This window comes from Peromyscus leucopus, chromosome 20, assembly GCF_004664715.2.
Source record: "Peromyscus leucopus breed LL Stock chromosome 20, UCI_PerLeu_2.1, whole genome shotgun sequence".
Taxonomy (NCBI): Eukaryota; Metazoa; Chordata; class Mammalia; order Rodentia; family Cricetidae; genus Peromyscus; species Peromyscus leucopus.
In genome coordinates, this window is record NC_051080.1 from 32640197 (window position 1) to 32776922 (window position 136726).

The 136726-nt window shown below is 52.5% G+C and overlaps 12 protein-coding genes across 34 annotated transcripts in view; 5 read left to right on the forward strand and 7 right to left on the reverse strand.

Moving 5' to 3' along the window:
* Positions 1 to 5535: 5535 nt before the first annotated feature.
* Mroh6 (maestro heat like repeat family member 6) lies at positions 5536 to 12021 on the reverse strand. The gene is made up of 14 exons (XM_028859320.2): positions 10605 to 12021; positions 10218 to 10370; positions 9888 to 10042; positions 9179 to 9296; positions 8813 to 8997; positions 8589 to 8726; positions 8344 to 8458; positions 8117 to 8260; positions 7860 to 8033; positions 7479 to 7646; positions 7112 to 7231; positions 6794 to 6896; positions 6633 to 6698; positions 5536 to 6500 (listed from the first exon to the last, which is right to left on the reverse strand). Exons 1-14 carry the CDS (start codon positions 10890 to 10892, stop codon positions 6271 to 6273), a joined length of 2157 nt encoding a protein of 718 aa, XP_028715153.1. The 5' UTR covers positions 10893 to 12021; the 3' UTR covers positions 5536 to 6270.
* A 974-nt stretch (positions 12022 to 12995) lies between these two features.
* Positions 12996 to 17832, reverse strand: Naprt (nicotinate phosphoribosyltransferase). Of its 2 annotated transcripts, XM_028859333.2 has the most exons (13): positions 16389 to 17832; positions 16114 to 16241; positions 15916 to 15998; positions 15670 to 15800; positions 15468 to 15583; positions 14914 to 15110; positions 14686 to 14826; positions 14095 to 14179; positions 13920 to 14000; positions 13695 to 13797; positions 13461 to 13615; positions 13267 to 13374; positions 13049 to 13166 (listed from the first exon to the last, which is right to left on the reverse strand). In XM_028859333.2, the coding sequence occupies exons 1-13, from the start codon at positions 16603 to 16605 to the stop codon at positions 13104 to 13106; spliced, it is 1608 nt and encodes a 535-aa protein (XP_028715166.1). In that variant the 5' UTR covers positions 16606 to 17832; the 3' UTR covers positions 13049 to 13103. The 2 variants fall into 2 exon arrangements, with proteins under 2 accessions (XP_037053461.1, XP_028715166.1); XM_037197566.1 differs by having other exon boundaries at positions 12996 to 13374.
* A 106-nt stretch (positions 17833 to 17938) lies between these two features.
* Eef1d (eukaryotic translation elongation factor 1 delta) lies at positions 17939 to 32554 on the reverse strand. Of its 15 annotated transcripts, none has more exons than XM_028859284.2 (11): positions 32251 to 32294; positions 28872 to 28886; positions 25586 to 26703; positions 23853 to 23973; positions 23316 to 23387; positions 19766 to 19822; positions 19329 to 19428; positions 19145 to 19245; positions 18729 to 18950; positions 18210 to 18404; positions 17939 to 18041 (listed from the first exon to the last, which is right to left on the reverse strand). In XM_028859284.2, the coding sequence occupies exons 3-11, from the start codon at positions 26701 to 26703 to the stop codon at positions 18003 to 18005; spliced, it is 2025 nt and encodes a 674-aa protein (XP_028715117.1). In that variant the 5' UTR covers positions 28872 to 28886; positions 32251 to 32294; the 3' UTR covers positions 17939 to 18002. The 15 variants fall into 15 exon arrangements, with proteins under 15 accessions (XP_028715117.1, XP_028715116.1, XP_028715118.1 ...); XM_028859283.2 differs by having other exon boundaries at positions 23853 to 23976; XM_028859285.1 differs by lacking the exon at positions 19766 to 19822 and having other exon boundaries at positions 23853 to 23976; positions 32251 to 32345.
* An 82-nt stretch (positions 32555 to 32636) lies between these two features.
* Tigd5 (tigger transposable element derived 5) lies at positions 32637 to 37850 on the forward strand. Its single transcript, XM_028859300.2, has one exon. It carries the CDS (start codon positions 32800 to 32802, stop codon positions 34723 to 34725), a length of 1926 nt encoding a protein of 641 aa, XP_028715133.1. The 5' UTR covers positions 32637 to 32799; the 3' UTR covers positions 34726 to 37850.
* A 1069-nt stretch (positions 37851 to 38919) lies between these two features.
* Positions 38920 to 43702, reverse strand: Pycr3 (pyrroline-5-carboxylate reductase 3). The gene is made up of 6 exons (XM_028859332.2): positions 43545 to 43702; positions 41486 to 41550; positions 40909 to 41088; positions 40414 to 40626; positions 39773 to 39865; positions 38920 to 39611 (listed from the first exon to the last, which is right to left on the reverse strand). The coding sequence occupies exons 1-6, from the start codon at positions 43633 to 43635 to the stop codon at positions 39429 to 39431; spliced, it is 825 nt and encodes a 274-aa protein (XP_028715165.1). The 5' UTR covers positions 43636 to 43702; the 3' UTR covers positions 38920 to 39428.
* Positions 43703 to 47836: 4134 nt separating this feature from the next.
* On the reverse strand, positions 47837 to 52933 carry Gfus (GDP-L-fucose synthase). Of its 2 annotated transcripts, none has more exons than XM_028859324.2 (11): positions 52834 to 52933; positions 51989 to 52145; positions 51526 to 51640; positions 49965 to 50093; positions 49803 to 49876; positions 49507 to 49640; positions 49313 to 49377; positions 48989 to 49055; positions 48777 to 48856; positions 48456 to 48555; positions 47837 to 48182 (listed from the first exon to the last, which is right to left on the reverse strand). In XM_028859324.2, the coding sequence occupies exons 2-11, from the start codon at positions 52132 to 52134 to the stop codon at positions 48127 to 48129; spliced, it is 966 nt and encodes a 321-aa protein (XP_028715157.1). In that variant the 5' UTR covers positions 52135 to 52145; positions 52834 to 52933; the 3' UTR covers positions 47837 to 48126. The 2 variants fall into 2 exon arrangements, with proteins under 2 accessions (XP_028715157.1, XP_028715156.1); XM_028859323.2 differs by having other exon boundaries at positions 52726 to 52930.
* A 7706-nt stretch (positions 52934 to 60639) lies between these two features.
* On the forward strand, positions 60640 to 66845 carry Znf623 (zinc finger protein 623). 3 transcript variants are annotated; one of them, XM_037197567.1, is made up of 2 exons: positions 60640 to 60728; positions 64503 to 66845. In XM_037197567.1, exon 2 carries the CDS (start codon positions 64579 to 64581, stop codon positions 66073 to 66075), a length of 1497 nt encoding a protein of 498 aa, XP_037053462.1. In that variant the 5' UTR covers positions 60640 to 60728; positions 64503 to 64578; the 3' UTR covers positions 66076 to 66845. The 3 variants fall into 3 exon arrangements, with proteins under 3 accessions (XP_037053462.1, XP_028715137.1, XP_037053463.1); XM_028859304.2 differs by lacking the exon at positions 60640 to 60728 and adding an exon at positions 60917 to 61010; XM_037197568.1 differs by lacking the exon at positions 60640 to 60728 and adding an exon at positions 60938 to 61024.
* An 8609-nt stretch (positions 66846 to 75454) lies between these two features.
* On the forward strand, positions 75455 to 82732 carry Znf707 (zinc finger protein 707). The gene is given in 5 exon segments (XM_037197569.1): positions 75455 to 76537; positions 78850 to 79006; positions 79369 to 79482; positions 81164 to 81754; positions 81757 to 82732. Coding segments are annotated over 5 exon segments (1506 nt in total). The 5' UTR covers positions 75455 to 76432; the 3' UTR covers positions 82296 to 82732.
* A 7786-nt stretch (positions 82733 to 90518) lies between these two features.
* Ccdc166 (coiled-coil domain containing 166) lies at positions 90519 to 93704 on the reverse strand. Its single transcript, XM_028859317.2, has 2 exons — positions 92416 to 93704; positions 90519 to 92327 (listed from the first exon to the last, which is right to left on the reverse strand). The coding sequence occupies exons 1-2, from the start codon at positions 92845 to 92847 to the stop codon at positions 91380 to 91382; spliced, it is 1380 nt and encodes a 459-aa protein (XP_028715150.1). The 5' UTR covers positions 92848 to 93704; the 3' UTR covers positions 90519 to 91379.
* A 17914-nt stretch (positions 93705 to 111618) lies between these two features.
* Mapk15 (mitogen-activated protein kinase 15) lies at positions 111619 to 117369 on the forward strand. The gene is given in 15 exon segments (XM_037197579.1): positions 111619 to 111815; positions 113110 to 113208; positions 113323 to 113352; positions 113481 to 113571; positions 114058 to 114188; positions 114275 to 114438; positions 114603 to 114742; positions 115371 to 115428; positions 115835 to 115972; positions 116060 to 116165; positions 116274 to 116289; positions 116292 to 116477; positions 116582 to 116685; positions 116761 to 116889; positions 116990 to 117369. Coding segments are annotated over 15 exon segments (1647 nt in total). The 5' UTR covers positions 111619 to 111746; the 3' UTR covers positions 117176 to 117369.
* Positions 117370 to 119364: 1995 nt separating this feature from the next.
* Fam83h (family with sequence similarity 83 member H) lies at positions 119365 to 131979 on the reverse strand. The gene is given in 7 exon segments (XM_028859322.2): positions 119365 to 122950; positions 123158 to 123282; positions 123357 to 123521; positions 124313 to 124428; positions 124431 to 124556; positions 124559 to 124778; positions 130951 to 131979. Coding segments are annotated over 7 exon segments (4134 nt in total). The 5' UTR covers positions 131536 to 131979; the 3' UTR covers positions 119365 to 120153.
* Iqank1 (IQ motif and ankyrin repeat containing 1) overlaps positions 127733 to 136726 on the forward strand; it is a 31150-nt gene continuing 22156 nt past the window's right edge. Inside the window, exons 1-3 of one of the 5 annotated variants that reach the window (XM_037197577.1) lie at positions 127733 to 128077; positions 129418 to 129506; positions 133051 to 133137. In XM_037197577.1, coding sequence (XP_037053472.1) covers positions 129422 to 129506; positions 133051 to 133137 — 172 coding nt within the window. In that variant the 5' untranslated portion in view covers positions 127733 to 128077; positions 129418 to 129421. The remainder of the gene's footprint in view (positions 128078 to 129417; positions 129507 to 133050; positions 133138 to 136726) is intronic. The other 4 variants (XM_037197578.1, XM_037197574.1, XM_037197576.1 and 1 more) reach the window with 4 other exon arrangements.

Here is a 136726-nt window from a genome sequence, read left to right on the forward strand (position 1 = left end):
TGGGCCCGGTAAATCTGGCTTACTTCCTGTCTTGAACTTCCTTGGAGGATGGAAACTGCTACACAGTACCTGTGGGGGACATGGTCATACCCCAGCATGCCCCCCCCACTTACTTTCCTAGAAAAGATGCACAGAACAGGTTAGAAGCCAATTCTATGCTTAGGTCAGGACGACCCTCTGCTTCAGGGGATTTGGGGCACACAGGTAAGGTGACAATACCACAGGCCTACGGACAGGCAGATTCTGGGAATCCAACAGATTTCATGGCACGGGGGAGTCCATTCTTCACAAGGTTTAGCAGCCATGGGCTCTGTGATTAGGGAGAGATGTCCCTAAGTGATGTGGCCAAGATGTTATGGTCACCCTGGGAACTTGTACAGCCAGGAGAAGCGTGTGTTGGTACTTGGTGGGGGCCACACCCCCTACACAGTGTAGCTCACCCTTAGCTTGCTGAGAAGAGGAAGAAACAGCAGAGCCCCCTTCTTCCCGGCACATCGCAGACATGCAACTTTCAGGATTTACTAACCCGAAGGGACCGAACATTCCACTGTAGCTGGAGCATTTTGTTGTGGTCACTGTTCTGTTGCTGTGAGGAGACACCATGACCACGGCAACTCAGATCAGAGCAAGCCACAGCCACTTCTTACCTCTACTGAATCCTCAGAATAAAAAAGGCCAAGCTCCTGTCCTCACCCTGCCTTATCACTTCCTCTCTCTGCCCAGCCATATCACTTCCTGTTTCCTCCTCCCAAGTGCTGGGATTAAAGGCATGTGCCTTCCAAGTACCGGGATCAAAGGCATGAGATCCCAAGTGCTGGGATTAAAGGTGTGTGTCACCACTGCCTGGCTTCTAGTGACTAGCTCCCTACTCTGATCTCCAGGCAAGCTTTATTGTTAGAGTACAACTAACTATCACCACACAAGGTCTCTCTACTATGTAGCTCAGGCTGTCCAGGAGCTTGCCATATAAACCAGGCTGGCCTCATACTCACAGAGATCCACCTGCCTCTGCCTCCTGAGTGCTGGGATTAAAGGTGTGCACCACCATGCCAGGCTTAGTTTCCTTCTTTAACATGGAGAAATCAAGTTTTTTTTCAGAACAATTTGTTAAAGGGGCTGTCTTTTTTTTTTTTTAATGTATAGTTTTGAAAGTTTTATCAAAAATTAGGTGTCTGTTCCCTCAGGCACTGATTCTTTCAAAGCTATGTAGGGAACTTAACTAAATCTCTTTCCCTCTAAAGAACTCAAGTTTCAAAGCTTACGGTGGAATTCTGCTCCTCAGAGAGGCTGAATAGCAAGTAGCTCACCTCCTTGCCTTGCTCGCATCCACCAAAAAGCCCTCATGTTTCTCCTCGACCCTACGTAAAAACCCTTCTCCACCGAGCTTCTTCTTACCATTTCCTGTCAGCTAGTTGCTGACTCAGCCTCTTGACCACAGGTGAATTATATTTAACCAAACACATTTTTGCATCATTAAACAAATGTTCCAGGCCAGCCTGGTCTACAAAGTGAGTTCCAGAAGAGTCAGGACTGTTACACAGAGAAACCCTGTCTTAAAACAAAACAAAACAAAAACCTTAAAATAATATTCTACAACACTGTTGGGCCCTCCATTTTTCTCCATTGGTCTGACTCTGTTTTGTTACTGTGCCTCTGTACTAAAACTTAGTATCCAGTACTGTGATACCTCCAGCACCACTAAGAATTCCTCTAGTGGTCTGGGTGCTTTTGTGCTTCCATATGAATTCTAGAATTACTATTTCTAGGAGAATGTCACTACGTGTTTGATGGGGATTGTGTTGAATCTGTAGATTAGATTGCTTTTGGTAATGTAGCCATTTCCACAGGGTTAATTCTGTCCACCAATGAGCATGGGAGATCTTTCCACCTTCTAGGGTCTTCTTCACCGAGGTATTTTTTGTTTTTGAAGCTACAGTTAATGGGATTTTTCACCAATTTTTTTTATTTGTGTTTGGGGAGATTGGTTTTAAGTTTTAAAACTACATACACTATTGATTTAATTTTTTTTTTTTTGTGTGTGTGTGTGTGTGTGTATACATACCTGCATCTCAAAGATTCTGGTAGCTTGTATTTCGTTTTCACTTAGTTTTAGAAACTTTCAAATTCCTTCCTTGATTTCTTCAGTGACCCACTGGTCATTTAAAGGTGTTGTTCAATCTCTGTGTATTTGTACAGTTCCTGTTGTTTTTCTTATTACTGATTCCTAACTACACTGTAATCTGATAAAGTACAAGAGATTGTTTGATCCTTTTGTATTTGGAAAGACTTGGTTTGTAGTCTTGGAGAAGTTTCCACTGTGTACTGAGAAAAGTGTGCATTCTGTGTCTGGTGGATGGACTGTTCTCTCGTTCCATTTGTTAAGTCCACTTCTTCTATTGCAGAGTTCAACACTGAGGTTTCTTTGGTTACCGTTTGGATGCCCTATCTAGAGATTAGCGTGCGATAGTGAAACCACCCACTATTAATCTATCTGTCCCTATCTGACCTTATATGTCCATTAGTGTTTGTCTTATGAAACCCAACGTTTGCAGCATTCATATTTCCAATCACTACATCTTCTAGATGCACGTTTCCCTTACTAATAACCAGCGGCCTGCTATAGAATTCTGTTTGGAAGCTTATGAGATTAGCCATATCAGTTGTGCTCAGCTTCCTTTCATTGATGGTTTGCTTCCCCTACTTGACTATCATCCCTGGACATCTTGAACAATATGTGTGCTTCTTGGAGAAAATACATGGCTGGATCTAGTTCTACAATCTCATTGATCCATCTCCCTCATTGGTATGTTTTATCCATGTAGCTTAGTTTTGAGATGTGTACAAACCCTCGTAACTGTTACTGTTTTGTGATCAGCTGGATTGTTGTTTGTGATTTTCTTCCCTATTAATATCAGGGTACTGCTGGCTTGCTAGACTGGGTTGGTGGGGTGCCTTCGCTCTGCTGTTGCTCTCAGGAAACGGATCCTTTCCTGTGCTCTTGTAACTGAGGTTTGCTCTCTTTCCTCTCTGTGGATAGTGTTCTCTAAGTGTCTTCCGCACTGCTAACCCAGTGGTCATGAACTGCTTTAGCCTGTGCTTGCCTTAGGATGTCTTTATTTCTATTTTAAAAGATAGGTTCAGCTGGACGTTTAATACCAGCTCTCAGGAGGCAGGGAAGGCAGATCTCTGTGAGTTCTAGGCCAGCCAGGGATACATAGTGAAACCCTCTCTCAAAAAAAAACAAAACAAGATTTCCCAATAGCGAAAAGGCTCAGCTACAAAATTAGATGAATAAAAGGGAAATAAAAGACAAAAATGTTGCCAGGTGGTGGTGGTGTATACCTTTAATCCCAGCACTCTGGAGGTGGAGGGATGCGGATCTCTGTGAGTTTAAGGCCAGTCTGATCTACAGAGCCAATTCCAGGACAGCCAGGGCTACACAAAGGAGCTCTGTTTGAGGTGGGGGCAGTTTTTTGTTACTGTTTCCCCTTATGCATCTTCTGATCTGAACCAGCCTCCTACCATCTGCACACTTTTGCCAGCTAGTGTCTGGGCCTCCCATTCCCCATATCTGCTTTTCTGGGCCTTCCTTCTCCTAGATATGGCAGGTCAATTAAGTCTCCCCAGCCTGTGGATGTTCCCTATCTCAGGCCCCTGGGGGTAGCTTTGTTTTTAACAGCAGCTCCTCAAGATGGCTGCTCTTGGGGTCAGAAGCACAACAAAATGAGATTTCATTCAGCTGCAGACCATCCACCAGAGAAATCAATTCCCTTACTGAAAAAATGGCAAGCGGATTTGAGGCTCCTGAGTGTTGTGGGCTTGTCCTGGTGCTTTGACCGCCAAGCTTTTATCTGCCTTTCTTTTTGGAAGTAGCTTCTCAGTCGCTTCCCCCAGCCAGGGACCTGTGCAGCGGAGTTTGTGGTAGGTATTTTCCTCTGTGTGGCATGTTTATTCTCCTCCATCATCCTTTCACTTCCTCTGTTTCTGACAATCTTTTTCTTTTCTTTCCCTCCTTATTCTGACTCTCTTCTTCATCCGCTCTCACAGAGGCAGCCACTGTTCTGCCATTGTCTTAATTAGGGTTTCTATTGTTAAGATAAAACACCATGACCAACGCCGCTTAGGGAGGAGAGGGTTTATTTCAGATTACACTTCCAGATGACAGTCTTTCCCTGAGGGAAGTCAGGGCGGGAACTCAAACAGGGCAGGAGCCAGGAGCCGATGCAGAGCCCATGGAGGAGTACTGCTTATTGACGTGCTCCTCATGGCCTGCCCAGCCTGCTTTTTTATAGAACCCAGGATCATAAACCAAGCGATGGCACCACTCACAATGGGCTGGGTCTTTCCCCACCAATCACTAATTAAGAAAATGCCCTTTGGCTGGATCCTATGAAGGCATTTTCTCAATTGAGGTACCCTTCTTCCAGATGACTCTACCTTATTGTCAAGTTGGCATAAAATTAGCCAAGACAGCTATCTTACCCAGAAGTCCTTGAAAAACTCCTGGAAGGCAAGCCTGAGTCAACAGAATGGAAGCAACCCAGATCCTAGAAAGCATGGCACCACAGTAACGCTTCTGGGACCCTTAGGTCCTGGAGGGCAGAGCATAGGCAGGTCTTGCCACCCACACCCAAAGCCCCGGTGGAAGGTCTAGTGAGATCTCCAGTGAAAGGGACCATGTGAGAGTCTTTGAAACAGGAGACTGGCCGGGCCTACAACGGGGCCTGTGTGGGATGGGAGAGCACCAAAAACAAAAACAAACAAAACAAAAAACACTTAAAAAAAAAAAAAAAAAGCCAGCCAGTAGCACAGGCCTTTAATCCCAGCACTCGGGAGGCAGAGGCAGGTGGATCTCTGTGAGTTCAAGGCCAGTCTACCTAGCAAGTTCCAGGCTAGCCAGGGCAACACAGAGAAACTCTGTTTCGTAAAACAAAACAAAACAAAACAAAAAAAAAAAAAAAAAAAGGAAGAAAGAAAGAAAAAAAGGAGGGCACAGCGCAGTTCAGACTCCAGCCCCCAGCTGGGGGACTTGCAGTGGGAAGGCTTTCTGCAGAAGTCCGTCCTGGGAACTGCAGCTACCGCAGCAACGAGTGCCCTAACCACTGAGCCATCTCCCCGGTCCCTGACCTTCATCTTGCTGCACACACCGCTTCGCTCGCCTGGAGCCAAGCGAGCTGCATCTTGTGCAGCGCCCAGCTCATCACAGCCGCTCTCTGAGACAGTCGTCCACCCCCAGCCATGTTTAGTCTGAACACCTTCCACGTAGGTGCCAGGGAAGCAAAGGTGAATGGGATCCCACGCTTGTCCCGGAGAGATTCCAGGGCGGGGAAACAGCTCCCCCCACTCATGACCACCCTGTGCACAGCCTGTGTTTGTGAGGAAGCCTCCCTGCAGCCGGAGGAATTCCTAGGCAGGCATTCGAAGTGGAGGAAGCTGCCTTGGCAAGCCCTGAGGGGGGGGGTCACAACTATGGCTGACTCCTCCTGTCTGTCCAGCTATGCCTTCCATTTGAGCCCGGCCCAGGACATTGGTAATGGCATACCCATTCACAGTCTGGTGGGTGTGGCGTGCCTGCTTGCCATACTTCAACCCACGGGTACGATCCTGGCTTGGGCTCTCCAGCCCAAAGGGATGTTAGAGATACCTTCTGGAGAACACCATTGTACAGGTGGTTCCGACAGGAGTTGGGCGGGGTAGGAAATGGATTGGTTATCCAAAGGAGCAGGGGCAGCAGGTGTGGACAGGAGAGCAGGTCAATGCCTCTTGAGGACATAACCTCAAGGACACAGGGGACACAACCCAGGACGGCTGGAAGGAATAGCGGCTGGAAGAAGAAACCGGGGTGACAGACTGCTGTCGAAACTAGGAAAGCCATGATAGGAACAACTGTAGTTAGGCAAACCGAGCCCGAGGAAGCAGGCAGGGCAGCCTATGGCGGCGTCAACTTCAGTGCCTCCATCAGACCCTTGCTTGGGAAGCAGCTGCTATTCAGGACAGGCGCCAAGTCCAAGCTGGGCCAGAGGGCACACTCCAGGGAGTTGACAGAACTGGCCTGGCAGAGAATAAATAACACTACAAGAGGGACTTGGGATGGAATGTGCCATCCGCCACGCAGCTGTCACATGTGGACCCATACAAAGTAGTTCAGGGCAGTGAGCACCAGCGTCCAGCACCAGGCCCAGGGTGACTCGAACAGAGCCTCTTCTGCAGATCTGCTGTAGGTGACAGCATGGATAGCGTGTGCCCATGAATCTGGATACCGGGCCTGGCTCACCGAGGTTCAGGGCAGCTCCAGCGGCCTGCAAGGCTCCGGCGGAGGAAGGGACTATCGTCATAGAGTGGATGGGGCCTTGTAGGGTGTGAGCGACGGCGGATGAAGCGTAAGAGGCTGGAGCGGCGTGGTCGGACCTGCGCCCGGGCAAGCAGCGCCACCTGCTGGGCAGACACGTGCGCTGCCGCGGAAACCGCGGACTCCGGGTCGCCCTGCAGCTGTCCTAGGTCTGTATAAAGCGACACTTAGGATTTATGGGAGAGGAACCTGGGGCCGGCCCTCACCCATTCTGTCTTGTCCACTCCTCTCCAGCACCCTCCATCTCTCCAGTACTCTACCCCATGGCGGATCTAGTCCTCACCCTGGAACAGAGAGTCCAACAGGTCCTGACTGACTCCACTGGGGCTAGCATGATAGACGAGGAAGCCTGTACCAAAGCAAACCAGTGAGGTCTGGCCCAACCCTAGAAGGGGTTGGCTCAGTTCTCAGAGCCCTAGCCACTCGTGGGTACGACTGCCTCACCTATGAGCACAGTGGCTGCCCGGCGCAAGGTGTCCTGGGGGCTCCGCAGGTAGCCCTGGGTCTGACTCAGGAAATGCTTAACATGGCTCGGATATCGCTGAACCTAGGAACACAAATGCTCACGACAGCACAGAAGTATCATTCCTCTTGGAAAAGAGGCTGGAGCAGGCAGCATGAACAAAGGCTGTGGATTGTCCTCATAGGAGCGTGGTGGTCACGGTTAGCTCAGGTGGAGGGGGCGTGGCCTATAGAATCCCAGGACAAGTGAGCCGCTGACCATACCCTCCCTCTCTCCATCATGGCGCTTTCTCTACTAACCAGGCGGTGGCAGACACGGCTGAGAGCCTCGGGGCTGTCGTAGTGAGCCACAGTGACCATCTCCTCCAGCAGGCCCCATCGAAGGGCCTGGTCACAGCGAGCTAAAGTCCACTCTGAGCTCTGGATTGGAGGAAACAAGCCGCGTTAGGGGTCCAGAAGATGCCAAGCGGTGGAAGAAAAGGGACTGTGGCCAGAAAGGGTTGGCAAAATTTTGCCCAGGGTGAGGAGCTTAGAACACCAGCCCAAAGGAAGAAGACCTGGACCTGGAAGTTCTTGAGGCCCTTGTCCCCCGGCTTGAAACCTTCAGAGAGGCCACAAGGTAGGAGTGGAAGTACTGGATGAGACAGATGTGGGACAGAAGACCGACCTCAGCGGCGTCCCGGCTGGAGTCGTGTAGGCGCAGCAGTAACGGCACCAGACTCTGCAGCACCAGCTTCCGAAGGGGTCCCCGAAGCCCCAACCGGAGCCCTCTCTGACCCCGCCGCACCAGCGTTCCAAGAAGTCCCACCGCTGAAGCACGGACCGAGTCCCGAGCCTTCATGTGAAAGAAAATACAGTCAGAGCTCAAGGAAGCAAGAGTGGGAGAGGAGGCCGTGGGCCGATCGGGGCTTCAGATTAAGCCTCCATCTGATGTCAGGACCACAGGCAACTGGGTGGGCACCCCAGGGAGAGCCTGTGGGTGGGACTGCGCATCTATGGACAATTCCAAGCAGGACACGGTGGGACCACGGGGCAGGATTTTGCTCACATCGTCCAGTAGCGGTGGGAGGCGTGGTCGCAGCTCCGAGCTGAGGAGCCTCACCGGTGCTCCGGGCTGCAGGAGGAGTTTCCGGAGTGCGCCTAGAGCGGCACCCACGAGCCGCGCATCGCCTTCGCCCAGCGCTCTAAGGAGTACCGGCAGCAGCGTGTTCACATGCCTAATCTGTAAAGACAGGACTGTGGCCCGACCCCTTCCAGACTCGGCCTAGGACCCTCCTGGCCCGCCCGGCACTACCCGATTGGCACCTTCCCACGATTCATTGCCAGGTGGCCAAGACCAAGTAGGCCCAGCCAGCGCACGGTGGGCTCCGGGTCGCCTTGCCAAGTTCGAAGCCGCTCCAGGATGACTTCCTCCCGTAAGAGCCGTGCAGTGGGCCGGCTCTGCAACAGCTAGGCACGGGACACAGAGTCAGTGCTTCTCTGCGTCTGCGCAGACAGTCACCCCTCACTACCGTTCTGGGAAGCAGGCTCACCCCAGTAAAGAAGGCCATAGCTGTGAGGCGCTGCGGGTCATTGGAACTTCGTAGCCGAGGAAGCAAGTCTGCAAAAAGGCCTCGCAGGTGGTGATCGGCATGCGCCACCATGGCACTGGAGAAGGGCAAAAGCCAGCTCTTCCTTCGCTTGGAAGGGCTCATCCCCACCACCTCCTCCATGCCACCACCGCACCTGGCCAGCAGGGAGCCTCCTCCTTTTGTGCTGTCCTGGGGTGTCTCCTCACCTGGCCAGCAGCAGGACGCCCTCCAGGTGCGTGTGGGCTCCTACCAGTCTCCTCCAGCCTCCTGCTTGCTCCATGCATGTGACCACCATTCGGCCACCATCCCCCGTGAGCAGGGCCTTCAGGGCCTCCACGGTGCAGCTGGAGGTAGGACCAGCAGGGCAGTGGGCAGTGAGGGTGAGAAGAGCCCTGTTCCACCCCTCACTTACCCAGGTGTACCTTCTCACCTGGCGTGGCTGTGAGGCGGCCCTCGGTGGAAAGGCTCCCAAACCTTAGGGCTGTCAGGGGACCGGACACCTTGAGCCAGCTCATGCAGCTGTGTGACCAGGGCTAACAGCAGGTGAGGGTAGAAACCTCGAGTGGCTCCCACGCAGCCAGAGACTGCCAACATCTCCCCAAGAGCGCGTGTGGCCTGCCGATCAAGTGAGCCCAGCCTCGGAACTCTGCCAAATGTGGATGTGCGCAAGGACAATCCCGCCACACACGTGTGCCTCCGGAGCTGATCTGTGGTCCCACCATCACCATCAAAGCTGCTCTTTGGCTGCTTTGTGGCTGGGCCACGCCCCCTGACGGCACCTCCCGGAGCCACTTACCGCCAGTGCCTCGGGCTCGGGCCCCGCTGCGCCCTTCAGCGCCCACAGCAGTTGCACCAGCACCTGGCCATTGACACGCTGGTTCCGGCTTAGGCTTCGCCACAGCTCAGCGGCTGCCCTGGGGGTGAAGGGCCACACAGTGAGGAGGAGCTGCATGCAATCCTCAGGGACTCCAGGAAAAGCCTCCTGACGTAAACCATTTTCCCATTGGCCCACATCCCAGAGAAGATACATGCAGACGCCAGTCCCGGAGATCAGCAGCCATCTGGACCACACTGAGAGCCCTGTTAGGTCAGGGACAGGAAACAGACCTGACTACCACTACCACTACCACTAACTACTATTTTAATTATTATACAGAATAAACCAAAGATAACTTCTGGGGTAAATGACTCCAAGAGCCAGAGGCTTCCAAGCACCCAAGCCATCCTGCTCGATTACCCCACCCACATCCACAGGAAAAAGCAGGAAGGGGTGTGTGTGTGTGTGTGTGTGTGTGTGTGTGTGTGTGTGTGTGTGTATGTGTGTGTGTTAATCTAAACTTGGGTACCGATTGAGGCAGCAGCGACAGTCAAGGGAGGGGATTCCGAGGCCCTGCTCCCTTACAGCCCGGTGCTTCAGGGACCACATTCTATGATTAAGCAATCAAGCGGGGAAGGGGGAAGGAAGCCGCGTGGGGCCGCGCGGCTGGGAGGGCGGGGCGGGTTACCGGTCCGGGGGCAGAGAACTGGGGAGCAGCGCACACACCACATCCTGCGCATGCTCCAGGGCCAGTGCGCTCAGCACCCGTAGGGCTGCCCGCCGGGGTCTCCCCTCTGCCAGGCTAGGCACCTGTGCCAGCAGCCCACGCACCAGACCGTGGACCTGAGTAAAGGGGGCAAATGTAAGTGGTTAGGGTCCCTTGAGACTCTTGCCTGCAAGGCGCCCAACTTCACTCAGTGAAAATCGCCTTTAGGGGGAGTGTGGTTGAGGCTGTATTCTCCTCCTACCCAGAAGGGAGGCTTGCGGGATTCACTGGGTGGGGGGTGAGGATGCTAACCTGGTCCTCCAGTCGTTGCCCCCGGGCTTCCAGGGCTGAGGACAGAGTGAGGGCTGTCGCCTGGGTTCCCGCATAGCCAGCCTCCTCCAGACAGGCAGCCGTATACAAAGCAAGGTCTGCAAGGGCTCCTTCCTCCCGGGAATACTGGGAGGCCTAGGGAAGGCGTGGGACACGGAGTTTATGGAGTCCCCAAGCCATGTCTCAGTTATCATCCTTAGTTCCCCGGCCTGCTTATCCCTCCAATGTCACACCCTCTTCCCCTGTGATCTTTTCCATCCCTCTTTTGCCCTTAATACTTTCCCCAGCTCCAGTACCTCTTGTCTTTCTAGTGCTCGAGTGAACAAGAGCCAAACTTTGCATCATCTATCGTCATTCCTCAATACTCACCGGGTAGGGTCTCTCGGGGGCTGGCTCCTGGGCATCGTGTGGGGAAGAGTTCTCACTGCCAGCTGCGGGGGCAGCCACTTCATGCCCAGGCTGGGCCTCAAAGGCAGGGGTGAGTGTTTGAGAGTAGATCTCAGCCTCAGGCCCGAGCTCCGGGGGCTCAGCCTGAGGGCCTGTGGAAGGGGGTCCCCCAGGCTGCCCCTGGTTAGCCCGGATCCCTTCAGCTAGGGCTGTAAGAGTTAGGGACCCCACAGGGCCATCCCGGCCCCGGCCCCACACTCCCCCAGCCATGGTGTTCCTACCAGCGTCACCCGCCACCACTCTTCCAGTGAAGGTGTGCCCAGACCTGACCTAGAATCAGGCCCCGGGCGGGCCCACAGGCGGGCCTACAGACAGGCGTGGTGGCGTAGGCACATACGTGCATGCGTGTCTGAGCATGCGCCAGTGGTTGGCTGGGGAAATCACAGAAGTAGCCTAGCATGGGCTTATGATGAAGGGTTGCTGCCCAGGCTGCTGGAGTCAAGTAGTATGGCAAGATTGGCTCTGCCCACCAGTACCCATGGAGATAGTGGACTATAAAGAGGAGGAAGGTCTTTAACCCAACTGCCTGCCCCCTTATCTGGGGGAGGGGCCCAGAGCAGTTTTAGGTCATTCTGAGGAGGCTCTAGCAGGGTCAGGGGCTGGTCTAGGCCCCAGGATTATCACACAGCCAGACATCCTGGGAATGGGTGTGGTCGGATACTGTCATCATCTCTGAACTTAAGATACTTGGGGTGTGGAGCAAATGAGGTGAGGGCAGGTGAAGCCTCCTAAGTATGTTTGCAAGTACCCACTGTTGTGATGTGGGCCGTTCTGTCTGCTTATGTGTCCTCCACCCCTCGGCTGAGACTGTTCTTCCCATGGCTGCCTAGGCAGTGTGTATGTGTACTGTGTTCCCAGTGGTATCCCTTTCCAGGTTCATGTTGCCCAAAGCTGACCCAACCTCTGCCCTAAATCCCCTCTCCGCCCAGCCACACTATAGGCACTCCCCAGAACTAAGCCAGGGGAGCTGGATGGACTGGTCTGACAGTCTACTTGGGCAGGCGGAAGTGTGCATGGAAGTCTTCCAAGTAGTGGGCATTCACCTTCTTCAGCTCCTGTACCTCAGGTCAGGTTGCCCAAGCCCCAACTCTGCCTCCTGCCAAGCCATGAACCTCCTGTGGTTTTTGAATAAGAATGGCCCCCATAGGCGCATACATTTGAATGCTTAGTCACCAGGGAGTGGCACTGTTGGAAAGGAGAAGGACTAGGAGGGGTGACCTTGTTGGAGGAAGTGTGTCATGGTGGGTGGGCTTTGAGGTTTCAAAAACCCGTGCCAAGGCCAGTGTCTCTTTCGGTATCTAGAACTCTCAGCTACGTCTCCAGCACCACGTCTGCCTGTATGTTACCCTGCTCCGCTCCATGATGATAATGGATTGACCTCTGAAACTGTAAGCCAGCCCCCGATTAAATGCTTTCTTTTTTAAGAGTTGCCGTGGTCATGGTGTCTCTGCACAGCAATCCAACAGTGACTAAGACACTTCCTCCTGGGCAGTTCCTCTGCAGCCTTGCCCAGCTGGCTGTGCCCAGGCAGTTCCAGCCCTCATAGAGCTTTTCCAAGCTTCTCCTCCTTCCTTGATTATTGGGTCAGAAGCTGAGACCCGGGCTGGGGAGATGGCTCAGAGGTTAAGAGCACTGACTGCTCTTCCAGAGGTCCTGAGTTCAATTCCCAGCAACCACATGGTGGCTCACAACCATCTGTAACGAGATCTGGTGCCCTCTTCTGGCCTGTAGTCATACATGCTGTATACATAATAGATAGATAGATAGATAGATAGATAGATAGATAGATAGATAGATCTTTAAAAAAAAAAGAAGAAGAAGAAGAAGAAGCTGAGACCCGAGGCCAGGGCCCGATTGGCCTAGAACAGACGACAGATCATGCAGGGCTGGCATGGGAAGCTCGAGATACCTCTACTGATGGGGGACATTGTCCTAAGTAGATATGGGAGCCTGAGGCTATTATATTAGACTCTGACACCTCACCGCAACCTTAGGAACCCCCTAGCTGCTTCTAGTAGGTAAGGGCCTTCACAATAACATCCTCAAAACAGAGATAAACGTAAACCCTCTGTGTCTTATGGCCCTGCTCAGACCTGGTCCCCACAGTCCAGCCCCATGGCTGCCTTCCCACATGCTGGACCTGTGCTTCCAATTATTCCAGATTTCCAGCACAGCTGAGCTCTGATTCCGGGCCAGCATCTCTCCCCTTCTCCTTCCCCTCCCCTGCAGCTATATGAGGCGCTTTCATCCCTGGATGAGTCCAGAACCTTTGCCCAGCAGTCCCTGAGCCACCTCAACTCAATTCTGGCCCCGTCCCTGGAAGTCAAGTGAGCAGCAGAAATCTGTGAATTAACGACACACGACAATTTGTGGGGACAGCGAGTCGTGTTATTTCCGGCACCTCACCACCCCTGTAATTTTTCACAAGGGCCCCCCAGCACTCAGACTGTCTACCAGGGCCCGCAGCTTCTCTGACAGCGCAACCTGTGGAGAGAAAAAGAGGGATACGGGAAGCTGGGGTTGGGGAGCAGGGCCCGCGGCCCGTAGGACACACAGGGCAGCCCCCCCCCCCCACAAGCCCTACCGGATACACTGTAGGGTTCTGCAGCTGCTTATGAGCAGGGTCGAGGCGGCCCAGGGACTGCTGGGCAAAGGTTCTGGACTCGTCCAGAGTTGGAAGTGGTTCACACAGCTGCAGAGGAGGGGAAGGGTACGGTCGAGATGCCGGCTGGGGATCAGAGCTCAGCTGAAGTGAAGGTGCATGTGAGGGGCGGTCACCTGTCCCTGCTGCAGGCAGAGCCTCAGCAACGGCTCCACCTGGGCTGGCTTCACAGTGCAGGGCTCCCGGGCCCCTCGGGGCCAAACCCTGAGTTCCTGCCCGGCCTTGGGTGGAGGCTCTTCTGCCAGCTGCAGTAGGTCCAGGAGGAAAGACCCTGAGCCAAGGCAAGAATAACGTCACACGGGGGGCCGGAGACTTGAAAAAGGACCAAGGGAGAGGCGGAGGGGAATCACCATCGGAGCCGAGGAACCGGAAGGCAGCCTTGCTCCCCGGCAGGGTTTGCTTCTCGGGGTCCTCTGTCAGCTTCATCCGAGGCCGGCCTCCCACAGACACCAGCTGCAATGACCGGGCGTTCGGATAGCTGGACACCCCACCCCACCCCACCCCACCCCAACCCCGTCCCCTACCACCCGTGTTCTTCCAGACTTGCCCCGCCTGGGGCCAAACACTCTCTTTACCTTGTAGACACAGCCCATCGAGGGCTGTTTGGGACAGGTGACCACACTGGTACCGATGCCAATGACGTTCACCTCACTGCCCTGTGGGGAGAGGAGGTGACGCTGAGCCAAGCTGCCCCCTGTAGGGTGCCAGGCTCCCCTAGACTGCCCTCCACCTGTCCCCCTTCCACTCCACCTTTTGGGACAGTCGTGTTAGCTCCTTCTCGTCGATGTTGTTGCTGACAGCAATGGGGACAGATTCCAGCCAGGGCACCTGGAACCTGCATGTCACGGGTTCACAGGCGGCACCCCTCAGATGCTCCTGATTCACCCTGGCCTCCTCCCTTGCTTCCTCCCTCCCCATCAGCCATGCCTACGCCTTCCCTTTTCTATTCTTTTTTTTTTTTTAAGATTTATTTATTTATTTATTTATTTATTTATTTATTTATTTATTTATTATGTATACAGTGTTCTGCCTGCATGTCAGATCTCATTATAGATGGTTGTGAGCCACCATGTGGTTGCTGGGAATTGAACTCAGGACCTCTGGGAGAGCAGCCAGTGCTCTTAACGCCTGAGCCATCTCTCCAGCCCCCCTTCCCCTTTCTTAGGAGCCCCTGATGGTCCTACCCTACCCCTCCCTTCCAGGGCTTTTTCCGTTGCCCCTGACATTAGGCCCATGGTCTCACGACAGGAGAGGCCATCCCTCTTTGTCCTAACCCCATCTCCCTGGGACTCGCGCAAGGAGTCTCCAGCAGGCACACCACACCCCTCATGGGGGACTCACTGGGCACCAACAGCTCGAAAGATCCCACGGATCTCCTGTGCCTGCTGAAGCAGATCACCACTGTCCAGCCTCACGCCCACTGGCCTGTAGCCCAGCTCCCCCAGTGCCAGGGCTACGGACAGAAAGTTGGGAAGACCACTCCTGCATGTTAAAAAAAAAAGGGGGGGGAGGGGATCAGGAGCTCAGTGGCTCCACCGAGGCCACGCTGACAGAATGCTCCCAGCTCACCTGCGTACACTGTAGGAATCCAGCAAGCCCTGGAAAGCCCGGGGAAAGGCCAGAGCATAGGCCACAAATGCTGCCCTTTCCCCTGGATGTGGCTCCTGTACCTCCAACCCCAGATAGCTGCACACACGCTTCAGCCACAAATTGACACTGGCCGTCAGGTCCACTGCGGGGCCCTCACTAGAAGCTGGAGCCAACATCTGTAGAAAGAGATTAGTACAAATTGGCTCTAGAGTACAGCGTACAACCTGGGAGTGGCCAGTATACCGTGGCCTGAGGGCAAAGGCGGTGGCACGTATCGCCAGCTTTCTAGTGCAGCCTTGGACCAAGTGTCCAGGGCAGTATCTGTCAGCATATAATAACAGGGCCAGCCCACCCTAGTGGGATACGAGTTGGTTTTGAGATCTTGTCCTCTACAGCAGAGCTGGTTTGAGAAAGGTACTGACTGGGCACAGCATGGGAAGTACACACACTGAGACGGAGGCAGGAGGATCAGGATGTCAAGAGCAATCTGGGCTACATAAGACCAGCCTGACACAAAACAAAACAGTACTAACCGGGTCAGGGGGCACCTCACTACCCGAAAATGAAGTGACGAAGGAGTGCGCCAGGGTCCCTGCCACGGGCACACCCCTCAGTTGTCCAGCAAGGGTGTTGCTGCTGCTGTTGAACCCTGGGTGAAAAGGCAGGCAGGCTTGAGGGACTCCGGGTATGGTGGTACCTTCCCTTCCCCCAACCTATGCCTTCTCCAGGCCTCACCGCCCAGGTAGCTGTAAACGGAGGCCGTGAAGCCCCCATCTGGACCCTGAGCTCGACGCAAGCCCATCTCGAGCAGTCTCTTATCCGGCCCTGCAATCAGGCGAAGCCGAGCAGCGTTGGTGGCTACGAGGCTGTGGAGAGTGACAGGCGAGGGGAGCCCGGGTGAGGCTTGCAAAGTCGCCCCAGTGGGCCGACTTAGCCCCCCAGACCTCCCGACTGCCTGCATCTCTCAGGAGCTCTGCTCACCTAGCGTAACTGACCAGACACAGCAGCGGAGTCTCCAGCAGCTGTACCAGGAGGAGGGGCCCAGACACCTGCAGCAGCGGCACCTGCGGGGCGCGCGAGTCATTAGATCCACACACAGCAGGACCTCCTGGGCCACCACTCCCCCCCCCAGCCCCCGCCGCGCCCCTTCCCAACCCACCCAGCCCGCAGGACACTTACACCAGGGAAAGCGAGGGAACCCTCTGGCAGGGCCCGCACCGTCACCCCAGAGCAGTCAAGGGCCCGAAGGTGCTCGAAGAACCCAGGGTCAGTGTCTGGGGGTAGCACTGAAGCCAGGAACTGCACGTCTGGGACGAGAGAGAATACATGTGGTCTGGGGGAGGACTTGGCCAGCCAAGTGCAAGTAGGTCCCCTCAGAGGTCAGGGTCACATTTAGAGGGGGCGGGAGCAGGATTCTCTCCCAGCCAGAGTGCCAGCGCGGGTTGCGGAGCTACCTGCGTCCTGCAGACGGAAGGAGCGCAGGAAGCACATGCAGTCCCGCAGGCCGGCAGCCAAGGCAAAGGAGCCTCCAAACGGGCACTGGCGGAAGAAGAGCTCGAACTCGGCTGCCTCGCATGCCCGGCCTGCGCGCCAATAGCCCAGCGCCATGGTGGCCTGGTAGAGGTCGGTGAGCAGTGGCCGCACCACTGCGCGCTCCCCGTCCAGCTCCATCGCAATTCTGCACGGTACCAGCTTGACAAGCCTGGCTAATGGCGTCCTACTCCGCCCCCCAGGGCACTGGTCCAGGGAACTAACTGACCCAGAGGCGGGGCCTTTCCTGGCAGCAGTGGGCGGGGCGAGCCACCTTCACTGATAAAGAGTTCCAGGGACCCAAACCAGCACAGTAGAGGACAGGTACACCCCTACCCCAGCCTCCTTGACTCCAGCTAGCCAGCCGCTTGCCCCTGCGATGGTTCTTACAGGATAGTGGACCTCAACTAACAGCGGCAAAGGCAAAATAGCAACTCCAAACAGGGCTGGAGTGATCGATCAGGTTGTACTTCACCCTGGCCTCTTGCCCCAGACTAGGGATGGGCCAATGGGGTTACCTACAGAACTGTTAGCCTCTGCCTGGCAAGCCAGGCGCCCCTAGAGGCCGGAGCTGCCTTTCAGGTGTGAGACGGGAACTCAACCACCAGTGAGGAGGGTGTTTGCTCAACCCAGCTACTAGGCTCATAGTGAGTCAATGTCCCAGGACAGTTTCTGTGGTGAATGCCTTTAATCCCAGCCCTGGGGAAGCAGACGCAGGGGGATCTCTACCAAGTTCCTGGTCAGCCAAGGCTACATAGCAAAATTTATTCCCCCCCAAAAAAAAGTGTTGTGTTTGTGTACTACAGGGACTTAATGCCCAGTGGCCTGAAGAGGGCATCAGATACCCTGGAACTGAAGTTACATTACAGCTGGTTGTGAGCTTCCATGTGGGTGCTGGGAATTGAACCCCCATCTTCTGGAAGAGCAGCCAGTGCTCTCAACTGCTAAGTCATCCTTCCTCAGGAGACAGCTTTCAGTGGATCCTGCATCTCAGGCCCCACAGGAAAGCTTTTGAGGGGGAAGGATCACACTGCTCCCGGATGGCTGAAGGATCATGGTGAACACCGTTGACAGTCACACGTGGTACCCCTCACCTAGATGGCCACACTACTTCATCCAATACCCAAGCACTGACCACAGGGGATTTAAGTGGAATGGGCAGGCAAAATTCCACACAGTACAGCTGGCTGTCCATATCTAACCATCCCAGAACATAAAAGACGTGCCTCACTCCAGTTAACTGCTGTGCCCCTCCTGAGGTAAGGAGAGCCAAGAGGGATGTTAGATCGGGCCTAGGTGTACCCCACATGGTCACAGCAGCAGGGACAAGAGGCAGAGGGTGGACAAACGTGGGGCCCAACAGATTCTCTTTCTGGGCCCGAACAGCTTGAAGAGGCAAGAGGTGGGCTGGGCTGGGCCAAGCACGGCTAGAGCCTGGCAGAGTGTGGCACACCAATTAACACAGGAGCCAGAGTGCGGAGTCTCAGCCTTTAATCTCAACAGGCGCTCACACACACACGAACCACACGCTTGGACTTTCAGATCTTGTTGAAGGCTGCGATGTCGACACTCTGCACCTGTGGATGGAGACGAGGGGGTGGTGGTGGAGACTGCCGAAAGGCCTGCCTGCTCAGGCTCCGTAGTGGGGCTTGAGAGGGATGTTGCTGTGGACGTGGGGCCCGCAGTGCCCCAGCGCCCACCCCACCCGGTCTCCCCACCCCTGGGGGTGCCCCGCGCCCACTCACGTGCTCCTCAAACTTGGTGATCTCCTCTTCCAGCAGGTCGGTGCCCACTTTGTCATCTTCCACCACGCACTGGATCTGCAACTTCCGGATGCCATAGCCAACAGGCACGAGCTTGGAGCCCCCCCAGACCAGCCCGTCCAACTGGACGGAACGCACACAAGCCTCCAGCTGGGCCATGTCTGTTTCGTCGTCCCACTGTGAGAAAACGGGGGGGGGGGGCTGAGTAAGCCACCTCAGAAACCTCCAGAACACCAGGGCAAACACCTATGACCCCCCACCTCCCGTCCCTCCCACTCTCCGCCCCAACCAAACTACAAGACCCAACTTTGCTTCTTTAAGGAGCTCTTGGGAATAGCCCCAAATGTACATGCGTCCTGCTCCACATCTTGTTCTTGTGTCAGGAGGGTATGTTCCAGTGTCTCAGAACCTGAGCCTGTGGTCAGGCCACACAACACCCCGCCCCCCCCCCCCCCCCCCCCCCGCTTGTGAGGTCTGTTCCCGGATCCGGCCACCACTCACGGGCTTGACGTCTAAGAGGATGGAGGATTTGGCCACCAGGGAGGGCTTCTTGGCCTTCTTCTCTGCGTACTGCCGAAGCCTCTCCTCCCGTAGTCGGGCTGCCTCCTTATCTTCTTCCTCCTCATCACTGCCAAACAGGTCAATGTCATTGTCCTCGTCATCCTCTGCCGGGGTGGCTGCCTTCTTGGCTGGAGGCTCCACTTGACGCATAGGAGACACATGCTGCCACAGAGGAAGGGGGGGAGGGTTGAGACTCGTCTAGCCCTCGACATGCCAGCTAACGGAAGAAGGAAGACCGAGGGAGCCCGCCCTAAGGGTCAATCTTGCCTGGGGTAAGTCAGGAGGTAGAGGCAGAAACCAGCACCGACCACCACCACAAGTCCGAGGCCCCTTCCCAAGTCTGGAAGGGTACTCACTTGGGTCTGTGGCGCTGTGGCTCGGTGAGCAGGTGAATTCTTCTCCAGAGTGCTCAGCCGGGCCTCCAACTTGGAAATGGCCTGCTGTAGATCTTGTACCACTGTGGGCACAAGGGGGGGGGAGGGACCAGTCAGATAGCGGAGGCTGGAGCTGGAGCCCCACCTGTCAGGCCCAAGCCCTCACCGCCTCGAAGGTTCTGGTTCTCCACTTCCAGACTGGCAATCCGTACAACGAGCTCACTATGATCTCCACCAGGTCCACTGGAGGCCCCAGGGCCTGAGCTCTGTAGGGGGGGTGGGGGGGAAACACTGGTCTTAGTACTTTAGTCTGCTTCTAGGATCCCCTTATAGCCACTCAGAAGCAGAGCCCAGACTGAGCTGAAGGTCTGGCAAAGACTCAGTCAGTCTTAATGGGTCCCCTACGGAACGTGGTCAAGGATCTGCTGGAAAAGCAACACAGAAAGGCCTAGGTAGGTGAGGGGCCACAGGACAGACTTCGCTTAGGGAGAGCAGTGAAGAGCTGATGTCTTCAGGGAGAATGGCTATACAGCCCACGGTGACATTGTCAGCCAAGCAGAGGATAGGGCAAGGGGGCCAAACAGAGAAAGCAGCAGGACTTACAGTCCCAGGGGTGGCCTGGCCCAGGGCCTCAGGGGAGTTGGGCAGCATCACCTTGAGCTAGAAACAGGAGGGGAAAGCCATTGAAGGGCTGGAAGGAAGGAGTATGCAGGTGGTGCCAGCACCTGTGAGCTTGCTCCTGAGGTGGCCCCGGAAGGCTCAGGAGGGCACAGGGCGGGCTCCCCTTGCTGGAAAGAAACCCAGGCTGCTAGCTTCATGCTCTCAGATGTTAGTCCCACTCACAGGCAGGAGGGTTACTGAAAAAAAAGTTGCATGCAAGTCCTAGCCCCAAATGATCTCAGCAGGCCCTGCCTGGACGTCTTCTGAAGGAGGGAGGCGAGCAGAATCTGCTCCACACAAGAGGTAACGTAGACACAGGCCTCTGCCAAACACACGGCACAGCAGCATTTAGGTAGACAACAAATGTAACTTGCTGTTTTTTAAAATACTTGCATGTGGCAGCAGAGCCCTATGGTAGGATTTTTGGCACGGCTAGCACTGAAGGGAGGTACCTTCAGTCCACCAGCAAGCAAGGCCAGACAGTCCCAAAGACGAGAGCATGTGAGTGGACGCTAGGCTGGGACGCCAGGGCTGTTTCCAAAACACCTGAGGGCTTTCCCATTCTATACAGCAGGCCTGGTACGCAGGAAAGGATCTGGCAAGGGACAGCCCAGCAGAGCCAAGCCGGTGAACGGCTGCTGAGAATGACCCAGCCTTCTGGATGCTGAATCTCAATGTGCCAGACCAATTGCATAAATCTGTCTCCCTTTTCCCATGTCTACCCAGCCTGAGCTCTACTGGGTGAGCATGGGATCATGAGTTTGGAACTGGGAATGACAGGATGAGAACTAACACAAGTCAGGCAGGACCAAGATGGGGTCACATGTGTGCAGCCTTTTGAAAAGGCTGTGCACTCTTGACCGTCTGGTAGAACAGTGCCCTGGAAATGGCTGTTCTTGAATCTCCAGAGCTTATAATGTTAGTTCACGTTAGTTCACACAGCAAAGCAGATTTAATAGATGGAACTAAAGACCTGGAACAGTGGTTCTCAACCTGTGGGTCACAACCCTTTCACCTTAGACCATCAGAAAAGTTTAAATTATGATTCATACATAATGGTAGCGAAATTACAGTTCTGAAGTAGCAGATAATTTTACGGTTAGGGGTCAGCACAGCATAAGGAGCTGTATTAAAGGGTCGCAGCGTTAGGAAGGTTGAGAACCGCTGTTCTAAATGCTCCATGCACGGCAGTGGGACAAGGGAAGTAGAGGCAGGGTGATCAGACAGGTGGGAAAGATGGAGTGGGTTTTCATCAGGATCCCATGGACACCCTGGTTCTGCTCCACAAGATACCTCTAGAGATGTGACCCCCAGAACTGTAAAATGGCAGATCTGTGTCATTAGCTGTGGTAATCTGATGGAGAACGTGGCCACGGGAAATGGGGTGCTGAGGGAACAAATCCCTAACGATGTGGAGATGGCAGTGGGCACAGGCCTTCAGAGGTAAGAGGCCCGGTAGTTTAGTCCCACTGTTTCCAGGACTTCTAAGTGAGAAAAACCTGATCTTCAGCTGAGAGGTTTTTTGTTTGTTTCCCAAGTGCAGATCTTGAACTTGTGGCAATCCTCTTGCCTCAGTTTAACCAAGTGCTGTGACTGCACACCTAGCCAGGAAGTTCCATCCTAACTGAGATTTCTTTTTTTTTTTTTTTCCTTTTTCCGAGACAGGGTTTCTCTGTGTAGTTTTGGTGCCTTTCTTGGATCTCACTCTGTAGACCAGGCTGACCTCGAATTCACAGAGATCCGCCTGCCTCTGCCTCCCGAGGGCTGGGATTAAAGGCGTGCGCCACCACCGCCTGGCTCTAGCTGAGATTTCTAGGCCAGATGTAGAAGGCATAGCCTGCTTTTTTTTTTTTTTTTGCTACTGATGGGAGAGAAGAAACTGAGGGAAAACTGTAGAGCAGAAAAAAAGCCAGGGCCAGGTAGCTGAGGAAACTCCTGGCCTCTCTAGAGTGCAAAGAAAAACAGATTCACTGTTGGGAAGTAAACTGTTGAAGGGAGCAGTGGCCGCCTTGGGTAGACTGGAAGGTGCAAGGGCTTGAAAGGTCAGAGACCCCGGATGAGACTTGTGAATTCCCGTGGCCATCTAGACAGATGCTAAGAAATGTGATGGGATCAAATATACCCAGAACCTCCTGCCACGGCGCAGATTTCTGTGACGAAGTACACCTGCGAAGTTCTTGAAAATTAACTAGCAAAACCACCACTAATTTAGACCAAAAGGGGAATCAGGACGAAATATTAAAACCATTTTTTTTTTTTTAAAGGCTGAAGATCTCTACCCTCCACAGGGTTAAAATTTGTTAAAATTTCAGCTTCAACAGTGCTGTTTGGTGAAAACTGTCTCCCAGGGGCCACATGGGCCGGCCACAAAGCACTATTCAGGAAGCCTGGCAGGAGTCTGAAATGGTTTGGGACCAGTGATCCTTTCTACATTTCCCTGTTTTGAATGGGAATTTGCCTGTTGACTATAAATCAGTTGCTTTACACCGCATGCTTTCAAAACTGGCCAACAAGATTCAGTGAAGGGTTTCAAGACAAAACAAGAACCTGAACGATCTGGGTAGGTTCGGTGCATTCACAAGGATCCTTGTGATGATGGGATGCAGCGGGGCCACAGAGGTGGTGGAGGCTGATAGGACGAGATGCCAAAGGACATGCATTGCCCCAAGAAAAGCGGACAGGCAGGAAATGGATGCTCAGAGCCTCAGAAGGAACCCAACTCTATTTGCCTTTGGCCCTATTCTGGCCTCTGACCTTCAGGACCATCCGATGATAAATTCACATTGCTTTAAGCAGTAAGGTCGTGGTAACCCTTTAGGAAGCCACCAGAAAACCTGTTCCAGGGCATAAACCCATTCCAGAGAGACAGACTGAAGTCCTGACTTCTCTGGAGTAAGGAACACAGAGCAAGTCTGCCTGCCATCTAAAGGGAACACCTTCCTCAGCTAGCTCAGAATGCTAGAGTCAGATGGGCATACCCAGCCTTGGTCTGAAAGGCCATGCAGGGTCCCTCCCTGGTCCAAGATGATGCTGACTAGCATAACCTCACTAAATAATTATCCCCTTTCCATGAAGGGCCCCACCTAATCAGGAGGAATAGAGCAGTCTCAGGGATAGGGGATGTGAGCTTCTTCAGCAAGGGAGCAAGCAGGAAGAACAGGCTTCCAAGGCAGGTGCCTCCAGTATACACCCTGCAAAATGATACCACTTAGCCCAGGCAGCCTACGGCAGGCACTGCAGGAATAGCTAGAGTGACCTCTAGTACGCATGAAAGAAGAGACATGGAAAAGTCTAGAGAAAGACCCTTTTCCATGGCAACGTGGGTACGGAGGCCTCAGCATTCACGCCCTACAAGAGCACAGCACCACACCCTGTGCCCTAACTTGCTCCAAAGGCCAAAATAGTCAGCAGTACTGAAGGGTTTAAAAAAAAAAATCAGACATGCTGTTTGGCCGAGCACGAGCCCATGGGTACACGGGCCGTGGGTACTCACTCCGGCCAGGGATTTCTGGATGTTCTCTCTGGCTCTTGCAATGTCACGGAGGATCACGCTGGCACCATTCTCCTGCAGACAGTGCAGAAAGAACCGGTCTTTTTTGTTTTGGTTAAAAAAATTTTTTTTAAACATACACACACACACAAAAAGAAAAAAATCCCACACACGCACAAAAACAAAATCTCTGAGAACCCTCACTCCAAAAGCAAGAATGCATTACGAAGAGATGAATGCATTACACAGAATGAAAGCTCCCAGGACAGCGAAAAGCGGAAGGTGGCTGAGGCCAGGGCCACAAAGTCTGGGTACACGAAGCCTGCAGGTGGCCATACATGCTGAGGCCTGGACACACACCACCCCTAGACACCTGTTTGCTGGCCCCAGCCGCCTGGGAGCATTAAGAGTGGGCTGTCCCGTGTGTTAGGGTCAGGAGCCAAGGGCAGAAGCACCCCAGCATTCTGCCAAGGCCCTTCTACATGGCCCCGACACGTCTCCGGCCCACCCGGTTCCACCAGCCCTAAGTACGGTCCTCACCTGGCGGGAGCCAGCAGTCACAGGCCCGTTCATCTGCTCGTAGAATTTCCTTTCCGCGTCATCATATTTGAACTTGTCAAACCAAATCTTCTCGTGCACTAGGAAGTTTGTAGCCATTTTTCTGCTGAGATGGGAAAGAGTGGCCAGGTCAGTGTGGCCAGAAGAACTTGCAGGCCTCACCTTCCCGACAGGCTCCAGGCCTACCCTGCCTGAGTACCCAGGACCAGGCCAGAGGTAACCAACGGGGTTGTGACATGCTGGGCCGGCTCACAGTCCTGCTTGGCTCATGAACGGCCTCTCTGCTGCCTACGACCACAATGTTCACCACCAAGCCCCTTCCACACACAAAAGGAAGAGTCAACAGTCCTTCCATCCCCCAGATGGGTTCCCCTACCAGGGCCTGGGCGAGGGGTATCCCTAGGCCAGTCCTCCAGACCACTAGGCACCCAGGCCCTGACTCTTCTGATCACACAATCCAACCACAACCCATACCAGCAGCTAGAGCACAAAAGCAATTGCAAGATCGGCAGCCGGCCACCTGCCCACCCTGCAGCCAAACAGGTTTCTAACAATGAGACAAGTCCACTCTGGCCCCTTAAGTTCTTTTTCACAAGAATGTGTCATCCCAGCATGCAACAAGTTTGTCGCTCTCTTTCAGTATATATAAGCACTTTTAGCACCTCTCTGCTTTAAGATGGTTAAAAAACCCAAGGGTACAACGAAAGTCCAATGGCTACCAAGACCAGAGTCTGAGAACTGCTGTTCTAGACCATAGATCACTAGGCTCCTGCAAGTCATGCCCCACCACGTGGCTCCTACACCTCGCACAGGATGGGAGCTAGGGGCCGCAAAGTGCCCACAGAGCCCACCATTCACTAGCCTGCCCTTCCTGCCAGGTGGGACAGACCGACCAATCTCACTCTGCCAATTTTCTGGGTGGAAGGCCTCAGGCCATCACGAGACCACCCCAAGTGTCTTCTAACAAGGACAGAGCCCTGACACTGTGCCCCTTTCCCAGGATGCTTTGGTGAGGAGCCAGGCCACTGTGAACACAGGGGCAGGTAGGCGGCAGACCGACGACTGGGTTCCACTCCCCTTTGCCCCTCGCCACCCAAGACTGGTGTTACTCCTGTCCCTTCTATGTCTATCCATCAGATCTATGCTATGTGCCTAGGGGCCACCTCCCATGGTCACTATGACCTGCCACCAGCCCTTCAGACACCACTGTTAGGACTCCATCCACCTGTATTGGAGCAAGATCCCTTGGGGGCCCTGGGCTAAAGGCAGGTTTCTTTCCTCACGGGGAGGTCAAAATGACAAGCACCCTTCAGAGGCTGCAGCATCAGCCACGTGCTGCTCTTGGATTTAACGCCCACCCTTACCTCAATGAACAACACATACTCTAACCTGGGCTGTGGGTGTCAACACCTGTCAGGTGCCGGAGACCCAGCTACAAGGTTTCCCATTCATTCACCCTGCTAATAACAATCTTGTCTTCTGGGTTCTTTGGGGGGGGGGGCTTTGTCTCATGGAGACCCCTTTCCCCACCAACACTAGCAACTCAGGACTCTGTAACCCTCAAGGACGGAGCACTACAGGTGCCCACCCCACCCCTACATTCAAGCTGGTCAGGTCCACAGGGGGGGATGAGGGACACCAGCCCAGGGACAGCTGTCCCTTATTACGCTCGTAGCCCAGGTCCGTCCCGACACCTGCAGTCATATTTCTCCTACTTGGGTCTCAGGCTGGACATGGATGGGCCAGAACGGGGTGTGGGTCGGTGAGCCAAGGAGGCGGCTTCTAGGCGCCAGGCTATGCGCAGGGCCTCGGCGGCATGGTGGCGGCACTCAGCACTGTCGTAGGTGGGCTTGCTGAGCCAGGGGGCCTCTGCGTCCTTGTGTAGGAAGTACCAGTAGGGCAGGGCAGAGGGGGCCTCCCCATCAGCCCGTTTTGACCCGGCTCGCTTGTTTCCTACAGCATTGCGAATCCGACGGTCTCTGCGGCCCCTCCGGGCACCCTCTGCCTGACTGGCTCGCTCTTGCAGGCGCACTTTCCCTGGGGGGTGGCCATCAAAGAGGGCCTCGTAGAACCCCCTTTCCGCTGCATCATACCGGGGCTTCTCCAGCCACACCTCCCGCACCAGCGCCTGCAGGCTGCCCAGAGGAGGCTGGCCGTTAGCTGGTGGGCAAGGCTGGCAGGCCAAGGCCAGGTCAGGAGAGACAGCCGGCTGGCCCGTGTCAGGAGTCCCCTGCCTGTGGCTCCCTTCTACATCCAGCAGTAAGGCCTGAGACCACTCCACAAAAGCCCGCTCAGCCTGATCAAAGCAAGACTTGTTGACCCAGATCCCCCAGATCATGTGGTGGCAGGCCACATGGCTTCCATGCGTACAGGGGCCCCGAGGGGCCAGAGCAGGCGGCTGGGCTGCCTGGGCGGCCACATCTGCCAGCCTCTGGCGGTAGGAGCTTTCTGCCTGGTCGAAGAGGGGCTTGTCCAGCCATACATGGTCAGCTGAGAGGCCCACGAGGGCCAGGTCTGCCTGGCCAAGCCAACTCTTGGGGGATCGCTTCCTCTTTTTCTGGAGGGGCTTCTTGCACTCGTGGCTCTTCCTGGGATCACTCCTGCTGCTGGTGTGGGGGGCCTCTGCCTCGTCGGTGTCCTCTAGGTCCTCCTGGCTGGGCCCGTTCACAGCTGGCACCTTGGCCAGGAGCTGTTGGACAGAGGCGGTGGCGGTGGCGGTGGCGGCGGCGGCTCGCGTGGCCTCATGCTCATGGAAGCGCCGCTCGGCTTCCTCATACTTGTGCTTGTCCTCCCAGACGGTCTCCAGCGCACAAGAGGCCTTCCCGCTCCTCATCTTCGGGCGCAGCATTAAAAAGCAAGCACAAGAAGGGCAGTTGCAACACAGCAGAGGCACCTGCCTCCCTCGCCCTCCTCGGTCTGGCAGGCAAGGGTGGGCAGGGAGGCCCGGGGAAAGGAGAGGGCAAGCCACCAGAAGGGGCTCCGCCAGATGACATGCAAGGGCACAAGAGTCAAATCCACACCAGGAGCTTTGGTAAACCAAAAGTAGCATACGCGTATATGCAAACCCCCACATCTTATGACTGCATGTGCTGTCTTTGCTAACCCCGTAAGCCCATAGCTTCAGAAAGGGATCTAACACCACCTCCAAACTCAGCAGATACCTTCTCTCCCGGGGCCCCAGATAGGGTGGCAAATAAAACAAACAGCTGCACTCATTGACAATGGGCTTTAATATAAACAATTATGGCTTCTTTTTGGTTTTGTTTGTTTTTGTTTTTTTTTTGTGTGTGTCAACACACCCCATGAGATGGTCCATGCTTACTTTTAGTAAATTACTCATGGTTTACTGAAATCAGACTTACACGGGCTGTGCTCTGCATATGCCGAGCCTCACACCTCCTTGAGGTAGGTGGCTGATGTCTCCAGTTCAGTGACAGGGATTTGTGACTGCCAAGGTGGATGGAGCACCAGCAAGCGGCCCATCACTGAAAGTCACCTGCACCTGTCCTGGCCACACAACCCTACCCAGACCCGGGTGCCTTTCCGGAGCAGGGGCAAGTCTTGGGAAAAGGGACAGTGTCTCTGTGAGCCTGACTGACCTCACCGGGATGGGTCAGGGATTGAGTGTCCACCACCAACAGGGCTCCTCAATCAGCTGGCATCACCTCCCCATCAGGAGGCCACCAGACTACAACTCGGAATCCCTCTGACCCGAAGGGTCATCATGGAGACCCCAGAGTCTCAGGATGCCATATCCCACTCAAGACGGCAATCAGTGGACAAGACCCTTGCCCCAGGGGTCTCCGCTTCCTTATTGGGCATGGTGTTACCTCAAGCTCTGTGTGACTTTAGGTACCTGCTCCCTCGGCAGGGTGTGACTCTGAAGTACACACCAATAGCCACAGAGAGGACGACCTGCCTCCACTACTCCTGAAGCTGAATGCTGCCCCATGGAAGGGAGGTTCCAGGCTCTACCAGCCAACCCAGGAGGCCACAAGGATGCTCTTAGTGCCACCACCCTGCCCTAGAAGGGTGGTCCTTTCGAGATTTTTGTAGTCTGGACTCGACTAACAAAACTCAAGGACTAGGGTACAGATGCTGTTATCTTGCTGCTTCTGTGGGTCTGTAAGGAACACCTAGGCCATCTGCTGGGCTCTCAGGGAGTGGAAGGGGATCCTTTGGCTGGACAGCAAACCTTCACCTCACCGTCTAGGATCTTTTCCTAATACACCGACAAAATGCTTAACTGGAAGAGCGTTAAGCTATCCAAATCTAACCTCTGCTCAGGACCTTGGAAAACTCTGCTTGTCACACCCTGAAACCTACCCTCCAAGAGAGATCTAAAGGTCTTTAGTACAGCCCACCCAAGCGCTCTCTACTGTGAGGAGCCAGGGCCAGGAGCCAGAGGCCCAGCGCAGAGAGGTCTCCAGGCCACCCCCTCACTTACCAAGGCCAAGGGGCAGGGGCAGGGGCAGGGACTGAGGAGGATCCCAGGAGGCAGAGCATTGTGACATCACCCACCGTCGCCAAGGGGGCAGTGCATGCCATCACAGCAGGACCTGACTGACGCCCACCTCCTGGCTTTCGGTCCCTGAGGCTGCTCTGTTCTTGTGAAGCACTACCAGTCTAGGCCGACCATTCCCTTCAGCGATGCCCACTAACCTGCCCCCTACCAAACTTAGATTAGGCTGGAACCCTCCTGAAGGAAACAGATGTAGCTACTTCCAATGCTCCCCCTGGAAGGGACAGGGCCACCTCCTTAGGCCACATCTTCATGACTGGCCACCACTTCTCCATGGGGCAGAGGGCTATGTGCTGACTTGCTTGGTGTCAGGGCCACATGGGGTACCCACTTGCCACTAGAACAGCTAACTACACTGCTGCTGCTCTGTCCCAGCAAGCTCAGCTCGGCATGGGTATGCCTCCCTCGGGCAAGGCGGTGGCTGGGGGCTCCTTGGCGCAGGTGAAGGGAGACACAGGGCACTTTGCAGGTGTACTTACTTTTGCTTTGGCCTCCTAGGACAGCATGAAGGAAAAGCAGCAAGGTTAGAGGAGCGGGCAAGGCCACCCACGGCAGACGGCAGCTCGGGCAGCCTGGCACAGCCTGGCTGGCCTTTCAGAAAGCTGCTTGTCAAGGTGGCATGGCAAAAGAGGATAAAATGAGATGCACCACCAAATCCCAGGTGGCTGCCTGGTCCTCATCTTTGAGGGCAGCACTCTTCCGTTAGCCCGATATGTAGCTCTTAGGGTTCCTACTATCTAGGAGACAAGCAGAAACCACCACGGAAGCTGCCTGCTCCCACCCCTGTCCTTTTCTGAGCCTACAACAACCTGCATCGAGGTGAGCTAGCACCTACGGATGACCCCTCAGCTGTGGAAGAAGACCAGCATCTTCCCTTCACTGGCAAGGCTTTGGAAGATAAAGACACTCCCCAGTGCCCTATCTCCAAGGGACCAAGTGGTCCAGGTCCAGATAGCTCCAAGCTCTGGGCTCTGCTGCCACCAAGGTCCAGTGTGCACACTGGTACTGGACCTCTTACGGAAATGGTGCCAGCTCGGGGTTGGGATGCCAACCCAAGACCTGAGCACAAATGGCAAAGGCTCCTAAGGGACAAGGTCTTCCCCAACCTGCTTTCTCCACAGGGGTACAATAATAGGCTGAGGACTTAAGCCAGTTTGCACCCAGACTGGGCATACCTGAACTCCATGCATCCCAGGAGGACATTCCTATGCAAACCTGTAGCTGTCCAGGAAAAATAGGCTGGAGACAAGCAGCAGTGAATTTCTCAAACCCCCACAAGCACGGGTTTGCCAATACCCACATGTCTACAACAGGGTTACCCTTTCTTTCTCTTGAGGTTTTATCTGGACCACAGCAGAAACACATGCCAAAGAGACTGAAGTACCAGAAAGGAAAGTCAAGTTCCGGAGACGCAGGCTCAGACACATCAATGGACCTAGAAAGAAACGGCCTAAGCAGCCCTTGCCCTGCTCTTGGATATAGGTTCGAGTCTAGAATGCAAGACTGGCCACCAGAGGTGAGCTGTCAAGACCCTTTGTGTGAAAGCCGGACAATACCTGAGCTCTGGAGGGCCCTGGAAGCAGGCAGCTCCTGTGGCAGACAGGCCCGATAGGTCCTAGGTCCTGAGACATGTTCAACAGCTAGGCATGGCCATGTAGTCCAGCACCCGGCCCTAAACCCACTCACACTCACAAGCCAAAAGAGCTTACTGGCCAGCTGCGGCCTCCGAGGGCCAACCTACATCTGCTCTGCAAAGAAGAGCACAGGTGTGATGACTCTCATAGCTTCTACTAGTTTAGACCAGGCAGTGGCTCCCGCCAAGGACACTTCCGGCTTGGGGACTGGACCCTGAGAAGCTGAGGATTGGTATGTCACAGCTGTGCCCCACAGCAGTAGCAAACATCTGAAGGGTTCCATGTGCTGGTAACGATAGAGAAAAATCTCCCGAGGAGCTGGCTTTCTGAGCCCTAAGCCCCGTATCTTGTCCTCTGGACATTCCGAAATAGCATGTCACTCCATCAGTCATATCACTGTTGGGCTCCCAGTACTATCCGTCCTCATGAGGAAGGTGAGTAGGGAATGGGGTCCGCCAGCAAGCCTAACTCATACCCCTTTACCCCAATAGCAACACCCCCTGGGCTCACCTAGCCCAAGTCTGCGAACCAGTGCTGCCCATCAACACTCTCTGTGTCAAGTGTCCAAAGGGCAGCTGATAGCCCTTGGAATGTGGAGGGCTCCGGAGCAAAGGCTAGCTTTTTAGTCACAACAGACATGCAGTGGAGTAGCCACTTACCTAGGCACAGGAGGGATGATGCCTTTGGTCTTTTTTCATGGGTTAAATCCTACCTCTCCAAGTTCCCACTCTGCCCCCGGATATCCAGTCCTACTCAGAAACACTGGCCTGTGCTGTGTGCCCATCTTGAGACCCAGAGGCTAATGCCCAGCCGAAGCCCAGGCAGCCCCAACCTCCTTGTCCCAAATGCCACTGTTGGAGAGTTCTATTTCTGTTTTAACCCGTGGTGCCCTGACCTGACACACAGGTCTTGGGGCTTGCTGGACAGCTCTCCGTCCTTTCCACTTGCTAACACACCTGTGCCAAACCTCACACTTAAGCGGGAGATGGCTGTGTGACATCCTAGACAATTAAGGCTCTGATTGGTCTAACCACCCAAATCCCCTGAGTTTGTGCAGATGAGTGGAGCTAGAGACCAAGGCATGCTCCGTTACCTGTATTCCACACAAATGTCTCAACGACTCCAACCTTCAACAAGCACATACCATCTGAGATCTCTGGCACAGCAGAAACGCTCAGTGCCATCATCTCCTGCCGTCAGCCCCCAGGAGACAATTCACTCTTCCTGACCATCAGACCCAAGCCCTCTCAAGCACCTCCGCTTCATCTGTAGTAAGCCCCGGAGCCTCAGCTATCCAAAAGCTGAGCCTGGAGGGATTAGCCCTGTACCAGCTTCCTCCTGAGAGGACAGAAAGTCATGCAGAGCACACACCCCAGGTTAAGAAAGTGTAAGTGGCTCCTCTGCCAACCCCCCAACTGTTTACTGAAGTCTCCAGCGGTCCAAAGGGGAGGCTCATGCTGAACTAGCCACCACTGAGCCTGGGAGGGGACTCCTTGTCCCTTTGAGGACTTCTTCCTCTCGACTCTGATTGGCTCAGGGGGCACCTGGTAGTCCTGTCACATCCATCCTTTGCTTCATCCATGAAGATCTGCCTGAGGTAAGACCCAGTTAGCCCCGAGTGACAGGGATGATTCGGAAGCACCTCTGGGGTGTGGCACCCAAGATTTAGCTTCAACAAGTTCTTTTGCTGCGAGGTAGCCTTTCCTTCTAGAAAACTATGATGCTAGGAGAGAGCGCTCGCGTATTAGAAAAAGAACGGCCGTACCCTTCAACGACCCTTTCCCAAGAAAATTGCCCAGACCCTCTTATTCAAATCAGTACGTAGCCCTGTTACATTCTGAGCCAGTCGGCATCACACGCCTTTTCTCTACCCTGTGTTCGTGGGCCTCCTAAGTTCCACGAGGCTGCACCCGAAGCCAAGTTCTCTCTATGCCTAGGGCTCGGTACGTCCTCGGTGCTTAACCGCAAGGACCTAGGACCTTGGCAACAGCTGGGGCAGACGAACGCTGACCCGGCAAGGATGTCAGTCATGGCCGTGGCAGGCCGCCTGAAGCAGCACTCAGGAAGCTAGCAACCATGTGGCCACCGGCCCGGCCCCACACAGGACCAGACGCCCGCCCGTAGCCCTCACTGATCCGCTGGAGCCAACCCTATCGGCGCGGGCCCGGGGCACTCCAGCTTTAGCCGCACGTGCGCTCCTTGAGGCGGGGCCCACGGTACTCACACGCCAGCCAAGGACGCAGCAACCAAAACCTGGAACTGCGAGCTCAGGACTGCAAAGGAAAGAGAGGGCGACCGCGCAGCTCCCGGAAAACGCAGCGGCACAGACCATGAGAGGCCCGGCGGGGGACACAACCCTGAGCACGCGCTGCCTCGCCCGCGGAGCGTGCGCCACGATGCATGCAGGAACCACTATGGCAGAAGCCAGGCGACAGCTACCTCGGGCGCCGCACTTCACCCGAAGGAGTTGTCACAAACAGCCGAGAACCCGGCGTCCCAACACGCAGCACCCCTGCACAGCCCGAAGAGTGGAGCGGCCGGACTAGGGCGGCACGAAACGGGGTTGGTGTGCGCACGCGCTGCTGACGCGCCCGAGTTCAGACTTTGCGCAGGCGCCCTGAGGCGGAGGGGGCGGGAGTAGCACGCCTGTGCCTGCAGGGCTGGCGAGACAAAAGGGAGGGACCCGGGCAGCCCCGCCCCCGAGCCCCGCCCCGAGCGGCCCGCGCGGGGTGTCAGGCTCGCTAGCCCGGTGGTCCCCCCACCCCCGGACGCCATGTACCCCACGAGCTCACCGGCCGGCCCGGCCCTGCACCCGGTCCCTCATCGCGCTCGTCTTCCCCCGCCCCGGCGCCTTGCCGAGCCGCAGCGATCGCCCGCTGCCGGCCAGGGTCCCACGGCGCGCCCGCCGCCCACCGCGCCCGGGCCGCGGCCCCGCGTGGCCGTAAAAATGACTTTCCGCAAGGCCTACTCCATCAAAGACAAGCTGCAGGCCATCGAGCGCGTCAAGGGCGGTGAGCGGCAGGCCAGCGTGTGCCGCGACTTCGGCGTACCGGGCGGCACGCTGCGCGGCTGGCTCAAGGACGAGCCCAAGCTGCGCTGGTTTCTGGACCAGCTTGGTGGAGAGGTGGGCACGCAGCGTAAGAAGATGCGCCTGGCCAACGAGGAGGAGATCGACCGCGCCGTCTACTCGTGGTTCCTCACCTTGCGCCAGCACGGCGTGCCGCTGTCCGGTCCGGTCATCCAAGCTCAGGCTGAGGCCTTTGCTCGCCAGATCTATGGCCCCGAGTGTACCTTCAAGGCTAGCCATGGCTGGTTCTGGCGCTGGCAGAAGCGCCATGGCATCTCCAGCCAGCGCATCTATGGCGAGGCTGAACCCCCGGCCGCAGGCCCTGCGCCTGTCAAGGAGGAGCCTGCACAGCCACCCGGCGCAGTTCTACCTGACCGTGCGCTGGCCACTCTACCCCACTCCGAGGGCGGCTATGGTGACGAGCAGATCTACAACGCCAACGTTACTGGTCTCTACTGGAGGTTACTTCCGGAGCAGGCCGCAACTCCGGGCACTGGGAACGCCAGCGGGCCTGGTGGGTGCAGCCGGCGCTGGCCGGGAGACCGAGTGACAGTACTGTTGGCCGCCAACCTGACGGGCAGCCACAAGTTAAAACCGCTAGTTATCGGGCAGCTACCAGACCCACCCAGCTTGCGTCACCACAACCAGGACAAGTTCCCAGCTTCCTACCGCTACAGTCCGGATGCCTGGCTCAGTCGTCCTCTTCTTCGGGGCTGGTTCTTTGAGGAATTTGTCCCTGGCGTCAAGCGCTACCTGCGCCGAAGCTGCCTGCAACAGAAAGCTGTGTTGCTGGTGGCCCATCCACCCTGTCCAAGCTGGGCCACTAGGATGCCGGCCCTGGAAGAGAGTGGGGAGACTCCCAGGCAGTGCCAGCCTGAGCTCCTTGGGTCCCCGGAGGAGTTGCAGACACCTGATGGTGCCGTCCGAGTCCTCTTCTTGTCCAAGGGCAGCAGCCGGGCACACATCCCTGCACCGTTGGAACATGGTGTGGTGGCAGCCTTCAAACATTTGTACAAGCGAGAGCTGCTGAGGCTTGCTGTGTCTTGTGCCAGTGGCTCCCCGCTGGACTTCATGAGAAGCTTCATGCTCAAGGACATGCTATACCTGGCTGGCCTCTCTTGGGACCTGGTCCAGGCAGGCAGCATAGAGCGCTGCTGGCTGCTGGGTCTTCGGGCAGCCTTTGAGCCTGGGCAGCAGCCATCCCACCAGGTCGAGGAGGCCGCTGAACACAGCAGGGTGCTCAATGACCTCACACATCTGGCAGCTCTGGCTTACAAGCGCCTGGCACCTGAAGAGGTGGCCCAGTGGCTGCACCTGGACGATGATGGAGGTCTCCCTGAGGGCTGCGGAGAGGAGGAGGTGGTCCCCGCAGCCCCTCCATCCCCAGCCAGCCTGCCGTCTAGCATGGGGGCTGGAGAGGAGGAGGAAGAGGCCACTGAGCAAGGAGGAATGTTGGTACCTACAGCCGGGGAAGCTGTTTGGGGTCTAGAGACAGCCCTGAGGTGGCTGGAGAGCCAGGATCCTAGAGAAGTGGGGCCCCTGAGGCTAGTGCAGCTACGTTCCCTCATTACCATGGCACGGAGGCTTGGGGGCCTTGGGCCCTCACCAGCAGCGTCTCGTGATGGCGTGTGACGACTGTGGCCCACTGGTCTTATTTTCCTGCTGCACTGGGAGAGAGGGGGCATACACAGTCTGCCACCTTCCACCTTTTCTCCCTGGTATAGTCCACTGTAGAGGTCCAGGGGTGCACGCCCAGCACAGCTTGGAGGAGGAGTTCTGTTGGTAAAGGATGCCCTGCCCCGTGATCCACAGCGTCTTGGGGAAATAGCTTCAAGAAGCAAATGCTCTTTGCCGGGTAGGCACACGTGGGCCCATAAGCACAAGCACCTCCTGGAGAACAGTTGACTGGACCTCCATTCTGGCCCCTGTGGGGCTCACCCTTACCCCCATGAGCACTGGATGAGGCTGCTGCTTCCCTTTCATTGCCTCCCTGGTGCTACCTGTTCTCATCTCAGTGGGAAAACACTTGGTTTTGTTTTAAAAACAAAAACACATTAAACCTGTTTTTAAAGATGCTCTTCACAGAGAAGCATGAGTGCTGGCCGGCCGAGTGAGGTGGTCTCTGGGCTCTCTTGCCCTTGCTCTGAAAACTGAAGGCCCTGGTGATGTGGGTCAGAGCCCAAGCTAGGCCCCCATCCCTTGGCTGGGGTGGTGTGCTCACAAGAGACTGGGAAGCGGGGAAGTGGAAGCCCAGTACTTGGTGAGGTTTTGGATGCAGCAGAGTATAGTAGATTCTGTTCCACTTGGATTTCTAGTCCTTAAAAAAAAAAAAAAAATTCTGGATAGATCTTCTCTATTCATGATGTTGGCAAGTGTTTGAATTTGGACCCAGGTGGCTTGACCAATGGCAGGACAAACCACAAAGCACTTTGTCTAGTTCTGGGGCTATCTGATCTACCGGGAAACAGGCTATATAGCCTTTGCAACCATCTGGGAACCCTGCAGTGCCTTAGAGTCAACTCCTACCCTCTCCCTAGACTCATCCACCTCCTGGTATTGCCAAGGGTGTTGCCGAGGAACTACTGCTGGATGGCCCAGGTTGAAGGAGCAAAGGCTCAGGGGAATGCCCAACTTTTGAATCACTCTGCGGCTCTGTCCAGCTGTGGATTCAGATTGCTCCTGGTGGTCTAGAGCTGAGGCCCCTGTGCCTTAAGGAGGGGCGATGCTGCCTTTGCAGAAGTACTGTCCTGAGCCCCTGGCCTTGTACTCTCCCCTGATTCATGTCTCTCCTCATAGTCTGAGCCTTGAAAACATGAAGTAGGGAAGGGCTCGGGATGCAAGAGTTTGGCAATGGATGGAGCCTTGGATGAGGTCTCCAAAAGTGGTCTCCATGTAAGTCCAAGAATACAGCTGCTTGGAACCACACTGCACCCCAGTCAACAATCTACACAAATATTAAGAACTGAGGGACAACATGGAACAGGAGAACGGAGGCTCAGGTAGCAGACTCCATCTGTACACTGGAGCCCATCTGGTCACCTATGTCCCTGGCCGCCTCAAGCCTAAAGACCTAGAGAACCTTCGGCAGTCATGGTTGGTAGAGAGTCTCCAGCACTAGCAACTTGCGTGGGGGTTCAGAAGCCTAATGTATTTATATCAGCAGCTTCCATATCAGCCAGGCACCCAGGCTAGGAGCTGCCATCAGGCTTTCATAGACCTACTTCCAGGTCTGCAGAAAGGCAGACCTGCCTGGGCCCTGGATTTACATCCAGCCTGGAAAGCCTCTAGTAGCCGCTCCAGCCTAGGCTACCTGTACTATTCTTTTGGCGAGGTTTCCATCCGTTTCTGTCTTTGTCCTTTCTGTTGTGTTCCCTCCTTTGGCCTGGGCCCAGATGGACTAGAGTTGGCAAAGACTAGGAGGGCTCAGGAGTGAGACCTCTCACCGGCCTCTCTAACTGTCCACGCCCCCTTCACCTGGGGACACAAGGTCCAGGAGGTTTCCATGGCCCCATATTGCTGCTGCCCTATAAACAAGGGTGGGCTGACTGGGTCACAGAGCGTTCCTGCCAGGTTTGTGTCTGTACACTACCATTCACTGGACTAGGGAGACAGACGCCCCTGAGAAGGTGCCAAGGTATCATCTCAGGCTAGGGATGCTATGGTGCTTGCTAGGATGCCCGAGACCTTAAGTTCAAACAGCAGCACTATTTTTTAAAAGTGCATTTCTTTTCTTTTCTTTTTTTTTTAGGCTAGCATATGCTGGTGTTCTTTACATGCCACCGACAGAGGTGCTGGTGGCCGAGTCCTGGTTGTGGAGGGGGCTGCTTTGCCCAGGTGCCCATATGTCCCAGCAATAGGTCCTATAACTCAGGGGCTTGCAGTACTGCATATCCAGTTGCACAGCGGCCTTAGCCCCAGTGGCAGCTGGGCCTAGGATGCGCAGTCGCCTCACCTTTAGTGTCTGGTGGGGCTCCCAGGGGCTCATGGGCCCCTCAAGAGAGCCTCCTGCTCTCACTGTGTACCTACCTGGGTTGCACTGCTGTTCCCTACGGGCACCGAGTTGCATGAACTGGAAAGGAAGGTGAAACTGCAGCCTCTTTCTCCAGCAGCCATTGCTACCTGCTACGTAAAAGGCATCGTGCAGGAATCCTGGATCTCTTGCCCCGGAGGCCTGCCTGTTCCCCACAAAGTAGAGTGATCCTTTGGCCTGGGAAGTATAGGCAGCCTTTTCGGGTAGGTGGTCCTGCCTGGGATTCATAAACGCAGTGTCTGGAGAAGGCACCCAGCACAGAAAGGTGGGTGTGAGTTCTGTTGGAGCCACCACCACCACCACCACTGCCTTTGGGGGTTGCGAGCTTGCCGTGGTCACAGGCAGCCTTGTTGTCCCCAAGGTCCATGTACTTGGAAAATGAGAGCAGCTGAGCTACAGGTGAACAAAATGGTGTGACCGGAGGGGCATAAATCAAGCTAGAAGGTTGGTCCTCTGAGGATGAGCCCTTTACACTACCTAGTTAGGTACCTAGTTAGGACTGACTATGGGAAGCCCAGCTGGGACCTGGTATAGTCTAGCCTCTTCCAAATGGGCTCACAAGAGCATCTTGACCCCATCAGCTGCCCTCAATAGGATCTTGGGCTTGTGAGTTTCGTAACTTATTGTAGGGCCCTTTCTCTGACACTCACCCTTGCTCACAGCTAAGTTCACCTGGCCAGATGGTATAATGGCACTTGTGTAATAAAGGTGAAACTAGTCAACGTCATCAGCCACCCTGTTTTAGTCTTCTTTTTTGTGACTGGATCTAATGCTTGGATCTGGAACACCCCATAGGATGGGGTAGGAGGAGGATATAAAAGTGGGACAATAAAGAGAATACGATGAGCATCGATCAGTTTTTATCTCAGAAAGCAGTGGCTAGGTGACCAGCACACACTAGAAAGGCCTGGATGACAGTATCACAGCTGAATGGCCCCAAAGCTGCCTCTGAGGCGCTAACATCCTGTGTCCCAGCCTGTCACCTCTGGACCATGACTGGGTCCAGGGCAATGAAGGGAGGGGTGTGTTCCACTTCCCAGCCCTGGGTTTGCCATCAGTCTCTTGGCAGGTAGGCTGCCCAAGAGGTTCCCCATAAGGGGGTGCCTTCCACCAGACCCTGGGACTCCATCATACCTAGATTCGGCATGGCTTGGAAGCCAGGGAAGCCAATTGTCTTTTGTCTGCACAACACAGGCAAGTGATGCTGCAGCCCAGCTGGACCCCTCTGCTGTCTGTATCACCTGCCTTCTCATCATTGGCCAGCTCACTCAGCGCTTTGTATAACCAAGCAGCCGAGCTGTTTTCTGTTTTGTTTTGGTTTTTGGTTTTTGGTTTTTTTTTTTTTTTTTTTTTTTTTTTTTGGTTTTTCGAGACAGCGTTTCTCTTTATATAGCTCTGGAGCTTGTCCTGGATCTCGTTCTATAGACCAGGCTGGCCTCGAACTCACAGAGATCCACCTGCCTCTGCCTCCTGAGTGCTGGGATTAAAAAGGTGTGCACCACCACCGCCTGGCTAGAACTAGCACTGTCTATTATGACTCTTTAGAAGTAAGATTATTGATACTTTGGGGGGTGAGGAGGCCTGCAGAGATGGACACTTTTTTTCCAAGTGCAGAGGAAGTAGAAACACTTGTGTGATGCATAGAGAACCGTTGTCTTTACAGGTGGAACAAGGGGAAGATGGGGGTAACCTGGGCAAGCAAGGAGGCTAGTGCCTGATGTTGAAGATATTCTCCCTGAGGAAATAGAAATATTTACGCCCTCTTTATAGGGTACCAAGGACAAACCAAAGCACAATTCTACCAAAGTCCAACTTGGGGAACCAATGAGTTTATTGGGCTTACAGAGCATGGATGGGGTGTTGCTTACAGGAGTGTGGGTGACCCCAAAGCAGCCACACCATGAAAACATCTCATGCCAGCACGGATGATGATGATGTCCCCCATATCTGCAAAGATGGAACCCTCTCCCGCTTCAGTTAATCTTCCGCAGGCTGCATATCCTACCACCTCCTGAGACCATGAGGTCATGTGCAATTAGGACAGTTAAAACTGGCTGAGAGGTGCAGAAGGGAGGAGCTGGAATCAGAGATGAGGGCCAAGCGACCCTCCCCACCTCCTCCTTCCTTGACCGAATGTCACAGGCAACAGACTTGATCTTGAGGGTCTCTTACAAGTCGTCCCAGCGTCTTTGACGATGGCCGTGACGCTCGGAGGAGAGCATACTACAACACCCACTCAAGGCTCTTCTCACCACTCGGAGGCCGGAGCTGGGCAAGGAGCCTGTAGTCTCCCCTGGAGCCTGGCTCACTTCCTGCTGAGCTCCTTAGCCCGGCGGGTAGCCGCTTCCACCGCGCTCATGGCAGCTGCTCGAAGGCCGCCCTGCTCTAGGGCGTGAAGCCCATGGATGGTGGTTCCAGCTGGTGTGAGCACATCTGTCCGAAGCTGGGCCGGGTGCTTTCCTTCCTGCTGCAGCATTTTGGCTGTCCCCTGGGGAGAAGAGTGAAGGGAGAGCTGAGAAAGGGGGGCGCAGCTACACATTTGCCCAGCCTGTCTGGACTCTGCAGCCTTGCCTTCCTGTTTGCTGGAGACGGCACACACACTCCAGAGCACAGCCTTCCCAACGTTCTCCTGAGGAATCCTTCACTTACCAGCAGCGTCTGGGCAGCAATGCGGTGGGCCAGGCCACTGGGCATGCCCATCTTGATGGCACCTTCAGCCAGGGCCTCTGAGAATGTGCACACCTGTAGCAAAAAATAGCGTTGGAAGTGGGAAAGGGGGAAGGTCAAAACTGACATTTTGCTGGACACGGTTCCCAGCTAGAGAATGCTCTGAACAGCAGCATTCAACTTGTTGGTCACGACCCCTTTTGGGAGTCAAATAACCCTTTCATAGGGGTCGCCTAAGACCAACAGCAAACACAGATATTTACATTACGATTCATGGCAGTAGCAAAATTAGTTATGAAGTAGCAACAAAAATAATTTTATGGTTGGGGTCCCCACAACATAAACTGTATTAAAGGGTTTGAAGCATTTGGAAGGCTGAGAACCACTGGCTCAGAACCACAAGAAACAGGGCCCCCAACATGGTCACAGATACCTGAGGCCATAAGGCCTAAACCCAGAGTTTGGTAAAGGGGCCAGCCTCAATGGTCCAACAAAGCATGATGTTCTGAGCGACAGCAGAGCCCATGGACCACTCGAGGCCCCAAGGCTTGACTCTGAGACCTTGAGAGCAAGGCCTTTGCTAAGGGCTTGCCTTCGAGGGTATGGGTTAAGACAATACTCACAAAGGCCACACCGCTGCCACTGAGGCCTGTGTGGATATCTACGTAGGACTCGGGAACCTCTATGCACTGCCCACAGGCCTCCAGCAGGTTCTGCAGGAGCCTGGCGTCGTCGTTCCCGGCATGGTGGCCCCGGGCCATCACCATGGCCCCCTCCTGGACTACGCAGGGTAGATTGGGAGAGACTCGCAACACTCGGGTGTTCGGGGGCAGCAGCTGGACAAGAGAGAGCTTAGTGTCAGGCAGGCTGAGCCTGCCAGGCAAAGACCTCAGCTAAATGCAGCCTCGAGTCCCTACTTCCCAGGTACAGTGGCAGAACATTACCCCACCTACCTAACCCTGGTGGGCCAACTACCTAACCCTGGTGGGCCACCTACCTAACCCTGGTGGGCCAACTAACTACTTCTGGAGACTGTCTGGGATGCCGTCTGCCTCCCAAGTGTGGCCAGCAGAGCTTATTTCATGGTCAAGGCCGTACTCACACCACACACCACTCACCTCCTCCAGAGAGCTCAGAGAGATGCCAGCAGCCACAGACACCACGATGTGCTCGGTGGTGACCACGGGGGCCACCTCTGTCAGAACCTCTGGCAGGACTTGAGGCTTGGTGGCAAAGATGACAAGGGAACAGCTCTGCAGCACTTCCTGGTTGGAGTGAGTGGTCTGGCAACCCAGAGCCTGCACAGACACCGGGGCCAGAAATGACCGGGTGAGGGGGCATCGGACAACCCACCCGAGTGCCATCCATCATCCCGCATCCCGTGGGTGCCCTCAGGCCTCTGTGGTTACAAATGTCTATACTAGCCGTGACTCTCAAATGCCTAAGAAACACCCCCAGCAGGCCCTGCTCCTCACAGATGCCAAGATGTACCTTCTGGAACCTTCCCCCCTAATTTAGTGTCCACAACCACCGTACACAGGCACACCCTCCGTGTACTCTAGTCTTCCGGAAGCTTGACCTTCTTCCTGACCTTTGACCTCGCCTTCTCCAGGACAAACCAAACCATCTCAGACCTTCAGCCAAAGCTGCCCCTGGAAACTGCTTCAGAAGGACAAGACCCTAAGTCCCACTCACCCTGAAGTGGCAGAGATTCTTGTCTGTCGGGGCGCTGGCCAGCACTTGCTTAGCTTCCACTTTGCCTGGATAGAGAGGCAAAAGCCGGTGAGGGCAGGGAGGATGGGAAACAGTGTGCCTAGTCCACTGCTAGCTTAAGGCTCCATAGGATCACAGCAGGGATGCTCGTCCGCCGTGCTGAGCAATCCCCAGGAATTCAATTGTATGTGACTACCACTGCCATCGCTGCTGTTGGGACACTGGGGCCAGGAACCTGCCTGATCCTGACAAGACACAGAGCCCAAGGGTCTCTGCTTTCAGGGAAGGGGCAGCTGACTGGAGCACTTATGGTCTGTTGGCCAAAAATGCAAAAATCTCTGCAGGAACCAGGCCTGGAGCAGCATGGTGGATAGGGAGATAGCTGGTGGAGGGTCTGGAAAGATGGCTCAGTAGGGTGGGCAGATGGATGGTCAAGGAGAGACAGCTCAGCAGCTGAGAATACTTGCTGCTCTTGCAGATGACATGGGATAGGTTCCCAGGACCCACATGGCACTGCCAACTGTCCATAACTGTCCACCTCCAGTGGAACCAGTGCCCTCCTCTAGTCTCAGCAGGCACCCAACACATGCACACACACACACACACACACACACACACACACACACACACACACACACACAATCTTTAAAAAAAAAAATAGCCTATCTGATAAAGACCTGACAGGCAACAAGCTCCCTTGCAGGGCAAAGTATGCTGGGATGTCTAGGGGAAGGACTAAGTGCCCGTTCGGTGGAAATCATGTTTTCGGAAGGTACAGAGGCAGCTAATCATGCCAGTGACGGTTGTTATAGCACCAACAGGCAGGTGAGCTGCCAGGTTGTTTTTTGTTGTTGTTGTTTTAGAGACAGGGTTTCTCTGTGTAGCTTTGAAGCCTGTCCTGTGGAACTCGATCTGTAGACCAGGCTGGCCTCGAACTCAGAGATCCGCCTGCCTCTGCCTCCCAAGTGCTGGGATTAAAGGCGTGCGCCAGTTTTACATGTCGACACCATGAGACTTGTAGGAAGCCATTCTCTAATGATCATGACCCTCTGGACTTTGAAGTTCAGCTGCAAGCAGAGAGCCAAAGGTCACCAACTTCCTCTACCTGCAATCTGTAGGTCAAGTCTTCCAAACACTGTAAGCAGTTAGGCCAGGATTGCCAGCCCCTGCTGTTCACCAGCAGTCCTCAGCCAGGCAGTTTGCCTCCCTCCTCACCCCACCCCCTCCAGCGCCCAGGCAGCAGACATCTGGCAGTGTAGGAGAGACACTTTGGCCTTCCCATGAAAGGTTCTGTTGACATCTAGAGATGACAGACCAGTGATGGCGGACACTCTTCAGTCCACAGAGCCAATCCTCTTCTTCTCAAATGTCACGCAGCTGCCCACCCCCGAGAGTGGCGCGGATGCCCGAACAGAAAACAGAGAATGTTGGCACAGGAGGCGGCGGCCAGGAAGTCGGACACTAACTTGGCATTAAACCAGTCCAATCTAAGACAAAACTGGTTTGTGCCACATAGGGAACTATAAAAACCACAGCCACATTAAAGATATAAGTCAAACGTGAGCCCACCAGAGGTGGTGCATGCCTTTAATGGCAGCGCTCAGGAGGCAGAGACAGACAGATCTCTGAGTTCAGGGCCAGCCTGGTCTACCAAGCGAATTCCAGGACAGCCAGGGCGACACGGAGAAACCAGGAAACCAGAAACTGTCTCTAAAAAACAGGGAGAAAAAAAGTGCAAACCCCCCACAAAGAAGTCACGAATGGAGTTAATGGTAATTTTCTTTAATTCAATACATTTAAAGGAATATCATTCAACGACACAATCAGTGTTGCATAAAACAAGCTGTGTTATTTTTCTCTACACCACGCCTGGCTCGTCCACCCACCCTCCCTCCTGCAGGCTCACCTAGGGATCCTGGAGACCCAGGAACAGGGCGAACTCACCCCACTGGCCCTTGGGGCGAACCATCTGCGCCCCTTCCGCCGAGGCTTAAGGGCTCCTCCCACTGGAAAGCCCCCCAACCAGGCCTCGCCTCCCCACCTGCTCGTATGAGGCCTTGGGCGATGGCCTCCGCCATGCGGCCTGCGCCCACGAAGCCCACACGCAGGGGTTCAGATGCTGCCGCCGCCATCGTGCTCCGGGGTGGCCTTCTCACGTCCCTACGTCAGCGAGCCCCGCCCACGAGAGCCGCATTGATGAAGAGAAGCCGCTGGGCGGGTTCGGGGTGGGGTAAGGGGCGGGATCGGGGAGGAGTAAGGGGCGGGATAGGGGAGGAGTAAGGCGGGGTGAGTTCGGAGAGGAGTAAGGGGCGGGATCGGGGAGGAGTAAGGGGCGGGATCGGAGAGGAGTAAGGGGCGGGATCGGAGAGGAGTAAGGGGCGGGATCGGGGAAAGAGTAAGGGGCGGGATCGGGGAGGAGTAAGGCGGGGTGAGTTCGGGGAGGAGTAAGGGGCGGGATCGGGGAAGAGTAAGGCGGGGTGAGTTCGGGGAGGAGTAAGGGGCGGGATCGGAGAGGAGTAAGGAGGGGGATCGGGGAGGAGTAAGGGGCGGGATTGGGGAGGAGTAAGGCGGGATGGGTTCGGGGAGGAGTAAGGGGCGGGATCGGGAAGGAGTAAGGCGGGGCGGGGTAGGGCTCGAACCCCTGCATTTTGTTCCTTGAGGTGGGATTTTTCTACAAATATGGGTGAAGCAGCTGGCGATTTTGCTGAGGGAAAAGGGAGATGATGAAGAGGTAGTCCTAAACAGGCTGTCTGATTCGACCCGGAAAACCCAAAGTTGAAGTCTTCCCAGAAGCCGTGCAGAGAGAATGTCCAGGATGGGGCTGGGAGGTGTATGTTGGTACTAAAACTAGTATAGCTCTTGAGTAGCTTGCGTGCCTTGGGTTGCGTCCTCGGTGCTGGTTCTGGTTCTCCAGATTAAAGGCAGCACTAACTAATTAGTTACCAGTACACAGCATCCCCCCCCCCCCCCCCAGACAGTGTTTCTCTGTGTAACAGTCCCGGCAGTTCTGGATCTCACTTTGTAGACCAGGCTGGTCTCGAATTCACAGAGATCTACATGCCTCTGCCTCCTCGAGTGCTGGGATTAAAGGTGTGCACCACCACTGTCTGGCTGTTTTTGTTATTGTTTTCAATGTGTAAAATTAGGCAAAATAGAACAGAGCACTTAGAAGTACACCAAATTTATAAGGGCAATGCTGTCCTTGGACTGTGAGGTCCCACAGTTAAAGCTGGTCTGTCCCCTGCTTGCCAGTGTTGGAATGTGATGGGCAACTCTTTCCTCTTGCGTGGCCTGAAGTGAAGAGCTGTATTCCTGGACCTTTCCCCAGGCCCTACAGGAAGCCTAAGAGTGATGAGTCTGCCGGATGATGGATGGAAACCCATAAAGCCAGGAACTAAAAATTAAAGCTAAATAAAACTTTCCCTGGGAGCTGGAAAGATGGCTCAGTGGTTAAGAGCATTGACTGCTCTTCCAGAGGTCCTGAGTTCAATTCCCAGCAACCACATGATGGCTCACAACCATCTATAATGAGATCTGGTGCCCTCTTCTGGCTTGCAGGGACATATGCAGACAGAGCACTGTATACATAATAAATAAATCTTAAAAAAAAAAAAAAAAACTTTCCCTTGTTACAAGTCAATTGTCTTAGGGAGCAGCAGAAAACAGGTTGACACAGGGAACTCGCAGAATTCCTGCTATTTACAGGGACAAAAATCTTCCCAGCAATGTCCATGGAGAGGTGAGGGACAAGGAATTTCTGTATTCTGGGCTACAACCAACAGCACCTGGAAATGAGGTTGAGACGTGGCCTCAAGCCTACCAGAAAATGCATGCCGTCTGGTCAGAGTGGTCAAGGTATTCTGATCTTAGGACAGTGTGTGTTCCTTGACATGATGACGCAGTTAGCCGACTGGTGGGCGTTAGACAACTGAGCATCTGGCAGGTTCTGATCAGCTTAGCTCAGCTCTCTAGGGGCCGGAAGGGTACGTCCTTAACGCCCTGGTCCCTCTGCAGACTCATCAGAAGATTAAGCTTAAAGGAAATTTGAAGATGGGGAGTGGGAGAGGGGTGACCTGGGAAGGCCTGAGCCAGAGGGACACTGGGCAGGACAACATAGGAGAGGCCAGCAGACAGACTCTGCTTTAGAGAGGGTGAAAGACCAGGCAGGCCATGGACTGTCCTGCTGGACAAAAGGACTCCAATGCAATGTTGGGGGAAAACAACTGGATATCTTTAGTATTTCTGGGAGGTGAGAGGCAGAATGTATAGGAAGGTTGGGCTGGGCTGAGGAATTCTAAGCAAGCGATAAGACCGCAGCAGACAGGCTGATGAGCTGGAAAAAGGCAGTGGGGTGGAATGGATGTGGTTTCTGAGGGGAGGGGACGTAGAGGTTTGAGTAGTCAACTCTGACTGCATCTAGAACTAACTAAAACACAAGTGTCTGGGCAAGCCTGCGAAGGATTTTCTTAAGATTATTTGAAGCAGGAAGACCCGCCCTAAATCAAGGCAGTGAGTGCCTTCAGTGGCAGCCCAGGTAACAGGACGTGGAAGGACACTTTTCTGCCTGTTTGATGCTGCCAAGTCCATCTAGGATCCCAATGTACACAGTATACAGAAGACCAGCAACTCTCCGGGAGTCCTCCAGGCCAGGCTGGTACTGCTGAGGCATCCAGCGTCATTGACTGAACAACTACTGGATTCTTGGCCTCTCCAGTATTAGCCATTGTTGGGCTACCCAGAGCACATCCTGTAAGCCAGTCTATCAGTCACTATGTATGTATGTATAACAGTTCGGTTCCTTTAGGGAACCCCGACTAGTCTAGCAGCCCGTTGTCAGTTTTAGCCATGTGGCTGGTGCCATGAGTCACCACCCCCTGGGAAAGTTAATGTATTACACAGGTGCCAGCCATCACTTCCGCCTGCCTGGAGCTATGTCTTGGGAGTAAATGCTCACCTCTGCTTACCCCAGTCTTCAGGGACAGTGGCGGCTCCATTCCAAGATTGAGAGGAGTCAAGGGGCCTGTAGCTTCCAGCCCCAGGTCATCATGGAGAAGGAAAAATCCTAACAGTCTTAGGTGAATGGAATCTAGGATGGGAGCCTGGAAATGACCAGAGCTACAGTGGACACAGACACGACAAGCAATCCCAAGGTGACCTGCCTCTAGCCACAGCACCCTTAGGTAGATTCTCCTGTCCTGCCCTAACTGGCTTGGATTTGACCATCATGACATTGAGAATAGAAAGGTCCTGAATATCACCGCTCAGGTGGTTAGAGTTAACAAGGCCAGGCCTGGGGGGGTCCTAGTAAAGTCTGAGTCACTGGGCTGGAGAGATGGGTCAGCAGTTAAGAGTTCAACTCTTCCTGAGTTCAACTCCCAGCAACCATATGGTTGCTCACAACTATCCATAATGAAATCTGGTGCCCTCTTCTGGCCTGCAGGCAGAACATTGCATATATAATAAATTAATTAAATCTTGAAAGTATATTTAAAAAAAAAAGTCTGAGTCATCCATCACTAGTCTCCTTGCAGGTCCATCCTTGTGTCCCCAAACGGCCAACTGAATCAGTCCAAATCAAGATCCACCAAGATCCTCAAGTCTGAGGCAGAGAAGCCTGTGTGTGACAAGTAGAAGGTGTACTAGACTATTATTTTACGGTGTGTTACTTTTGTTTATGCTGCATTTAACTCTGTGAAGCTGTGTTACTGTGCCTGTCTAACACACCTGATGATCTAATAAAAAGCTGAACAGCCAATAGTAAGGCAGGAGAAAGGATAGGTGGAGCTGGCAGGTAGAGAGAATAAATAGAAGGAGAAATCTGGGAAGAGAGGATTGAAAAGGAGGAGCCAGTCACCCAGCTACACAGCAAGCCACGGAGTAAGAAACAAAGAAAGGCACACAGGAATAGAAAAGGAAAAGCCCAGAGCCAAAAAAAAGATAGACAGGTTAATTTAAAGTTAAGAAAAGCTGGCTAGAAACAAGCCATGCTAAGGCTGGGCATTTGTAATTAAGAATAAGCCTGTGTAGAGTGTGATTTACTTGAAAGCTGGGTGGCGGGCCCCCCAAAAGCAAAGACAACAAGAAGGGCTAAGCATGGCCAAAATCCAGCTCAGATTGTTGGGGAGGTACCCCGTCCTATAGCTGAGCCCACTGACAATTCACATCTGACCTGCACTGCCTGCTTCCTGACACCCACATCTCCACCCTCTGGTCCTTCACATGGGGACTCTTGCCTTGGGCCTCGCAGCTCTTAAGAGCTAAGAAGCACACAGGGACAGTGGGTCTCAGGACTTGACAAGGCTCTGTTGCAGGGAGGGAAAGGCTGGACACAGCTTCTGAGTCCAGGCTTATGAAAATCCATTTTATTGGTTTCTTAGACGAGGGACAGCAGGACCAGCATGGATGCACTGAGGTTGGGGCAGAAGCAGACAAGCAAGATGTTGGTCTGGCCTTTCCCCGAGGATGGACAACATGGACCCTACTGGACAGCTGCATGGAGGCCCCTGGCAGAGAGGCCAGCATGTGGCTTAGGTTGCTGGATACTATCCTCAATTCTCGGCAAGGTCTGAGGGTGGTGACCACCGACTGGGCATTGCCAGCTGGGCACCCGCTTGCCCTGTGCTTCACTTCCGGGCCTGCTCATAGTTGTCGGTGAACCAGGCACAGGTCTCCTTCACAGCTGCAGAGGCAGACAGGCGAAAGCCGGTGACACCCCATCCCGTCCCCCCCACACACCCTAAACTTCAGTGTCCTGCTTCCCAGTGGATATCGGCTCCGACGAGGGTCTGGTGACCAGGCCTGGAGGGCACCAAACCCCCATGGTCACCGCATGGAGGCTGAGACCACAGCAGGGAACAGGGAGGAACAGTTGGTGCTGAAGCCAAGGACTAGCCGGCAAGGAGCCTGCAAGCCCGGGCTGGGGTGGTTATGGGTTTGGGGAGGGATAGCTCACCTTGTTTGAAGGGTGTGAAACGGAAGTCAGGCAAGTAGCCCCGAAGCTTGCCATTGCTGGCTGTCTTCTTGTATTGCCCATCTGACTTTGTTGAATCAAACTGGACACCTTGGTCAAGGCCATAGCAGGAGCACTACCCATGTGCCCTACCAGGTACCTGTCTTTTCCTGGGACAGGTCTAGACACAGCAGATGCCCTCCTGCTGCCTGGGCAAGCACCACCAGAGACAAAACGGAGTTATGTTGGCCACCCTACAAGGGGAAGGCACAGTCCTCCTCCCCAGGACCTCACCACCAGCCCATCACTGGAGTCAAAGGATACAGTGACTTCCCCACGGAAGTCCATGGCCTCCACTACTGCCTCGGCTGCCTCCTTGATGGACACTTCATCTTCCTCGCCCACTGTGGGGAACCACAGGCCGGTGGTCAGTCAGGCCTCCCTGTCCAGACCCCCAGGGGCATGTCTGCTCCCACTCCTCAGGGTAGATACAGGGCCTGCCCTGCTGTAGGGAAGGACAGCTGCAGGGTGCCCACCTGAGAGGATGATGGGCTCCACTTCATTGTACTCCCGAAGGACCCAGATGAAGAGCCGGGCTAGGTCCTGGAGGTCAGAAAGTTCGGTCAAATCCACAAGTGAGTACCAAATGCCCCTGGTGGGGGAGGTTGTACTACTGTTTCTGCTCCGTTGGGGGTACAGTCAGGGTTCACCCTGGGTGGAGGTCCCTCATCCAGGCCACACTTTCTCCTACTGAACCAAAGTTGCACCCCTGGGGACCTGGCAAGGTTCAAGGACTGTCTCCTACGCCACCACTTCCCCGCACAGCTTTCTGGGACGGCCATGCTTGCCCCTATACATACCAGTGAGTAGATGAACTGTCTCCGTGGTTTCCCTGTACCCCACACAGTCAAGGCTGAACCATTACCTACAGATGAGGCAGATGTGTCAGAGCTCTGTGTCCAGAGCCAGCTCCCTGCCCACCCCGCAGCTGAGCCCAGGGCCCCTTCAGGCAGGTAACCTGGGCCAGGCGTGTGTGCTGGACAGCTTCACTCACTCTTGGCCAGGTGCACCTTATGGATGAGTCCAGGCAGCACGTGACCATCTTCGATGTTGAAGTTGTCGTGCGGCCCGAAGACATTGGTGGGGATGACAGCAGTGAAGGTACAGCCATGCTGCTGGAAGTAGGCCCTGCGGGGACACGGCGTCTCCTGACCTCGTCCCCAGACCGTGCTCCCCGGTGTCCCCAAGTCCTTCTGAAACTGGATAAACGAGGCAGCGACAACGCCTCGCTAACCCAAGGGTCCATCCTCCCCTCTCCAGGGAGGCCGGGGCAAGACCAAGATGGAGCACCTGTTCTGCACGTCAATCATCCTCTTGGCGTACGAGTACCCGAAATTGCTGCTGTGGGGCGGGCCGTTGTGGATCTGAAGGAGCAGGAGATGCGCTGAGAACCGCCACCTGGCCCCGCCCACCCCCTCGGGTCCTAACCCCAGGAGGGCCCTGGCCCCTCACCATTGTCTCATCAATAGGATAGGTGGTCTTGTCAGGGAAGATGCAGGTGGACAGGCAGGAGACCACCTTGCGAGTGCCCACCTCGAAGGCTGAATGCAGTACGTTGTCATTGATGTGCACGTTCTTCCTCTGCAGTGGGTGGCACAGGTGGGTTAGACATCACATTCGTTTATGCTGTGGAATTAGTTCTTTAACGACGCAAAGATGTGTTGTTGCCTTCTTTTTATGCGGCATTTGTCTAACTCTGTAGGGCTGTGTTACTGGGCCTGTCTAAGACACCTGATTGGTCTAATAAAGAGCTAGCTGGCTAATAGCTAGGCAGGAGAGGAATAGGCAGGGCTGCCAGGCAGAGAAAATAAAGAGAAGGAGAACAAGAGAGAATAAAGAGAAGGAGGAGAGAGAAAAGGACGAGAGGAGGACACCAGGGGCCGGCCACCCTGCAAGCCACAGAGTAAGAAGGAAAGAAAGATATATAGAAAAAAGAAAGGTAAAAAGCCCAGAGGCAAAACATAGTTAAAGAGAAATGGAATAATTTAAGTTAGAAAAGCTGGCTAGAATCAAGCCCAGCAAAAGCTGGGCATTCATAAGTAAGAAAAGTCTCCGTGTATTTAATTGGGAGCTGGGCAGCAGGCCCCCAAAGACTAAAAAAAAAAAAAAGAAAAAGAAAAACAACCACAGTCTGTTCCTCCAGGAAGAGACAGGAACATAGCCTGGCTCAGATATGAGCACTATCTGTGCCTACTTATCTGAAGTGCTTCTGGAACAAGGCTAAGCCTCCCAGCACTGACCTTCTAGAAGCTGCCATTTTCTAGGGACACAGGAAGGTCCTGCCCTGCCTGCCTGGGGGTGGAGGCCCGAGTGCTGCCGCGTGCGGGGCAGGTGGTGGAGATGAGGGAAACTGTAGTTGGGGTTCCCACCACAAAGCAGCAGCCCTCCTCACTTCCCACCTCCAGAGGAGTCACGCCCAGCTCTACTTCCCAGTGCCTCACCCTGCCTCTCTCCAGCTCTCTTCCCTAAACTGACGTGGGGGCACACTGGCGTAAGAGCAGGGAAGAGGTGGTGACCAGGCAGTTTGCTGAAAACCCTGGGGCGGGCAAAGAGAGCTTTGGGTGTCAGGCAAAATCTTGGTGGGAACCTTTGCAGGTTCTAATCGGGGCCAGCCAGACCAAGCCATTGCCCAGAGGCAGGTGGGCCAACTCTGAGGAGCACATTCAGCAGAGGCAGAGCTCTTATGCTTCGCCCTTCCTCCTAAGGCGCATGCTAGAGACAGTCCAACACCCCGAGTGGTTGGTAGATTCAGGAAGCTGAATGAGCCAAGCCTGAGAGGTCAAGAATCTGGCAGCCGAGCAGGCTCGGTAAGCAGGAACCTGCCTCTAGTCGCATAGTGTGGCGTGCTGACTTTTTTCCAGCTTCCCAATCCTGCAGGTCAGCGCTTGGCCAAATGACCCCAGGGCTCTGCAAAACCAGTCCTCGGGGACTTCTTGGGGGTGACTCCGGTGGAAGTACCAAGAGCTTAAGCTCCTGGCTCCCAAAGCTTGTTGTCCCCAGCACCCCAACTTACCCAGAAATCCAAGTTGTATTTGATATTCCGGAAAAGGCCGCCTACCATCGCAGCAAGATGGATGACATGGGTGGGCTGTACCTTCTGGAACAGAGCCTTGGTTTGTGCTGCATCCCTGAGGGAAGCCAGTATGTCAGGGGGGCTGGTGAGGCCCCAGGAAATCAGGAATTAGGAGCTTGGGCAGTGGGTGTAGAAATTGGCTGGGTCTAAGGCGAGATGGGTGACCAAAGCGACAAGTAGTCAAGTTCAGGGCTTTAGCAGGTATTGGGTGTGGGCACCCAGAACTAGAGGAGGATGTTTACTTAGCACAGCCAGCAACCAGAGCCAGATCAGTCACCTGGCAGGGAGGACCCAGACTCAGGGAGGGCTACTGCTAGGCTCAGGAACAGACCCAGCAGGGCACTCTTCAGCTTGGAGAGGGACCCGGGAGGAGGGGTTAGGTCTGAATATGGCCCCAACTCACGTCAGATCTGCATCTTTGGAGGAGACAAACACCCATTCCTCTCCAGGTAAGCCGGCCCCGTCTGCGACCACCTTCTGGATGGCTCTGCCCACCAGTCCAGAGCCCCCTGTCACTAGGATCCTCATGGATCCCTGGGGCTCACCCATGGTGGCTGCACCTGGAGGGCCAAATGTTGTGAGCTAAGGAGGATATCGGACGTGCTGTTCTCCCCGCCCATTCTCTTGAGCCAATGGGCAACAGGCACAGAATCAAACTCCCAAGGAGGAGTGACGACGGGCTACCAGACACACCCAGCTCTGTTCCCCCTAAGAAGTCCTTTGCCCTGGCCGCCACAGGTTCCTGCTGGCTGCTATCCAAACCAAAGCAGCTTGGTCCCAACCCATGACCCTACTAGGCAGAGGAAAGGTACATCCCGTCCCTACGACTGAAAAGTTAGGGCTGGCAGTTCCAGGAACAGATCTTAGGTAGCGGCTGCTTCACGCCAACTTTACAGATAGACAAGGGGCGGTACCCTGCTTGGAGCTCCGGTATCCACTAGTGATGAGCTAATAGCCTATGGCATAGGAAGGCCTAGTTCTTCTAGGGCAGGGTGCACGGCTGGAAGGCCTCGGGTCGCTAAAAGTATGCTACAGTCCCAGCAGGATGGCTCTGGCCCAGCCTCATGGCTCCACCATCATCCAGATGAGCAAGGGCCCGGCCCCTACACCCCACGGTCCCCTACCTCGCAGGGCACTCACCCCAAGTCCACGGAGACCTCCGATGCCAGACGCACTCTTACGGCCTCGACCAACCAGCAACCTCTGGGGTCCCGAGTTTGCCGCGCTGCGCCCACCGGAGAGCCTCACCTGCACCGGGTTCCACCAGTCCGAGAGCTGCTTCCGGTGCACAATTCTCCAGTTACTCGCGGTCCAGGTGGAGGGGGCGAGGCCCTCCCGGGGAGCTCTGGGAAATGAAGTCTTCGTCGTGCACCAGTGCGGCGCGGGCGCTTCTGGGAAATGTATTCCGGGCTTCGCATAGAGGTCTGTGGGCGTGGCGTGGGCGCTACCGCTTTGGTCTCCGGAACTGCAACGCTGAAGCTGCTCACCCAAACCCTCTGGTGGTTGTACGGACACAGGTCCCCTAACGCAGTAGTGGGCTGGCCAGGAATCTCTTATTTCTTATCCTGCAAGGAAGAATCACTTCCCATTGGCCCTTCTGCATGTCTTTGAGTGGCCACGGGCCTCCTTCTGGCTGAGTCAGCATCCGGCACCAAGCCTCTAGGTGGTCAGTTGTGTTTCAGCCAAGAATACACAAAAGACTCGGATTCCTTTTACCTAAATGCAGTATTTTAAAGCAGTGAATAAAAGCTCTCCTACCACCAGGCGGTAGTGGTGCACGCCTTTAGTCCCAGTACTTGGGAGGTAGAGGCAGGTGGATCTCTGTGAGTTCAAGGCCAGCCTGGTCTACAGAGCGAGTTCCAGGACAGTCAGGGCTACACAGAGAAACCCTGTTTAGAAAAACCAAAGCCAATAAAAAACAAAACTCCCCTACAATTCCGGCATGGGCCCGCTTGGATGATATTTTAAATTTTCATTATGAAACACACTTTAAGATGTTGTCGAGGATATCACACAGAGAAAGCCTGTCTCGAAAAACTACACACAGACACACACACACACACAAAATCATCTATCTCTGTATCTATATATAGGTTATGCATATATACTATACATATGGGTTATAAGGATGTCAGTAGGACAACAGATGATTGAATTCATCTAATTATATCAACTGGGCTAGTAGTGTTGATTTAAAAATACAGACACAGGCTGAGGCTATGGCTCAAATAGGGGCATTCACCAACAAACCGATTACTGGAGTTCAATTCTCCAAACCCAAATAAACTGTGGAGGGAGAGAACTGGCACACTTGTGTTTTTCCACAATATCAGAATTTATTGGACGTGAGAGTCTGCCAGAATCCAGCTCCAACATGCTTCTACCTTTCGAAGGGTTCTTAGGTGGAGGAGAGGGGAATGAGGAAATATTAGGTAGAAAGATAGACCTAGACAAGGAGGAGAAAGAGACACAGGATAGCTTCGGGAGGGGCCTGGGTCCATACCCAGTCGCCCAGAGCTTTATTCAAAAGGGTTTTTTATAATATGCCAAGGGAAGAGGCAAAAGGACTCACCCTTGCAAGATCAAATCACACCGTACAGCCAAATGTAGACCTTTCTAAACACCTGGTAACCACGCCCCTGGCCAAATCATCCTATTATGCAGCCCTGCTGGTTAAAGCAAGCTCAGATCCTCTGACCTTGAGTATGGTCTCACTAGGAATCCTCTGTTGGCCACCACAATTGGACAATAACAAATTCAAAAGGCATAATGATTTCACCAAGTATATACCAAGCAATATACCAAGTAGTCCTGATTTCCTTGACATGGAGCTGAAGCAAACACAGGTTACTTTATTCCAGTCTTAACTATGATTATTAACTTTGAGGTTACAGATTATACAGCACACAGTGAATCTATCCATCTACATGCAGGCTACAGAATGTCTACAGTGGGTTACAGAGGATTCAGCAGAGTTCGAGGAGTTCCAAGGTGGCTGGAGAAACAGAAGCAGAAAGCTGGTAGGAAGGACAAGAGTGGGTAGGAGTCAAACTTGTAACTGTCCTGTGACACTCCTTCACCTGTGCGAACCAATGAGTTTGCTGGGGTTACTATCAGGAGGAACATCACTAACAAGCCCACCCTACAATGAGTAATGACTCGGGAAAGCTGAGACCCTGGAGCTCTCTGCACGATGTGCAGTTAGCTGGGCAGGTCTCCCCTCCGCGGCTGTCCTTACTGCTTATAGAATCTTAGGAATCTGGTTTTAGGGACGTCTTGAGGCCTGTGTGTTGTTTGCTTCCCAAGTCTTAAGGAGCCTCCCTGGAGTGGAATGTTTCAACATCTTTTATTTACTGCTTGACAATTTAATGCATGTATACAATGTATTTTTATTTAATTCACATTCATTAGCTTCTATCCCCCTACTCCCTCTGAACCCCATCTTCTGAGCAAGCAACCCCCCCCAATTTTATGTCTTTTTAATGACTCACTGAATATAATTAGGGTTGCTTGCATGAGCTTGGGTATAACATCATTTATTGGAGCATGGGCAACTTCCCACACTGACAGACTTGAAATCCATCTCTGCTGATTACATTTCAAAGGAATGACTTCAGGTCTTTCAAAGACCTTGCTGTGTGGAAAAGATCCCTTCAGAGTGGAAAGCCCTTACCTAAATTCTCTAGGAATTTAGAGAAGTTTTAGCTGGGGTTATGCTCAGCCTGCTGAAGCCTCTGGAGTGGTTATCTCTAGAGCAGAGATCTAGTCCCTGTCTAAAATGTCTTTGGACACAAGCTTAGAACTGTTACCATATTGTTTAATAATGATAAAGCTTTACTGTAATCATCACCTCCCCCCCCCTTTTTGAGACAGGATGTCACTATGTAGCATTGGCTGGCCCAGAACTAGCTATGTACACCAGGCTGTCCCCAAACTCACAGAGATCCACCCAAGACATGTATCCAGCTACTAATTATTGTTGGTATTTTTTTTTTCTACTCTTACTCTTTGGGAAGCCTGCCACCCAGCTCCCAAATAATCACATGGAGACTCATTCTTTCTTATGAATGCCTGGTCTTAGCTTGGCTTATTTCTAGCCAGATTTTCTTAAATTATCCTATCTATCTTTTGCCTCTGGGATTTTACCTTTCTATATACCTTTCTTCTTACTCCATGGCTTGCTGTGTAGCCGGGTGGCTGGGCCCTGGAGTCCTTCTCTTCTCCCTTTCTCACTCCTTTCTACTCTTCTCCTCTTCCCATTTATTCTCTCTGAATGCCAACCCCACCTATCCTTTCTCCTGCCTAGCTACTGGCCATTCAGCTCTTTATTAGACCAATCAGGTATTTTAGACAAGCAAAGCAATAAAGCTACAGAGTTACACAAATGCAACATAAAAGAATGCAACACATCTCTGCATCATTAAACAAATGTTCTACGGCATAAACAAATGTAACAAATCTTCAACTAATATCCCACAACAACTAATCATTCCTTTTAATGTTAATTTTTCCTGTGACAAAGGTAAGACAGTGGGTGGCGGTCCTAAATTGAATCCTTAACTAACAAGTACTAGACTAGAGTGCCTAGCTTCCTAGAATGGAGAACTGTCAGCTAAGCAGACCCTCTCTGTCCAAACTACACTTGTGGCAACCATGATGCCCTTTTTTCCTCTGTGTGTACCCCTGGATATCGCTCTGTAGACCAGGCTGGCCTCGAACTCACAGAGATCCGCTTGCCTCTGGGATCAAAGGCATGCGCCACTGCTGCCCGGCTACTGTAAGGCTGTTAAAACACTTGAAAGATCTCAGATAACTGAGGAAGCTACAGGACGACCACACTTGCTGCTGAAGCACAAGTCCAGCTCCAGAAGGCACTGGATGACTTACCACAAGTTTCACATAGCTTGCACCCACCCTTTGGCCATGAGAAGCCTGGGTTGGGACTGCGGAGATGGCTCAGTCAGTGAAGCGCTGGTTTGGAGGTACAAAGAGTGGAGTCTGAGCCCGTGGCTTTTTAAAAAGTGACCCTCTTCTGGCGTCTTTGGCACTGACATACGTGCCAGTAAAATAAATATCCATACACATAACAAAAAAGCAAGCTCTGCAGGGAGGCAGAGATCGAGGGATCTCGGGGCTTGTTGGCTTGGTGAGTTCCAGGCCAGTGGTGAACTCTGTCTATAAATATTTATTTATTCATTTATCTAATATGTATGGGTTTTTTGTCTGCATGTATATCTGTATATCACCTGCCTATCTTGTGTCCTGGGAGGGCAGAAGAAGGTATTGGATCCCTCGGGACTGGAGTTATGGATGGTTGTGAGCCACCACCCTGTGGGTGCTGGGAATTGAACACGGGCGCTCTTAACAGCTAAGCCATTGCTCCATTGTTTTGTTGTTTGTTTTAAACAGAAGTGGGCCAGGCAGCGGCGGTGGTGCATGCCTTTGATCCCAGCACTCAGGAGGCAGAGCCAGGTGCATCTCTGTGAGTTCGAGGCCAGCCTGGTCTACAGAGCAAGATTCAGGACAGGCACCAAAACTACATAGAGAAACCCTGTCTCGAAAAACAAAAACAAACAAAACAAAAACAAACAAACAAAAAACCTAGAGGTGGATAGTGCCAGAGCACCACCCAAGGCTGTCCTCGTCACACATGTGCACACACATAAGCACACACACAAACAAACAAACAAATACACTCATGCATGCACGCACACGCATATCTTGATGAACACTAACAGCCATTTTCAACTTGACCAGACAGGTACACTTCTCCTGGTAGCCAAACAGAAGGTCCAGGATTGGTGCAAACAGTTTTTGTTTGCACAAAGGACTGTAGTATAATTAGTGCACGTGCGCGCGGTCCTTCATTTGCCTTAAAGACTGCTGTAATTGGCCCAAACAGTCTTGTCACATTTCCTTTTGCATAAGCAGGCTACTTGCTTGTTTTCCAAGACAGCTGAGTGATAACTCTCTTGTGCTGCATCCTGAAGCCCAACTGAAGACTTCTCTCAAATGGTCTTTCTTTTACTACTTTGGTTTTGAATCAGGGTAGAGTAGGCTTATCCGGTCATAGGAAGAGCTGGGGAGAGGTAAAATGGTAGCAAAGACAAAGGTGGTGGCCGCAGAGAGAAGGTGGTTCCAGATAGCAACCATTAGCAGGGAGCGGAGGCTGGGGAGACTAGGCTGTGAAAAACCGAAGGTGGGAAACGGCCTTGGCTGCCAGAGGAGTTGTAGGGAGCTGAGAAGCTTTAAAAGGCCCCCAAGCTCTCAGACCCCTCAGGACTGAGAGCTGAAACACTGGCCTCTGGAGGAGTTAAGGATCCAGGAACCCGAGGCTCAGCCAGGTGGTGTAATACTAACTGACGCTGCATGATGCCACCACACACTTCTACTAGATGCTGAGGATTACAAAGGCTGCTGCTAAGTGCCAGGGCAACTGGTGGTTACAGCCCAGAGTATCAAGTCTTCCATCTGAGTGCCAACGGCATTCAGTCTCTGGCTTCTAAATCCCTCTCAGGGCTTGGAGCTTCAAGCAAGGGGGTCTGCCTGTGCGGCCCCTCGCTCGGCCTTGGGTACTCAAAGGCCAACACTTGAACTTGTTTTTTCCTCAACACATGATCTCTCTCTCTCTCTCTCTCTCTCTCTCTCTCTCTCTTTCTGGTTTTTCGAGCCAGGGTTTCTCTGTAGTTTTGGTGCCTGTCCTGGATCTTGCTCTGTAGCCCAGAACTCACAAAGATCCATCTGGCTCTGCCTCCCTAGTGCTGGGATCCAAGGCGTATGCCACCACCGCCCGGCTAACCCACGATTTCTATGCAGGTGGGACAAAAGGATTTTGGAAAGTTGACAGGTAACAGAGTTTCACTGGGGATATCGTGGGCCACTGGGACATGGAAGGGTTGACATCTCCAGTGAAGGAGCCAACACAGTCCTTCTGAAGTTTTAAGAACAATATGTGTGCTGAATAGTTTTGTATCAACTTGACATAAGCTAAAATCATCTGAGAGTAAGAAACCTCTTAATTAAGAAAATGCCTCAATAACACTGGGCTGTAGGGCATTTTTTTAAAAAGTGATTAATAGGGGAGGTCCCAGCCCACTGTGGTTCTGTAAGAAAGCAGACTGAGCAAGCCATGATGAGCAAGCCAGTAAGCAGCACCCTCCATGGCCTCTGCATCAGCTCCAGCCTCCAGGTCCTGGCCCCGTTTGAGTTCCTGTCCTGACTTCTTTCAATGATGGACTGTGATGTAGAAGTGTAAGTCAAATAAACCCTTTCCTCCCCAACTTGCTTTTTGGTCCTCATATTTCATCACAGCAACAGAAACACTAACTAAAACCACTTCTAAAACGTTAGAAGTGAAACCTAATGGTTGATTTCCAAAGGTTCCTCAAGTCAGTTTAGGTCCATCCACAAAGGAACAGAAAACACGAGCCCCGCTGTACCTGCTAATTTAGCTATCCCCTACAATCCCCCGCACCAAACTCTGCTAAGCTTTCTCTCCCAGCAAAACAAAGAACCCTAGAAGTTTAGCGTAGAAAACTGCAGTCAAGCTTGCCTATAAGGTCATGAGTCTGGTAAGTAAAGAGGATACAAAATGTAGAGATAAACTGGGTGGTGGTGGCGAATGCCTTTAATCCCAGCACTCAGGAGGCAGAGGCAGGCGGATCTCTGTGAATTTGAGGCCAGCCTGGGCTACAGAGTGAATTCCAGGACAGCCAGGGCTACACAGAGAAACCGTCTCAAAAAAAAAAAAACAAAAAAACAAAAAAAACCCCAAAAAAACCACCACAACAACAAAAAGTAGAGATAAATCGGTTCAGTTAGAGCCTCCAAGCAGGCTGTGGTGGCGCACACCTTTAATCCCAGCACTTGGGAGCAGAGCCAGGAGGATCTCTGTGAGTTTGAGGCCAGCCTGGTCTACAGTTGGAGCCTCCAACTCATCCAGAAAGACCTATTTCTCTCTCTCCAAACCCAGCCTGCTCAGATAGTCTCCAAACAAAGGAAAGGCACCAAGAGCTTGTGGCAGCCACATCATCACCCCTTGCCTATAACCTATAAAATCTCCCTGCTTTAGTTTGGGGACTCAACTTCTTGGGCCTTGATCTCTGGGACTGGAGAACCAGCCCAGGAGCTGCTTTGCTCATTATACCTGTTATATAGTTGTTATACTTTTTAAGTTAGGCTTGAGCTGGCTTACTGCATTGACGAGTAACGTATTATGGAGGGGGGGGGACTAGCATAAAACCTATTAAAACTCACACAGTTTTTTGTTAATACAGATGACTATTAAGGTTGTACCCTCCATGGCGCTGGAGAGATGGCTCAGCAGTTAACATGCATTGCTTGTTGTGGGATATTTGTACACTGAGTGAAGACGCATTTGCTGTGATTGGTATAACACAAAGCTGAACGGCTAATAACTAGGCAGGAGGTACAGGCAGGATTTCCAGGGAAAGGAAGAGGAGGAGTCGAGGCGTGCAAGAGACTCCAGGAGACATGGAGAGGAAACAGGAAGTGCAAGATGGAAGAGAGATAACACCACGTGAAAGAATATAGATTACTATAAATGGGTTGCAAGGTAGTAAAATGACCCGTCTTGATTTCACTACGCGGAGTCTCCAGTGGCTTATTACAAAGCTAAGATCACGTTTCTCAGGCCCAGTGGCTCAAAGTTGTCCTTTGACCACGCGTGTACACACGTATAGTAATAACAAAGATGTTTTAAACCCCAAAAACTAAAACCAAAAGCCCCAAACAGAACCACCACCACCACAACCAACAAGACACCTTCAGTAAACTCTCTCTAGAGGGCCTGCCTTTCCCAGATCTTCCAGGGAAGTCTGGCGACATCTACTGCTGGGCATCGCGGCTAACCCCACACCCACGTGTGCAAACAATTCAGCCCCCGCGTCTGCGCACTGATTCCTCTGGCTGCATGCAGTGGTCTGGGCCGGAAGTCTGGCACGGAGAAGGCTCCGGTCCCCACTCTCATCCTAGAGCGGCCACGGATGTCCTCCGGGCGGGGCCTCGGGCAGCTTCCGGCCCGGGCGTGCAGCGGTGGTGTGGGCTTTGTGGCCGCCCCGGGGCTGCGCGGCCGGGTGGGGCTTGGCTTGGCTCCGCGCCGTCCTCTTGCCGCCGGGCTCCGGGTGAGTGGGGCGTCGTGGATCATGCAGGCGGGCGGGCTGCCTCCAGGCCAGCGGGGTTCAGCGGTTCGGTTGGTGTTCCGGGCCCGGCTGCACTTCGCTCTTGCAGGTGTCTGCAGCCTCGCTTCCTTGGGGCCGAGCCCTGCGTCTTTTTCTCGCCGAGCTGGGTGTGGTAGATGCCTGGACCGGTCGCCCGAGGACATGGAGGCCCTCAAGGGTTGCACACTCAGCCTCGGCGCCTGCAGATCAGGCCTCCGCTTGGCTGCTTGCAGGCTGGCTGCTCAGGTGATGGAGCGCAGGTGCGCGCATCTGCTCTTTTGCTTGGATCTTGCCCTCCTGCCTTCCCTCAGGCCTTTCGCCTCTGCTGGAGGAGGTGCAGTGCGGGCATCCCAGCGCTTCAGGGGTTGTAGATAATGTGCGTGTTGGGCAGAATTAGCTCCTAATGACGTGAAGGAGGATTCCCAGGTGGGGTCAGGTATCAGCCAAACTGTCCTTAGCTTTTCCACGAAGCTTTTTCATAATCAGAAGTGTGTGAGTCAATGTCTGTGCTATCTCTGTGATGATGCTAGGGGCATTTAACTCTCTTCGCATCCTGCCCCACTGTGGTCCAGGAGTCCAGGGCCTGAGTTTCCCATGGGTCTTTAGCAGGAATAAGCTCTAAACTCAAGCCGTTTTCAGGAGGAGCTGGTATTCACAGTCACTCTGTGCACTGTGACATCCTTCCTCTGAGACCCATCCCAATGAATGAGAGAAATAAATGTCTTCTGCTCACGAAGAAATCAGAATTGCCTCCACCACTCCACCCACTCCCTACACGAAGGGGTTTTGTGGTTGTTGTGTTTTTGTTTTTGTTTTTTGGGACAGGTTTTCTCTGTGTAGCCCTGGCTGTCCTGGAACTTGCTCTGTAGACCAGGCATGCTGGCCTCAAACTCACAGAGATACCTTTGTTACTTCCCTGGCTGTGGCATCGTATCTGTTTTAATACTTCATGAGAGGTACATTTACCTCTGGACACTCCTGATTCTTTGAAGGTGGATTCCTGGTTCTGGAATGATTTGGGGGATGATAGAGAGCAGCAGAGCTGGGAACCCCACCCCCTACCCCCCCAAGACTCATGATCTGAGCTGGAGGTGGACGGCATGTCAGAGAAGCAGCAGGTCAGAACAGAATGGTGCCCTTGAAGTGAATCAGAGAACCCTCCTAACTGCTTTTTTGGCTTATGGCAGGTGGCTGCTGAAAGGTCCCAGGGCATGTAAGGAAAAGAAGCTTGTTTGTCTATGGGAGACTTTGTATGCAGGTACTAGGGGCAGAGGTCAGAAGAGGAGCCCTAAGAGGGCAGCCTGCCACTGCCTCTGTTCTTTTTAACCTCAGTCAGCTGGCTCTGGTAAACGTATGGATGATTGTGAGGAGAACATGGTATACACCTGCTTTGCACACACATCTGGCGAGGCATCTGCACAGGCTTCTGAGGAGGCGGGCCCCCTTGCCTGGTTATTCCCAAGGCGGAAGCTACACAGACTTTGCCTCTTCTATTGTATTTTCTGCGCGTGGGTGTTTTGTAATGCACGTCAGTCTGTCCATCATGTGTGAGCCTGGTGCCCTCAGAAGCCAGAAGAGGGCATTGGATCCCCTAGAACTGGAGTTGTGAACGGCTCTGTGGGTTCTGGGAACTGAGCTCAGGTCCTCTAGAAGCGTAGCTTAACTGCTAAGCCGTCTCCCTAGCCCCCAATTTGCTGATTTTGAGATGAACATTTCGTCAAGCAGATCTATTGAATTGAAGAAACTTCCCTTAAAATAAGAACTTACAAAAGTCACAAAGAGGCACACATGGTTTTAAGCTATTCTTGTAAGCAGATGCAGGCCTGTTTCCAGGTAGCATAGTCGTTTTAAGTATATCAGAGGCTGAAGTGTAGCTCATTGGTAGGGTACTTACTTGCCTCGCATGCACATACCGAGCTCTACATGATGTGTAGTAAGTATCCTTAGTGCGACTATGTTATGTAAAATAGTAAAAGTCAGACGGTATTCGTGATTTCTACAACCAGAAACCACATGTCCATTTTACCATTTTTTCAAACATTTAAGTTTCAACCTGCAGATTTCTTCATAGTACTGATCCTGTCCATCTCCAAACAAAACACCCTGTAAGACCTACGTGTATTTATAGAGGATAAAGTCTCTCAAAGCAGGACATGGACTCTGTGGGTGACAGACCTGAATTTGAACCTTCACTCTGCTCCTGACTGATCTGCTTCCTCTTCTAGTTTGGTTTTTTTCTCTGTAAATAGTGCAGCCGTGGTGACACGTGTGAGATGAAGCAGGTCCTTTCTAAGCACCGTGGTTGGCTGGGTGGCCTTGGCCTTCCTTATGCTGAGTGCTGGCTAGACCCTGGTGCAGCAGGCTGGCGGCACTGCCTTGCTGTGGCCTCGGCGGTTCTGAAGCTGAAAGCTTGTGTGGAGCGGAGTAGAGCCGTGGCCCCTGGGAACAGCCAGCTCTTAGAAGGGGTGGTGGCATAGGTTGCCCTCACATGCCTAGTAAGTGACTCGAGTGTTTCTGCTGATTCATCTACCTACCTGGAGAAGAATGCTGGTGGTAGCCAGATAGGAGAGCCTTGTAGCTTTTAAAATAGAAAGTCGTCATTCCATTTATGCGTTTAAGGGGCCATCCTGCTGGCTCTGTAGAAAAGTAATAGAGACAGGTTAGAAGATTGTCATCCTTGTGTGTTATGAAATAATTGTAGAGGATGGCGCTGCTTTTTTTTTTTTTTAAGATTTATTTATTTATTATGTATACAGTGTTCTGTCTGCACATACCCCTGCAGGCCAGAAGAGGGCACCAGACCTCACTACAGATGGTTGTGAGCCACCATGTGGTTGCTGGGAATTGAACTCAGGACCTTTGGAAGAACAAACAGTGCTCTTAACCTCTGAGCCATCTCTCCAGCCCCGGCACTGGGGTTTTGAGACAGGAGCAGGGTGCAGTACAGTGGCCTGGCCTACAGGTCTGCTGGTGGATTGGATGTGGGGAGTGAATAAAAGTAAAGGGCACCAAGGATTATTGCACAGTTCTGGCCTGAACAAACACAAGTTGATGGAGATCTCACTGTAGGAGGGGCGGATTTAGCAGAAGTCAGAAAGTTGGCGCCCGAGGTGTGAGAACCTGAAAAGGCATCGGGTTGAGAGCCAGTCAAATGTGGAAGTTGGGGAAGAGCCCAGTTGCAGGAGGAAAAAGGTTTTCAGCCATAGATACCACCATCTCTCTGCTAAGATAGGTCAGTAGAGAGAGAGGAGGTCTTGCCGGGATCATGGCAAGGCCCCCTTGTCATCTGTGTGCCACAGGCCGCCTGAAGGGACTGCAGGCCTGTGGGCCATGGGCTGTGCACTGGGTGAGGACAAGATGAGGGTGGAGGGCGGGAGAAGTGGCAGGTTCTGTTGGAGCGATCTTTGGAATTAGATGTCTTGATTTTTAAGTGGAGCCCTGGCTCTCTCCCTGCCCCTCAGTCTCCCTCACAGGACACAAGGTAGAGGAGTGTTGTTTAAACAGCACAGGCCTGTTTGTGCTGGGGTTGGACGTATGAGAGGTGGAGCCACAGGAAACCTTCCCATGTGGACGCTTGGTCTGGGAGAGGGGAAAGTTGGTAACAGTGAAGGGTCCGGAAGTGTGGGCAGAGGAAATGCTTCCTCTCTCACCTGTGTGGGAGTTTAGTTTTAGACCTCCCGCCCATTCAGCAGCTTCTTGTGAACAAAGGGGAAAGACCGTCTTCTTTTCTCATTTCAGATTCTACTGTAGGAGCTGGGGGCAAGAAGGTGATCCTGAAGCCTGAATTTCTGGGGATGAAAATTCACGTAATACGATGTCAGACGAGCTCACAGTGCTGGAGCCTTCCGCCTCTGAGCCCGGGGAATTTCATGAAGACAGATTAGCGCAGCTGTTGGGGAATCCAGAAAGGCAGGGCCTAGAGAGTCCCCCCTCTCAGGAGGGGGGCTTCAAGCAGATGACAGTGACCCACTGGAAAATTCAAACAGGAGAAACAGCCCAGATGTGTAGTAAGTCAGGAAGAAACCCTATTCTCAACTCAAACCTCCTTATACTTCAGAGAGAGCTTATAGAAGGGGAGGGCCATTCTTGTGGTATTGGTGGCAAGAGCTTCCCTTTTAATTCAAATGTAGTTCCACATCAGATTTCTCACCCAGGGGAGAAGCCTTATCAATGTGATCATTGTGGGAAAGGCTTCAGTCAGAACTCCCTCCTCAGTGAACATCAAAGAGTCCACACCGGGGACAGACTCTATGTGTGTAACGTGTGTGGGAAAGACCTCATTCACTATGCAAACCTAGTTGAACATCAGCATGTACATACAGGAGAAAAGCCCTTCAAGTGTGCCCAGTGTGGAAAAGCGTTTTGTCACAGTTCAGACCTGCTTCGGCACCAGAGAGTCCATACCAGAGAGAGGCCTTTTGAATGTAAAGAGTGTGGGAAAGGCTTCAGTCAGAGCTCCTTGCTCATTCGCCATCAAAGAATTCACACAGGAGAGAGACCCTATGAGTGTAACGAGTGTGGAAAATCTTTCATTCGGAGCTCGAGCCTCATTCGGCATTACCAGATCCACACGGAAGTCAAACAGTATGAATGTAGAGACTGCGGGAAGGCCTTCCGACACCGTTCAGACCTTATTGAGCACCAGAGAATCCACACTGGAGAGAGACCCTTTGAGTGTCAGGAGTGTGGGAAGGCCTTTATTCGAAGCTCAAAGCTCATTCAGCATCAGAGAATTCATACCGGCGAGCGGCCTTATGTATGCAACGAGTGTGGGAAGCGTTTCAGTCAGACCTCCAACTTCACTCAGCATCAGAGAATCCATACTGGGGAGAAACTCTATGAGTGTAATGAATGTGGGAAAGCATTCTTTCTGAGTTCGTACCTCATTCGACACCAGAAAATCCACACTGGTGAACGGGTGTATGAATGTAAAGAATGCGGGAAGGCTTTTCTGCAGAAGGCTCACCTCACTGAGCATCAGAAGATCCACACTGGAGACAGACCCTTTGAGTGCAAAGACTGCGGGAAAGCCTTCATCCAGAGCTCGAAGCTGTTGCTGCATCAAATTGTACATACTGGAGAGAAGCCCTATGTGTGCAGCTACTGTGGGAAAGGCTTTATACAGAGGTCCAACTTCCTTCAGCACCAGAAGATGCACACTGAAGAGAATCTCTACAAGTTTAGTCAGCGTGGAAAAGATCTCACCCCACCCCCTGATCTTGTCCACCAGGAGGATCTTTCCCTGAGTGAGACCTCTGTTCATTTAGGAGAGACGTCTGTGGATCAGGAGTGTCATGCAGATAATTTATAAGACAGTCAGCCCCTCTCCGAGTCAGCAAGTGGTGCTTGGGAATGGGCATGCTTAGTATATATATATATGGCCTCTAAGATGTGGATTGTCACAGTTGTCCAAGTCCCATCTCCCAAGTCATGGGCTGCTTTGGTTAGGTCTATTGTCTGTCACCAGGGCAGGAAAGCTGAGGGGCTGAACAACTGACCTTGAGCTGAAAGCCGAGGGAGAGCCTCTAGAGAATTTTCTCCTATTTCTTTGAAGTTCCAGCACGCTGTATACAGAGCAGAGCGGTATTACTTGAGAAGTGGTTACCTATCCAAAAGGTTGGAGAAAGGGGCTTTGCTCATGCAGAACAGCAAGTTGGTTCCCTGTTGTCTGGGAGTAGACTCCAAGCCTTGGGGTTTAGTCCCTGGCCTTTGCTTTCTCAACATTTGACTCCTGGTAATGCATTTGATGTGTATGATGCGTACCCCCGCCCACATCCTTCAGGCTGCTCCCACTCCTGTTCCTGATGGCTCTCCCCTTTTCTCCCAGTTGCTCCTGACTATTATGTGAGACCTCTCTCAGGCACCGTGCCCCCAAATGCTCCCTTAATACCGAGCTGGGTTTGTGTCTTGTGCATCTGTTGCTCAATGCTAACCTCTGCTACTGTACTTGCTTTTAAGTACCACAATTTTGAATTTTCTCTTTTTCACTGTGCTCTGTTCCCCGAGGACAATGATCATGTGTCATTGATTCCTGTGTCCCTAGTGTCTAGCACATGACAATAAACAAAACAAAACCCCAAATCTGTGTCATCGGCATATCCTTTATCTTCTCTGTTTTTTTTTGAGACAGGTTCTCACCATGTGGCCCAGGCTGGTCTCAAACTCACAGCCCTCCCTCAGCCTCCTGAGTGAGGGGATGATAGATGTGTGCTACAACACCTTGCTACCATTCTATATTGCTGTTTTTAAATTTTGGGGCGTTCTTTTTGTCATCAGTGTGGGCTGTTCTACTAGGAAGTGCTGTCTCCCCAAGTCCTGTTGATACCTGCTCTTGTTAAGAGTTGCTGACAGTCTCCTGTCTGCAGTTACTGCCCACCAGGGGTGGCACGGTCCTCATTCAGAACTGTCCACTGTACTTTGAGGGTGGTGCCCTCATGCCTACATCACTTTTTTTCTGTTTTAGCAGCTCCAGGCTCAACTGTCTCTCTCTTTTTTTTTAATTTTAATTTTTATTTTTTTTACTACTCAGAGAATGGAATGCTGATGTGAATCAACCAACCTTCAATTTTTTTAAGGGTTACTTAACATTATAGTTTTTACTTTTTTTTAATGCCGAATGCTGTTTATTGAAGGAGGGAAGAGGTCTTAAATACAGGCTTACAGCACAATGGGAGAACCCCAGAGGGCAGAAGTTCGCTACCGATGTTTTTCAATCTTGCATCTAAGCTGTTAACGCCCATTATGCATGATACACAGACAAGGAACTTCCCTTAAACATTCAGGAGGGTGGAACCCGTCAGGGAATTAGCATAAGGAAGATATCAAGGTCAAGGTCAGCAAGCAAGGCAACAGTTACCCTAAACGGGGGCCAGAACCCTACAGGTCCCCCTTTTACTAAAAAATGAGCTTCTGACTTAGGTTGCGTGGGAAGTCAGCAGGTCACCTTACCCGTCATGGAGACGCCTGCCCAGGCCACACAGGCACTCTGTCTTAGGTTGGTGAGTGCCCTCCAGGTATTACCTGTCTCTGAATACTCATTATCATACAGGCTCAATCGTGTGTGATCAACTGTCTCTTTCTAACGTCACTTATTTGAAGATGGATTAAGGTCTGTGAGGAATAGTTTTGGATATTTGAAAAATGAGAGTAAGAAGGTGCCATGCATCCTGTGTCGGGTGCTGGGGAAGCCAGAGAGACCCCAGAATTGTTAGTGAAATGAGCACCAGTCCTTGTAAGAGCTCTACCAAGGAGGTGACTAGTGGCACTGTAGATCTAGGAAGGCTCCATCGCTGACTTGATATTTTAACTGGTCCCGAGAAGTCAGTGGACATGTCAGCTTGAGAGCAGGAATTTGGGATGGTGTCTCCACAGACAGGCAGAGCACAGGTTGCCCTGCTCCTCAAGGTTAGTCCACAGTGGATTCCAGCCAGCAAATGTGCTTGTTTCTACCTCTGGATTCCTTTGAGAAGAGCATTAACCACAACAACTAGTTTTGAGACAATATGAAGATAATGTTTGTCCCAGAGGGCAATTTTGAGTTTTGAGCAAATCCCAGCAACCCTAGAAGCTTCAAGTAGGCAGATAATTTAAAAAGGACATGATGCCCATTTTCTGGAAAACTCACTATCCCATGACATATCTAGCAGACACATGTTATCAGACCATTTCAGACAGTACAGTACAGTCCCGACTTCATACAGTTTAGGAATTTCCTTTGCCCCTTGTAGCAATACCACATTCAAGAAAAGTAACATTTCTTTTTACCTCAAAAAAAGTCCCCTTTTGCTCTTTCCAGAGTCAATCCAACCCCTGCCCTGGTCGCCACTTCCTGTGAGTGTAGAATTGCCCTGTGTGTCCTAGAACCACCTACACGTGGACTGGTGAGGTAGGTGCCCTTGTGTCTGACTTGGGTCACTTTGGCATGTGACCAAAGTGTTTTTAGACTCTGTCAAGTAGCTTTGCATTAGTAGTTCTCTTGGCCAAGTTGGGTCCCATTGTATAGGTAGGCCATCCTGTGCTCACTGGTCCACTCGCTTATGGAAAGTGGGTTTCCAGGGTGGACTCTCAAGAATAAACTGCTATGATCATTTGTGTAAAAGCATTCATGTGCACATGCGTGTTTATTTCAGGTAAATACAACTTTCATTACAGGTTATAAGCATCTCAATCTTAGGTGTCTATAACCCAAATAATGTCAACTGGGTGGCTTATGGACAGTAGGAATGTATTTCGAAAAGTATTGGAGTCTGAGGGACCCAAGGTCCAGTGAGACATCCGTGGGTGGGTGCCTCCTCCTTGCAGCCTAGCATAGCAGAAGGGCATTAGGGAGATCTCTCTAGCCTCTTCTAAGGGCAGAAGTCCCAGTCTTGAAGCTTGCACTGAAGTTCAGTCACTTCCCAAAGCCCGCCCCCCCTCCCGCCTTTGGACACCATCTCTTTGTCGTCGTCGTCGGATGCATGTGTTTGGTCTGTGGGCGTGAGCGCTTGTCTAGCTGTAAGAGGGTGCTGCAGCCCAGCGCTCTCATGCTGTGCCGTGCCATGTTCCTGCCGGCACGCGGGTGCTCGTGTTGTTCCAGTCCTTGCCAACACTGAGCATTGTCCGTTCCGGACTCTGTTTTGTTGTTTTGATTTGTTTCGTGCTTTCAGATGGTACGACTATGTAGCTCAGCTGGCCGTAAGTGATATTCCTATGTGTCCGCCTTGCAGGTGCTGAGATTATATTATAGGTATGGGCTACCATGCCCAGCTTGAATAGTTTTAGTTTTATTTATTTATTTTTTATTTTTTTATTTTTTTGGTTTTTTTTGAGACAGGGTTTCTCTGTGTAACTTTGGAGCCTGTCCTGGATCTCGCTCTGTAGACCAGGCTGGCCTCGAACTCACAGAGATCCGCCTGCCTCTGCCTCCCGAGTGCTGGGATTAAAGGCGTGTGCCACCGCCGCCACCACCGCCCGGCTATTTATTTATTTATTATCCCTTTTTGACAGTCTCATTCTGCAGCCCTGGCTGGCGTGGACCTGACAATGTAGACTAGGTTGGACTCAAACCCACAGAGATGCCTGGGTGGTAGTGGTGCACACCTTTAGTCCCAGCACTCAAGAGGCAGAGGCAGGTGGATCTCTGTGAGTTCAAAGCCAGCCTGGTCTACAAAGCAAGTTCCAGGACAGGCTCCAAAGCTACGCAGAGAAATTGTCTCAAAAAAACAAAAGAAAACAAAAAAAAAACAACAACAAAAACAAAAAAAAAAAAACCCACAGAGATCCACCTGCCTCTGCCTTCTGAACACTGGAATTAAAGGCGGGTGCACACCATGCCCAACTTTTGTATAGTTTTGTGGGAGACTGGCTCCCACATATTACCCCAGGATCCTCTTGAGGAGAGAAGGAAAAGAGATTTAGATAGAAGGATAGAGGGAGAGAAACAAATAGAAACACAGGATAGTTTCGGGAGGGCCTGGATCCTAATTCACCGGCTCCTTCTGTCTCCTCTAAAGGCTATTTATAGGAATGCCAAAGGGTGGAGCAAAATACCTCCCCCTAGCTCAGCCAAGTGCAGACCCTTCCAATCACCTGGTAACCACACAGGTGGTCAAGCCACCCTCTAATGCAGCCGTGCTGGGTAAAGCAAGCTCAGATCTCACTAGGAAACCTTTGTGGGCCTCCAACAAGGTTTTTTGCAAAGCACCTTTCCAAGGGGCTGGAGAGATGGCTCAAGTAGTTAAGAGCACTGGTTCCTCTTCCAGAGGACCTGGGTTCGATTCCCAGCACCCACTTAGTAGCTCACAACTGTCTATAACTTGAGTTCCAGGGGATCCAGTGCCCTCTTCTGGCGCCCCCATGGGCACCAGAAATGCATGTGGTACACAGATACATGTAGGCGAAACACCCATACACATAATAAAAATTAAAACAACTTTCCCAAACTGGGCAGGGTGGCTCCCACCTGTAATCTGAATGGCTCTTAGGAGGTGGAGCTGGGTTGGAGAAAGTCAGTCTGGGGGGGAGTTATGCCTTCTCCCATTCTTACTGTCTCTCTACTCCCTGGCTGCCATAAAGTGAGCAGCCTCGTCCATTACTGTTCTGCTACCAATGATGTTTTTGCCTCACCACAGTCCCACAGCAGTGAAGCAACCTCCATGGACTGGAACTGTAAACATAAACAAATCTTCCTGTCAACTCCAGATATATTGCCACAGCCAAGAAAAGCTAACATATTTCAGAAGTCCCTTTTCATCCCCCATGCATGTATGTGTGTGCATGCTAAAGCTGAGCTCAGGAGCCAGGCGGTGATGGTGCGTGCCTTTGATTCCCAACATTCGGAAGGCAGAGGCAGGGGGCTCTCTGTGAGTTCGAGGCCAGCCTTGGTCTCCAGAGCGAGGTCCAAAACAGCCAGGGCTACACAGAGAAACCCTGTCTCAAAATAAACAAAGAAACTGAGCTCAGATGGCTCATATTAATTGCACTGCCTGCTCTGCCATAGGACCTGGGATCCATTTCCCAGCACCCATATAATGGCTCACAATCATCTGTAACTCTAGTTCTGACAGCCTTCTGGCTTCTTGGGCACAAGCCATGCATGTGGTCCACAGACATATATGCAGGGAAAACACCCATACACATTAAATTTTAAAAACTTTTTTTCCTGGACAGGGTTTCTCTGTGTATCCCCAGCTGTCCTGGAACTAGCTCTGTACAGCAGGCTGGCCTTGAACTCAGAGATTCACTTTCCTTGGCCTCCCAAGTGCTGGGATTAAAGGTATTCAATACTACCACCTGGCTAAAACCATCTTCTTGGAGGAAATGACATTTACCCAGAGTTGAGTTTCAATGTAATTATGCTTACGTGTGCACCAGGGATTGTATTATACCAGAAAACTTTTTCCCCCCAAATTGTACTCTGTTTAAAATTTTTTGGGAATAAACTACCTGCATTACACTTTTTAAGTCTTACTCTATGTTGATGAAGTCAGTTATCAGTCTCATCTCTTCAAAAGGTTTGCTTCTCTGTCTAACAGCTGTAGAGACCCCTCTTTGGTTACCAGAAGTAAAATAATTTGTTTCTCTAGATTCTTCTTTTTAAGATTTATTTATTTATTATGAATACAATGTTCTGTCTACATGCCAGAAGAGGGCACCAGATCAATTATATATGGTTGTGAGCCACCATGTGGTTGCTGGGAATTGAACTCAGGACCTCTGGAAGAGCAGCCAGTGCTCTTGAACCTCTGAGCCATCTCTCCAGCCCTCTCTAGATTCTTTATGTCACCTACTTGGGAATCTGTATGGCCACGAGAGAAATGAGCCAGTCACCTGTCCTTCTTGAACTGACCACTCACCAATTATCTTTAACAATGGCCAACTACAACCAAAAAAGGAAACTTAATCTCCTTCCCACCCTCTTCCTCTACAAACTGTAAGAAAGGCCCCTACTCTGTCTGCCATGTAGACCTGAATGCTCCTCGGAGACCCTTGCAGGCTGTAACGTGCCTGTTTATGGCATTAATATTTCTAATAAATCTTTTACTTAAAGGTTAATCCATCGCAGTGTCTCCTTGAACCTTGAAACTAAAACCTTTCACAAATCACTACTGGGAGATGACTAAAACACACAACATTCAAATGGAAATTTACTTATGTATGACGTGTGAGAAGTGTTTGTTTTCTATCAAAGATAGCTTGCTGACAGATCTCTGTGAGTTTGAGGCCAGCCTGGTCTACATTCCAGGCCAACCAGAACTACATAGTGAGACCTTGCCTCCAAAAAAAAAAAAAAAAGCTTGCCTGCCAAGGGATAATATTCTTTAAGTCTCCATCATTGTTATTTGTTGTCTTTTTTTTTTCCAGACAAGATCTCTCTACTGTGTAGCCTAGGCTGTCCAGGAGTTTGCTGTGTAGAAGAGGCTGGCCTCAAACTCAAGATCCACTTGCCTCTACCTCCCAAATTCTGGGATTAAAGACCTGCACCATTGTGCCTGGCTCTTTGTTTTTGTTTTTTTTTTATTTTTGAGAGAGAGAGTTTCTCCTTCATCTTCAATCTTACCCACCCTGTAAAACTTTTATGCAAACCTTTTCATTTCTCCTACCTGGTAAAACTTATTTATACAAAGACCCTGCTGCATTCTGGGATCCTGACAGCCTGAAGTGGCTGATCCATTCTCCCTTCATTTTCTTTGCACTGATTCCTTTAAAAACAGGACAATTGCAAAAGACTGTGAGGTCAGATCCCAGCCAATAGAAAACAGACACAGTCACCACTTGCATTAGAACGACCAGGGGAACTTCTTGCCTCAGTCCGCTTACTAGTCGGATTTGGGTTCTGGTGCACTCTTTTTACAAAGAGCAATTCTTGTATGCTATTAGAGGGACCAGCCTAAATATTATACATCCCAGGGGCTCAGGAGAGAGAACTACGAAAGGCGAGGACTATTTTCGGGAAATAGAATCTCAGAACACCGAGCTCTTAGTCCGGTCATTCATTCTTTCAAATCTTCTTCTTTTCTCCCCTGTCCTGGGAGTCCCGGTATATATACACTGACAAGCAGCAATCCCTTGGCAGTGCAAAGCCAGGCTTCCGGGTCAAATGGAGGGGTGATAAGAATCACAAAGAGGGGCAGTAATTGTTAATTATCATTAGGGAAGTGACTAATGGGGAAATAAATTAACTAAGGGCTAAATTCAGGTAATATCTAAGAAGATGGATCTTACGTGCTCACTATAGTCTTAAACATAATTGGTAGAAAATGTTAAGATCTATCTATAAGTTGTTAGGTCAATGGGAGAAAATAAAAGTGCCTTCTTTTTTCCTGTGGCTCCTATCTGTCCAAGCTATCTGCCATTTTTTCTGCTGGGTGGGGGGAACATATGCTCGGTCTCTAGGCCACCTGTGCACAGGTAGATGCCTCTGGTGATAGATAAAGGGAGATCTGGAACTAGAGGTAAGATTTGGGAAAGGAGGAAGTTAAGCTTAATTAGCACATCCACCAGGCTTTCTCAAACAGGTAGTCTGGACACTTAAGTCTGTTCTTAGAGAGTACAGAGGTATCTCTGATAAGGTACTTTGTTCCATCTGGGGATGGACCTGGCCGGATGCTGTCAATGATGATAATTACAGGGAGGCTTGAACTGCTGGGGTTCTGGCTGTGCACAGCTGTCAGCGCAGAAGGTTATCTAAATATTCCATTAGTAGAGGGGAAATTGTGCCCAATGAATGATGGAAAAGCTACAACAGCACACAAGAAACTCATAGCAGAAAATGGCTGATGATCAAAAGCCAAATATCACCAAGGCTCCTTGAGCCTCAGCTTGACCTCTGGAAGGCCCTTAGCCTCTTCTAGGTATTAACTTTGTCATAATCAGCTGGAATCCTACTTCGTATATTTTTGCGGCTTGTAGCAAGCAATTGCCTTGCCAAACTACTTTGGCTTTGTTCTGTGCGACTTTGTGCAACACCAAGATGATGGTTTCTAACAACACACCACTGTAAATCAATTATGATGGTTACAATTTAAGCAAAACAAAAAGCCCAGAAACAACTCCAAATAGAAAACGAACATGGTTGGTGAGGATGAAAGGTTTGAACCCCTTGGGTCTGCTGCTCAGAGCACAGGTGCATGGGATGTAAAGACAGTGAGTCGATTCCTCGACAAGTCAAATAGAATTAACATAATCTGGAAAATCCCAGAAATTCTATTTCCTGAATACATAGCGCAAAGAAGTGAAGGCAAACAGATAATGTACACCTATGTTCATGGCACCCTTGTTCAACAAAATCCACTGGAAGCCATTGCTTGGCAGTAGACTCCTGCACTGGGCTACGGTGATATTTTGTTTGCGCTCTTAACAAATAAAGCTTGCCTGGAGACCAGAGTGTGGAGCCAGCCACTAGTTAACCATAGAGGCCAGGCCGTGGTGGCACACACCTTTAATCCCGGCACTTGGGATCTCAAGCCTTTGATCTCAGTACTTGGGAGGCTCACACCTTTAATCCCGGCACTAGGGAGGAGGAAACAGGACTTGATGTGGCTGGGTGGAGACAGGAAGTCAGCTCCCTTTTTGGCTGAGGAGTTGGCGAGGTAAGAGGTGGCTGTGGCTTGCTCTTTTGTCTTTCTGATCTTTCAGCATTTACCCCCGATATCTGGCTCTGGGTTTTTATTATTAAGACCAATTAGAATTTGAGCTACACTGGGCCCTTAGCTGACCAGACTCAGCAAAGGAGTCAACCATACTCAAGTGTCAGGCATCAAGGGAAGCTGGGTTGTTATCTGGTCTTTTGGGAAATCAGGAGAGAGAGGGTGGGTTTCAGTGAGCGAGACAGTTTGCTCTGGTTTAATCCTTACAGAAAAGCAGCCTGGACTAACCCAGTGTCCCTGTGGGGTTGGTTGGTTTGTTTGTTTTGTTTTGTTTTTTCTATTGTCTGTCTCTGCCTTAGGAAGAAACTAACTTTGACAAGACCAATCTTTTTCTTTTTTTCTCTTAGACCTAACTCCCCTCTCTATAAAACAGACACTCTATAAAACAGACAACTGCTCAGTTTGTGGGACTATCTTTTTTTTTTTTTTTTTTGGTTTTTCGAGACAGGGTTTCTCTGTGTAGCTTTGCACCTTTCCTGGAACTCACTTGGTAGCCTAGGCTGGCCTTGAACTCACAGAGATCCACCTGGCTCTGCCTCCGGAGTGCTGGGATTAAAGGCGTGCGCCACCACCGCCCGGCATCGTGGGACTCTTATTTTATGGAATCAAGTGTTGCCTAAACTAGAATTACAAGTAAGTTTGGATCTTTAGGATTACATTTAGCATCACAGTGGCCCAAATGTCCACTGACCAATGAGTGAACAGAATGAGGTGGGAAATCCTGACCCATGCCACCACATAAATGAACCTGGCAAACATCGGGTTGAGAAGGTCCTAGGACAAATTCCAATCAAGGAATGTTGGTGGCCCCGGCTGCTGGAGAGGAACTGGAGAAAAGTTCCGTGGGCAGGGACATTTCTGATTTGCATGATAACACGCTTTCATGTTGCAAAACTGCAAGTCCCATACACTACTGGTACACTCAACAGGTTAAAATGAAAGTTGTGTTATTACTTGTACTTTATCATACTTAAAAAGAGAGAAGTCTGGTGTGTTGGCACATGCCTTTAATCCCAGCCCTTGGGAAGCAGAAGCAGGCGGATCTCTGAGTTTGAGGCCAGCCTGGTCTACAGCGAATTCCAGGACAGCCAGTGAAACCTTGTCTCTAAAAACCACAAACTCTTAGAGGGCTCAGGAACGCCACAGCCCAGCCCAGCCTCCACGGTGGAGGGATCTGCAGGACCAGGGCAAGCCGGTGAAGGAGACAGGTGCACACGAGTCAGGTGCACAGCAAGCGAAGGTCAGAGCTCCTGGGGGCTGCTGGGCGCACACTTCCGCTTTCCCGCGGGCTTGTCTGGGGCTTGTCTGGCGCGCATCATTGAGTCGCGGCTCCTAGATTTGCCGGAAGCGGTTTCGGTCGCTGGCGTATTTCCGCTACAGAGTTGAAGTCAGGGCGGCGCGCAGCCGAACTGAGGACTGAAGCTGCAGGAGCTCGGCGATCGTCCGGTGCCGGCCTGGCGTGCAGCTCTGGGTCGCCCTGCTCCGCGCCACCGCGCTTGCGCCGAAGCCGACTGGACCCGCCGCAGCCCCTGCGGCCTTCAGATGCGCCCACATCTCGCTGCCGCTGCTCCCCGGGAGGCTGGACGCGAGCGCTGCTTCCGACGGGGCAGCGCTCCTCCCGGGCGGGCTCACCGTGAGGACCCTCCGGTGAGTACGGACCCTCTCCCCACAATCGCAGGGCTCTCGCGCTCGGGTTTCCTTCCTCTCGCTTATACTGCGCTCGGGCAGCCCTCGGATCTCAGTCCGGGGCTGTGTCGGCTCCTGCCCTCCAGGATTGCAGTCTTGTTTTCGGGTGGATTTCCTGCAGTTGCACCAGTTCAGGTGTTCAGATGAGAAGCAATGTTCTTATTTGATCTGCTTGTTTGTGGTTGGCAGTCACTACCCGGACCCGAGTTTCCCGAGCTTCGGTGTGTCCCAATTTTCGGCCTTGCAGGTCGTTTATAGATAAGAATGCAGACCAGCGCGTTTGTAGATAAACTAGTCCAGACTCAATGTCACAGGGTTGAATGCCGTAGGCGCAACTTTTGTGCTAAGTGTTAAAAATAATTTCCCTGTTATAGACAGGGTCTCGTTTTTGTAGTCGGGCTGGGCTCCAATCGTGCCTGACCCCCTTGCCTCTGTCTCCTGAGTGCTAGGATTAGTACAGCTTATTTTTACCCTTATAGAATGTCTTTCTCTTTTTACCGTTAGTTTGTAAAAGTTATTCTGGATACCACTAGTTCTTTGGCAGGATGGTGAATTGGGAATATTTCCTCTAGCTTGCCATTTTATCTTCCTAACTCCTTTTTAGAACCAGAAAATCTAAGCTTTATTGGTTCTATTAAATTTTGTTGCTTTGTTTTATTTGGCTTGCTTTTTTAAAGTATCCCAAGCCGTCTTTGAGATAGCAGCGTAGGCAAAGTAAGTGTAATGATTAATTTCTCAACTTGACACAATCTAGAGTCCTTTTGGAAGAATGTCTCGGTAAGGGATGTTAAATTGAGGTTGGCCTTTTGGCATGTCTGTGGGGCGTTGCCTTGATTGGCTTAATTGAGGGGCAAACACAGGTTTGGAGCCCCTGGACTATGGAAGATTAGAGAAAGCAAGTTTGAGTTCTAAACATTTTATTTATTTATTTATTTATTTATTTATTTATTTTTATTTATTGGTTTTTCGAGACAGGGTTTCTCTGTGTAGCTTTGCGCCTTTCTTGGAACTCACTTGGTAGTCCAGGCTGGCCTCGAACTCACAGAGATCTGCATGGCTCTGCCTCCCAGGAACTGTAAGTTAGATAAGCCTTTCTTCTCTGGTTTTTGTCGGAATTCTATCTTAGGAGCAGAATTGACACTAGGACACCTGGCCTTGAACTCTTTGTTTTTGAGATTGGGTCTCTATAGTTGGCTCAACCAAGGGGGATTTTCTTTTTTTCTTTTCTTTCTCTCTTCCTTTTTTTTTTTTTTCCTTGGTTTTTGGAGACAGGGTTTCTCTGCATAGCCCTGGCAGTCCTGGAACTTGCTGGGTAAACCAGGCTGGTCTCAAACTCAGAGATCTGCCTGCCTCTGCCTCCCAAGTGCTGAGATTAAAGGCATGCGCCACCATGGGGGTGGGGGTTCTTAATTGGTTGGCTGAAGTGGAAATATCTACCCCGAATGTGGGTAGCACCATTTCACGAACTGTACCCTGGATCAAATGAAAAGGAAAGGGGGCTGAGTACAGGAAGCTTGGGATTGTGGGTCAAATTCTAGTGAATGTTGTGGCCCTCCCATCCTGTAGACTGTTAACACTCTCATTAGCATTGCAGTCCACCTAGTTATTACTGTGCTGTTTGCTTATCTTGTTGTCCTGACTACAGAATCAAGATTATCTCTTGATAGCAATGGGATGAGTGAAGAGAAGGTCATGCTTGCCTACAGCCAAACCACAACAGTGGCCAATGATGGTTCATGGCTCTGGCTGTCCTGGAACTCTCTGGCCTCAAACTCAGAGATCCACTTGCCTCTGCCTCCTGAGTGCTGGGATCAAAGGTGTGCACCACTGTGACTCTGTGTCATTTTCAAATGGCACAGGACAAATTGGAGAATCGTATGCCCCGCACCGTGAGGATGTTTTCTGTATCAGTGACTTTTCCTGTTGCTGTGGCCCATAGGCCCATATGTGTCACATAGGCCCAACGTGGAGGCAGGAGTGTGAGCTGCAGCCGGACAGGTGGCATCCTTGGCTAGGATAATGCTGGTGCTCAGCTGGCTGTCCTTTCCCTTTTCCGGAGGCTGGAACCACACCCATGGAATGATAGTGCCTCCATTCAGGGTTGGTTAGACTTCTATGGAAACATCCTCACAAACACATCCACAGGGGTGTGTCTCCTAGGTGGTTCCTGGTGAATATTAACCACCACAGAGATCGCTGCCTGCCCTACCCCTTCTTCCCGTACAGCGCATGGGTTTCTAGCATGCTCTCTCTGACTCCCTCTCACTCAGTAGCAGGCAGTCCTGGAGCCATCTGTGTGTCAGGTGCCAGTGACCTTCAGAGATGTGGCCGTGTACTTCGGCAGGGAAGAGTGGGAATGTCTTAGCCCAAGCCAGAGGACCCTCTACCGGGATGTGATGCTTGAAAACTTCAGGAACTTCATCGAGCTGGGTAAGGGCTGCTGCATGTCGGTTTCTGGAGCCTGGTAGGTCCTGGCTAAGACCCCTCCCTGTGCTGTGTCTGATCAAGGGCCTCTCTTTTGGCTCCTCTGGAGGTAGCCTAGGTCCCTACATGGGGTTTTGTGTCAGCATATGTGTGCTCAGGTGCGGGCAGGCATACTCCTGTTTTCCTCCCTCCTGTGAGCCTCTGGCTTCCTCATTCCTGCTTCCAAGCAGCTTCCCCAGGGGATCTAGGGGATCTACAGGGGCTGACTGGGGTGCTGGGGTCATCTTGTGCTGCCCAGAGCTGGTCTGAGTCCTGGACTTAACGTTGTCTTTTACACAAATCAGATACCATTTCTCACTTTTGAAAAGGATACTGTGGCCCTAGACCAGACCTTATTTCTCACCTGGATCAGTGGGATGAACCATGGGTTGAAGACTGGGACAGACCTGAGTTTCTAGAAGCACAAAAAGGTGTCTGCCCAGGTAAGCAGGATGGGCTTCTCTTGGTTGACCCCTCCCACATTTCCTGGCACTGATTAAGGCCACTTTTCCCACCCCTCAGACAGACACAGTGGGAGAGTGGATGCAGAGTGCCCTTAAAAAAAATTACGCCAGGCGGTGGTGGCACACGCCTTTAATCCAGCACTCGGGAGGCAGAGGCAGGCGGATCTCTGTGAGTTCGAGGTCATCCTGGGCTACAGAGTGAGTTCCAGGACAGGCTCCAAAGCTATACAGAGAAACCCTGTCTCAAAAAACAAAAAACAAAAACAAAAACAAAACAAAAAAAAATTACTTATTATGTATACAGTGTTCTGTCTGCCTGCAGGCCAGAAGAGTGCATCAGGTCCCATTACAGATGGCTGTGTGCAGCCATGTAGTTGCTGGGAATTGAACTCGGGACCTCTGGAAGAACAGCCAGTGTTCCCAACCCTCTGAGCCATCTCTCCAGCCCGCAGAGCGTCTTCTTAATTAGGGTCTCTGGAGGTGGATGAGTGGCGCATTTCTGCCACTAAGCTCTGGTGGGAGGGACGTGTACACGTATCAATGGACCCCTGTGGTGAGGTTGTTGTGGAAGGGAGGTATTTGAGAAAGGGAGGCGGTGTCCTAGCACTGTCTGTGGTAAGTCTAGGGGCGGCTGAGATTTGACTGTGAGAGATTTGTTTGGTAGAGCAGAGAGAGAGAGAGAGAGAGAGAGAGAGAGAGAGAGAGAGAGAGAGAGACTGACTGTCTGTCTGGATCTGACATGTTCCAGGTTTGTGATACTGGGGCAGGTTCTCTCTCTATTTCACATGTGTTTGCTCATTTGTAAACTTAGGGTGAAGCCCTGGCTTTTTCCTTAAGTAAGGTGCTCCAGATGGTGGTCATGCAGCTTTTGTTTTCTTTTTGCCATACTAGGCATAGAACTTGAGGCCTTCGATAAACAATTATTATTTTTTTAGATTTATTTATTATGTATACGGTATTCTGCCTGCATGTGTCCCTGCAGGCCAGAAGAGGGCACCAGATCTCATTACAGATGGTTGTGAGCCACCATGTGGTTGCTGGGGATTGAACTCAGGTCCTCTGGAAGAGCAGCCAGTGCTCTGAACCACTGAGCCATCTCTCCAGCCCAGATAAACAATTCTTGAGATACACCTCTGCCCTGAGTTTTGTTTTTTTACTTCATATCCTCCCAGAAAGAAGACCAGGCACTTTATGTGCCTGAGACAGGCTGGGAGGGCCCCCGATTATGGGGAGCCCCCAGCTGGGAGTGTATCAGGCCTCTGTTTGCAGGAAGCTTATGGTTCAGAGGGTGAGTGGTTCTAATTTGCAGACAGCCAGCTCTCAGTGCCTGCCCCAGGCTCACCTCCATGGTAGGAATAAGGCCTGTTACTTGAACCGACACAAGCTTGATGGACAATTGGTGGGTTTGGGGCCACTGAAACCCACTTATGGTTTCTTTTGTGTCCGAGTACCTGGCCCTGTAAGTCTCGTTAGTTTTAGCTCACCTGTGTACACCGAACACATTTTCTTCATAATTCATGCCATTTTTCTTTGAGTCCCTAAGTAGATTGCGTTGATTTGGTACTTGATAGCTTTTTCTCCGTCCTTTGTTGGATAGCTGCTTTGTTAAGTTGGCTTGTCCCTGGGCCAGTTCCGTGTAAACGTGTCTGTTCCTCCCCAGGAGGCAGACAGTCCACAGATCGTAAGAGAGCCCGTGTTCTGGCTTCAGCTCATGAGAGGACCCATCCACGGACAGGAGCCAAGAGGGGGGCTACCTTGAAGAAGAGTGTCCTGACCCTGGGTAAGGTGCGCCTCCCCAGAGCCACCTCTGGCGAGAAAGCGGACCACCAGGAAGCTTTCCAGAACCGGCCGTGTGGGAAATCCTGCAGGAAGCAGCCGGGCCTGCAGGAGGAGGAGCCGTGCAGGGCTGCTGCGGAGGGACAGCCCTTCATCTGCGGCACGTGTGGGAAGGCGCTGAGCTGCCACAGCCGCCTGGCTGCTCACCAGACGGTGCACACCGGGACCCGGTCCTTTGAGTGCTGTGAGTGTGGCCAGACCTTCCGCTGGGTGTCCAACCTCCTGCGCCACCAGAGGAATCACACCAGCGAGAAGCCCTTCTGCTGCGAGGTGTGCGGCCAGGCCTTCAGCCTGAAGGACCGCCTGGCCCAGCACCGCAAGGTCCACACGGAGCACCGGCCCTACGCCTGCGGGGACTGCGGCAAGGCCTTCAAGCAGAAGTCCAACCTGCTGCGCCACAGACTCGTGCACACCGGGAGAGGCCCTTCTTCTGTGGCAGCTGCGGCAAGGCCTTCCGCACGAAGGAGAACCTGGGCCACCACCAGCGGATCCACAGCGGGGAGAAGCCCTACACGTGCGGCGAGTGCGGCAAGGCCTTCCGGTGGCCCAAGGGCTTCAGCATCCACCAGCGGCTGCACCTGACCAAGAGGTTCTACCAGTGCCAGCACTGTGGCAAGGGCTTCCGCCACCTGGGCTTCTTCACGCGCCACCAGAGAACTCACGGCGCGGGGAGGTGTGAGGGGACCCGCAGGCAGCTGCTGGTCCTTCCCCCGGTTCTGGGGCTCCGGGCAAGCCTCGAAGCCCGGTGGTCCCCGAGTCCCTCCCTGGGGAAGTCCTGCCAGGAAATGGGCACAGGGGGGGCGGGCATCACGTGTGCAGGCCGAGCCGGCCACAGCGCTGGGCTGCCTCAGCTGAGGAGTTTGCCCCTGTCCCGAGTGTCACTTGGGTGCCCTTTAACCCCCCCCCTCCAGCTCTTTCATCACGTCTCCTGTTGGTGGGAGGGAGGTTGGAGCTGACAAGGCGGCCCGGTGGGTGAAGGCACATGCGTGTGGCAAAGCCCGAGAACCGGAGTTTGGTGCCCAGAGACCCACCCGGTCGGAGGAGAGAACCTGATGCCAAGTTCTCTGACTTCCTGCAGCACATGTGTGCATACAGACGCACAAGAAATACATAAATAAATGGGAAGAAAAAAAAAAACTTCTTCAACCATCACAGGTGGCCATAGAAACAAACACCCTTGTTAAAGGGCTGCAGGGAGGCCTGGATTCACACTGGGTATCCAGCGCAGCGTGGGGGTATGTGGAGAAGCAGCCACAGACTGTCCGGGACCACCTGGGTAGAGGGAGTTTGTTGAAATGCCCTCAGCACTGATTCTCTAGCAGGTGATTCAGCGAAAGATACCGGATCTTTGGCGCTATTTATCTGGTCTCATTAAAGCGTAACCAGAAGGTTATGTCACCGTGGTGTGGGAGCTTAGATGAGCCTTGGCTTCAGGCGGGACTCTGTTCCTGCATAGAGCTGTCCTAGGAAGGGGCAGTGGAGCCTCTGCTGGGCATGTGGTTGAGAGCTGGATGCTTCTCACCGATCCTGTTTCTCTGCACAGGCTCGTGAGCTGCAGAGATGGCCACCAAGCTGGGCCCCTCAGGAATGAGCCTCCTCCACTACACTATCCCAGGCTGTGCTTCTGAGGCTCCTCTGCTGCTGGCTGTCAGGTGGTGCTCAGGAGCTGGCTGGGTCAGGTCCGCCCACTCAGGATGCAGAAGCGGTGGCCTTTGCCTGCCACTGCCCTAGAAGTTCCTCTGCTCAGCTCTGACCCTGGTGCCTTGGGAGCTGCTCACTTCCCGAGAAATAAGCCAGGCCTTTACAGCAGTGTGAGGTGGCCCTGTGCATCACGGGATATCTTCAGTTCTAAAGCAGCATGTCGACTTTCAGCCAGAAATGTCTTGTTAATCCCAACGATGAGATTAGGAACACTACCACAATTTGAGCCAAATTTGAAGCAAGCTCGATTTTTTTTTTTTTTTTTCTCGAGACGGTTTCTCTGTGTAGCTTTGCACCTTTCCTGGATCTCACTCTGTAGCCCAGGCTGACCTCGAATTCACAGAGATCCACCTGGCTCTGCCTCCCAAGTGCTGGGATTAAAGGCATGCACCACCACCGCTCGGCCTTCGATTTTGTTGTTGTTGTTGGGGTACATCCAAGAGTTGGTCAGTGACTGCCTCCTAAGTCTAGTTAAAGAGAGCAGCCCTGAATCCATCTTTTGGGCCCCTTATAAGGAGTAAAACAAATCAAGGTCTTGGGTTGGAGAAGGTCAGGTTCCAGGAAAGAGCCACTCAATTCTCACAGTAAATAGAAACTTATTTAAAAAAAAAAATACAGCATAAAGGTCAGGCAGTGGTGGCGCACACCTTTAATCACAGCACTTGGGAGGCAGAGCCAGGTGGATCTCTGAATTCGAGGCCAACCTGGTCTACAGAGCGAGATCCAGGATAGGCTCCAAAGCTACACAGAGAAACCCTGTCTCGAAAAAAAAACAAAACAAAACAAAAAATCGTAATGGCTCCTGCCTTCAAAATGGAGACAGGCAGGTTCCTCAGTCTCCCAGGTGGAGCTCACGGCATGGTTCTGCATTCAGCAAGCTGTTCAAGAGACCAAGCACTTGTATCCACTGTAAATCAGGTTTTCTAGCTTTATCTCTAGGTCTGATAACAGATTATACTTTGAAAGAATTCTAGGAGGCTGGAGAGATGTCTTAGCAATTAAATGCACTGACTGCTCTTCCAGTGAATCCAGGTTCAAATAACAGAACCCACATGACAATTTACAAGTCTAACTCCAGTTCCAGGGGATACAACATCCTCTGTAACAGATTTTTCTTTGGGCCGCCAGCTCACAAAAAACAACACAGATTTACTAATTATGAAAGTTCGGCCTATAGCTTAGGCTCATCCCACTAGCTCATAAATTAATCCATTTTATATTAATCTTCATTTTTGCTTCATGGCTTTTTACCTCTTTTTCATCTTGCACCTCCTGTTTCCTCTCCACGTCCTGTGGCATCTAGTGTTTCTTCCTCTCTCTGCAGAAGTCCCACCTGACCTCTTCCTGCCTAGCTACCAGCCAGTCAGCTCTTTTATTAAATGAATCAGAAGGTGCCTTGGCAAAGACACATCTTCACAGTGTACAAAAAGATTACAAAAAGAGGCCTCTTCTGGCCTCTGTGGGCACCAGGCACGCATGTGGTATATAGATATGCATGCAGGCCTATCCACCTAATTTTTAAAAGTTCCAGTTAGTTGTGGGATAGTGGTGGCACACTCCCTTAATCCCAGCACTCAGGAGGCAGAGGCAGGAGGATCTCTGAGTTCAAGGCCAGCATCGTCTACAGATTGAGTTACAGGACAGCTAGGGCTACAGAGAAACCCTGTCTCGAAGTTCCAGTTTAAAAATGCACATGGAATTGGGAAGGAGTTGAAAGGAAATGGGAAGCAAAAGGTCAAATTCTGCTGGGAAAGTGCTGAGCTACACCCCATGAAATATGATACCAGATAACTCAGGAAATCAGGTGGAGCTGAGAGATAGCCTCGATCTTAATAAGCTACTCTTGAGTTGTGGTTTTGGTTTTGGTTTTTTTGTGGGAGGGTTGAGATAATCCTGACTGACTTGCTTTGTAGACCAGACTGGCTTCAAACTCAGAGATCCACATGCCTCTGTCTCCCAAGTGCTGCATTTAAAGGCATGTGCCAGCCACCATGTCCAGCTTTTAAATTTTAAGATTTTTAAAAAAATTTTATGTGTATGAGTATGTTACCTACATGTATGTATGCAGCATGTGTGTGCCTGGTACCCACGGGTGTCTAGAAGAGACTCAAATACCCTGGAACTAGATTTATAGATGATCGTGAGCACCATAAGAGTGCCGGGAACAACCCAGGTCCTCTGCAAGACCTGTAAGTGCTCTTAACCCCTTAGCCATTGTTGTTCCAGTCCCCCCCCCCCCAGACAGGGTTTCTCTGTGTAGCTTTGCGCCTTTCCTGGAACTCACTTGGTAGTCCAGGCTGGCCTCGAACTCAGAGATCGGCCTGGCTCTGCCTCCCAAGTGCTGGGATTAAAGGCGTGCACCACCACCGCCCCGGCTGTTCCAGTGAAGCCAAGCCTGCCCTTGAACTCATGAAGCTGAAGGAAATCAGGACTTTGTGATCCTCCTGCTTCTACATCCTAGATGCTAAGATTATAGTTGTACACCACCATACAGCTGGTTTTATGCAGTGCTGGGAATCAAACCCAGGACTTATGCCAACTCAGCTACATCCCCAGCCCTGTAAAAAGTAATTTTTTCAATCATGGCAATGTGAACAGAGCTTGGGTGTTAGGTTGCATGGCAGAACTGGAAGTTGTTAGCTGAGTGAGCGTTTAAGTTTCAGTATTTCCTTAAGTTAGTGTGTACATACTGACCATTGTTCACTGTTAGTCTGTGCTGGAGGCTGTGACAAAACACCACAGAGTGACTTAAAGAGAAACCATTGTCCTCAGATCTGGAGGCTGGGAGACCAGAACGGCAACATCTTACTTTGTGGTATGAGCTCTTCCTGGCTTGCATGAAGGGAGCTGGAGCCTTGTTTGTTCTTCTTACGAAGGTGCTGATTTCACTGGGGCCCCACCTGTGTGATTTTGTTCAGGCTGGCTCACTTCTTCAAGACCCCGCATCCGAATTCATGCCATTGGCTTTGTAGTTCCAACAAAGGACCTGTGAAGTCTGCGGCAATCTATCTGGGCTGCTGGAGCCAGTCAATGGACGTGCAGTGAATGGAGCCAGTGAATCAAGGATGCAGATGACATTCCCTGTACTTAACAGTACAAACTTGGATAAACAAAAATGCATGTCTGCCTTCCACTGAAGGGCCGCCAGGTGTCTGTTCATGTCCGGTAGGTGGGGTTGGGAAGGCCTTTCATAGGCACGTGTGGTCGTAAAAAGGCCTGCTGTCGGAGCACATTGCCTTGTGTCCGTGGGGAGCGGGCACTTGGACTTGAGTGGTTTGCAGTTCTGGAGATTGAACCTAGCTGCAGCTGGGCAAGGGCTGAACTGCCACCCCAGCCCTCTTTGAGACAGCCTCACATTGTCCAGGCTGATCTTCAACTTCCCATCCTCCTGCCTCAGCCTCCCAAGTAGCTGAGTTTACGATCTTGTACCCCTGGGCCCTACAAACTTGAGTTTTAAGTGACTTTCCAGAACCAGCTGGCCTCTACCTGGTTTGGTTTGGTTTGGTTTGTGTGTATCTGCAGGTGGGTGCATGTGTGTACATGTGAAGGCCAGGGGTAGACATTAGTGGTCCTCTGTCACTCTACCTTTATTTATTTATTTATTTATTTATTTATTTATTTATTTAGAGACAGAGTATTCACGGAGCCTGGAAGTTGAGGCTATCCATTTCTCTGTGACATTCCCTCCCCTGAACTGATACACACACGTGTCACAATGCCTGGCTTTTATGTGGGTGCTGAGGGATGCCAATGAGTTGGCACCCTACCTGAGCAGCAAGCACTTTGCCTACTGAGTCGCCCCCAGGCCCCCAGACCTGGCTTTGACCCTCCATAATGCTTTCACTTCCCCATAGTTGTGCGAGGTTAACCGTGGACAGAACTTGGGAGTGAAGTGTGAGTTCTTTGCTAATTGTTGCCTGTGGGTCAGAGCAGGCTGTCCGGGTGCCTGGTTGCGGTTCGGTCCAGTTGGTAGCCAAGGCATGGCCAGCCTGCTTCCTGTGCCCTGCTAAGTGGACTCTAGAACAGGCAGACATCTCTGTCCTGCCACCTCTAGAGAGTTATAATACAGTTGTGAACTGGCTGCTCAGAGACGCTTCCCCCATCCTGTCCCTTAGGAAGCTTCCGGCAGTTGGCCTGGGAGAGGGAAGACAATGTCAGTCAGAGTGGTCTCATCTCACTACCTTCTCAGACTGACGGGGTCCCATTGGGTGCTTGTAAGCAGGTGTGCGGCCAGCAGTGTGGACCACATCGGCCCTGTAGGGTACGTGTGCATGGGGCTACTTGGCACCAACAGATGGCAGGACTATGCCTGTGACCCTGATCTCGGGCAACACTGACCAGCAAGCTATAAACCATGTACCATTCACTGGTTACCTTGACTCAGCTATGAGGTCCACAGAGCTAGGAAGAACACAATGTGTCTCCAGCAGAACCAGCACATCCCTCCCTCAGCCTCTGGAAGCCATGGCTAAATGGGTTCCTTAGGTAGAACACCAGTTAGGTGAGGATTTGGGGCTTGTGGTAGTTGTGACATGTTGTCTGCTGTGGGTCAGTTTTGGAGATTCTTCAACTCACAGGAACTCTGTGGAGGTGGAAGACCAGCTTCTCAGCACATGTCTATCCCTAACGGTCACTGTGTTGGTATCTGGGATCTGCATTGTAGGCCCTCAAATGACCAAAAGAGTTGGTTCTTCAGTGACCTAATGTTGGAAGCACATTGGATTTAAAACTTGGAAAGGCATCTCTTTTGTGGTGCCAACCACATCTTCAGAACACTTTGGGAACCTGAGAGCCACTCACAGTGGCAACTTGAGGATGACGGGAGTCTGGGGCCACCTCTACACCTAAGTAGAGTTGACACCTCACGCTGCCCTGCCCTGCCCTTGCCTCAGCATACTTGTTAGGGGATTTGGCAACCTGTATCAGTTTTCCCTGCTAGATGGGAGCTACAGAGATACTTCCCAATCCAAATCCAAGGGAAGGCAAGCCTCCGGTGACCTCCAGTGTCTTCCAACATGCTCACTGACTACCCAGCACCAGCAAGTAAGTGGGTTCTTTGACTGGACCTAAGAAGTGTTTGGTGGGTTTGTCTCAGTTTTTTTTTTAAAGATTTATTTATTTATTATGTACATAGAAGAGGGCACCAGATCTCATTACAGATGATTGTGAGCCACCATGTGGGTGCTGCGAATTGAACTCAGGACCTCTGGAAGAGCAGTTGGTGCTCTTAACCTCTGAGCCATCTCTCCAGCCCAGGTTTGTCTCAGTTTTGTTGAGCATTGGTGACTTGCACATTCTATGTCAGGGCTCGAGATAGCCTCACTAGAGGGGGATGGGAGGACACCGATGGCCAGCTGCACCACCCCCCTGTCTCCCCCACCTGCTGTCCCCTATCTACACCTGCAGTGCCATTTTGCCTTGCTTGTTGGAGACAGTGTCTTACTATGTAGCCCAGATTGGTCCTGAACTTGATCCTTTTGCCTCCTCAGCCTTCTTAGTGCTGGGGTCACAAACCTGCCCCACCACGGCCATCTGCAGCATCTTGAAGCTGCATCTAGAAATTGCCGTGGACTAACAGTCCCCAGTGCCCATCATAGCTCCCACGCTCTCACGCCACAGGCCATGTGGAAAACTGCAAAGCCCCATACAAAGGAAGAGGGGAAACCATCCTTTTTTCTTTTCTTTTTCTTTTTGAAACAGGGTTTCTCTGTGTAGCCCTAACTGTCCTGGATCTCGCTCTATAGACCAGGCTGGCCTCAAACTCAGAAATCTGCCTGCCTCTGCCTCCCGAGTACTGGGATTAAAGGTGTGCGCCACCACTGCCCAATAATACTTTTTTTTTTTTTAAAGGCACTTAAAATGTGAAAAGGTAGCTGAGTGTTTCATGACTTTTCCTGGAAAGCTGTATGAGTTACTTTTTTTTTTTGTTGCTGTGATAAAAAAAAAAAAAAGTGACCGAAAGCAACTTAAGAAAGAGTTTATTTTGACTTACAGTGCCGGAGGAAGAAGAGTCCACGAGGCAAGGAGGCATGGCAGTAGCAGCAGGAAGCTGAGAACTCACGTCCTCAACCACAAGCACTAAGCAAAGACAGAGTTGGAAGTAGGATGAGGCCTTTAATTGAAAAGCCTGCACCCGGTGTGCATTTCCTCTAGCAGGGCGGTACCTCCCTACCCTCCCCAAACAGCGCCACCAACTGGGGACCAAGCAGTCAAGCAGCCGCGCCTGTGGGGAACATTTCTCATTTCTCATTCAGATCACCCCAGAGGCCGTGGTACTCACCAGACATCAGCCACCCCCGAGAGATCAAAGGAAGGATGCCATTCGAGTCCAGCCTGGCGGCGGACCAGTCTTTGACTTATTTTACAGCAGCTGTGCAATAGAAAAGCTTCACACCTAGTCCCACCTTCACTTACTTAAGACCTCTCCCCTATACTAGCACTTCTGGGGCCCGCTTGCAGCTGGGGCCGTGTTAGACACAGTTGGAGGCTGGGAGCAGTCTGGATCTTGGACGTGGTCTGATGACCCACTCCCTTTACAGGGAATGTTGATAGGCTTGATTTTGTGAGGGTGGCTGGCCTCACAAAATCAGCCTAGATGGCAGTAGTAATATTTGGCAAGTGTTTCACACTGAGGTTGCGGCATCTGAGGGGTGGGAGATGGCTCACTGGATAAAGAACTTGCTGGGCAAGCGTGAGGACCCAAGTTCGGGGCCCTAGCACCCACATAAAAGTGCTGGATGAGCATGTGGCCCACCCATCATCTAGAGTTCGGGAGGTGGAGACAGGGCTGCTGGGGCAAGCTGGCTAGCTGGACTAGCCAAGGTTCAGCAGGAGACCCTGTCTCATTAATCACAGAGAGTGATCAAGGAAGACCCAATGGTGTTGAACTCTGGCCTTCACAAGCACACCCGTATGCATGCAAATTTCCTTCTAGACATACATTGCACATACAAGGGAGATTTCAGATGTTGGATCTGACAGAGGAGAGAGATGGTCATGAGGCTGTTCTTGGGCAGTAGGACGTACTCCCACACGGCCTACATGCTCCTCTCTTCCTTCAGCAATTCTGGAACTTGACTGTTGTCTACAAGACTACATGAGGGAGCTGGAAAGATGGATCAGTTGCTGCTCTTGCTGAGGACCCAGGTTTGGTTCCCAAAACCCACACCATGGCTCACAACCATCTGTAACTCCATTTCCTGGGGATCAGCCACCCCTTTGGCCTCTGCAGGCACCAGGCATGCACATGGTACACACACACACACACACACACACACACACACACACACACACACACACAGCCTGTTGAACTCAGGACCTCCCGAAGACCAACCAGTGCTGAGCCATCTCTCCAAGCCCTAAAAAAAATTGTTTTTAAATACAGTTTTGTTGCTGGGTGGTGGTAGAGCACACCTTTAATCCTAGCACTCGAGAGGCAGAGGCAGGAGGATCTCTGAGTTCAAGGCCAGCCTGATCGACATAGAGAGCCCCTGTCTCAAAACAAAACAAACAACAACAAAAAGCAAAACAAATATAAAAGGACAGGACAATGGATTGCAAGATGTGACCCAGGAAAGGGGCATAGGTAGCTATGGACGCCACTGGGACAAGTGACGAAATCTGATTGGCCAGTATAATTTTGTTGATAGTATTTTCTCCAGGGTGAATTTCCTAATTTTGATTGTGTCTTGAAGAAATAGTGGGCAGGGCTAGGGATGTAGCTCAGGTTTGTTTATCATCCATGTGGCCCTGGTTCAACCCCAGCACCAGAAAAAACAGGCCAAAGTTCTAGCCAGTAAACACACAGGGTTGTGTTTAAAATTAAGGGGCACAACTGTCTCCAGCAAAATCCCAGATGATTCAAAGACCCAAACATAACCTGTATCCCTGTTTGTCTACATGTGTGGCATTAGGAATTTCTGGATAAGTCTTGCAGTCTTCCCTAAATTGGAAACTATGTATTTTTAAATGATTGGGAAAGTCCCAGTAGGTTTTCCTGTGGTGACTGGGACATAACCTGCTCTCTTCTGCAGAAATTCCCTTGAAATGAACACTACTCAACTTCCCTGGAGCACAGCCCCAGCCTGCCTCCCTGGCTCCCTACCCAGGTTGGCAGTTGGTGGAAGGACATCGAATTCCAGCAGACAAGGAGACATCAAGCTCCCTTGTATCATGCATGGCAGACCTCTGCACACCTGAAATACAGGGGCAGCGAACCAGGCAGGTGCCATCATGGGGTTTATTTTACATGTCTATTAACATCTTTATGTACCAAGAAAGCTTTCCAGGGTATGTTTCTCCCACCCCATAGTCCTAGTGGCCTCCCCGCTGCCGTGGGTTTAGGCTTGCCCCAAGACACCTTCTGTAGCATCCTCATCAGTGTTTGCTGTCTCCTCCGGTTGTGGGCTGAGAGGGACTCGATCCTGCGACAGAACGGGGAGGAGCTTGAAGCTAGACTTCGCAGAGATGTCAGTCTCTTGAGAGAACTCACGCAAGGAAGGCTGTGGAGAGATCCGAGAGCTCTTGCGCTGCAAGACAGAAGTAGCTGACGATACAGCCAGGGATGGAACCCCGGAGCTCTTCCGTGACCGGGTCAGGGACGAGATCCGCGAGCCCGGGTGCGAGGGAGTCAGAGAGGAGGGCCGGGATCCAGGACGTGATGGACTCAGGAGAGCAACCACAGACCCAGCCTTCCGAGACCGGGGCTGAGAAGACTCAAAAGACTTTACAGAAGGAGTCTGGGAGGTTCGGTGTGACTGGGCCAACGACGGGGCCCGGGAGGCCACACGTGATTGGGCTATAGCGCCTAAAGTTGTGTAGGATGATTCCAACACGGTGGCAAGTGACCCGATGCGCAAGTGGGGGTGGTGGATTTGGGGCGGCTGCCAGAGTGGTGGCCCCCCGGGACCCCGGTGCAGCCAGCCGTGCACACACTGCAGGTTCCGCACGTCTGCGTGCTCCCGGCGCAGCTGCTCCTGCTGCTCTTTCAGCTGTAGTTTCAAGTCCTGCAGTACCTGGGCCCGGATGATAAGCCTCAGGAGTTCAAGTCGGAGACGCCCATTGTCGGCCCTGATGCCCTGTGTGTGAGCAATGAGGGCACGCGCCGCCTCCCGCTCTGAGCGGCGCGTCAGGGACTGCACTTGCAGGCGCGCCTCGCGCTCAAAAGCAGACTTGTCCTCCTGGAAGCGCCGCTTCACCCGGTGGAGGAGCTGCGTGTGCTCCACGCGCATGTGCAGCAGCTCACGCTCCAGGGTCCGGATTCGCGCCAGTTGCTCCAGCTGCAATTCCTGCAGCGGGGGCGCGGATCAGCTCACCGGTGGGAGCGCGCCCATCCCTCTCGACCCCGCCCGGTCCGCGGGGGGCGCGCTCACTGGCCTTGTAGGGCTGCAGCTCCTGCACCTGCTGTGCCATGTTTTCCGCGCGCATCTTCATTTCCAGCAGCTGTGCACGCACCCCGTCCTCGCGCCCGAGGTAAAGCGACGCCAGCTCGGCTCGTTGCCACCGAATCTGCGCCAGGTCCATGCGGTTCTGGTCCTCGAGGCGCACGATGGTGTTGGCGCAGCGCTGCGCGTGCGCGCTCACATAACTGGCGTAAAGCCGGTTTTCTTCGCGCAAGCGCTTCGCCTCTTCGTTCAAGAACGTATTGTCCTGCAGCACCTGGTCCACCCGCTTCTCACAGGCCACTAGATTCTCTGAGAGCAGCGAGTACTCGCGCTGCAGGTACTGCGCGCGCTCGGAGAGCGGGGCCTCTGCATTGTCGCTCGCCTGCTTGCGAGCGCTTTGCCCGCGCTTCTTCTTGGGCGCCATGGCTTGAGGCCCGGGCCAACCCGCTCCCTCAGCTCAGCTACCCCCTCTTCCTTACCCCGAAAATTCTGGAGAACTGCACCCTAGGTTCAGGGACGAGTCTTCGGTTTATGAAGTTCAGAGCAGGCAGGATTAGAGATCAGAAAGCTTAGGGGCTAACCTGTGTCCGAGGGCTGGCTCCAGACCTCTGCAGTCGCATCCTGGCGCGTGCAGGAATGTTGATGTTCAACCAGCGCAACCTCTATGGAGACAGAATTAAGTCGCTGTCCTCCACCCACCCCATTCTGTTGCTCTGGCAACGGCTTGATTCAGTCTTTCATTCCCTGCCATTTCTTATATCCTTGCATGATTCTCCAAGGGTATAGTCACAGTCAGGTAAACGGTCAGCTTCAAGACTTTGAACTAACTTCCATGTCCCCATCCCCCACTCGCCAGGGTCTTAGGGCTCTCGCTGTCACTCCACCAGGGACTCTTCAGGTCCCACAGCATAAGGGGATTCTTTCCCATGCTCCCTCCATCCAGCTTCGAGCGAGCCATTACCTGCCTGTCCTTGTGAGGTCTATTTCAAGGAAGTACATTTTTTTCCTTCTTGTCTATCGTAATTCCCATCGCAAATTTCTCAGTTTTCTGAGACTCAGGATCTCATCCCCTTCCTTTTCACGGGCATAGTCGCTTAGTAGATTGTAATTTTTCAACCTATGATAAACTAAAAAGGGCCCCATGTAAGAAGGGGCCAGCATCTAGCTAGGGAAGAGTGGGACCTAGTGCCTCCTTGTCTGTGATTAATTAGTGAGCGCTTAATGCCCCTCACATTAAAACTTATATGGAATAATCTTTGTTTGTTTGTTTGTTTGTTTTCGAGACAGGGTTTCTCTGTGTAGCTTTGGAGCCTATCCTGAAACTCGCTCTGTAGCCCAGGCTGGCCTCGAACTCACAGAGATCGGCCTGGCTCTGCCTCCCGAGTGCTGGGATTAAAGGCATGCACCACCACTGCCTGGCTGGAATAAACTTTTTGTACTCTTCGAAAATGTGTCTTTACCAAGGAGCCTTCTGATGGATTAATAAAGAGCTAATGGCCAATAGCTAGACAGGTAGAGGTTAGGTAGGACTTGTGGACAAAAAGGGAGCTCGGGGGAAGAAGGAGGATGAGGTCTCAAGGCAGACACAGAGGAAGCAGATGAACATGCCCAGCTGAAAAAAGGCACTGCCATGTGGTAGAATGTAGATAAGAAATATGGGTTAATTTAGGATGTAAGAGCTAGTTAGTAACAAGCCTAAGATATTGGCTGAACATTTATAATTAATAATAAGTCTCAGTGTGGTAATTTGAGAGCCAGCTGGTGGGACAGAGCTGAACAGAGGCCCTGATGAAAAACTCTACCCACAAAAAATAGACCTTGTTTGTACATTTTTTTGGCCAGCACGCTTTTCCCTGAGGCTCGTCCATGACACAGCTCAGCATCTTCTTAGCTTTCTTTCCTAATAGAATAGAAGACATCTAGAGGGCATGAGGGGTACACCAGGGATTTGATGCCTCCCTTTTTGCTATTAACTCTCCATAGACAGCATCCTTACAGGATTCACTCTCGACTAGAAAACATGAGCTGTCTGTCGGTTTGCGAGTGGATGCTGGAGGTGTCAGTTCAGCGGAGGCATGCTGGTTTAGCAGCATGGTGAGAGTAGCATGTAGAGCAAGCACTGCTTGCCAAAGGTGTTCTGATTCCGTTGGCTGTGCAGGTTCTTAACCATCACTTCATCAAGCAAAAGGTCAACAGCCAAGATCAAGAGATGTCCTCAGCAACACGATGCCCAATGTGCTTTCAAGGTTTGACCAATCACGGAGGAGGTAAAAGAAACCTTTAACGTGATCCACTAGAACCGGCCTGGCTTCCTGGACAAGGAAGAGTTGCATGGTCTCCTTGCTTCACTGGGGCGAAAATCTAGCTGATGGCTATCTGGACACCGTGAGGAATGAGGCACCAGGCTCCGTCAATCTCACCGTGTCCCTCACTATGGTTGGTGAGAAGTTGGTGGACACAGATGCCGACGAGGTCATCAGGGATGCTTGCTTTGATGAAGAAATGACTAGTCCAGAAAGACTCCCTTAGGGAGCTGCTGACATCCATGGGTGATTGTGTAGAGTGGAGGAAGTGGGTGGGCTGAACAGAGCAGCCCCTGGTGGGAAGAAGGGATTCCAGCTACATGGAGTTCACACGCATCCTTCAAAAGGGAGCAAAAGACAAAGATGATCGGGTTCTAGACAGACAAATAGGCTAACATTCCTTCTGCCACTTGGGGTATTTCTGAGATGTTTTTTAAAGATTTATTTATTATTTATACAGTGTTCTGTCTACATATGTGCCTGCATTCCAGAAGAGAGCACCAGATCTCATTATGGATGGTTGTGAGCCACCATGTGGTTGCTGGGATTGAACTCAGGACCTCTGGAAGAGCAGCCAGTGCTCTTAACCACTGAGCCATCTCTCCAGCCCCGAAATTGCATTATTATTATTATTATTATTATTATTATTATTATTATTTATTATTTTATTTATTATTGGTTTTTCAAGACAGGGTTTTTCCGTGTAACTTTGCGCCTTTCCTGGAACTCACTTTGTAGACCAGGCTGGCCTCAAACTCACAGAGATCCACCTGGCTCTGCTTCCCGAGTGCTAGGATTAAAGGCGTGCACCACCACCACTGCCCAACTTCTGAGATTTTTTTGTCCTTAGCATTTCAGCTTTTTTTTCTTTCCTTGTTTTGTATTTATTCCTAACTATTTTAGGGCATATGAATCTAGTCAGACTGGAAACAGGACTTTCTGTCATTTTGAACAGTTTAATTTACAGGCATTCCTGTCTCTCCCAGATAACTGCAGCCCACACAGAGCCATTTTTCCCCCAGAAGTTCTTCACTCAATTTTCCCCCTGAATGATAAACTTTTTAAATGTGAGTAGTCCTCTAGAGCCTGGTAAATCACCACCCCGGGGCTGTGTATCTGTTTCTCCTCCTGTTAGAAACCTCGGCCTGCAAGACAGCTCTGATGGACAGTTTGTGTCTACACCTGTTGTGTGCACACCCAGTACCAACTTCTGTCTTCATTAGGGTTGCTGTTGCTGTGAGGAGACACCATGGCCATGGCAACTTTTATAAAGGAAAACATTTAATTGAGTGCCTTACCTTTTCAGAGGTTTAATCCATTATCATCATGGCGGGACATGGCAGCATGCAGGCAGATGTGGTGCTGGAGAAGGAGCTGAGAATTCTACATTTTTGATCCACAGGCAACAGGAAATGAACTGAACACTGAGCATGACTTGAGCATATATAAGCCCTCAAAGCCCACCTCCACAGTGACATACTTCCCCTAAAAAGGTCATACCTCCTCCAACAAAGCCATACCTCCTAATAGTACCACTCCCTATGAGTTTACAGGGGTCAATTGCATTCAAAGTACCACATTCCATTTCCTTGGCCCCCATAAACTTGTAACAATACCGTGGTGCAAAATGCATTTAGTCTAATTCCAAAAGTCCCCAAAGTCTATAACAGTCTCAACAATGTTTAAAAGTCCGAAGTTTCTTAGTAGAATTTCTGCTCAGGTCTGTCTGCATTTGCTAGGTATGGATGGATTTGAGGATCCTTGAGTTTAATGAAACCACATTTAAACAAAGATTTTAGTAACCCTCCAATTGTGTGACTTTTCCTGGGGAGACATGAACCAAGGACCACAGAAACCATCCCACCCAAGTCTAGCCTCATGAACCAGTGAGTCTCTTGGGGCTACTTACCAGAACATGAACCACACAAAGACAACTGCATCACCAAAAAGTCCACCCCAGCATGGGTGAAGACCCAGGAAATCTGCATCCCTGGAAGCCCCTACAGGACTTGCAGACAGCTTAACAGGAGTCTTCTGGCTCTGAGTGAAGGCACAAAGGGGGCTGGTATAACCTGGGGAGGGGGAGCCTCCCTGTGAATGAGCAATGGGACTTGAGTAACCTTGCCAGGGGCACTGTGACTCTTGTAAGTTTCAGGTTTCTGGAACCTGTAAATTTTGTTTACTTCCTGAGTGTGGTAGTTTGAATGTAATTGGCCCTCATATGATCATTGGGAGTGTGTAGCTAGAGTTGTCCTGCCTTGCCCACAGTCAGGACAAATCTTTGTCACCCACCAGTCCCACAGTCGCTCAGACCCAACCAAGTAAACACAGAGACTTATATTGCTTACAAACTGTATGGCCGTGGCAGGCTTCTTGCTAACTGTTCTTATTGCTTAAATTAATCCATTCCCATAAATCTATACTTTGCCACGTGGCTCGTGGCTTACCAGCATCTTCACATGCTGCTTGTCCTGGCGGCGGCTGGCAGTGACTCCTTCTGCCTTCCTGTTCTTTCTTTCTTTCTTTCTTTCTTTCTTTCTTTCTTTCTTTCTTTCTTTCTTTTTTTTAAAGATTTATTTATTTATTATGTATACAGCATGTATGACTGCAGGCCAGAAGAGGGCATCAGATCTTGTTACAGATGGTTGTGAGCCACCATGTGGTTGCTGGGAATTGAACTCAGGACCTCTGGAAGAGCAGTTAGTGCTCTTAACCTCTGAGCCATCTCTCCAGCCCCCCTTCCTGTTCTTTCTTTTCTCCTCTCTGTTAGTCCCACCTATACTTCCTGCCTAGCCACTGGCCAGTCAGTGTTTTATTTATTGACCAATCAGAGCAATTTGACATACAGACCATCCCACAGCACAGCCAAGTGCAGACCATCTCAGACACCTGCACTCAGGCCCGTGGTCCTAATCATCCTCTATGCGGACCTGCTGGGTAAAGCCACGAGGAACCCGAGAATGGGCTCCCACAGGACATACAGAACATCCCACAGCTGGAGTGGCACTATTAAGAGGTGTGGCTTTGTTGGAGTAGGTGTGGCCTTGTTGGACGAATTGTGCCATTGTGGAGGGGGGCTTTGAGGTCTCATATATGCTCAAGCTACTCCTAGTGAGATAGTCCACTTCCTGTTGCCTTCTGATCAAGATGTAGCCACCACCATTTCGGCCTGCAGGCCATCATACTTGCTGCTGTGATGATAATGGACTAACCCCTGAACTGTAAGTCACCCCCTCAAGTAAATGTTTTTCTTTATACGAGTTGCCATGGTCATGGTGTCTCTTCACAGCAATAGAAACCCTAATGAAGACACTGAGCTTTGGGAGCAGCCCCTCTCTCCAAGAGAGAATGTTACAATTCTGTGGAATTTGCTGTACTACAAAGCATTTTTTTTTTGGTAATGTTTTGAGAACTTGCTGTTATTAGTTAGGCCTGGCTGGGTAGGTGTGGCTGGGTAATGGAGGCATTACCTCCTCATAAAAACATATAAACACAGCTTGGTGTCATTGATCCTGTAATCTTAGCCCTTGAAAGGTGGTGGCAGAGGGAGCAAGGGGTTCAAGGCTAGCCTGGGCTACATGAGTCCCTGTCTCCAAAAAAAAAAAATGTGTAAGTAGAAAATAAAAAAAGAAATGATACTAAGTTTGGGGGCTGGTGAGATGGCTCAGCAGGACTTGCCATGAGTCTGATGACCAGAATTCGGTTGCTGGAACCCACGTGATGCAAGCTGTCTCATATTTAGTACACACAAATAAATACCAAATTTCAAGACAAGGAAGAATCTCTTTTAGTATTAATATTGAAAGCAACTTGACTCTTTATGAGAGTCTTGGAAAGCAACTAGATGTTGGTCTTAAAATACTACCTTTTTAATATGAAAGCGGAACCTAATCTGTTACAGAATATTGGGGAAAAAAAAAAAACCAAACTGGGGAAGTAATCAGTCTATGCCCCGTCTATGATGGGTCGGTCTGTTATATATGACTGTCCTCTAGCTCAAACAGCCATCTTCAGGAGTTCAGCCATGCAAAAGATCACTCTGCAGGACTTCCTGACTGTCTACACCCCCTTCTAGAGGTTCAAAGACAGTCATGGGACCCTCACCTGAATCTGCAGCCACTCCATACCACCTGCTGTGTGCAGTTCTGCCTCATCTGGCCTCAGGGTGAGGCTAGAGGCTATAAGGAGGGAAGGATTAGGGGAGAGGTCTCCATCTAGGTGCTGTGGGAAAGCTGCCCTGTTGGGTAAGACTTTCCAATGCAGCCTTTCGGTGAGGGTCGGACCCACACTCCACTAAACAAGCCCTCATCCATGCTCTGTCAGGAAGCCCAATAAACCCAGTGGTTCCCCAGAGTGAACTCTGGTAGAATTGTGCTTTGGTTTGTTACTGAATCTTAGGAAGAAAGACAAATATGTTGCTTATGTCCCGGAAGGGATTTTAGCGCGGGGGTGGGGCGCTCTATTCTCATGACCTGTTCCTATGCAGGTCAGGGCAACTGATACAAGTTTTAACCAACTTTTATGTGATATGGGACAGAAGAAAAACAAAAATTAAGGGACTATTCTATTGCCACTAACCTCATAATCCTTTGGTTTTATTTTGATTCTTTAAAGCTTTTCTTAAGGTATAAATAGTATCTCAAAATTTATAAGATTAATATATATATATATATTTAAACTTTTTATCATGATATTAACGATCATATAGAGTACTAACTAATTCTAGAAAAAGGCTTCATCTAGCTTCCTGTACATGATTTCAGGTTTGAGTTTCTATCAGGTAACTAGGAATTAAGTTTTTGTACTCTAGATGAACATAACAAATATTGATCCTTTAACCTCTTTGATATCTGCTGCATAAGAGATTTAAAATGTTTAAGTTTTCTGCAGTGAACCATGACCATGTCTTTTGAAGTCTCCAAAAGGAGGATGGGGCCCCACAATGATGATTCCATCAGGACGATGAGGACACCACTAAGCTGACAAATGCCACCTGAAGATTGGCTTTGGACTACAAACTGCTCAATCTCAAGGTGGCTAGCTGAGATGATCCAGCCTCACAGACTGCTCTAGCCAGGACCTGAGATAAGCCCTGCATTTTCCCATTACACAGAGGCTAGATAGCAAATGATACAGCTAGCTCTCCCAGGAATTGATAATTATCCCAATATTTTTTTCAGGATCTCCTAAAAATGCTGTTGCCCCCAGATAGCAGGAAGTAATTTTAAGAGCACAGTGCCCACAGGGATTTAGCTCAGTGCTAGGCAAGTGCAAGGCCCTGGGTTCAGTCCTCAGCTCCAGAAAAAAAAAACAAAAACAAAAACCACAATGCCCACATTCCCAAAGGGTGGAGTGGACAGTTTTTGGTCTTTCAGTGGGTTATGGATAATTGTCATTGTTTAGGGTGGTTGGTTACAAGTTGTTATTGGTAATGGTCAGGAAAAAAGCTGAACAAAGGAGATTAGATTCAGGATTCTTGTTTTGAAAAGAAAAAAGGGGGATATAGAGAGGATAAGATAAAAGGGTAGATTATTTAATCTACCCTGAAAAGAAAAAAAGGGGGATATAGATATAAAATAAAAGGATTGATTATTAAATCTACTTTTAAAAAGCAACTTACTTGTCTTAAATATTTTACATTCATATAGGTGTTTGTATATTGATACAAATTTGAGATTATTTTGTTAGAACATACTGTACATACATTTCTACTTTTATTCAAAGTATTATGCCTATACAACTCATTTAACAATGTAATGCAAATTGCTAGTCCTTGAAAGTTATTATTACCAACTGTTTAGGATAATAAAGAAATGCAAGTTAGTAGTTAGTCACCTATTACAATCAAACTTGTAGTTATATTGGTATGTTTTCTAGGTCAAACAGAGATACAGTTTAGATAGACAAGTCATCTTCAAACACTTCAGAGACATACAGAATATGGCATTTAAACTGTTTTAAGAACTTAGACTTTTCTCAGCAATGAGACACATCTGCTCCTGGCAGCACCAATTACTTCAAAGAAGATGATGGGCATTGAAGAAATTCCATATGGAGTTTGCTTTCAATGTGGCAAGGCTAGCCATTTGGGCCGGAAATTACTCTTGCCTGGACTGCTTGACAGTATGCTGTATAAACTGGACATATAGGATCCACAGGAAAGTGAGTGCTAAACTTTGCCAGAAAAGATGGGATGGTTTTCAATTTCCCGCTTCACAGAAGAAACTGCCAGACATTCTGCAGGACACAGAGGAAAGCAACTGACAAACTTTGCCAAAATAGGCAGGACAGTCCTTCAAACTTCCTGCTTCAGTAAAAACTCTGCCAGATATTCTAGGCCTGTAGGCTAAAGATGGATACCCCAACATTACAGAAGAGCTTTGGGTGACTGTCCAGGCAGCCAGATGTCTCTGTCATTTCTAGAGTTTTGGAAGTTGCTTGCAATTTACTTCCTGTTTACTCAGGTAATATTATATCTTTCTAGGGAATTTGATGGTGTTAAAGACTAGATAGTTTTTATTTTTCTTAGTTATGATAAAAGATAAATTAGATATAAAACTTTAGACTCACCAAAACAGGATAAATGATAGAGTATTTTCTTTAAGTTTGCCAAATACAAAATAGACTAAATATTGTAACTGATTCTTAGTTGATAACTGTTTTGTTATATATTATTTTACTATGTTAAAGTCAAAACCTTCCTTTTTGATTAGACAGAAGAGGGAAATGATGTGGAATGTCCTTCCGTATGCTGTGGATATGTGTTGTTCTCATTGGTTGTATAAATAAAGCTGCTTTGGTCTATGGCAAGGCAGGATAGAGCCAGGTGGGAAATCTAAGCAGAGATACAGGTGATGCGGGATGGAGTTGTGGGAGACACCAGCCAGCTGCGCAAGGAACAACATGCCAGAGCACCACGGGTAAGCCACGGGCCATGTGGTGATACACAGATTAATAGAAATCGGTTAATTTAAGATGTAGAAATCAGTTAATGTAAGAGCTAGTTAATCATAAACCTGAGCCATTGACCAAATATTTTGTAATTAATATACATCTCTGAATGATTATTTCAAAAGCAGCCATGGGACCAAGCAGGACAGAAAAGTCTCCGTTTACATTTATGAACTTTTGACACACAGCCTGATTAAGGTAGTTGCCAAGCCAAGAAAGACGGTGACAATTATAAAGGTATGGGTGTTAAAGTGTTTACCAGGCATGAATTGATATTTTTTTAAAAAAAAGATTTATTAAAGAAAATGTGGAGCTGAAGAGATGGTTCAGTGGTTAAGGGCATTGCTCGTCTTGCAGGGGACCTGCGTTTGTTTCCTTAGGGAATCCAATACTCTCCTCTGGCCTTTATGGGCACCTGCACTCATGTGGTGCGCGCGCGCACACACACACACACACACACCTCAATAAATAAGTAAATAAATAAATCTCTTTAAAAGTAAATAAAGAGGCTGGAGAGATGGCTCAGTGGTTAAGAGTACTTGCAGGCCAGGCCTTGGTGGCACATACCTTTAATCCCAGCACTCAGGAGGCAGAGGCACGTGGATCTCTGTGAGTTTGAGGCCAGCCTGGTCTACAGAGCAAGTTCCAGGACAGCTAAGGCTATACAGAGAAACCCTGTTTAAACAAACAAACAAACAAACAAAAGTACTTGCTGCTCTACCGAAGGGCTTGATTTTGCATCCAAGTACTCACATGGTGGCTTAAATTATCTGCAACTCCAGCTCCAGGGGATCTGATGCCTCTAGCCTCTGTGGACACATGCATTCACATGCACATACCCTACACACACACACACACACACACACACACACACACACACACACCCCTCTACACATAATTAAAAACAATGAAAATTTAAAAAAAAGAAAATGGACTGCAAGGAGAGTCAGACCCAGCAGGTGAATTACCAGCACAGTGATGACCCCTGAGAGAGCTGGAGAGTCCTTTTATACCAGTGGTTCTCAACTCATGAGTCACAACCCCTTTGTGGGGGTCAAGCGACCCTTTTACAGGGATCACCTAAGACCATCAGGAAACACAAATATTTATTTATATTGCAATTCATTACAGTAGCAAAGTTCTGAAGTAGCAATGAAAACAATTTTATGGTTAGGAAGGCTGAGGAACACTGCTCTATCCACTTGAGGGAAGTTACTGGTCTTCCCTGTGTCCATCTGTGTGAGGTCCATATTTAGGCAGACAAGCAGGCACCCAACTGTCACCACGTTAAGTAGTAAATTTTACAGTTAGTTGTCTTTCTTGAGACCATCCATTTGGGTGTGGCACTCTGGGTCATTAGGTTTTAGGCCCTGGATGATGGCTTAAGACAGTACAAGTCACTTGGGTCAGACTCCAGGTAGTCAGGGTCTGGTTGCTAAGGTGTAGGCATATCTGCTCTGGGTTGGGGTTTTTCGTCTCTACAGTGCTTTAAACGTACAAATGATGCGTTCAGTGTTTCCAGAGGACTGCTGCGTGTGACCCAGCATCTAGAACATTCCATCTATTACCTTTGAAATAAAAGCAAGTCTGCTGTCATTTAGATAAATAAGAGAACCCAAGCCTGGAGTTCGTTTTGGAACCACAAGGACACATTTATTAGAGTTTATAAGAACAACCTCGGGGCAGGAAAACTGCAGAACTCCAGCGGCTGCCTGGAAGAGGCCAGGAGAGGAGAGAAGGGAAACTCACTGGAGCTGGATACGGAGTCAGACACAAGGAACCTGCAGCCAAAGGCAGAGAGAAAGAGGAAAGAATCCAAAATGTCAAGGAAAGCAGGCTGAGAAAAGAGACAGAAGAGAAGGAAAAGTCACTAATAAATAAACCTCTATAAATGGTAATCATACATATGAGTAAAAAAGTGGGCAGCCTTATGACTGCAGTCCACAAGCTTTTGCTCCTGAGGTTTATTTTTAAGGTTTTTTTTTTCATAATACGATGAACTATGGGCAAAATTAATAATGTACCAGGGCACCTGTTTTAGCTACTTTTCTGTTGCTGTGATAAAACACCACAACCCAGACAACCTACAGAAGGAAGGGGCTTATTTGGGGCTTACTGTTGAGAGGGTTAGCGTCCATGACGGCCTAGCAAAGGCAGGCGACCGGCAGCAATTTGAAGTGCACATCTTTTTTTTTTTTTTGAGTCAAGGTCGCACTATGTAGCCTGGTCTTGCTGGGCACTTACTGTGTAGACCAGGCTGGCTTCACAGAGATCCGCCTGCCTCTGCCTCCCAAGTGCCGGGATTAAAGGTGTGCACCACCACTACCAGCCTGAGAGTTCTGACACACCTCCTCCAACAAAGCCACACCCCCTAATCCTCCCAAACAGTTCAACCAACTGGGAATCAAGTGCTCAAATGTCTGAGACCTATGGGGGACATCTCATTAAAATAATACCCACTTTGTTTTCTTGCAACTAGATCCTTGCTTGCCTGTCTGTCATCCATTCCCCTCTAAGACCAGAGACATGAAGCTCTGTCAGGACAGTGAAGAGATGTGTGCCCTCCCTTCCTATTTACTTAAAATGTTGGGATATTTAATGGGCATGCAGAGTTTGGAGCCTACAGCTGATGCCAAAGGAAAGGAAAACCAAAAACAAAATCCCCACAAAACCTTCCTCAAAGGTTACATGATTCGTAAGGAAGAAAGAGAGCCAAGCTTTAGACCAAATAAACTAAGAAAAACAAAACAGCCAGGCGGTGGTGGCGCACGCCTTTAATCCCAGCACTCGGGAGGCAGAGCCAGGCTGTGAATTCCAGGCCAGCCTGGGCTACTGAGTGAGTTCCAGGAAAGGCACAAAGCTACACAGAGAAACTCTGTCTCGAAAAACAAAAAACAAACACACAAACAAACAAAACAAAAAACAAAAACAAAAAAATCTTCTGCCTTATACCTGTGAAGAGGGTGGACCTTGGAACATAGAACTCTGCCAAGCCCAGCAGAGATGGGGATCTCACACAGGACCCCACAAAACTACCAAGACTCCCTTCTCTTTTGAACATGGGGGAATCTTTAAGACAGAGTGTCTACCCCATCTTCCTCAGACCCAGACTTGAACCAAACACCTGTGAGACCTTGAGGACAACCTGGAACCGATTCCCCTGATAATGCCTCAGTTAAACCGTCCCTTAGTGAAGCCAAAGTCAGGGAAGGAACCTGAAGCCAGGAACCTGGAGGCAGAAACTGAAGGAAAAGCCACAGAGGAACACTGCTTACTGGCTTGCCCCCCATGGCTTGTCAACCTGCTTTCATATAGCACCCAGAACCAGCCCAGGGGTGGTACTGCCCACAGTGAGCTGGGCCCTCCCAAATCAATCTTTAATCAAGGAAATGCACCACAGTTATTCCTAGAGGCCAGCCTGACAGAGGCACTTCCTCAATTAAGATTTCCTCTTCCCAGATGGCTCTAGTTTGTGACTGACAAAAAAACTAATGTGCACATTCATTCATTTCTGCTCTTTAATTTTTTTTTTTTTTTTTTGTAATATGAGAAAACACAGGTGATGTGTGAGGGAACATGAATTCCTGATAAAAAGGGTTTGAAAGGCTGCCCCCTTTGTTTTCTCAACTTCTTGCTCTATAGTAGAGGGAAACAAATCCACCACCGATACAGAGGAGACCCAGGTACGTGGAAAACCACTTCCCTGGGCAAAGCTGCGGGTTCAGCTGTGGTGTCAGCTGCCTTGTCGCCAGTCTATTGTTGTCCCCTTTAGTGAACAACTGTCACCCCCTTTTGGCAATTCTCCCCTGAAACTGTCTGAGGACAAGTTGATGGTATTAAGATCTTCCCAGACATAGATTTTACCATGAGCGTGGGGCTCTGAGAAGGTGCCAGAACTGGTGCATATGGTTAACATCCTTCCTTTTATTAATTTGAGTGTCTAAGTCAAGGCTGTGCTATTTTGTCTTTGGATCTGAAATTCTGGGGTCAGAGAAGCCTTTTGTGCCAGCACCCTGTCTTGTTATAAAGCTACAGTTCTTTTTGTTCGTTTGGTTGGTTTGGTTTGGTCTTTCGGGATGGGGTTACTCCATGTAGCTCTGGCTGTCCTGGAACTTGATCTATAGACCAGGCTGGCCTCGAACTCAGAGATCCTCCTGCCTCTGCCTCCCGGGTCTGGGGTTAAAAGTGTGAGCCACTGCCGAGACAAGCACCAAAACTACACAGAGAAATCCTGTCTTGAAAAAAAAAAAATTGTGAGCCAATAGCACCCGGTTTAAGCTACAGTTTTTCCACGGGCCTGGTGTTTGACACCTATGGGCAGAATAGCTGGTTAGAGTAGACACGGACACGTCATCTGACTTACAGAATAGGTACCTGACAGAACATGTTACCCAGATCTGGGTTTAAGAACAAGTCGTGAAACTCACTTGTAGCACAGAGGACAAAAATAAAATGTGTAAAAAACTGAACAGAATTCTGCAAAATGTGGACACAGGAATAGCCATGAAACACACGGGGATTTGTGTATTAGGAAAGTGGCGAATTAAGACCAGATAAAATAAACCCATGTTCACTACATGGTCAAAAGAAGACAAGGCTGATCGCACGTACTCCTGGATATCTGAGGAAATTCGGGTTTTCACACATCATTGCTCAGATGTAAAAATGACAAAATTACTTAAGAAATTGTTGTCTAAGTCTTGCAGTGGTGGCGCACACCTTTAATCCCAGCACTCAGGAGACAAAGGCAGGTGGATCTCTGTGAGTTCAAGGCTAGCCTGGTCTACAAAGCAAGTTCCTGTACAGCTTGCAAGCACAGGAAGACAGAGAAACCCTGTCTCAAAAAAACAAACAAAACAAAACAAAAGAAAAAGAAAGAAAGAAATTGTTGTCTAGTGTTTTGTTGTTGTTTAAATTTTATTTTTATGTGAATGGGTATTTTGTCTGCATGTATGTCTATGTGCCATGTGAATGAGGGGTATGAGGGGTGCCTAAGTAAGCCAGAAGAGAGTGTCAGATCCCTTGGACCTGGAGTTGCAGATGGCTGTGAGTCACCATGTGGGTGCTGGGAATTGAACCTGTGTCCTCTGGAAGAGCAGCCAGTGCTCTTAACTGCTCAGCCATCTCTCCAGCCCCCAGTTGTCTAGTTTTTAATTCTAAATACTTATGTGAGAATAATGAAGATGGATTGTTTGTCGAAGGGGGAATATAGTGTTGGTAGCATGTTAATTCATAAAAGAACCAGTGATAAAATACCTCCAGTGTCCAGAACTCATACCATAGTCAACGTTGCAAAGGGATAAATTACTGATGCATAACATAAATGACTCTCAGGAAACAGGTTGAGTGAATTAGTTGTTACATGGAAGAGTACTTCATGTGCATGTCCTGTCCAAGTATGTATGGGTGCATATGTTTTGAGGTGTGCATGCATGTGGAGACCTGAAGAAAACCTCCGGTACTGTCTTCAGACATTCTCTCTCTCTCTCTCTCTCTCTCTCTCTCTCTCTCTCTCTCTCTCTCTCTCTCTCTCTTTCTCTCTCTCTCTTGTCTTGTGAGTCTAGCCTAGAAATGGCTAAGTAGGCTAGGCTTGCTAGCCAGCAAGCTCTAGCACCCACCTGCCTCTACCTCCCCAGGGCTGGGATTGCATGCACACATCGCCACCCGGGGATGGGATAATGATGTAGGTCCTGAGGCTTGAACACAGGCCCTCACGCTTGCAAGCCAGCGCTTTACTGACCGAGTGATCTCCAGACCCCAAAGAGAATTATTCTATGAAGATTAGAAAGTAGAGTATTCCACACGGTACAATGCAGAAAATAATGTTTGTCTCTTGGGGAATGAAGGCACCAACTTAATAGGCAGAGGCAGAGGCATACGTGGATGTATGCATTTGCTAGAACTCAGTGCATGAACACATCCTTTATGTGCTGTGTGGCTAATTTTGCTTCAAAGTAGCTCATAAGCATTGAAATCATGTCATCCTTCTCACACATGGAGAGTTCTGCAGATGCCTGCGGCATGCTTTGAAGTAAATCACAATATAAACCAACAACAGTTGTTCAGGAAAACAGACAGACATATGAAAACACACGGAATGAACAGGCGTGACGCTAACGCAGGACAAGACGGCAGCTTGTCCAACACTTACCCTCAAAAGTCGTTTAACTCTGAGATATGTTAGAATTCTAAGAATTATTTAAATTTTATTTATGTGTATCTGTGTGTGTGTGTGTGTGTGTGTGTGTGTGTGTGTGTGTGTCCCACGGAGGCCAGAAGAGTGTGTCAAACCCACGGAGCTAGAGTTACAGGTGGTTGTGAGGTACCGGATGTGGGTGCTGAGAACCTAACTCAGGTTCTAAGGGAGAGCAATACATGTTCTTAACTATGGAGCTACCTCTCCAACCCCTTAAAAATATATATGTATATATATGAAACTGGAAAACATCATCCACAAATTGAAGAAGGAGCCAAGTCTACCCTCAATTGTTTTGTTTTTCGAGGCCAGAGAAATGGGTCAGTAGTTAAGAGCACTTGCTGCTCTGATAGAAGACCCAAGTGAGTGATGATGTACGATCATCTGTAATTTTAGTTCCAGTGACTCTAGTGCCCCACTTCGGCCTTTGCAGGTACCAGGAACACATGCAGTACATATAAACATACAGGCAAAACACTCACACATAAAATAAAATAAAAACAAATCTTAAAAAAAAAAATGACAAATCCATCAATGTCTCTCTATTTAGTCCTGGCTGTCCAGGAACTCACTCTGTAGAGCAGTCTGGATTCAAACTCACAGAGATTCTCCTGCCTCTGTCTTCCCAGTGCTGAGATTAAAGGCATTTGCCACCACACCCAGAAAAAAAAAAATCTCTTTTTTTTTTAATTTCCCATATTTTAAGTAAAGAAACTAGCACTGTTACTTTAGAAATACCCCCCTCCCCATTTTCTCTGAATGCATTATTTCCTGTGTTCCATCTAACAAACTTGGAGATCCCAGTACAACCATGCTCTCCCCTCCCCCCCTCCCCCCCCCCTGTAGTGGAATTTTTGGTTGTGTGTGTGTGTTCATGTCTGTGCAGGAGCATATGTGTCCACTGCCTATACAGGTGTGTCTGCATGTATATGAAGACCAGAGGTCAATGTTGATGTTGTTTCTTAAGAGACCCCCACTTTGTTTTTTCAGACAAGGTCTCTCACTGGGACCTGGAGCTGAATTAGGCAAGGCAGGCTAGCCAGCATGCTCCAGGGATCCTTCTATTTCAGGCTACGGGCAGTAGGACTGCAAACCCACTTTGTATGTGGTGCCAGGGATCGAACTCAGGTCCTTTGGTCCTCAGGCCTGCACAGTTACTGAAGCAGTACGTGAGATTTTCCTCCAAACACTGGGCAATAATAATGAATCAAAACTCTTTCATCATTGTGTGCGTCCGGTTTTGGCTTAAGTCCAAAGGGAAACTGGCCTTGAACAGAAATTCTTTGCTAACAGATTTTAAACTAAAACATTTCACACTTGAAGTTATCTGTAAATCTCTTTTAGATTCCAGCTCCAAGTTACACTTTGTGCTATTAAACACGTTTTACAGAAACTGCAAGCTTGGCCATTTCGGACAAATGGGCGGTTGACGTAGCAAAGACAGTTCCCAGTTATTTTGAAATAGGCCAGGGTTGTCTTTAGGTCATCATTAACCAGGATCTGCCTGCCTGCCTGCCTGCCGGGTAGAATTACACGCCTTTTGATGTGGGAATAGATGCTAATGGGCAGTCTTGGTGAACAAATCTTAACTAAAATGTACCCTCAGTAACCCTAGACTCTAAGAGTCCTAGAGTTCAGCTCTACCTACATTTCTTTCTTTCTTCTAGACAGGGTTTCTCTAAGTAGCCCTGGCTATCCTGGAACTATGTAGACCAGGATAGCCTCTAACCCAGAGATCCTCCTACCTCTGCCTCCCAAGTGCTGGGATTAAAAGAGTGTGCCACCACCGCCCAGCCTAAACTCTATGTTTACCTTTCTGTAGTTCCTAAGAAGTCTGGTTAGCACACTGCTTATCTTCTTGCCATATTAGAGGCAGTGCTCCTTAGCTAAATTCTACTTTTGTGTAATAATATTTCCTAGGCACGCTTATTGAAAAATCCTTTATGACATCGGCTTATTACTTCCAGCTTTCCCTTCATCACAACCACTTTACTTACTGAGCCATCTATCTCTCTAGCCCCAGGAGCGGCATTTATTACTCCCCAGGATGCAGGAGGAGCACACTGTCCCTGCCAGAGGTCAGCGGTTATGGCAGACATCCCAGCAATTGCGTGGTCAGACCTCACAGTGCCACCTGATATACTTTGATATACTTTGGCCACTAGCTGCCACAGGCCCGGCTTGTCTGCTCTCGTTGTTGATGGCAGGTATTCAGTGAGTCAAGGCAGAAAGGACAGGAGAATCTGGAAAACTCTTTTTGTTATAATTTTTAAAAATTTTTGTGTTTTGCCGGCATGTAGGTTTGTGTTGAGGGGGCTGGAACTGGAGTTACAGACAGTTGTGAGCCGCCATGTGGGTGCGGGGAATCGAACCTCGATCCTGAGGAAGAGCAGCCGAATTCTTAACCACTGAGCCATCTCTCCAGCCCCAAGATTCTCTCTTAAAAGCTGTAGCACAGGGTAATTTAACTACCCAAGCCAGTAAATAAATGATGATGACGATGGTTTCTTTTGTAAGTTTGAGGTTTTAATTTTTTTTTTTAGCAATTCACTTTCACTGTATTTCACACAATTATTGATCTACACCAGATTAAAATCTTGCTAAACATGTTGGTCCCTGGGCATTGTTGGCAACCTGACTGTGAATGGGAGAGCTCAGAGCTCTGCCTGGTTCTCTGCTGTTCCCCAAGTGGCGCTCTAGTCCTACGACTCCGGTATCACCTGGTCCCTCCAATGTCTAAGATCTCTAAAATACACAAATTAGCTGGGATACACCCAAGCTCACACACAGTTCCTGCCCTTACTCTATGTACCACTCAAATGGGCTCTGCTTATGTGACCCTGAGCCGTGCTGGAAGCAGTCCTTCATTATAAGTGCCTGGGGGAGGGCCAGGCCTCCCCAGAGCGTCTGGTGGAAACAAGAGAAGAGCCCTGGAAGCAGGTGCCTGGGAGGTGGGTGAAGCATCCGAACCACTCTCCTCGTGGCTGCTGGGGGCCCTGGTGGTCCCCTGCCTTCGGGGATGAGGTTCCTGGGTGTCACCCAGTTTCCTTAAGGAAACGGAGGCTTAGGAGCCTGGGAGAGGAATAATCGGCATCTTCCAGTTTTTGTTTTGTTGGGGTACTGGGAATGGAACTCCGGGCTTCCTGCACGTTAGGTAAGCTCTCTGCCACTGAGCCACACACCGGGCATTCTGGGTCTCTCTGGCCAGCCCAGGCCTGCACCCTTTTTCCACATCCAAACAAGGACTCCAGCAGCCTGGATCCATTTTCATGCGGTATTCCCTGGCCTTGTTGTGTGGTGTTCCCGCCCAGCACAATCGCGAGCTCCTGGCCTCTTGCAACTTCCTCCCTCACATCAGTCGGCCCAGTGCTTTGGTCCTCTGGGTGGCCCATACCTTTGGTCTCCATCCAACTTCCCTGGCAAGCAGGCCCGGAGCCTCAAACACGTCGGCTCACTCCCACTTGGCGCCTTTCCCCATCACCAGCTTTAGGGCTCTTCTACCAGGGTCCAGGGCTCCCGCCACGCCCTGACCTCGCCGTCTTTTCATCCACTGTTGCATCCAACAGCTTCGCTCCTGAGAGAGCCCGGCTCTGAATTCCCGACGTTCAGTTCCCCCTGAACCCTAAGACGTGCCCAACCCAGGGGTTGGCAGCGTTGCGATGCCGCTGTGCCCGGCGCACTCGGAAATAGCCTCCCCACCCCAACCCCCACCCCGCGACCCAAGCAGACAGGTGGGGCAGGCTGCAGACCCCGCCCATTGGCGCAGGCGCAAGGGTGGCGCACCGCGGCCGCCGGTTCCCAAGCCAACGGATCAACAGGTCCAACTCCGAGGAGGAGTCCGTGGACACTAAGAACCTGCGCCTGCCTCTCGTCATGTGTGCTGCCGAGGTGGACCGCCACGTAGCCCAGAGATACCTGATCAAGCGGAGGCTTGGGAAGGGGGTGAGTTCAGGGACGCCCCGTCATCCGACGAGCACTGCAGTCACCTGGTGGCCTGGTCAGCCCCCCAAGGTCTAGTTCTTCCGACACTGGATGCTGGCTCCTGGGCTCGCGTCTTGCTTCCTCCGAGGCTCCTATACCCCATACGGAAATGGGGCAGCACTCAGGGACCTCGCCCTGGAAGGCAGGTGACTGACTGCCAGGGTCCCCACTTTGCAGGAGGAGTCGCATTGGTGCTCCAGGTTGCGAGAGGAGTGGCATTGGTGCTCCACCCACACACCCCTACCTTTTTGAGTTCTCATAGGTTGTTCTGGGGAAGCCTGGCCCATTTCAGTTTCTGAGGGTGAAGGGCTGCTCCCAGCACGGCTCAGGAGCACACAAACCAGGCTCGGGAAGTCTGAGTAAGGGGGTTCACAGAATGAGAGCAGGAACTGTGTGTGAGTTCAGGTGCATTGGTGACTGTAATTGGGTCTGAGTATATGGGGCTGTGTGTGTGAATGTGTGTGGTTCTGTGGGTGTGTTCTGTGTACACTGGAGGGGAACAAGCACACAGCCATCGCAAAGGCCCCGAAGCAAAAAAAGCCCTGCTTGGCTCTTGGAGACACACTACATTTCTATGCATGGAACCAGGAGGAGATGGGATAGGGTGGTAGTGATGGGTCCCATTGTGTGGAAGGGATCTAGGGCACCTTCAAGACTTTGGCTTTTATTTTAATCGACGAACTGTAGCAGCTGTTTGGAAGAGTCATTTTTACAAAGCTCACCCTGTGGACTCTGGTGAGGCTTGGTGGTGGTGATGGGTCGGGAGTGGCAGAGAAAGTAGATAGCCAACCCGCAAGAGATGCCAGAAGCATGGGCCAGTGCCCAGCAGAGATGGAAGGGAAGGACGTCATCAGGCCCTGGATACATTCTGAAGGTCAAGTCAATAGGATTTGCTAAGCAGATGGCATTGGGGGGGGGCGGTGTAGAGAGAATCAGAATGTGCTGGAGGGGTCAAAGGTCATTCCAGAGACAGCCGGCTTCAGGTCCTGCCCAGTAGTACCCACTTGTGGCTTCATGTCCTGGTAGGGACCTCTCCAGTTCTCACCCTTTTTTCCCCTCTCCAGAAGATGCTGCCGTCATTGGCTCTGCCACCCAGGACTTGCCACACTCTGACCCCTTCCAGGATTTAGAGCTGGATAGGACAGCCTGGCTGGCTGGCTGGCTGGTGTGCGTGTGTGTGTGTGTGTGTGTGTGTGTGTGTGTGTGTATAGCAGGACACCCCTGTGTTCAGCAAGCTGACCCTGTGTTCCCCCAGGCCTATGGCATTGTGTGGAAGGCAGTGGATCGGAGGACCGGTGATGTAGTGGCCATCAAGAAAATCTTTGATGCCTTTAGGGACCAGACAGATGCTCAGGTCAGTGAGCGGTGAGGGAGTATGGGGAGGTATGGGGAGCTGTGGGAGGGGCCCGTCACAGCAGGCTTCCTGGCGTTTCTGGGTCAGCCTGCTGCCTATTTCTGTTTCTTACAGAGAACCTTCAGGGAAGTCATGCTTCTCCAGGTAAGGGGCCCAGGCCACCCGGCCACGTCCCTTCCCTGGGTGCAGGTCCCCACGGACAAGGGAGAAGCTGGCCCCACTGACCCAGAGCACAGTCTTGGCTTCGCAGCAGCAACAGTCTGTCTTCCCAGGAGTTTGGGAACCACCCCAACATCATCCGCCTACTTGATGTGATCCCAGCACAGAATGACAGGGATATTTACCTGGTGTTTGAGTCCATGGGTGAGTGAGGCCTTGGCCAGACCCCAGCCCTACTTAAGGGACCTGGCTCCCTTCTTCTGTTCCTCTGATGCCTGGCCCATACTGTACCTGTCACTCTCATCTGTCCCCTGAACCTGAGCACAAAGCTGGTGAGGTCTGACCTTCCAAGATTGGCAGTGACCCCTCTCCCCTTACCCTGCCTGCCCTGGCCTGGAGGTGACGCCCCCACTTCGTCCCTTCTGCACGGGATTCTTGCTTTGCCCTCACTTGCGATGTTCTCCTTTTTTCCACTCCGTTTGTAAAACAAGAGCATGAAGTAGGATGAAAATAATTCCATAGGCCGTTCTGGCTGTATTGACAGTAAAGACAGATTCGATGGCCGGGTAGCCAGGCAGAGAGAGCCCAGGATGGGCTGAGGGCTGGTGCAGGCTCGAAGTGGTACAGACCTGCACTCTTCACCCTCCAGACTGACCTGCGTCTCCTTCCCCGGCTCCTGCCCCTTCCCAGACACCGACCTGAATGCAGTCATCCAGAAGGGCAAACTCCTGGAGGACATCCACAAGCGTTGCATCTTTTACCAGCTCCTGAGGGCCACCAAGTTTATCCACTCAGGGCGTGTCATCCACCGGGACCAGAAGGTTGGGTCCACACCGTGCCCACAGGTCCCTTGGCTCCACTGTGCTCCCGGCCCACTGGGTCTCAAGAAGCCCGTTCCTCTCTCCAGCCAGCCAACGTTCTGCTGGATGCTGCTTGCCGGGTGAAACTCTGTGACTTTGGCCTGGCCCGCTCCCTGAGTGACCTCCCGGAGGGGCCTGAGGGCCAGGCCCTGACAGAGTATGTGGCCACACGCTGGTACCGAGCTCCAGAGGTTCTTCTGTCCTCCCGATGGTAACAGCTGGAGACCCAATCTCCCTCCTCCCTTCAGGTCCCATAGGGTACCCTGTAGCCTGGTCCCGCCTGGGCCCACCTGAATACTCACCGCCCGGTCCCTGCACTCCCGTTCTGCCTCCGCCTCTGCTCCCTGCCCTTGCACATCCCCCTTCCTGCTCCAGGTACACCCCTGGGGTGGACATGTGGAGCCTGGGCTGCATATTAGGAGAGATGCTTCGGGGGCAGCCCCTGTTTCCCGGCACATCGACTTTCCACCAGCTGGAGCTGATCCTGGAGACCATTCCGTTGCCCTCCACGGAGGGTGAGCCTGCACACAGTGAGGTCCCAACCTCGGCAGCCTGTCCCCTAGGCACAGGGTGATGAAAGTCAGAGGGCACAGCTGTGGAGACGCTGTACCACATCTCCCCAGTACCGTGCACAGGAGAGAGTTTACTTGACCCAGGGAAACTGGAAAGGGCCCTGTGGAGGGAGGGCCCAGGAGCCGCTGCTGGGACTGGAGCAGACAGACTTGGCCACAGGGACTGTGCAAGCCAAACACGGACAGGAAGGGGCTGAACAAGAGTGAAGTGTCCGTCCGTGCTGCTTGCTGAGATCAGCGGTTGTGGAGAGGGACATGGCAGGAGGGAGACACCTTTGAACGCCCCCGCAGGGTGCCGCTGTCCCCCCCAGCAAGTTCCTGCCTTTTGGGTTGGTGTGACCCCAGCATCCTCTATGTGAGCATGCTCAGAGTGTGTGCTTTCCGGGTAAGGCACAGCTCTGGGCACTCACCTGGACCATGTGGCTGGCTTTTAGGGGTTTGAGCCCTTCTAGACCACCGACTCTGTGAGAGGCTGTTTATTATCCATGTGGCCAGAAGGGTTGGCTGCCCCCCTCCCCCAGCCCTGCCCAGCCTGCCTGCTTCATACCTCTTGTCTTCCACCCACTCACAGAGCTCCAGGCCCTTGGCTCAGACTACAGTGCTTTGATTCTGCAGAACCTTGGGTCCAAGTGAGTGGATCCCTTAGGTGTGGGGGAGGGGTGGCAGGTCGCGGGAGGGGGCCGCCATCTTGCAAGCTGGCACAGGGGCCAGTTTGTAGCGGTGCAGAGCTGCGAGCTCAGCCCCATGCTCTTAAAGCTTAGTTACGGGGGGGGGCGCGGGGCGGCGGGGAGGGGAATACAGGAGACTGGCAAGAAAAAGAGAAAAGAAAAACAAGACCCATCCCCCAGAAATGAGACCACCCAGCCTTAGAAAAGGGGAGAGCGTCCCACTGAGCGGGGGGATGAGGGAATGGAGAGGTGACCGCCTCGGGAAGGGGACGCGAAGAGTGGGGTTTACACAAGCAGAGGTCAGGCCACAGACAGAAGGTGCCACGGGTGGGGCCCTAGCGAGGAGACGACAGGCGGCTGCCCGCAGGCCACGGCAGACGCTGGACGCCCTCCTGCCGCCAGACACCCCCCCAGAAGCCCTGGACCTCCTCAAGCGACTCTTGGCGTTCGCTCCGGACAAGAGGCTTAGCGCTGAGCAGGCGCTGCAACACCCCTACGTGCAGAGGTGAAGAGCAGGGGTGGGAGCCCGAGTGGCTTGCTCTCCTGCAACTTGTGTCCCGTCACTCCTGCATCCGTCTTCCTGGCCCCGCAGATTCCATTGCCCGGACCGCGAGTGGACACGGGGATCCGACGTGCGGCTCCCGGTGCACGAAGGGGACCAGCTCTCTGCACCGGAGTATCGCAACCGCCTGTACCAGGTGCCGGGACTCCCATCGTCCGCTCTCCACGGGGCACCCTCGAAGCCTCTTATCGCAGCGACCTCCCAGTGCCGTCCGGCCCCTCTGAGCGCCCCTCCAATCCCGCAGATGATCCTGGAGCGGAGGGGAACAGCCGCAGCCCTGGAGAGGAAGGCCTGGGGGGTGCGGCCTCGCGGGCAGAGCTCAGGGTGTCCCCCGCCCGGGCTCAATCCCTCAAGCCCGGAGTCCTCCCCCAGGTCCCCGCGGAGACGCCTGCGCGGAAACGGGGACCCAGACCTCAGAGTAGCCCTGGTCATAACCCTGAGCACGTGGGTGAGCTTTGCCTGTCTCCCACGCACCCCTGGCCCCTTCTCTGTAAGGCCACCAACGTGCGCGGCGGGACCTAACTCCGGGGGGTTGCTCTTATGACCCCACAGAAGTTCCCAGGCAGAGCTCAGACCCCCTGTTCCAACTTCCGCCCCCAAGCAGGGGGGAAAGGCCACCAGGGGCCACAGCGGAGCCACCCTCGGCACCCTCAGGGGTAAGTCGAGGTTGGGTGGGCACGGAAGAGCCTCTTGCAGTACCTTTCCGTGACCCCGTGGCGCACCCCTTCCAGGTGAAGACAAACCTCAGGGTGGTGGCGCCCTCCCTGACTTCACAGGCCGCGGCTCAGGCGGCCAATCAGGCCCTGATCCGCAGTGACCCGGCCCGGGGCGGTGGGCCGAGGGCGGCCGGCGCGCGACGGGTGAGCCCGGCCCTTCCCAGCTCCCTCCAGTGCGGTTCGTACCCCCCAGAGCCCTGCTCCACTCCTCTCCCTCCTGAACAAGACCCTCGCCTGCGTGCAGGTCCCTTCCCGCCTGCCCCGGGAGGCCCCGGAACCCCGACCCGGCCGAAGGATGTTTGGCACCTCGGCCTCGCAGGGGGCCCAGGGCGCAGCCAGAGCTGCGCTTGGCGGCTACTCCCAGGCCTATGGGACCGTGTGCCGCTCGGCGCTGGGCCGCCTGCCCCTGCTCCCCGGACCGCGTGCGTGAGCCGCCCACCCGCCTCCTCCTCGCGGCAACCTGGCGCTGTTCCCCAGCCCCCAGCGCATCTCCCTCCTTTGTCCATATGCATTCGAGTTCCGGGAGGGTTCTCTGAGCCTCTCTCCCCTAAGGGGGAGTAGATGGCGGTTTCCACTCCACCCCCAACAATTTCTTCCAATAAAGTCATATTTTTTGCCAGCCCAGCTAAGCCATCTTCTCACCCCACTACCCTCCGAGGGCTCCCTTCCTAGGTCCCAAACAGTCTTCCAGAGTGCTCCATATCCGAATCCTGTGCTCAGCACACAGTTGAAGGGCCATGTCTGCTCTCTCAGAGGCCTCTGCCCACTCAGCCTAGCCCTCTGGGACAAGGACTGTGGACCCATTCCCCACCGGGAGAGAGGAGTGTGCAGCACTTCTCTGGGCCCGAGGCTCTCGCTACCCTTTTGTCGGTGACTGCCACCTGCGCTCGAACCACGCAGTGACACTCCTGGTTTGTCTCCGGGTCTTGATAAAAAGGGCAGGAAGACACCCTGAAGATCTCGTGGGGGCGCTTGGTGTGAGTTCAGACCAGATTTGTGTAGGCACTCAAGTGTTCCACACCACCTGGCTAGGGGAGCTGTCTAAACCTGCTGGCCGCAGCGGGGCCATGACAGCAGGGACCAGGCACCCGTAGGGGAAGCTGGGCAGAGCTGGAGCCTGGATAGCAGTGATACTGGGTGAAATGAGACAGAGTCAGGAAGCAAATAACCAGGTCCGGGCGAGGGTGGGTATGATTCCAACATGGCGGAGAGCCAGTCAGAACGAGAGCCAAAAGGTTTTGTCTCCTGAGGTGGCCGACTGCCAATGTGGTCAGCGCCCAGTTTCAAGAGTCTGAGGCATAGCTCCAAGTTGCTGAGCAACAGAACAAAGGAGTCTGTGAGAGCGAACCCCCCGAAACCAGTGTGCCTGCAAGGCCAAGAAGTGGCTATCGGGGCAGAAGGGTTCAGGGGGCTGAGAAGTGTCTTCTGGGCTTCAAGACTGGAGAATGCCTCCGTGAATGACCCCAAAGAGCCAGGCGTTTGCAGGGGCATGGGGTGCTCAGGGATGGGAGCGGCGTGGAGGAATACGAGTTCCCCACTGGGACTCATGGGTCTCCAAAAAGGAAACTAGGAGGGTCACAGGCTTAAAAATTGGACAGTCACACCTATTGGGGGACTTGCTGGCTTTTGTGTGTGTGTGTGTGTGTGTGTGTGTGTGTGTGTGTGTGTGTGCATAGGATCTCACTGTGTAGCCCTGGCTGGCCTGGAACTTGCTCTTCTAGGCTGCCCCAGAACTTCGAGACCAGCTTACCTCTGCCTCCCCAGCATTGGGCTGCGTTGGAGCTTGTGTGTTGTGTTTACTGTTAATGTGAGAGGACAAGACACTGCTTCAGGAAACGTCCTTCTCAGAAAGGTGTGCAGGGTGCAGCCAGGGGTCTCAGGGGGCCCCAGGAAGGACTAGCAGCCTCCACTTTTCCATTGCGGAGCTCAACAGGTCTGAGCATGGGCAGTGACGCACGGGACCCCAGACCGTGCGCCCTAAGATGAGCTAAGCAGCGAGCATGTCAAGACTAGGAGATACTCCAGCTCATCCAGTTCCCAGGGGACACGTGCACCCGGCCAGGAACCCGGAGGGTGGGGGTGGGGGGTTGACAGGGAAGTGTTACAGTGGGATCCGGTCACTGCCCAAGCCCCAGTGTCCTTCCTTCCCCAGCTGCTGCAGTCAAAAGGAACTACTTAGTGGCTTTGTTTTCACATCTTTGCCCTCTTGGGATATTTCACCACGAGTGCACACGCACGTGCACACTCTCTCACACACACACGGGTATAAACTATTTGGAAAGAATGGTAGACAGCAGAAACGTATTTCTCAATGCCTAACTGTGTGTGTGTGGAGGAGGGGGGGGCTCTCTATGCATTCGGCGTTATTCCCAATCAAAATCCTTGGAGGTAAGAAAAGGTAAAAGTGACCCGGGACCTTGGACAGATTCTTTTTGTTGGTGACAACTAGGAAAGGAGCGAGACTAGGGTGGAGTTGGGGGTGGGGGCAGGGTCTGCTGTCCCTTAGTGGCGGCTGGCGCTCAGGCTGTGCTATGCCCCGTCTTCTGCCTTTTGCTGAGGCCCAGACGCGACATAGAGCCTCTTCGCAGACTTTGGCTTAGGAACTTACTGAAGCTGGGGTGGCGGAAAGTCTGTCCAGACTGCTTTATTGTACTGCGAAGTCCAGTGCTACCCACTCTGGCTCCTCTTCAGGTGCTAGCCAGAGGCTTGCTGGAGAAGGCAGACGCGACTTAAGGCAGACCCCGCAGGTGCTTGGCAATGACTCCCTGGTGGCCTGCCCTGTCTAGCATCCCTGCCCTCCCCACAGCAAGAGGACAGATGCCAAGAAAGTGCTAGGAGGCAGTGAGGAGGCAGAGAAGGTGAGTTCCAGAGAGAGAGGGAGAGAGAGAGAGAGAGAGAGAGAGAGAGAGAGAGAGGGAGAGAGAGAGAGAGAGATGGAGGTCAGGGGATGGAGGGAGGCTGTCTCCAGAGGAAGGCAGTGGACCCAGGAGCTTGTGAGGGAAATGCACACCCTGAGAAAAAACCCTGAGCTAAAAGGCTCTAAGAGGCAGCCGAGGCGTAAAGTGTTGAGTCCTTGAAAAATTGGCGAATAAGGCAGAGATGTGGATCCCTGAGGTGAATTAAGCCCCAAAGTGGACCTGAGCCCAGGAGATGGTGGAGGCTGAGGTGAGGAGGGTGATGAGAAAATGCACTGGGCCGAGGGGCCGAGCTCCTAGCGAGCAGAAGCCGAGAGAGAGAGGCAGTGTGGCTGTCAGGTGGATTCAAGTGGAGCTCAGTTTGGGTGGTTGTCAGCCAGGCCCCAAACGGCTTTGACACCAGCCTGGCAGCCACCACTCCATCAGTACCAGATGGGTCCCGTGAGTGCTGTATGGCAGTGATGCAGAGTCCTGGCCTCCAGGACCAGAGGACTCATTTTTTGCTTTTGAATGTCCCCAGAATCTTGGGAACAAATTTGCCCATTTTACTGTCCCTGGTGTCCTCCTCTGCCTGGTTGTCTCCTGTGCCAGTGCTGCCGGCTTCCTCCTTTTTGCAGAAGACCTCGAAGCGACTGTAGACACGCTTCTCTTTGCGCATGCTCTCCATGCGGCGAAGGAGTCGGTCACGCTCCTCTGCGCTGGCCGGCAGCGTGCGGCTGAGCCGGCCTTGTGTCCCTAGGCTGTCTGAGCGGAAGATGGCCGAACACTTGTCCTTGTCGGACATGTCTGGGGCCAAGTCCCCTGCAGTTGTCGGGCGACCTAGCTCCGGACTGCTGTGAGCCGGGCCTGGAGCAGGGACCCCGCGGTGCTTCTGGCCATGGGCACTGATTTGCTCCAGAATGGCCTTCGTGTCATCTCGCAGGTTGCTGCTGTATAAGGCATTGGCGGTGGCTGAAGTCAGGCGAACCTTGGGGCTTCTCTCGTCTGCAGCAGCCTCTGCGCTGTCACCCCGGCCCAGCGAGGGCCGCCGGGGGCTCTCGGGCTGCCCATTCTCCTGTGGAGCTGGCAAGCCGCCCTCATCCTCCCCACGCCGCTCATTCTTGGGGCTCAGCAACTGCCTGAGGCGGAGGGAGCCCTTTCGCAGGACTTCCATGGGGCCGCCAGCCACCTCATCCGTAGGCCCCGTCTTCGAAGACTCCCCGGCGAAGGTGAGACTGCCTCTACGCTCAGGGACAGGGGGCACTGGACTGCCCCTGCGCTCGGGCACTGGGGGCACCGGGCTGCCCCTGCGCTCAGGTAGGGGCACTGGACTGCCCCCCCTGCGGTCTGGGTAGGCTGAAGTGGGACTCCCTTTCTGCTCAATCAACCCGGTGGTTGGGCTGCCCCTCCGATTGGGAAATCCAGACGTGGGGCTCCCCTTGCGCTCAGGGTAAGCTGCGGTGGGGCTCCCTTTTGGCTCAGAATAAGGCAACTGGTGCGTTCCTTGCCCTTCTAGTGGAGGGCTATCTCGCCCTTGTGGCGACAAGGAGCGACCCTGGGCGGAGAGGAAGCGCGAAGGCAGGCGGTCTGTGCTGCCCAGTGTGTCCAGCAGCTGCGCAGCGGTCAGCGATGCCGCTCCTGGGTGTCGCTCTGCCTCCTGATGCAACTGCTGTGCGAAGGAGTCGCGCAGGTCAAGCAAGCAGCTCTCAAGGCTGCGGCGCTCAGTTCCCGCGCCTCCGGGCCCTACCACCTCCTCCCGCCAGGACTGGGCCACTACCGCCTTGCTGTGGCTGGAGGCAGTGATGGGACCCCCTGCGCCCCCAGGGTCCCGGGCAGGGCCCTTGTATTTCTCCAGTAGCTCCGCCACTTTCGCCGAGGCGCTGGAACGAACGGCCTCTCCACCGGGCCCCACGGTTTCACTGACAGTCTGCTCTTTGTGTAGCAGCTGTACTTTTTCTGTGGTGGCTGCTGTGGTCCCCCCAGCACCCTCGGCCTGTGAGGCAAAGATGAGTGATGAGCGCAGCCTGGAGCTGCGCTGGATGAGCGGGTTCAAGCGGGAGCGGAAGGAGTCCTGCTTGGCCAGGCCTGTCTCTTCTGTGCCCTCTCTCTCTGAGCTATCTCCACCACCGCTTCCTGAGCCTGGCTTTGGTCCCTTGGCTGGGAAGGGTACAGGAGTGCGGAAGGCGGAGGGGAGCAGGTCCCGGCCTCCAGGAACCAGCACTTCATCTTCATAGGCCTCAGCTTCCATCGGCAGACCCTCCTCCCCGCCATCACCGTGGCAGCCGCTCAGGTAGGAAGCAAGGCGCCAGTGACGGAGCCCGGCCCGGCCCTCGGGTCCACCCCTGCGCTCAGGCTCCATCTCTGGAGTGGTGTCCAGGCCTTGCCTCATGGATGCTTGGCACGGAAAACGCTGGCCCAGGTTGGGGCGCGAGGCCCCATTGGGCTCCATACCACGTGGGCCGGTCCCAAAGGCGGGATCCGAGCCGTGGCGTACTTCCCGAGATGCGCTGGATGGCACATATTCCAGCCGCTGGTGTACATCGGCACCGAGTTCTGGAAAGCGGGGCCCAGCACCTAGTGCAAAGTCATCAGGGTCCGCAAAGCCAGGTCGGCCTCCACGAAGCTTCTCGAAGAGGCCCTGCGGGCGCGCGGGCGCAAACTGTGGGTCCCACTGGTAATGCTGCTGCTGGTAGAGCTGGTCACGCTGGAAGTGGCTGGTCTGGAAACGGAAGTCATCCCCGTGGCTGAGGAATGTCTGTCGCGACACCTGCCGCGCAGCGGCAAAGTTCTCCACGGCTCCACCTCCGTCGGCCGCGGTGTAGCTGTGCCGCTTGAAGGCGTCCATCTCCAAGTGCCGCGCCTGGAAGAAGCCCCGGGGGCCTGCGAGCTCCCCAATGGGTCCGGCCTCAGCCGGCCGCGCCAGTGGCCGGAGCCCTGAGTGGGGCTCCAATGCACCCCCAGGCATGCGCTGCAGCTCCTCGCGGCGGAAGGCTGACAGGAAGTGGCGGTCAGGGTCTAGGAAAGAGGGGAAGCCCAGGCCTTCTTCCCGGGGCGGTGGGAACAGGAGGTGCGCCCGCTTAGGGAAGGAAAAAGGTGTTGGTGCTCCAACCCCGGGGACGCCCACCAGGGGCCCGGCCCCGGAGTACGGCGCAAGAGCATAGGCATCCATGCGGGCTAGCACCCCAGCCGAGGGCACCAGGGGCTCTGATTGGGCGAAGAGGATGCGGAACTCCTCGTCGAAGCTGGAGACCAGCTCTCCCTGGAACACATGAGCCAGGCTGCGGTGGATTTTCTCGAAGGACCACATGAAGCTGTGGGCAGGAGGGAGGGAGTCAGGGAGAGGAAGTAGGGGCCACAAAGGCCGAAGGCATCCGTCGTTTAATCAGGGAATCGGGGTCTGTAAGGAACTGGGTTGGTAGGCTGTGGCAAGGAGGGCTTTACGGGGGGGGGGGGGGAGTAGGACCACGGGGAGGGCTCTGCGGGGAGGGCCAGGGCTGAGGGAAACCCACTGGGCATACCTATAACTTCCGCTCATCACTACAGCACAGTCCACCAGCAAGAACTTCTCCTTCAGATGGCCCTTGAAGGACTTCCCAGTGCGGCAGTAATAGGTAGGCCCTGCCACTGTGCGCACGCGCAGGAACTGGAAGAGAGGGGAGTCAGGTCTTCGCCAAAGGTATTTTTTTTTCCCTCCACTCCCCTGGCCTGGTCACTCACATCCACGTGGTGCAGGTTGACACGACACTTGTCTGCCATGTCCAGGAAGTGCTGAGCGTTCATTTCATCCAGCAGAATGTAGACCGGGACTCGCCTGGCCGCAGCCTCTAACACTTCACTGAGCAGATCCACATCGGTGAACATGTCCATCACCACGGCTACCACCTGTGTGAGGTAGGTGCGTGTATCAGGTCAGCGGGACGGAGGGGTCACCCACACGCACTGTGAAATGACCAGTAGCAGCCTAACCCCAGGAGAGAGCGGCCGTGAACGGGAGGGTGGTAAATGGGACGTGAGAGAGGGAGTTCACCAAGGAGCCTGGAGCAGGGGCAGAGCCTATACTTTTAGGGTGCTTCATTCAGAAGGGGAGTAGCTGCAGCTCTGGCCCTGTGTGTTCAGATCCCAAGCTGTCGGGGCAGGCATCGGAACCTCAGGCTCGATGGGGGATGCGGGGTTGTCACAACCTGGAGCAGGGACAGAAGCTAGGTCTGCTACCTTACCTAATCTTCCTAGATTTTGTGGGAGTGTTTTTGTTTTTTTTAATGCAGGCTGGACTGTTACTATGTAGTCCAGGTTAGCCTCAACCTCCCTGAATGTTAGATAACTGGCACCAGCCAGTCTCCCTGGCTTAACAGCCATTTTCTTTTCTTTTTGCTCTTTGCCAGCTGCTTTGGGAGTGGGTTGCTCTCAGCCGGGCAAGGTCTGGAGAGACCAATAGGCCAACGGCCCTACGTTTCTGGGTACTGGCCATGATCCTGGGCAAGCAAATGTATAGAGGCCACTAACCAATTCCCAGGTGACGATGGACAAACCCTACAGGGTGACTCTCCTGCTGAGGTCTGGCTGACCAGCCCGGGCATCCCCAATACTGCAATGCTTTTATTCTTCCCACACCCTCCTATTCATGCTTCAAGACCCAGCTCAGGCTACCCTTCACCATCCATCAAGCCCATAACAATGTACCTGCTGGCAGAGCGGATCATCCTCCGAGCTTCATCTTTGATGCTGGGGCTGTCGGGGGGCGGTGGCTGTACCAGTGTGGTGACCTCCGTGCCTTGGAAGCCAAAGGTCAGGGCCAGCCCAGGTCCAGCTCAGGCACAGCCTGGTCTGAGTTCACTGGCCAGTAGGTTCCTGAGGAACCATCCATGTCCACATCAGGAGGGCTGCCTTCAGGGGGTTCCCGGGCCACATATTGTGGGGCTGCAGGTGGCGGGTCACATGTTCCAGCTCCTCAGGGCACAGGAAGTCAGGTGCCCCCTCAGATGCTAAGAAGCGGTTGTAGGCTTCTGGCCCACCCTCAGTCAGCGCATCCACCGCCAGGCGGTAGTATTCTTTGTAGTGGGGTGGCAGGTACCCAGGTGCCAATGGGTTGTCCCCCTGCGAGCTGCTCTGGGAGCGACGGGCCATGTTGGGGCCAGGGGCCTGGAGGGGCGGGAAGATGCATTAACTAGGGCTACTAGGGCCCACTTACCTTACCCTCACAAATGGACACACACAGCCGACGGAGCTGCTAGATCTTGGGGTTCAGCTTATCCCTGGGAGATCTTCCAGGGCCCAACCAAGATAGGCTCAGAAACAGCCCCTGGGGGCAGCCATGGGCCACTGGTACTCCGTCCTAAATCCCCTTCCTGGGGACGAGACCTTGTTCTCATCAGGACCTCAGGGACTGCCAGTGTTTGCCCCATTCCAGACAGGGAAGAGGCCCCGCCTACCCTTCCTTCAGGGTCAGTAGATTCATGGCCCATTTCCTTTGTGGATCCCTTTTCCTACAATAACTTGTTGGTTAAGACACAAATGCAGTCCAGTAATGAGATTATCACCCCCCCCCCTTTTTTTTTCTCCTTAAGAGAGTAGTCTCGTTGGCTCCTTGGCACTGTCTCCACTGACAGAAGATCCTGGGCAATGCTCTGGCCCTGTTACCTTTCTGTGTGCAACTGGGAGGGGTGGCAAGACACTGTACCTGGCCCAAGGTGAGCACGGCAGAGCGGAGACTGACTCATCCGGGGCTGATGGCCTCCAACCCCACCCACACCTCTTCCCTCCTTCCACACCTGTCCGTTCCCACAGCCCCTTCCCTCACCTCCCCGCCCCCACTCCTCAATTTTCAACCTCTCTAAATGAAAACTTCGCCCTTTGCTACCGAGCCATCTCGGCTTAAAGCCTCTCTGGGCCACAGTTCCGTGGGGCCGGCCCCTCCCTTGTAGGGGTCTCTACACCCTCCCAGACCCACCCACCCTGATGGCAACGGAGACATTCCCAAGACCACCCCGGATCACCACCCTCTCCTCTCAGTGCACTAAGAATGAAGGCTGAGCTCTGTCGGCGCCCCATTACCAGGGGGGCCCCAGAAACCAATGCTCTTGTTCTCCAGTGGCTGGGGCGGGGAGGGGGAACAGGAACTTAGGCTTGAGGAAGGCATTAGCAATAACAACCAGACACCTAGAAACCTGCACCTCTGGAAGCTGCCTTAGGGCAGGCTCACCCCATTCCCCACTGCTCTTCGGGTTTGGAATGGCCTGGGACTCTTGCTCTGCGGAGCACACAGGTTCCCGGACTGGGAAAAGTGATTCTGCCCAGGAAGAGGAGGGGGTCGGTGATGGGGTCAGCACGGGGCACTAGCTGCTGTCATTAGGGGACGCTTGTCTGGTGATATTGGGGGTCAGGACTCTGCTCTGTGTGTGCGAGCCAGGGAGCTGTAGTGTCTGCCATCCCTAGGGGCATGCTGCAACCCATGAACAAGTCCGAATGTGACAGAGCTTGGAGGTGGGGACACTCCTTTGTCTACCCGCCCTGAGAAGAGTGCTCTACATTCCCTTTGGGGCACTGCCCTGACTGTAGGCCGTTGGTTTTCCTTCCCGTCTGCAGTGTGAGGTGGGGCACACGGATCTGGGGACCACCTGCTGGCATGTCTGCTTGGGCAGGCCCCATGTACCGCACTCAGCCTTCCTGGGTAGCATGCTCACACTCACTGGTGTGCGCTCACACTCACTGGTGTGCGCTCACTGGGGGGGGGAGGGGCACTTCCTGATATAAGACCGAGAACTGATACTGTCCAGCCTGTGGACTTCTGGTGAGGAACCATCAAAGATACTACTGGTTGGGAAGAAGCCCTTGTCTTGAGTGGCCTCGGTGGGCCCTGGTCTCACACAGCAGTCACCCACGACCTCAAATGCCCTCAGGTTCTCTCACTGACACACAGTCCCCCCCGCTTGCCTATGGGCTGGGCAGTGACCAGTCCTATCAGCAAATGACCCCAACAGCCTGCTCACACAGACATCTGCTCTTCAAGAGGGCCGCTGCTTACGGAGGGAGTCTATCCCACCCAAACCGATGACTCAGCAGGAAGCTTCTGTCGATGACCTCCGACCTGAAGCCACTCTCCAGGCCCTTCACCATGAACAGCACACACACACACACACACACAAATGACGGTAACTCCCCTCCTACCTGACAGGAGGTAGTGTTCCCGCATCTGGAAGGGGGATCCCATGGGGCGCACCTTGGGCTACTACACGAAGACGGTGACTGTGGCCAACCAAATAGGGGTGGGTGGTAGGGGACATGAAGCTGAGAGGTGGGAATTGGTGGGATGGGGCGCAAAGACCGGAAGTCGATGAGTTAGAGCTTGCGGGTTAGGTACTACAAGGCCCAAGGGTGTTACTGTACCCTAGGAAGTTAGCCGCTACCCAGGCCAGGTGTCTTTATCTGCCTATCCAGTCCCGGGATGTGGGATCAGGAGTTAGGAGACTCCAGTCTTCCCTGCCCTCCACACAAGGATCCAGCCCTGGACACCCCGGTTCATGGCGGCTGGGGGTGAGGCTCCGGTAAAGGTACAGGTCATGCCCAGCCACCATCTAGGCCGCGAGAACGAGGGTGTACGTCGCACCCCTTCCATCTGCCTCCTCCTTGCCAGCATGGCCCTCGGAAACCCCTCACCCAGGACCCCGGAGAAGCAGTCCACCCTGTCCCCGACCCAGCCCCACGCACGCGCTCACAGTACCGCCGGCCCGGGGTCCCGAGACCAGACCCAGGTATGGTGGCGCGGAGGCCCCGGCCTCGCGTCCTGCGCGCTGCGCGCCGTGCCCGGCCCCCGCGCCGGGGAAGGGGCCCTACCTGGCCAGGTGAGCGGGGTCTCGGCACAGGGGCAGCAGGAGCCCACCGCCGCCCAGCGGCCTCGCGGTCTGGTCGGTCCGGCAGCCACTCCCCGCCGCTGCCGCCGCCGCCGCCGCGGCCCGCCCGCCCGTTCGGCCTGATTCACGCGCCCGCCCCCGCCCGCCCGCCCGCGCTCAGCCTCCTGCCTGCCCGGGCAGCACCTGGGCGGGGCGGCCCCACCCCGACGCGCCCGCATTCCTGCGCCCTCCGCGGCCCGGACCCCGGCTGCGACCCCCGGGGGGGGGACCCCCAGTCTGGTCTCGCGGGCGCCCCCCAAGCCCCCAAGCCCGCCACCCCAACCCCGGAGCGCTCCGGGGACGTCCCAGAACTGCGCCCCGGACGCTGGCCGGCTCCACTGGGTACAGCCAAAGCTGCTTCGTTCGAGACCCCGGAACCCCTTGAACCCATTTGCGAGCCCATGGCTCGAAGCCCCTACTGCCGACCCCTGACCCTCGCCCCGGAAGTTGGGGTGACTCGGAAGTTCCGGCTTAGTCGCTAGGAAACTGGCCGGCCCGACGTGAGGGGCGGAGCTTCTGGGCTCTGTGCGTTGCAAGAGGCAGGTGAGGCAGGTGAGGCCGCAGACGCGGGACCAAGCACCCCGCTCACTCGGTGACCGCCTTACAGCACGCAGACACACCTCTGGTTTCCCCACTGCACTCCCTGCAGGCTATCCTCTCACATGAGACCGACGGCACAGGAACGCCACGGGGTTTCCCACCCATATGTCCAAACCACATAGGGGATCCTGCGCGCACCCACACCCCTGTACCCATGGGACCCCTCAGGCACAAAGGGACCTCGCAGAAGCCCCTCCGCCACACAGAATCCCGCACACCAAGCTCCGCCCCTCATCTCATATAGAGGATCACGTCCTGAACCAAGAGTGTGGTCCTGGCACCCACTGATCGCTTCTTCACGCACGCCAACTGAAGGCACAGGGGTCCCACGATCACACATGTACATTAAAGCGTCTCTGCGCTCTGGATGCCGCAAGTGGCTGGGTCCTCTACAGACAGGGAACCCCATGTACATATCAACCCCCACACATCACCCATACACCTAAGCGCGTAGTTCCTCCTAGGTCCCTGGTCTGCCCAGTTCTCCCTCTAACCCACTTCCCTACTTAGTAGGCCCTGCCCTGAACTCAGACGTGTGTCCAAGCCAGCTCCCCATCCACCAGTTCTCCTGCCCCCACTTCTCAATGTCTGCCACCTGCCTGAACATTCTCTGTAAGACAGCCTTCAGTCACTTTCTGGTCCTATTTTCAGGATAACATTTCATTAACTCCATTTCCAAATGTTCCTGTGGCACCAGCGGGGTGGGGACGTAGCGGTATGGAGTCGGAGATTGCAGTGCCTGGGCTTCCTATTCATTGGGCCCTGTGAGGGGTTCCAGGATACTGGAAGACCCTAACTCAGGCCGAAGTGGGAAGAAGACTCTTCCTAGGGGAATGAATGGGGGCCAGCCTCGGATACTAGGGGAAAGGGCATTGCTTCCAGAACCAGACAAGGAGAGGGGGTTCGAGGATGGGGAGGGGTTGGGTTCAGCAGACCAAGGGTTGAGGGCACTTGAAGGTATGTCTACACAGCCCAGGCTGATCAACTGGCACTCCCGTGACTTAGAAACTGGTGCCAGAATGTAGATCTGTGGATTCCAGCAGGGTGGGCGGAGCCAGGATTGTAGAGATCAGGCACACAGCATAAAGGGAGACATTCTTGCCAGGCCTCCTTGCTCAGGCCCACTGGACACATACTCAGATCATCAGGGGGCAGGCAAGTGGACCAAGAGATTGGCTGAGAAGTGTGCTGGAGGTCTGTGCTCCTGCTGCATGCTCATCCAGGGCCAGCGCAGTATGTCCTCTGCCCTTCTGAACATACCCTCCCTGGACTTTCCTTCCCGCCCCCCCCAGGAGCATGAGCAGTAAGAAGGGGGGAGCCAAAGCTGCAGCAGGAAAGGGACAGGCGCCCCCACCTGGGCCCAAGCTTCGAGCGGCTGCTGGTGAGTGCACCCTCTGACCTCCAGGGCACCGCCCCAACACTGACCTTGAGACCACTAGGTACACAGGGTTCCTCTGAGAAACCCTTCTCTCCAAGGAGTCTTCAAGGATCGGTCAGCTGGGCTTGGGCACGCTAGATTTGACGGCTCAAAGCCCAGACATCCACTGTAGCCTGGACCTCTAGAGCCCGGGTGGGGAGTGGGCACGGGCCTCAGAAGAGGAGTGTTAGAGCCCCTGGAGGTGGGATAGGGGTCAAGAGGAGACTGGAGGGGCAGATAGCTTGAAAATGATATTGAAGCCGGGCGGTGGTGGCGCACGCCTTCAATCCCAGCCCTCGGGAGGCAGAGGCAGGGGGATCTCTGAGTTCGAGGCCAGCCTGGTCTACAGAGTGAGTTCCAGGACAGCCAGGGCTACACAGAGAAACTCTCTTGAAAACAACAACAACAACAACGAAACCAATATTTAAAAAAAGAGCAGGGCTTGACTCTAAGTTGGGAATCTTCATGATACGTGGTTGTCCCACTCCCCCTCATTCCACAATCACCCCGCCTCAGCCTCTCCCCCTCAGACCACCTCACCATAGCACTGAAAGGTTACAACTAGACTGGGCTGGCTTCTGCAGAGCATCAGGAGATGGACACCCCACCCCAACCCCACCCCCACCCCGCGCGAGCGCGCTCCCTGCGTCCACCCTCCTTCAGCCTTTATCACCCCTTCGCTCTGAGTGCCATCCATTCTGCCACAGCTGTGAACATCCTCCAGGCTGTCTCTTGGGCTCTGCACCCAGACTTGCCTGGGGTGTGTGCCTGCTGCCAGAGTGCCCACCCAGACCTCGATGCAGCCCGGCGGCATCTTAGACCTGGAGCAGGCAGGCGGTGGTGACTCCACACCACCACGCTGGGGTGGAAATCCTAGTTGCCCAAAATAGCCCCAGCTGCGTCTGAGGCCAGTCTTCCTCCTGGAATGAGGATAATGGGCACCAGCACTGCGTGCTGCCTCTGTGATCTCAAGCCCTGGGCGCCAAGCTGCGGTAAACAGGGGGCAGGGCCGCTGGACCGGACCAGAAGCTGTCCAGGATACTTGGGGTGGGGACTGTTCCTCACTTCTGCTGTTGTCTGTCGACTGTGCACCCAGCCCTCACCCCACACCTTACTACGCCTGCTGCCCTGGACAGCTCCTGTAGTTACTTGTCCTGGTCCCCTGACACCTCCATCCCCAAACAAACATCCCCTCCCTCCATGGCCTCTGCCTGCCAAGCATTGTGTGGTCTGGGCAGGCTTGCTGTCCTTTGTCCCGGCAAAAGATTCCGTGTGTGTAGTGGGCGCCAGCCCCTCCCGGCAGACGGGCCCCCAGAGGTTCCCAGCCCCCCCACATCTGTAAGATGCTTGGGTGTCCGCTGTACCTTCAGACTGCCCAAGCCCCTGCCCATAGCCCTCTAGGCCTTACCTGGCCTTGAGTCCGCAGGGCCTCGAGACCCTCACTCCGGAGCTGCTCCAGGGCCACGGCCAGCTGCAGCCCCTCCATGTGCACCCAGGCCTGCTCCTCCTGCAGCTGCTGCAGCCACAGCTGCTCCTCCTGCAGCTGCTGCAGCCACAGCTGCTCCTCCTGCCACAGCTGCATCTGCAGCTGGACCTGCCGCCTCCGGTCCTCCAGCAGCAGCTGCTCCTGGGCTAGGCACAGCTGGACTTCGTGGAGTCTCAGCAGTTCAGGGCCCAGGGCTGGCATGGGGCCCCCGGCGCCACAGCCCTCCATGTGCTCAGGGGCCAGCACCAGCTTGGATTCCACGGCAGCGGCCTCAACTGGCCTCCAGGCTGCCTGTGGCTGCTCTGGCCTGGTGGCCCTGGAGTGTCCCTGAGGAGCCAGCTGAGTGCTGGTCACGTGCCCTGCCAGGGCCGCCCCCACCTGGTCCTGGGGGCCCCCTGTGTCGGGGGGCGGGGGCTCAGCCTCAGGGCGCTGCGGCCCAGCTGCCCGCTGGGCCCTGCCCACCCTCTTGCCTCGGGGCTTTCGAGCTCGGCCTCGTTTCCCAGACATGGCCCTGGATCCAGAACTTCTTTCCCCAGATGTCTGCTCCCCAGGGGCCTGGGCTCATCCACTGGCCTTGTTGGGGAGCTCAGAGGACACCCCAGCGAGCCTGCCTGCTCTCAGCCAGGCTCAGCCCTCTCTGATCCTGCGGCCCCAAATGGCTGTGCTTCCCCTTGGCCTGGTGTCGGTAGCACACACAGCACAGGGCCCTGGCTCTGCCCATAGGCCTCGCAGGCCCCACTCTGTGGCACTGGGCCACGCCAGGGAGTTTATAGGGACTTTGGCGGCTCGGTGGCTCACCCCAGCCCAGGAGGCTGACTAACGTGCTGACACAGGGTGCGGGGACTTTACAGACCACAGACTTCACTGGCCAGACTGGGAAGGAGACGAAGAAACTGGGGGCGGCTCTCGGTAGCTAGACTGCCGCTCGAGGACGTGCCCGGTCCTGCCTGGGCGTCACCAAGGCCCCCCACCTCCCACCCCACCCTCGGTCGCGGGAAACTCAAACTGGTCCACAGAGGCAAGAGCTGCATCTCCGATGCGCCAGCCCCGAATGCCCAGACCCTCCCTGGCCATAGACCATCCCAACCCAACTGACCGCTGGAGCCCCAAGCCTACCCAGATGAACCCTGCTGGGGAGCTTGGCTGGGGAACTTGCCAGAGAAGGAAGGCCACCATAGATAACCCCAGTGTGAACCACTTGGGCCACACTGTGGGCTGGTGAAGACACTGAGCCTTCAAAAGCCTAGAAAAAGAAGAGTCCAGCTTGTCTCCCAGGATGGGGTGTGGGACCTGACTACTGCCATGCTTGGGAATCCAGCTCCCCCATTTGAATTAAAACAAGACCCGAGGGACCCTTCCGAGGCCCACCTGTTAGTCCCAGGGGTGGAGCTGGGGGTCCAGGACCAACTCTCATCTGAGCCTTCCTTCCCAGACCTCCTGTTTCGAGGCGGCGCTCCAGGTGACATCCTCCCCAGTGGTTCCCCAGCCCCAGCCCGCTGACTCACACCCACGCCCAGGGCCTCATCCCAGCCAGCTCTGCTTCACTTCACTGGCCAGACTGGTTTGCCTGGCTCAGCCCTGCCCGGCACACACCCCCCATCCATCCTGCCCCTGCCCAGGCACCTCGGATCGGATCGGATCGGAAGGAAGGAGAGCGCCTGTCTGGAGCAGAGCTGGACAGAGGCTCTGCTGAAGGGCGTGGAGAATGGCAGAGGCCTTGTTTGGGTGGGAGACAGCAGTCAGGACAATGAGGGGCACACTTTTTAGGGGCTTCCCATGCCCAAGCCTGGGGTTTCAGTTCCAGGTACAGGGGTAGGTGTGTCTGTTGGTTCTTGATATTACCAGGCTAAGATGTATTTGCTGTTGGAAGACGCTGCTCATTAAAGCTGTGGCATGTGCTGGCCTCATGAGGCCTCCCCTAATAGCCTAGGAACAAGCCTAGCTGGTGTCCCATAAATGCCACCTGAAGTTGATGGGGTGAGGGACAACTCACATCCTAACACTTCTACCACCTTCCCTCAGGGAAGCCGAAAGAGAATCGCCAGGTGCAGAAGAAGACAGGCCAGCCGGCCAAAGAGTCCTATGCTGAGGACCCCAAGGTCCCTGCAGGTGAGATCCTGGGTGTCCTACCTCTGCTAAGGGGATGGGCCGGCAGGAAGGGTCTGCCTTGGGCCCAGACATGCACGGTATGCACAAGTGTGTGCATCTATGTATGCACATGTGTGCATGCATGAATGTGCGAGGGCATGTGTGCATTCGTATACCTATGTGTGTGTGTGCATATAATCTATGCAGAAGGCCAGAAGCACACGAAGAAACCCTCTCCCTGTGCCTTTTTAGCCCTTGTTCTCTGGTCTGCCTCCCCAAGTCAGCAGGAGTCTCCTGCCCTGAGCACATCGCCCTCTGGCGGCAGGAAATTGATCCAGTCATGGGCCCCTCCGTGGGGAGTCCCACCGTGGAGTCTGGAGTCCTTGTGCCCGCTTCCTGGGCTCCAGCACCTGCGGACAGGACCGGATCTGTCTGGCTTGCTCACCTCCTGGCTCTGGCCCCGGCTCTGCTCGGTGTTCCCGAGGTTCCCAACCTAACGATTAGGTGAAGGTCTCACCGCCAGCACCTCGACCCCTTTTCAGATACCACCCCACTCCTCTTGGGGCGTCTTGAAGCCAGCACAGCCAGCCAAGTTCCTCTACGCTCACCCCGGAGTCCCTCCAACCACAGTGCTCCCGGTGGCTGATGCTGGACCCATTCCAGACGACCTCGGTGTGCGATACTTTCCCTGCCCGGCTTCCAGGTCTCACTGATGATGCCTGCTTTCATCGGGTTGTTGCCCAGGCTTGCCCTTTGCTGCTCCCTCCCAAGGTTCTCAGAGCAGCCACAGGGTGTGCGAGGCTGGCAGACATTGAAGCTGCGTGGCTGGTGAACAACCCCGTCACTTGTGAACCTCCTCCATTCCCATCCTCGGGTGCCGGGATAAGGAGACTGAGCCTTGTCCTGAGGACAGGATACAAGTGAGGTCTTATGGGTTGTTCTACTGTAGTTTTTCATATGCCTGACGCATTGACCTGGGTTCTGTATAGCTCAAGGTCAGAGTCCTGAGACACAAGCAGAGACAAATGTGTGGGGATGCAGTTCCCAGCACAGACTCAGACCACGGGGGAGGCCATACAGGAGGAATCAGCGTCCTCCAGAAGGACCAGTGGCATTTCTTATATTGCAGCACACGCACGCACGCACGCACGCATGCACGCACGCACGCACGCATGCACGTGTGCACACGCACGCACACACCGTGTTGCCCCTAGTTTTTGCACAACCTGGAAGACCTTCAGTGGTTGGGCAGGCCAGACTCAGGAGCATTACTGCTGGGGTGCCAGGAATGCTTGTGGGCTTTCTAGAAAGTACTTTCTGCTTAGCCAGGGAGTCAGCATTCATGTTCCTAAGAGAAGCTGATCTGGATTTTCTTGTGGTTTCTTTGCCTGGCTTTGGTATTAGGGGACTCGCTCTGGCGTCATAATTTCTTCTTCAGATATATTGATTGAATGTATCTATATGTATGCCTGCCTACATTTATGTGCACCGTGTGCATGCAGGTGGGTGCCGAGGCTCGAAGGCATCGGGTCTCCTGGAGCTGAAACTACAGTGGTTTTAAGGCACCCGATGTGAGTGCGAAGAACAGAGCTCTGGGGCCTCCGGAAGAGCAGTAATAGCTTTTCACCGTGGCCCCTTACCTTTTAAGAATGTATTTTTATTATTTAAAATTATGCCTATGTGGGGGTAGTATGAGCATGTAAGTGTGGTGCCCACAGAGTCCAGAGACATTGGACCCCTGAGACTGGAGTTATAGGTAGTTCTGAACTCCTCCACGTGGGTGCTAGGGACCAAACCCAGGTCCTCTGGGAGACTAGTAGGTGCTCTTAACTACTGAACCACCTCTCCAGACCCTGCTGGGAGAGAGAATTCAATCTCTTTACCACCCATGAGTCTATCCTGACTTAACACCCATTCCCTTATAGTAATTTTTATTTTTGCAGAATCAGTAGCATGATCCCCCTTTCATTTTTTTCCTGTTAAAAAAAGGTTTTAGTTTTTATTTTCAGTTATGTGTATGAATCATGAAGGTGCCGGTACAGAGGCCGGAAGAGAGTGATGGGGTCCCTGGAGCTGAAAGTACAGGCAGTTTGAGAGGCCTGATGTGGGTGCTGGGAACCGAACCCAGGTCTCCTGCAGTCAGCAAGTGCTTTTTAACTCCTCGGCCTTCTCTTCAGCCACTCCCACTTTCATTTTTAATCTTACTAGTTATATCCTTTCTCCTTTTCTTTGTCTATATACTTAGAGGTTTATTATTATTATTATTATTATTTTTTGAGACAGGATCTCACTACATAGCACCAGCTAACCTGGAACTCAGGCTGGTCTTGAACTCTCTAATCTGCTTGCCTCTACTTCCCAAGCACTAGGGTTGGAGGCATGCACCACCACCACACGCAGCGTGTTGATAGTTTCAAAACACCAACGTTTGGTCTCGTTGAATTTTGTTGTTTCCGTGTGCTCTCTGTCTAATCTTTATTTTCCTCCCCTCCGCTGTCTTTGAGTTTAGCTTACTTTTCTTTTTCTTGAAGTGGTAAAGGTGGGCTGCTGGTTTGAGACCTGTCTTGTTTAGTAACATAATATTAAATGTCTAATTCCCTTCAGCGTTGCTTTTCTGACCTGGTAGGTTGTGGTGTGGTGTGTTTTCATCTACTGCTAAGCATTTTCTATCTCCCTGGTGATTTTGTCTCTGATCCCTTGTTTAAGAAGCTCGATGGGCAGTGGTGGTGCTCACCTTTAACCCCAGCACTCAGGAGGCAGAAGCAGGCAGATCTCTGAGTTCAAGGCCAGCCTGGCCTACAGAGTGAGTTCTAGAACAGCCAGGGCTACACAGAGAAACCCTGTCTGGAAAAACCAAACCGAGCAAACAAACAAAAGCCGTATCTTAACTCTCACATTCTGTGCATTTCCATTTTTACTCTGTTCTGTCATCAACCTCTATGTCATCCCACGGTGGTCGGGGCAGGTGCCCGGTCTCATGTCTGCCTCCCAGGACAAGTGGAGCCCACTGGCAGAGCGCATGTTCCGCAAAGGAGTCACGGAGACTCATTCTGCGGCCTGCCCCATGTTCCAAGATGATGTCCTCTGTGCACTTGGGCACTGTGTGCATGTGGGTGTTGGGCAGTGCTGCTCTGGGTCCCATGGCTCTCTTATGTTAAAAACTCTGTTTCTCCTCCTGCTTTTGTCTGGTGTTCTGCTTGGGTTAGGGACACAGCAGCTTCTAGCTGCTGTTGTAGAGCGATTTCTTCCTTGACTCTGGGACTTCTTTTCTGAACATTGGTGGGTCATCATTACATGCATGCATACTTAGAACTGGCATGCGTTAAATCTTTTGATTATATAATGTTCTGTTTCATCCTCTTTTAAGCCTTTTTATATTTCTATTAGCATATATTACTTACAGATAATTATATAGTGGCTACATGCTGACATTTTCATATTGATATATAATGTGTTTGATCATATCCACCCCATTACTCTCTCTCGTCCCCCCTCACCTCCACTAATCCCCATCTTCTTTCCAACCACACCCCCTTCTACTTTCATATCGTGTGTGTGTGCATGAGTGTGTGTGCATGAGTGTGTGTGCATGAGTGTGTGTGCATGAGTG

Excerpts from the sequence above, each read along its gene's own strand:
- Mroh6 (XM_028859320.2), bottom strand. The coding sequence starts at position 10,892 with ATGGCTGGGGGAGTGTGGGGCCGGGGCCGGGATGGCCCTGTGGGGTCC. Across the intron at positions 8,727-8,812 it reads CCGCCTCACAGCCACGCCAG|CTGCACCGTGGAGGCCCTGA; the intron begins GTGAGAAGGTAC and ends TCCTACCTCCAG. Across the intron at positions 8,261-8,343 it reads CTATGGCCTTCTTTACTGGG|CTGTTGCAGAGCCGGCCCAC; the intron begins GTGAGCCTGCTT and ends TCCCGTGCCTAG.
- Naprt (XM_037197566.1), bottom strand. The coding sequence starts at position 16,605 with ATGGAGCTGGACGGGGAGCGCGCAGTGGTGCGGCCACTGCTCACCGAC. Across the intron at positions 16,242-16,388 it reads CTTCCGTCTGCAGGACGCAG|ACGTGCAGTTCCTGGCTTCA; the intron begins GTAGCTCCGCAA and ends CTCTCGTCCCAG. Across the intron at positions 13,616-13,694 it reads CCGGTTCCTCGGCTCCGATG|GGTCTTTCCTCCTGGACCTA; the intron begins GTGATTCCCCTC and ends GCCTTGGCTCAG.
- Eef1d (XM_028859283.2), bottom strand. The coding sequence starts at position 26,703 with ATGAGGAGCGGGAAGGCCTCTTGTGCGCTGGAGACCGTCTGGGAGGAC. Across the intron at positions 19,429-19,765 it reads GCCAGGCCACCCCTGGGACT|AGCTCAGGCCCTGGGGCCTC; the intron begins GTAAGTCCTGCT and ends CCCCCCCTACAG. Across the intron at positions 19,246-19,328 it reads GAACCAGAACCTTCGAGGCG|TGGTACAAGATCTACAGCAG; the intron begins GTGAGGGCTTGG and ends TTGTGCCCACAG.
- Tigd5 (XM_028859300.2), top strand. The coding sequence starts at position 32,800 with ATGTACCCCACGAGCTCACCGGCCGGCCCGGCCCTGCACCCGGTCCCT.
- Pycr3 (XM_028859332.2), bottom strand. The coding sequence starts at position 43,635 with ATGGCGGCGGCAGCATCTGAACCCCTGCGTGTGGGCTTCGTGGGCGCA. Across the intron at positions 41,089-41,485 it reads AGAATCTCTGCCACTTCAGG|GCTCTGGGTTGCCAGACCAC; the intron begins GTGAGTGGGACT and ends GTGTCTGTGCAG. Across the intron at positions 39,612-39,772 it reads TTGCTGCCCAGACGCTGCTG|GGGACAGCCAAAATGCTGCA; the intron begins GTAAGTGAAGGA and ends TCTTCTCCCCAG.
- Gfus (XM_028859324.2), bottom strand. The coding sequence starts at position 52,134 with ATGGGTGAGCCCCAGGGATCCATGAGGATCCTAGTGACAGGGGGCTCT. Across the intron at positions 51,641-51,988 it reads TCCAAAGATGCAGATCTGAC|GGATGCAGCACAAACCAAGG; the intron begins GTGAGTTGGGGC and ends GGCTTCCCTCAG. Across the intron at positions 49,641-49,802 it reads ATGATTGACGTGCAGAACAG|GGCCTACTTCCAGCAGCATG; the intron begins GTGCTCCATCTT and ends GTGTCCCCGCAG.
- Znf623 (XM_037197567.1), top strand. The coding sequence starts at position 64,579 with ATGTCAGACGAGCTCACAGTGCTGGAGCCTTCCGCCTCTGAGCCCGGG.
- Ccdc166 (XM_028859317.2), bottom strand. The coding sequence starts at position 92,847 with ATGGCGCCCAAGAAGAAGCGCGGGCAAAGCGCTCGCAAGCAGGCGAGC. Across the intron at positions 92,328-92,415 it reads AGGAGCTGCAGCCCTACAAG|GAATTGCAGCTGGAGCAACT; the intron begins GCCAGTGAGCGC and ends CCCCCGCTGCAG.